Raw genomic sequence first — 142,588 nt, 5'->3', positions numbered from 1 at the left:
AACGCCGCTATCCCGCGGCTTAACGGGGGTCCCTGTCCCCCCAAATTCCCTCCGTAATGCGGGGGAGCGCTTCCGCATTGGGGCAGGGCTAACCGCCGCAGCCCTGCCCCACGCGCGTCTGTCAGCGCGTATCTCCGCCTCTCCCCCGCCCCTCTCAGTCTTCCTTCACTAAGAGGGGCGCGGGAGAGGCGGCGATGCGCGTCTGATAGACGCGCTGTGAGGCAGGGCTGCAGCCGTTAGCCCTGCCTCTAGGAAGGGCTAATCTGCGACCAACTTGCGACCAAGGTATGCAGGGGGTGGGTTGGGGGGTCAGGGACCCTCGTTCAGCTGCGGGATAGCGGCGTTTTAGCAGGGGCACACATGCCCCTGCTAGGTATGAGAGCTGAAGCGAGATTTAGTCTCGCTTCAGTGTCTCTTTAAGGACCAGCGCTGATTTCGCTGATCTGTGCTGGGTGGGCTCTACAGCCCACAGCACAGATCAAATACCAGGCAGAGCGACCAGATCGCCCCCCTTTTTTCCCCACTAGGGGGATGATGTGCTGGGGGGGGGGTCTGATCGCTCCTGCCTGCGTGTGGCTGGCGGGGGGGGGGGGGGGGGGGGCACCTCAAAGTCCCCTCCACCGCAGGATTCCCCCTCTTCCTCTTCCTGCCCCGGAGATCGGAGGCTGCACAGGAACGGATCTGTCCTGTGCAGCCTCCAACAGGCTCCTGCCTGTCATGTGACAGCGATCCCCGGCCGCTGATTGGCCGGGGATCGCTGATCTAGTACAACGCTGCTACTGTTAGCAGCGTTGTACAAATGTAAACAAAGCGGATTATTTCCGCTTGTGTTTACATTTAGCCTGCGAGCTGCGATCGGCAGCCCGCAGGCTATTCACGGAGCCCCCCGCCGTGAATTGACAGGAAGCAGCCGCTCGCGCGAGCGGCTGTTTCCTGATTAATTAGCCTGCAGCCGGCGATGCAGATGTGTGTCTCTGGTCCTGCAGCTGCCACTTTGCCGACGCGCGTTATGAGTGCGCGGTCGGCAAGTGGTTAAGACATTCATCTGCAGATCAGATCCACCAGGATGGATTTTCAGATCTGCAGACTGATTCTCTGATCTGCAGATGAATGTCAGTTAAACAAGGTGTTTATGATGATCTGCAGATCTCATAGACCATGAATGCAATTTGCAGGAACGGATCTTTGGCAGGAACAGATATTTTGCAGATACTGATCTTTTGTGTCTGTACAGCATCTGTGTGTGCAGCATCTTGCAAAGATTTTTTTCTGATGGGGAGTTCAGCTCCATAGAAAAGACTGTGAAGGTATTTTTTTTATTATTATTATTATTTAGTATTTATATAGCGCCGACATATTACGCAGCGCTGTACAGTGTATATATATATATTGTCTTGTCACTAACTGTCCCTCAAAGGAGCTCACAATCTAATCCCTACCATTACCATATGTCTATATTATGTAGTGTAAGTACTGTAGTCTAGGGCCAATTTTTTTAGGGGAAGCCAATTAACTTATCTGTATGTTTTTGGAATGTGGGAGGAAACCGGAGTGCCCGGAGGAAACCCACGCAGATACGGAGAGAACATACAAACTCTTTGCAGATAGTGCCCTGGCTGGGATTCGAACCAGGGACCCAGCGCTGCAAGGCGAGAGCGCTAACCACTACGCCACCGTGCTGCCCCAAGGTATGGCTCTCATACTACATGAAGGGTGGTAAGATTGGTCTGTGATCTTTCATTTTCCAAAGACTATAGTCTGATGTGTGTATGAGCCTTTAGAAAAGGGCTGCTAGTAGGGCTTCAGGTCTCAGGGTCCTTTTAAAGGGCCCATACACCTAACGATTTTCCCGCTGATATACAGCAGATTCGATCACTGTGATCGAATCTGCTGTGAAATCGTTGCGCAAACACTGACAGAACAATCGATTTCCATCCAAAATCAATCGTTCCCATCGATTCCCGTTGATCCGTCCGTGCGGAAGATTTCGCTCGATTGCCGGGGGGGGGGGGGGGGGGGGGAGGCGGGAGTGCGTCGATAGCGGCGCTCGAATGCCCGACGACCGACGCAATACAGCGGCAATACATTACCTGCTCCAGCCGGTGCGAGTCCTCCCGGTCACCGCTGTCCCTTCTCCGTTCTCGGCTCCTCCAGCTTCACTGAACTTCCTGTCCCGGCAGGAAGTTTAAACAGTAGAGTGCCCTCTACTGTTTAAACTTCCCTGGCAGGAAGTTCAGTGAAGCTGGAGGAGCCGAGAATGGAGAAGGGACAGTGGGGACCAGGGGGCACGCGCCGGCCGGAGCAGGTAATGTATGCAGGGGAGGGGGTGGCAGCAGCAGCCGCTTCACAGACTGTGATCGGTTTCATGCTGAAATTGATTCACAATCTGTTTGCAGTAAAGACAGCCATATGATCCCTCTCTGATCAGATTCGATCAGAGAGGGATCTATCTGTTGGTCGGATCTGATGGCAAATCGACCAGTGTATGGCCACCTTAACACTGCGTTGCATTTTTGCATTCACAAAAAGCATGTTGTATGCTTTTTTTGCAGATGCCAAAAGCTTTTTCACAATGCACTACTATGAAAAGTAAAAAATGTATAGAAACACATTGGGTGCAAAAAAGCCCTAAGTCTCCTCTGCCTCTTCTTGGTCTGGTTTCTTTGCACGTCGCGTGACTTCATGTGACATTCAGAAAAGGCCGAAGGGAGGCAGAGAAGTGGCTGCAGCAGGAGCAACTCCACAGCGGAAGTAAGCCCAAGCACTAACGCAGCACTCAGCTGTAGGTCTGTGGATGAGTGATGACGTGGGCCTTGTGGTAATTTAGTAAGGGGGCCCCATAAAAGTTTAGCGGGGGGGGGGGGGTGTAATTTGTAGCTTATGTGGTTTTATGTAGTAATGCAGAAACGGGGCCTCATTAAAGTTTAGTGCGGGGGGGGGGGGGGGGATGGGGGTTGGACACCCTAATCTGCAGTTAGGACCCTGGTTTATGTACATTTTATGCCCAGTTTGTTCCTGCCTGCCCGCACTGGGCATTGCTTTTTTACAGCGTGCTGCACTTCTGCCCTTTCTTTGAAGCCCAGGCATGTGCATGAAGTTCTGGGATCCTCACAACACTCGTTAAACTTTTAGAAGCTAGTACTGGGATGGTTGAAGTACTTCTATTATCCTATAAGGCCCTGTTCAGAGTGGTTAGTTGTGCTGCAGAATCATTCTGCATGTCAACTCACAGCCCATACAATTCTATGGGCCTGTTCACAGTAAGGGCCCATTTACACTTGAGCGTTTTGCCGGCGATTTCGGCAAAACGCTCAAACGCTAGCGCTTTTCAAAGCGCTAGTGTAATAAAAATCTATGGGCCCGTTCTTACTTGGGCGATTTGCGCTAATCGCTGCAAATCACCCAAAATCGCGAAATGCAAACGCGTAGCCTGCACCATTTTCAGGCGATTTCCCGGCGATTGCGTTTCAGTGCTATAGAAGCGCTAAATGCGATCACGGAGAAATCGCTGCACTGTCCAGTGATTTTTCTGCATGAAATCGCAGAAAAATCAATTCCGCAAAAATCGCCTGCGTTTTGCTCTCTGCATGCAGGCCAGTCTCTATTGCAGTTCACAGTCATTATAACACATGCGCTATCAGGGCCTGATATGTACTTTTTACCGCCCATGGCCCACTATCACCAGCCACCCCCAGACCAACAGCATCCTTAACTTCCTATCCAACGCGGCAGGGGTTCAATTTTAGGCTCCTCTGGGGACAGTTAGGCCTCTTTTCCAAGAACTGTTGAGCTGTGTGCTCAGCAAGCAGTTACCAGGCAGCAGTGAACAGTTGTGAGAGTTTGAGAGGCATTTCACTGCCTGTCAGAGCCGGGACAAGGTCCTTCAGCACCCAAGGCTGAGACACCAAAGTGCGCTCCTCCACCCCACCCCCCAGACACTGATTGCTATTAGACTAAGAGGCGCCCCAGGGCCCCCAACCTTAATCTCTAGTTATCTGGCTTGCAGTCACTGCCATGTATCCCCTTTTCTTATTTCTTTCTGCTCCAAACACAATTGGGAATGACAGCTGAATGAATTGTGGGCCCCCTCCTACACTGCGCCCTGAGGCTGGAGCCTCTCTCACCTCTAGGGTTGCCAGGTCGGCTGATGGAGAAAACCGGACAGGGTGTGGAGTTAGGGGCGGAGTCAGAAGCGCACTTTTATGTAGAGTGGGGCTAAGCAATGGGCTTTTTAAAAAATGTTTTTTACAGTATTTATATCGCACTGACATCTTCTGCAGCACATTACAGAGTACATAGCCATGTCACTAACTGTCCTCACCAGTACATGCACATAAGAGACCACTCTTCACCAGTAAATGTACATAATAAGAGACCGCTTTTCACCAGTAAATGCACATAATAAGAGACAGAGCAGAAAACTATTACAAAACTGGAAAACTATGCAAATAATGCAATGCATTTATGGCGTTTTTGCACAGTGAAGTGGTCGATTTCTTGCGGGAAGTTTTAAAATTTATTTTTTTTTTCCCACCAAAATTTTTTATTGAGAACAATAAAGTGGACATACATAGGCATAAAGTTAAAATATAAATCTGCGCATACATGTATGTACACATTTTGAGCAAATATAACAAATATAACAGTATAACAGTATAAATTGCGTTGTACAATAGTATGAATTCAAGTGTAAAGTATAGTAAGCAGCGGGCTCAGGCGAGATTGAATGAGATTGAAAGTCACGCCTGGACTATACGGAGGGGAGATAGAGCGGAGCCAATGCACACAAAGAGCGGAAATACAACCAGAGAATTATGGGTCACTCACTCACCATATCTCCAGACTCCTGACCTTACGTTGCTTCCTTCGCAGATGCAGAATCGCATTGCAAATGACGTGAGTGACGCACGTCATGCGTGCGTTGGCAACGCAGCGTTGCCGTAGCAACGTCGGGAAGCGCGGGCTCGGGGGCGGTACTTAAGCTGGCGTAACTTACGCCGCGTAAGCTGGCTGGCTGTGCCTTTGACTGACAGCCAGGCAGCGAATCAGCGGTCGCGCAGCGCTGGCGGACGGGTGGCGGCAAGTGGCAAAAGGCATAAAACCGGACATCTTAATTGTCCGGTTTAACATGCCTTTTTGGACAGGACACAGCGGCCAAAAACCGGACTGTCCGGTCTAAAACCGGACACCTGGCAACCCTACTCACCTCTGCCTCGGCCCTGCTGCCTGTCAACACTCGACCCTTGCTTTCCTGGTGCCCTAGGCCAAAGGCCATTGCCTGAAATCTGGCCTTGCGTGCTATGCAACTGACCACTGTGAACCTAGCTTAATTCTTTCTATGGAGAGTTTTTTTTTTGTATTAGGAGCATACCGGGAGCTTGTGTTTCCTAGTGGTGGTGTATCTGAATGTCTGTGGGAAGGAAGGGGATAGGATGACACAGGTTGAAGTGTTTGTGGCACCAAGCAGGCCAGAAAAGACTCTAGATAAATGTGCCTCTAAATGAGCCATTTCAGTTGTAACAAAATTGCCTATGCGCCATTGTTAGCATTTAACAGAGCAGCCCGGCAACACCTGGGCCTCACCACACCCTCCCCGGGAGATGCTCCGTTCCCAAGGACACGCCGCCTGGGGTATAACACTGCCAGTCGCAGAACTTGTTTCTATGGAGACAGACGCCTAAATCGTAGTGCAGCCTGGGTTGAAACAAATTGCTGAAGAAAGAGCCAGGAGATGCCGTATAGGCCGGCCAATGGTAGAACGTGTGGGTGAGCTTTCAGCCAATCAGATGCAGCGTGGGAAAGCGCGTTGATAAGTAATCGAGCCGCTGCAAGGCGCCAGCAGCACTGTGTGAGAGCTCGCGGCAACTACACCGAACACAGAGAACACTGTAAGTAGACTGAGCAGAGCTGTGCCTGGCAGGGCATTGTATGGCACGCGGAGTCACCCGCCACTGGCGAGGTAACCGTAAAGTGCGGTGCCTTGCTCTACAGCTTCATACGTGTGCTTGAGAACGAGAATGTGGGGTGGTGGGCGTGTGTCGTTCCGTATGGAAATGTTTATTTTAGAGCTGTATTTGGAGGGAATGAAACTGTTGCGTGGAATGCTATTTAGAGTGAATACTATGAAGGTCAGTGTATTGTGCATGGATATTTATGAGAATGGGCATGACTTAACTTTAGCCTTACCACATGGTCAGAGTGTAATGACTTTCTCTGTAAAGGCCACAATGAGCGAGAGGAAAGCTGTCATCAAAAATGCAGACATGTCTGAGGAGATGCAGCAGGATGCTGTGGAGTGTGCTACACAAGCCCTGGAGAAATACAACATTGAGAAGGACATAGCTGCTCACATCAAGAAGGTAAACTCCCTGACTTCCGACTCTAACCTCATCCTTTACCACTTACATACCTCATCTCTGCCCACATACCTCATCTCTGGCCAAAGGCCCACTGACAAAAACCAAATAACTGAAGATCTGGGAGTCACTTTTTTTCCTCTCTGTAGATCACATTTCCCTTGTAATAATCTGCCCCCACAATTGTCCCTAGATGGGTAACTGAATCCTTTTCAGATACTGTCTTGTAGCTATTAGGCAGTGTGTGTATTCTGGCAAATGCTGGGCTGGTGCATGGTCTCCTACAATTTACTATTCCAAGGGCTTTTTGTCCTGGGAATTTGCTGCATTCTGTTTAATATGGAAGTTTTTCTGATTATAAAGACTTAGGCCTTGTTCACATCATTTAGCGCAGATGGTTGTACGATCGGAACGCAACATGTCCGATTGCACGCCATCTGTGCTACTATGCGCTGCAGATTCCATTCATTACAATTAATGGGATCTGTGCTGCGATTCACAAAAATGCTGCGCAGTGCATATGATGGGAACGGTAGAAGGGCTGTCTATGCCCTTCTATGTTCTTATACGTGCTGCCAAAATGTGCACGGCAGCGCGTATAGTCTGAACGAGCCCTAAACCATTGCTTTCCTTTTCATTCAACAAACAAACCCTGAAGTAGATAAAATAAAGGTACTTGATCCAGAGGCTTTCCATGTCCTCCTGGAGACTTCTGCCCAGGACCCTCTTTAAGATCGTGACCCTGCTCCCTGTTGTACACAAGTGTCGCTATACTGTGCCTGTACAAGTATGGCTGTGCATTCGCAATAGCTCCTGTATGAACCGCTTTACTTGTGCAGGTGCAGTATGGCTGCGCTCATTCATAGCGAGGAATGAGAACATATTAGCGCTGTTGCAACGGTGGAGTCCAGCAGGATGTGGAAAGCCTCTGGAGAGTCTCATCTTGTTTTTTTTTTTTGGGGGGGGGGGGGGGGGTTAATTTAACTTCACCTTGGGTTCACTTATAATGCAAGGCAAGTTATTCTGCGGGGAATGCATAGGTGATTGCTTAGGTGATTGAAATATACGCCCTGTTTTGGTGGTTACCTGGTTGGGCGTAATTTGCGATCACCACCGGAGCGCGCATTTGCAGTTTTTGTCATTCCCATCACAGCTCACTTGCTCTGCCCATCTCTGATGGCAGAGCCCTGTGAGGCGGTCAGGAGCTGATTTCATTGGCTACTGGCCGTGTCTATCAATGTAAGCAACTCCCATAGGCTTACATTGATAGACATAGTCAGGAGCCAATGAAAGCGGCTCCTGACCAGCTCACATGACTGCCGTCATAGAGTGGCTGTCCTGAGAATTGCGGCGCGTATATGCGGCAAGAAAATGTTTTGCAAATGGTGGCGGCCCTTTTCGCACCTTAGCATGTTTGCATATGAGAAGACTCACATTTATCCCTCTGTGGCATGTGCATTCAGTAACCACTAATTTGAACAAGAGTGGTCTGAATGATCGACATAGGTTTCTGTTTTGGTGTATCTTCCTGATGGGTTGCTAAGGAGCAAAAACACACCATAGCAACCATGGATATGTTCCATTGTAGGAACAGCTGTTGGATTTTACTTTTACAGTAGCCATATGAGTAGATGGATATTTTGCTGCCGTGTTGCACACAAGAGTTTAGTCGTGTTGCTTATGGCACAGTGCATTCTAATACTGTGTACTAAATTGTTTTTTTCATTGGCCTAAATTTCTCAATGAATTACTGGATTCAGGAATGAAAGGTGGAAATTACCAACTGAAGTATGACCATGCTTTCAACTAGTTTGTGGAAAAAGTGTGGTAAAGTGATAAGAATGCCATAAGATCTCCGTAAAAATTATCTTAGCCTTATCACCACCATGTTAACGCACTATTTTACTGACTTTACTTGCACTCAAACATTGTTAAAATAAAAGTACCTTGTTCAATTTTCTGCATGTCCTATTGCATGTTTTGACTGGTGGTGTTCTCTTTTTTTCTAGGAGTTTGACAAGAAATACAATCCTACATGGCACTGCATTGTGGGCAGAAACTTCGGTAGTTATGTCACACACGAGACAAAGCATTTCATATATTTTTACCTGGGCCAAGTCGCAATTCTGCTGTTCAAATCTGGTTGATCACTGAAATAAAGTGGGACTATGGAAACGTTTGTAAAGTTGTGATTGAAGGGAAAGCTCCTTTCACAATAACCTGTTACTTTTGTTACTGGGATTTAATGTTTAATTTGTGCCGTCTCTACCGGTTTAAAAAAAAATCCTAAGGAAAAAAATATTTATTTTCTATGGTTTTCTAAACGTTATTAAATGTTTCTTTTTACAAACTTTGTCTTTACCTCTTGTTCTACACCTGTTTTTTTCCGCTAAAATTTAACCTGTCAGAATAAATGCAGTGGCTATCGGCCTAATGGGTACATGGCACTCAGGATGGCAGATGCCTTATGTTCTAGGCAATCTGTCATGCTAACTGACTGCCGGATGGAGGGTGCCAGCTTCTAGCTCCTAGCTGACTGCTTCCAAGGCATTCTCCTCTGCCAGGGATGTTTTTAACAGGTACATTGCTGTTCTCCAGCTATGTGCCTCTTCATGCAATGTGGAATTATTAGCACTATTAGTTATCTTATAAATGTTAGAGCATTTCAGCTAAGTGACAGACTGGTTATTGCATGATGAGATCCCTTATCGATACAGGCTCACAATTGTATATGATTAGTTTAGCATGGTCCTTCTCTGCCTTCTTGGTGACTAAGAGATAAGCGATGAGATGCTAATAATTCAAAGTTTATGTACATTTTATACTGCTTGGAAACTGGCCGAATGCGGCACTAGTTGTTGCATTTTATTGGTCTGTTCCCAAGCAGAATAAAGGTTGCTTGCTTCACAACTTATTACATTCTTTCCCCGAATATAAAACACCGTCTTATTCTTTTTGGAGAGAAAATTTTAGTGCTAGGGCTTACTCTCGGGGGTGGGAGGGGCTAGACGCTGTGTATGGGGAGGCTCTTACTGTACCTCCCTTGTGGCTTCGTCCCCCTCCGTTCCTAGTAATTCCTCCGGTGGCGGCATTGTAATTAATCTGTGAGGGCGCCCTTTGACCCTCACGCAGTACGCTAGGTCGGGCTCTGCGCTGGCACTCTCTCTACCCTGTCGTCATGTGCGTCCGACTGATGCGCCCCAGGCGCACATTGAATCAAGGTGCGCCTGGAGCGCATCAGCCGGGCGCACATGACAGGGTAGAGAGTGCCAGTGCAGAGCCTGACCTAGCGTACTGCGTGAGGGTCAAAGGGCGCCCTCACAGATTAATTACAATGCCGCCACCGGAGGAATTACTAGGAACGGAGGGGGACGCAGCCACAAGGGAGGTGCAGTAAGGGACCACACACCTCCCCATACACAAAGCGTCCCCCCAGCAAGGTCTTAATTTCGGAGTAGGGCTTATATTTCAAGCACGCTTGAAAAATAAGGTAGGCCTTACTTTCGGGGTAGGTCTAACTTTAGGGCAAACACGGTAGCACGTCTGACATCCGTACTAATGGCTTTTATGTGGCAGGTTGATTTGATACTCAATTGATGATGATTCTAGCTCATTTGCAGTTGTCATGCACATTGTATGTAGCCTAATACCAAACCAATCAAATTCACCTCTTGCTGAAACTGGCCCATTTTGCTAGCTGCATACAATTTTTGCATGAAAGCTGGGGCTTCTTCCATAACCCGTTAGGTCCTTTGGTGTCCTCTGGGTCCACTTCGTGGTCCCACTGGTGGCTCAGTTAGCCCGGTTAAGTTGTCCGCATGCATGGCCTGTCCACGTACTTATCACCGTAAGCCTTCTGTGCATGCATGGTTCTCTAAAGACAGAACCACACGGAAGGTTTATGGCAATGGGTGTGTAATCAAGCTGGGTGCATGGACGAGCTGTGCATGCAAAGTTGTGCACGACTTCGGTCAAAGTTGCCAGGCTGACGGAGCCAACAGCGGGACCTTGCGGACTATGGGTGGCTGGAGAACACACCAGGTAAAGGCAAATTATCACTTTTAAACCCTGATCAGGTTCCCCATTTTTTTTTTTTTTTTTTTTTTTATTGGCCTAAAATGTGCATCAATTTGAAATGATTTGGAACTCATTGACCATCCTTTGATCCAGGGCTGTGGAGTTGGTACAAAAATCTGACTTTGGCTCCTCAGGTTAGGATTCCTCCAACTACTCCAATTTGTATATTTCAATCTTGTTTGAAAGTATGTAACATGAAATGCATCTCTTAACTGCCAACGCTTAGGAATGTTAAAATACAACTGAAGTGAGGTATATGGAGGTAAACAATACCAGTTACCTGGCTAGCCAGCTGATCTTCTGCCTCTAATACTTTTAGTCAGAGTAAAGGTCCGTACACACGCCGGACTTTAGGCAACGACGGGTCCGTCGTTGCCTCCCGCTGGGTGGGCGTGCCAGCGACAGTCCGGCGTGTGTACGCTCTGTCGTCAGACTGATACGGCTGTTTCTGAGCGATCCGCCCGGCGGATCGCTCAGAAACAGCCGTATCAGTCTGACGACAGAGCGTACACACGCCGGACTGTCGCTGGCACGCCCACCCAGCGGGAGGCAACGACGGACTCGTCGCCTAAAGTCCGGCGTGTGTATGCTGCTTATAACTAGTCTTTGGTAAGAGTACTTGTAGAAGACTGGAACAAAGAACATCAGGCCCTAGGCAATGTGACTGTGGGTACAGGTAAGAGTGATGTGCAGGTACTCTGCAATAGAGGAAGTGTTGCTTTGGGGAGAAGGTGAAGTCTGCTAGCATCAGTATTTTGTCAACAACCCTATACAATACAGATGTTGTAGCTTAGCGTTCAGTACTTCATCTCTTGTAGCACTTGGCTTTGAATACTAGCCAGGACACAATCAGCATGGATACACTTCAGAGACAAAAACAAAAGACCGAGAGCCCAAATGGTGTGGTATTTCCAGATAATTAAGACACAATTAATCAAGGGAGTACCAATAACTTGTGCAATTTTTTGACCAAATATTGTGGTTTCTATTGGTTTTTGGTCTGTTGAAAGGGTGGTGAGCACGTCTCCCCCCAAGTTTTTAAATCTAGCATTGCTTTTACTCTTTTTGGCGCCTCTGGTCCTTCTCCTAATCACAATCAGCATGGAGTTTGATTGCATGGCTTTATTACCTTTTCTTTAACCTTCCTGTTGGCATTCCCAACCCAAGCTCTGGGTAAAAACAAAACCTAAAGTAGTATCGGTGAACCTGGGTTGCGATGAATGCCAGGCTGGATCAGTGTTGCCAACTCATCCCTTTAATTACTGACATCTAAGTTATACAGGTTTTGGGGCTATTTGAACATAATCAGTGCCTTAACTGCATCTACCTAGCCACAAAACCTGTATAATTCATAGGTGTCAGTAATTAAAGGGATGAGTTGGCAACACTGGGCTGGATATGCAGAGTACAATGTGGTATTCAGAGCTCACTTCCCCTAAATCTGGACAATCGCAGCCAGCCTGCTTTGGGAACTGCGAGGCTCCCCATTTGTTGGGCAAGATCGCCATCTGTCACAAACCTTTTATAAATGAGATTTAGGTGCACATCTTACAGTTCAGCTGGAAATGGTTGCATAAGTTTTGTCAGCTCCTCTCCTAAATATACTTTTGTAAAGGTGCGTACACACATGCGACTATAGTCGTTTGATACGATCATTCCCCGATCATTTCAAACGACGATCGTTTTTAACAAAAAAAAAACAGCCAACGACCATTAAGCCTAACGACGGACGAGCTAGATCGTTGTCATGTGTGTACGTTGCTGAAGAATAGGGTCATGGTTAGTGGAAAATGCATGCGATTGTGCTATGGGAAAAGCATGCAATTCTGCAAAGTGTGACCCTGGCCTAAGGGATAGCTGATTTACCGGGTACCTCTGCAATGTTCTGCAGAAAGAAGCTTAGCTTGATCAATGAATGAAAGGGAGGTATTGGAGTGCCGCCGGGCATGTTAAAAGGCATTGCTGCTTGTATTTAAAGTCTATTGCATTAGCAATGTCTAAAGCACCATCTACACAATACGATTCTTTGTGCGGTTTGAGTATGATTCTATTTACGATCCGATTAAATCCTACATGTCCGGGATTAGATTCAGTTCGATTTGCCATGCTTTAGCAATGACAAATCTAATTGAATTGAATCCCAATCAGACATGTCGGATTTAATCAGATCGTAAATAAAATTACACAAAGAATTGTATAATGTAGATTGGGCTTAATGGAACTGCTCACAAAGCACCAGCGTGAAAATGGCCTTCAACTAACATATACATTTGCTTGTCTGATAGCACAACCGCCTCTGAAGGGAGCCTGTACTGGAGAGAAAATTAAATGCTTACCTCAGTAGAAGGCAATCTCTGGATAAGCCAGACTTCCCTTATTATTCTGGTGCTAACCGGTTTAACGCAGAGTAACTTAGAACATGTCCATATAGAACTTGTCACATATGATCTCATGGCCATGAATCCCATCCATGTGGTAGTGCCACTGAACCGTCCCTCACACCACATAGAAGTGGTAAAATTGAGCAATCAAAATTGTATGTGTAAGGGTTGGTTTACAAAAAATCAACTGCGGTAAATGTTAGACTCTTTATTTTTTGGCAGTGGGTATGTAATGCAAAAAATGATAAACTTGAAATGTTGCGGCAGACTGTGCCTACAGGGTCATATGCATAGCAACCCCCACTCAGTGATGTACTTTCTGCTGGGCAGGAACTATGTCACTGAGATTTCAATCAGTTATCACATGTGCACTGCACTGCTTTGTTTACATTACATGCTTATACCACAGACTCTTGCTACCCCAAGCATCCTGCCGTGCTTGCAGTAATGTGCTGTTGCCTTTGCATCGGCTCAGATACTTCATGTAAACTGATCTGTCAGATAACATCTATGCATTTTCATTTAAATCGGAATTCCAGTGAAAATTTAATAAGTGCTTCATTTTTACAATAATTATGCACAAATGATGTAGTCAGTGTTTGCCTATTGTAAAATCTTTCTTCCCCGATTTACATGATTATATTTATCACATGGTGACATTTTTACTGCTGGCAGGTGATATCAGTGGAAGGAGACGATGCTTGCTTTTTCGGAAATTGTAAATAGCGGTCATTTCCCACAATGCAACAAGGCTCCCATGGTGTGATGTCAGAACTATGGTCTTGGTCACCACAATATCAGCTATATAGAGGCCCCTGATGATCTGTTTGTGAAAAGGAAAAGAATTCTCATGGGAAAGGGGTATTGGCTACTAATTGGGATGAAGTTCAATTCTTGGTTGCGGTTTCTCTTTAAAGCACTGCTGAATACATATGCAGTGTTTTAGTATAGAGTCTACATGCAGACAGTATCCTGGTCAAGATTCAAATTTGGGACTCCTGCTGCAAGATGAGTACTATACAACACACACACTATAGTGGTCGTTACCCATACAGTAGTCCCTGGTGTCTAGTGGTAAATCGCCACAGCATTCTCCCTTGTATCGAGTGGCTGCCTTCCTTCTCCCATAGCATAGAGGGTGTTCTTCCAAAGGAGACAAAACAAACAAAAAAAAGACAAGACAGGGTCACCAAGAGTGTTAGAGACGCTTCCTGCTTTGAAACCACTAGTATTGAGACTTTTTGTTATTTGATCTGAGGAAGCAGACTGTAATCCATGAAACACTTTATTATTCAAGTTTCTATTAAAAATGTTATTAATTTGGGTTAGCCCCTTCTTTTAAAGGGAACCTATTTATTTTTGTTTTACCCAGCTGCCATCCCTTCCACTCATCACATCTTGGGGTGCCTCCTCCCTCCCAGTGTAATCTCCCATAGCATGCTACTTCCCCATGTTCCCTTGCAGAGCAGAGTCCGTGGAAGATCATCTTTCCTGATCTGTGTCTTCCTTTGAGTTAAATTCACCTGCTAGTATTTGTACTATGCGCTCTACTTCCCCCAGGAAGATGACCATGACCTACAAACAATAGGAGGTTGAATCCAAAGCAGCTGGAGACATAGATGCACTACCACCAGAGATGCAGTGAGGAAGCACAGATGGCCACTACACCACCAGCGAATACGCTATGGAAGAGGGAGGCCACTAGACACCCGGTATTTGACCAGAGTATAAACAGATGAGTGGACATGAATTTATACGGACAAGTGTACTGAAGATACCTGTAGGTGTCCAGGTAGGAAAGCTCCTTATTTACTTTGAGATTTAGGGGACATTTCTGTACTGCAATTTTGTTTATGTCACTATGAACTGATTAAAAACTGATGTGACCCACTGCAAATTATCCTACTTGCAATATGCAAATCCTTACACTGGTGTGGACTCTTCCACTATTCTTCACTTGAAAAACTGTGGTGCACTGTGTTGTATACTGCTGAGATGCAAATAATTCCAGCTTGCATGCAAATATAATGGAAACAATCAAAATTGTCAGCAAGTGAAATGGATGGCACATATCATGACTTCATCCAATGTACCTTAAAATGTAAACACATGCTAACATAATTACCATATTCCTGACAATCTTTAAAAAGCCCTAGTTTAAGCTAATATAATGTGAGTGTTGAACCCTCAAAGGGGAACTTCAGCCTAAACAAACATACTGTCATTAAGTTACATTAGTTATGTTAATCAAAATAGGTAGGTAATATAATCTCTTACCCACCCTGTTTTAAACAGGCAATTTCATGGGTGCAGCCATCTTTTTGGTTGAAAGGAGGTGACGGAGCATGAAACACAGTTCCAACTGTCCTGTGTCCTGATCACACCTCCCAGCTGCGCGCGCGCTAGGCTTCAAAACTCAAATTCAAAATTAGGAAAAAATAATTTGTACGTATTACGGTGGTGATCTGGGGTGATCGGTGGAGACCGGAGGCACTTGGGGGACATAATTAGCTAGCGAAATGCTAGCTGAAGACTATTGCACAACTTTTATTTTAAAAAATCCTCCCGGGGCATGCGATTCCATGCGGCGGCTAGCCCGACACTATGTCAGACTTACGGCCAGGGAGGTTAAAGAAACACCAAGCCTTTTCAGTGCTGCTGAGTAGATTTTTAGTTTGGAGGTTCACTTTAAAGGGAACCTAAACTGAATGATATGGATGTTTCCTTTTAAGCAATACCAGTTGCCTGGCAGTCCTGCTGATCTACAGTGGGTTGCAAAAGTATTCGGCCCCCTTGAAGTTTTTCACATTTTGTCACATAACTGCCACAAACATGCATCAATTTTATTAGAATTCCATGTGAAAGACTAATACAAAGTGGTGTACATGTGAGAAGTGGATCAAAAATCATACATCATTTCAAACATTTTTTACAAATAAATAACTGCAAAGTGGGGTGTGCGTAATTATTCGGCCCCCTGAGTCAATACTTTGTAGACCCACCTTTTGCTGCAATTACAGCTGCCAGTCTTTTAGGGTATGTCTCTACCAGCTTTGCATATCTAGAGACTAAAATCCTTGCCCATTCTTCTTTGCAAAACAGCTCCAGCTCAGATTAGATGGACAGCGTTTGTGAACAGCAGTTTTAAGATCTTGCCACAGATTCTCGATTGGATTTAGATCTGGAATTTGACTGGGCCATTCTAACACATAGATATGTTTTGTTTTAAACCATTCCCTTTTTGCCCTGGCTTTAGGTTTAGGGTCATTGTCCTGCTGGAAGGTGAACCTCCGCCCCAGTCTCAAGTCTTTTGCCGTCTCCAAGAAGTTTTCTTCCAAGTTTGCCCTGTATTTGGTTCCATCCATCTTCCCATCAACTCTGACCAGCTTCCCTGTCCCTGCTGTAGAGATGCGCCCCCCGAGCATGATGCTGCCACCACCATATTTGACAGTGGGGATGGTGTGTTCAGAGTAATGTGCAGTGTTAGTTTTCCACCACACAAGTTCCATTTTGGTCTCATCTGACCAGAGCACCTTCTTCCACATAGTTGCTGTGTCCCCCACATGGCTTGTGGCAAACTGCAAACGGGACTTCTTATGCTTTCTGTTAACAATGCCTTTTTTCTTGCCACTCTTCCATAAAGGCCAACTTTGTACAGTGCATGACTAATAGTTGTCCTAAGGACAGAGTTTCCCACCTGAGCTGTAGATCTCTGCAGCTCGTCCAGAGTCACCATGGGCCTCTTGACTGCATTTCTGATCAGCGCTCTCCTTGTTCGGCCTGTGAGTTTAGGTGGATGGCCTTGTCTTGGTAGGTTTACAGTTATGCCATAATCCTTCCATTTCTAAATGATCGCTTGAACAGTGCTCCGTGGGATGTTCCAAGGCTTGGAAATCTTTTTGTAGCCTAAAGGTGCGTACACACATGCGACTATAGTCGTTTGAAACGATCGTTCCCCGATCGTTTCAAACAAAGCAGCCAACGACCATTAAGTCTAACGACGGACGAGCTAGATCGTTAAAAAAATGAACGATCTAGCTTGGCGGATTTTTTTCTAACGACGATCATTTGCAAAAGTAGTACATCGTTGGAAACGGTCGTTCATACTAGGCTTGACATGCGCATTTCACTATTTCTTCATGGAACTTTTCATTTTTATGCGCAGGCGCAATAGTTGCTTTTACGTGATGTAACGTTCGTTCTAACAATCAGATCGTTACACACCTTTTAAAACTAACTTTACTTAGGTCGTTCTTTCATCAATTCAAAGTTTGTTCGTCGTTGACAATGAATGATCGTTGTCGCATGTGTGTACATAGCTTAACCACTTGCCGACCGCACGCTTATACCGTGCGTCGGCAAAGTGGCAGCTGCAGGACCAGCGACGCGTCGCCGGCTGCAGGCTAATTAATCAGGAAGCAGCCGCTCGCGCGAGCGGCTGCTTCCTGTCAATTCACGGCGGGGGGCTCCGTGAATAGCCTGCGGGCCGCCGATCGCGGCTCGCAGGCTAAATGTAAACACAAGCGGAAATAATCCGCTTTGTTTACATTTGTACGGTGCTGCTGCTTTGTAAGGCAGATCGGCGATCCCCGGCCGGGGATCGCCGCCATGTGACAGGGGACAGCATGTCACTGGCTGCACAGGACAGATAGCGTCCTGTGCAGCGCGGATCGCCGGGGATGGACAGGTAGGAGAGGAAGGGGAGGAATCTCGCAGCGGAGGGGGGGCTTTGAGGTGCCCCCCTCGCAACACCCAGCAGGCAGGAGCGATCAGACCCCCCCAGCACATCATCCCCCTAATGGGGAAAAAAGGGGGCGATCTGGTCGCTCTGCCTGCACCCTGATCTGTGCTGGGGGCTGCACAGCCCACCCAGCACAGATCAGCTAAAACAGCGCTGGTCCTTAAGGGGGGGTAAAGGGTGGGTCCTCAAGTGGTTAAGCCTGCTTTAAATTTCTCAATAACTTGATCCCTGACCTGTCTTGTGTGTTCTTTGGACTTCACGGTGTTGTTGCTCCCAATATTCTCTTAGACAACCTCTGTGGCCCTCACAGAGCATCTGTATTTGTACTGACATTAGATTACACACAGGCGCACTCTATTTAGTCATTAGCACTCATCAGGCAATGTCTATAGGCAACTGGCTGCACTCAGATCAAAAGGGGACGAATAATTATGCACACCCCACTTTGCAGTTATTTATTTGTAAAAAAAATGTTTGGAATCGTGTATGATTTTCGTTCCACTTCTCATGTGTACACCACTTTGTGTTGGTCTTTCATGTGGAATTCCAATGAAATTGATTCATGTTTGTGGCAGTAATATGACAAAATGTGGAAAACTTCAAGGGGGCTGAATACTTTTGCAACCCATTGTATTTAGTTCCAGTAGTGGCAGAAATCCCATCATGCTTTGCACAGCATCAGAGGAAAAATGCCCAGGCAGTTTTCTTCTGTGCAGCTAAAAATGAGGCTTGGTTAAGAAAAACAAAGGTTTTGATGCTGTGAAACTGTACCTACCTGGCGGTACGCCGTTTTAGAGGCTGCGTCCGCGGGAGGATTTTTTTAAAATAAAAGTGTCGTTATATGTCTAAGCTAGCACTTCGCTAGCCAATTATGTTCCCCAAGCACCCCCCACCCCCCGTCAACCAACTAAACCCCCCTATTGCCGTCGATAATATTTACCCCTTCGCAATCTCGCGAGAGCCGCAGCTTCACGATCCAGCTTCACTGTCGCTATGGTGGCGATCAGACATGTTGTCATCGACGTCATGCACAGTCCCGATCTTCCCCATAGCGAAGCCTGGAGCTGATTGGGAGGGTGCGCCGTCGCGTGAACCCTGGGGGGTACATATTACGGCGGTGACCTGGGGCGATCGGTGGGGACCGAAGGCACTTGGGGGACATAATTAGCTAGCAAAATGCTAGCTGAAGACTATTGCACAACTTTTATTTTAAAAAATACTCCCAGGGCCATGCGATCCCCTGCGGCGACTAGCCTGACACTGTGTCGGGCTTATGGCCAGGGAGGTTAAAGAAACACCAAGCCTTTTCAGTGCTGCGGAGTAGATTTTTAGTCTGGAGGTTCACTTTAAAGGGAACCTAAACTGAGAGTGATATGGATGTTTCCTTTTAAGCAATACCAGTTGCCTGGCAGTCCTGCTGATCTATTTAGTTCCAGTAGTGGCTGAATCTGAAACAAGCATGTAGCTAATCCAGTCTGACTTCAGTCAGATCACCTGATCTGCATGCTTGTTGAGGGGTTGTGGCTAAAAGTATTAGAGACACAGGAACAGCAGGAGAGTCAGGCAACTGGTATTATTTTAAAAGGAAAAATACATATCCTTCTCAGTTTAGATTCCCTTTAAAAGGGAAGGTCCAAGCAAAATAAAAAAATGAGTTTCACTTACCTGGGGCTTCTACCAGCCCCATGCAGCCATCCTGTGCCCTTGTAGTCACTCACTGCTGCTCCAGTCTCCCGCTGGCAGCTTGCCGACTTCGGAGGTCGGCGGGCCGCATTGCGTACATTTTTACGCATTCCCGATAGTGCAGGAACATTAACGCATACATTTTTACGCAATACTGGTTCAATGCATAAAAATGTACGCATTGAACCAGTAATGCGTAAAAATGTATATGTTAATGTTCCTGCACTAGCGGGAATGCGTAAAAATGTACGCAATGCGGCCCGCCGACCTCCGAGGTCAAGTTTTATCCTGCTTGCTATGGAGCTTTGCTCACATGTTGATCCTGACCCCGTTACCATGGTGTAACCCACTCCCAAAGAACAGCTTTTCTTGAGCAATGTTCAATTGACAAAACAATAATCAATGAGGCCTACTTTTTTGATAATTTTTTTTGTCATGCACAGGAGTAACCATAGAACTCACTGCACCAGTACAGGGTCTGACAACTTCATGCTGATACTTAACTGCAGTCAAAATACCTAGCCTTTAGAAGTCAGTGCATCCCTCCATGGATATGCCTCCCGAGACCTTCACTGACCTACCACCAAACCAGTCATGCTGAAGGATGTTACAGGCAGCATAATGTTCCCCACAGCTTCTACAGAACCTTTGATGTCTGTCACATCCACTCCTCAGTGAAAAGTGACGGATCTGCCAATTCTGGTATTCCTTGGCAAATGCCAATCAGGCCCCACAGAACTGGGCAGTGAGCTTCATGAACATTTGTGATATGCCCTTTTTAAGGCACCCATTATTGTGCAATCCTTAACCACTTGAGGACCCACCCTTTACCCCCCCTTAAGGACCAGCGCTGTTTCAGCTGATCTGTGCTGGGTGGGCTGTGCAGCCCCCAGCACAGATCAGGGTGCAGGCAAAGCGACCAGATCACCCCCCTTTTTTCCCCACTAGGGGGATGATGTGCTGGGGGGGGGTCTGATCGCTCCTGCCTGTCATGTGACAGCGATCCCCGGCCGCTGATTGGCCGGGGATCGCTGATCTGGTACAACGCTGCTACTGTTAGCAGCGGTGTACAAATGTAAACAAAGCGGATTATTTCCGCTTGTGTTTACATTTAGCCTGCGAGCCGCAGTTGGCGGCCCGCAGGCTATTCACGGAGCCCCCCGCCGTGAATTGACAGGAAGCAGCCGCTCGCGCGAGCGGCTGCTTCCTGATTAATTAGCCTGCAGCCGGCGACGCAGAACTGCGTCGCTGGTCCTGCAGCTGACACTTTGCCGACGCGCAGTATGAGTGCGCGGTCGGCAAGTGGTTAAAGTGAACCTTAAAGAGACTCTAACAAAAAAAATAATCCCCTGGGAGGTACTCACCTCGGGAGAGGGAAGCCTTAGGGTCCCAATTAGGCTTCCCCCATCCCTGTAGCTGCAGGCAGTCCAGCGCTGGCTCCCCCAAAGCATCCCAGAATCCTCCCCCAACAAACCTGACCAGCGCTTATAAGTGCTGATTTAATTACCTTCCCTGGCTCCATCGGAGATGCTGTTGCGGCTCTCAGCATGAAGATAGGCGGAAATAGCCGATCTCTGTCAGGTCCGCTCTACTACGCAGGCTTACCCCGAGGTGGGTACCCCCCAGGGGAACTTTTTTTTTTTTTAGTTACAGGTTTTCTTTAACTTAATACAGGTAGTCCCCGGTTAACAAAGGAGATAGGGACTGTAGGTTCGTTCTTAACCTGAATATGTTCTTAAGTCGGAACATTTTGCCATCTCTGTCCCCTGTACCTCCAGTGTCCCCCTCTGTGCCACCTCTGCCCGTTGTGCTTGCTTATACAAGTTTAAAGCCATTTTTTCTTTGAATTTTTTTTTAAAATCGATTTTCTCAAAAACTACAAGTCCAATAAAAAAAAAAAATTTGGCTTGTTCCCATGGAAACACTGAATCCATGCCATTCGTATCAGCAGGTCATTCGTAAGTCGGGCATTCCTAAGTCGGGGACTACCTGTAATAATTTAAAAAAAAGTTTCTTCCCCAGCCCCCTGCTGATGTCCTGTGCCCGAGGTGTCTCAAACCGATCCTCTGGTCCCCAGCATGCAGATAGTTTAAGTTGCCGGGCCAGTGTGCCTGCCGTGCGTGTACAGTATGAGAGATCCTGACTTTTTCTCAATTCAGGTTTTTGTTGTTGGAGTTGTAATACTAACTAGGATCATTCCGCAATAGATCCCACTTGTAGTGTTATATTAACCCTCTGTATGCGTATTTGCCATTCTTCTCAGTGAAACAGATGGTCCACCTCCTGCCTGGCAGCTGTGACAGACCCAGTGAAGCACAATCACTGCTACATTATGAAGCACAGTGAGCAGCTTGTTAATGTATCAAGCAGTTAGGGCCCGTTTCCACTATAGCGAATCCGCATGCGGGCACTGCACGCGGATTCGCATAGGTAATGTAAGTGGATGGGGCTGTTTCCACTTGTGCGGCTGCGGCAGCGTTTTTTGGTGCGGCAGAAATCTGCACGGCAGGGCCGTCAGATTTCGCCTGCAGAAGGAATGTGCGCGAATCGCCGCTAATGTAACTAATAGGGAAATCGCATGCGGGGTGACCATGCGTTTTTTGACGCGAAATCGCATGCGATTTCGCATAGGTATTAATGTTATTTCACTCAGGCAGTGACATGGTTAAAATCGCATACAGCCTTACCTATGCGGAATCGCATGCGAAATCGCGGCAAAAACGCATGCGGAATCGCACCCGCATGCGATTTTGTCCGCGGTGGAATGCAGGCGATTCCGCACCGCACTAGTGGAAACGAGCCCTCAGGGGAGAGTGTGTGCACATGTGTCATACACATGCAAACATGCATGTATGCACATCACATTGAGGAGATCATTTAAAATATGTACTGATCAAATACATATCTAAAAATGTTTTCAGGAGACTACAGATCTCTTTTAAATAGGTGGCAGAGTATATAAAGTAATGTCCTGCCATTCCCGGCATATGAGATTAACATTTAATAATCTGTTTATCGCAAGCAAATTATTTGGGTTATTTGTTGTGCATTTGCCAGTTACCAGTACATGTGGGCCAATTCTGCTAGTCCGGGCTTCATCAGTGTCCAATCTGCCCACGCAGCAGGTGGGCAATGTAACAAGATTTAGGCTAAATAACTGGATCATTCCCAGTATCCCTGCACAGTGTGCACACACTGCACCAGACATGCCTGACAATTACCCCATGACCAAAGTTGCAAAACAGAATTTTAAAGCTATAGTGGCACAGAATATATGGTCACATTCTCTTTTAGTCATAAAAGTCTGTTTAGTAAATAAATAATATGAATCATAATAATAATATTAATGTTTAAATTGTATGTGCCATTTTCTTATAGAGTAACCAATTAAAGAACACTACAGTTGTGCTCAGAAGTTTACATACCCTGGCATAATTTATGATTTCTTAACTATTTTTCATAGAATATGGATGAGAACACAAAAATGTCTTTCACTCATGGTTAATGGTTGGCTAAAGTCATTTACCGTCAAACAACTGTTTTCTCTTTTTAAAATTATAATCACTACAAAAACTACCCAAATTACCCTGATCAGAAGTTTACATACCCTGGTGATTTGTCCTAATAACATGCATACAACCAGGCCTGGATTTACAACACAGGAGCCTATAGGCACAAATGTCCTGGCACTCTAGACTTTACCCCTATAAACCCACAAAGACCCGCCGAACCGCACTGCAAGTGTACTGGCTGCCCCAGCTGTCCCTTCTCCCTTACCCGACATAGGTAGCTACAGGTGCCCCTTAGTATTAGGTAGCCAAAGCTATCCTTAGTATTAAGTAGCTAGAGGTGCCCACAAAGGGAGACCTGTTCAGTGGAATGCCGAGACTTAGGTGAAGTAGCCTCTCGTTTACACTCTGCTCAAGACTCTTCATAGGTAAAACAAGAGGGAGGCACTTGGGGAGGGGAGTGAGCCGCCTTTCCATTATCAAGCGCTGTTGGCACTTGCCTACCGTGCCTTATGGAAAATCGGCCCTGCATAAAACTTGACACAAACAGGTTTTAATGGCTATTAAAAGGTAACCATCTTCACCTGTGATCAGCAGTCCTCACATTCTAATTAAGAAGTGGTAAATTATGGATTTTGTTGAAACCAAACCACATTCAGGTAGACCAACTCAAATTTCAGTCACAACTGCCAGAAAATCTGTTTGGAATGCAAGGAAAAACACTTAATTTCAGGTGAAATTAGGACTCAAAAAGAAACAAAATCTGGTGTGGCAGTTTCAAGATGCACAATAAGGAAGCACTTGAAGAAAGATGGCCTGAATGGTCAAGTTGCCAAAAAACCTCCATTACTATGCTTATACCACAAAGTATCCCGCTTACAATTTGCCAAACCCGCATAGAGACAACAGTTCTGGCACAAAGTCATTTGGAATGAGGAGTCTAAAATTGAACTTTTTGGCCACAACCATAAACGCTACATTTGCAGGGGACTTAACAAGGCATATGATGAAAAGTAAACCATTCCTACTGTGAAACTAGGTGGGGGATTGCTGATGTTTGGGGATGAGCGAGCCACAAGGCTACAGCAAAAAAAAAGTGACGGTTCTGGAGTGGCTATTTCAGTGAGAGGACCTGTCACCGCCGTGGGGAAGTCTAGTAGGGAATAATTTGTGCACATATTATTTATCCTGAAGCTAACGTCCTCCTTTGCTGTACCTGTTTAGAATGCATGTTGGTAATTTTAGTCCACAATTGTGGAGCTCTGCACATCTATTGCAGGTAGTCAATTCAGGTGCAGCCTCTGTTTGGAAGCGCTGCCAATGTCTCCTGCTGTACAAAACTCATGTAAGTATACTTATGGCTAGCTGCATCCATGTGCATCAATTTGCATTAAAATTATAGATTAGGACTAGTACATGATTTGCATTCAAGGCATGTATTTAGCCCTGTGGGGCTCTGCATGCCTCTGTTAGTCTACAATTCAGTTGCAGCCTATGAGCGCTGTCATTTGTTTGTTGTCTATTTCAGTCTCTTGACCTCAATATTATTGAGACATTCTGGGGAGAACTCAAACCTGCAATTCATGAAAGACATCTCAAGAATTTATGGGAGCTGGAGGCTTTTTGCCAGGCAGAATGGGCAGCTTTACCATCTGAGAAGATGAAGAGCCTCATCCACAACTACCACAAGAGTCTTCAAGTTGTAACTGATGTTAAAGGGGGCAATACACGGTTTTAAAAACTGGGGTATACGAACTTTTGATCAGGGTCATTTGGGTAGTTTGTGTATTGATTATGATTTAACACAAACACAGTTGTGTGACAATAAATGGTTTCAGCCAACCACTAACCATGAGTGAACGAAAATTTTTCGGGTAAAAAATCAAATTCTGCCAGGGTATGTAAACATATTTAATTCTGCCAGGGTATGTAAGTTTAAAGCGGATCCGAGATGAAAAACTATAACAAGTAACTTGTCTATATATCTTATCTAAAGTTTAGATAGTTTACACAGCAAATCTAGCTGCAAACAGCTTTAATAGAAAATGATTATTTCTTCCTGTGATACAATGACAGCAGCCATGTTGTTTGTAAACATTACACAGAGGCAGGCTTATCTGTATCTTGAGCACTCAGCCTGTGAAAAAAACCTAATCCCCCCTCTGCCTCTAAAATCAATGGCTAGTAACGCCTCCTCCTCCTCCTGCCCAGACTGAGCTCCCATGAGGGCTCTTTCACACCAGAGCCCTCTTTCGGCGCTTTAAAGCAAAGTCTATACTTTGTGTTAACCAAGGTAAAAGTCCATAGACTTTCATTTTTACCTTTCACACCAGACGCTGCGTTTCGATACGACGCATCCAGGCACATTTTATCGTCGGGAATCGGCGCTTCCCCTTCGGGTAAATTAACTACTACCGCCGCTACTCAGCATCGCACTGCAGATTCCCGACAACACGCCGCAACGCCTGCAGGAGCCGTTCTCCTGCACGTTTTGAGTGTGTAACCGGCCTGAGTCCTTGCTACTGCCAAGGCTCTCTGAAAACCTGTGGGCGTGGTTTATTTAGTTTATAGGGAATTAGAGTAATAAAACAAAAACAAAAGTATTTGGCTTGAGGAATGCCCTATAAACAATTGGAAAGGAACACAATTATGCAATGAGTAAAAGTTCACCTCGGATTCACTTTAAGAGAAATTGAGGGCAAAAGAGGACAGAGGCTAAAATGGATAGACAACATATGTGAAGCTATGAAAATACCTATGCAACAGCTTAAAGAGAATCTGTAACGTCAAAACGTCCCCTGGGGGGTACTCACCTCGGGTGGGGGAAGCCTCAGGATCCTAATGAGGCTTCCCACGCCGTCCTCCATCCCTCAGGGGTCTCGCTGCAGCCCTCCGTACAAGATGACGTCATTAACCTTCCCGGCTCCTGCGCAGGCGCTCTGACGGCTGTCGGCTCCGAAGTAGGCGGAAATACCCGATCGCCCACGGGTCTGCTCTACTGCACAGGCGCAAGTTTCCGGCGCCTACGCAGTAGAGCAGACCCGACTGAGATCGGGTATTTCCGTCTACTTCGGAGCCGAAAGCAGCCACAGCGCCCCCGCTGGAGCCAGCAAAGGTAAATATTGAATTGACAGTCGGGTCTGTCGCCGGCTGTTCGGAGGGCTGCAGCGAGACCCCCGTGGGACAGAGGACGGCGTGGGAAGCCTCATTAGGATCCCGAGGCTTCCCCCACCCAAGGTGAGTACCCCCCAGGGGATGTTTTTGATGTTACAGAGTCTCTTTAAAGAAGCGGTGATTGACAGAGACATCTGGCGTGCAGAATTACATATGGTCACGAAGAGTCGGAAATCGACTAAACGAATGAGGAGATGTAAACTTATGAGCACAACTATATACCCTCAAACAAAACTAAAAGGGCCCATTTATAAATTGGCAACTGAACAGGTGAAGTGCAGAAAAATGCCAATCCAGGGACATTAATCAATATATACCATGACATACAATTCCAGAAACGTTAACAAATACACCTTCATAACACCATGTACTGTACCTTGCCATTCTATACAATGGTTTTTACAGTCAACAGCCACTCCATCATCAGGAACAATACACTACCCACTTCAACACAACAGGCAAGTATTTTCACTACCATCTCTAGCTCCCTTTCCCATTAGCTCACACACACAGTTAACTCTGTGTGCTGTTTATATGTTTCTAACCCATGTACTCTATTGTCTGACCTGTACTTTGCCCAATGGGCTCTAGCTTGTCAGGAGACATGTAGCACATGCTCTATAGAAGGAAGAAACAGGAAAATCAGCTTACAGCAACATCCTGGGTCACCATAAGCTATTTGAGTATTCCATAGTAATGTTCTGAGTGTCACAGGACATGAAGGAAGGAGGAAAGATCTCTTCACTGGGGCTTTACATACCCAAAATTAATTAGGTGTCCTTTGAATTTGCATTGCTCACTTTAGTAACCTAGGCTTTTCATAACCACACATGCGAAATGCACGTTACAGCGTATCCAAGATTGATCCTTGGCACACTGTGCCATACGAATGAATATGTAACAAAAATACGAACATTTCGTTGGAAATTTTTTAATTTAATAACAAAAAAAATAAGTTACATAACAGATTTGTCACATAGGTTTGTATTCTTTACATAACAATAGAAATAGTATGTTGTCTAGATTTTGTACAGTATTTGGGTTCTGCTGGTCGTCATCAGAAATATGTTAACTGCAGCTTGCATCATAACTTAAAACCTGAATGAATTGCAACAACACCTGAAGTTAGATTGTGATAGCTGACCTTTAAAAAGCCAGCATCTTCGATCAGCTCTTTAAATTCCTCCTAGAATAAAAAAAAAATAGAAAACATGTCATGTTTGGCTTATACTTTAGTTGGTTGTATAACATTTACTGGAACTCTGCATTGTCCTATTATAATTCTAATTAAAGCAGACCTGAACCTAGAGGTTCTCTCTGCTATAAAAGATATGCAACAGCATAATAACCTTTAAAGAGACACTGAAGCGAAAAAAAAATGATGATATTATGATTTGTATGTGTAGTACAGCTAAGAAATAAAACATTAAGATCAGATACATCAGTGTAATGGTTTCCAGTACAGGAAGAGTTGAGAAACCCCAGTTGTGATCTCTATGCAAAAAAGCTATTAAGCTCTCCGACTAACTTAGTCGTGGAGAGGGCTGTTATCTGACTTTTATTATCTCAACTGTAATTGAACTGTTTACTTTTCCTCTGCTAGAGGAGAGTTCATTACTTCACAGACTGCTCTGAAAGACTCATTTTGAATGCTGAGTGTTGTGTAATCTGCACATATTATAGAGTGATGCAATGTTAGAAAAAACACTATACCTGAAAATAAAAATATGAGAATATTTTCTTTGCTGCTAATCTTCTAGTAATTATTCATAGTACACAACCAATTCATTATATCATATATTTTTTTTCGCTTCAGTGTCTCTTTAAACATAAAACATTTATTACAGCTGCTACAAATCCTAAAATACATCTGCACCGTTTCTACTTCCTGATTCATGGAAGCAGACATATTGTTAATACCTTGTGCTTTCAAATGAGCTTATCTGCCATCTCTGCCATGGAGAGATCGAATTACACCTCGTGATTAGACATAAATGAGGGGGAATTAAGAAGGCTAAACTCTATAAATACATACAGGGTGCATTTCTCTAGGTTTTCCTTCTGTCCTGTGCAAGAGTTCAGGACCAGTTTAACGCTTTTATCCAACTTACACCTTTCCTGAAAGTTTGAGTTTTTTTTGGCAGTGCCACGTGTATGGTGCTAGTACTAAATACTGGAAAGGACCAGCTCCTGGCCTTACTACAACCTACTAAGTAAGCCTGCCTTTAAAAACAATTTTGTGTATATATTAACACGAATAAGGTTTTGGACATCAGTATTTCCAGCAGCTAGGTCTCTCCCCATGTGCTCTAAAAGATCACTGTAAAGCTGCCTATATATCCAACACACTTGATTGTTCACTACTCTACAATCTCACCATTCCATGTAGTATGGCAGCTTCCCTAAACAGTCTGTGCAAATAATTCTTCACCTGAAGGCTCTGAGGCCTCGTTCACATCATTTAGCGCAGATGGCTGTGCGATTGGAACGCAACGCGTCCGATCGCACGCCATCTGCGCTCCTATGCGCTGCGCTGCAGATCCCATTCATTACAATGAATGGGATCTGCGCTGCGATTCCCAAAAATGCGTGCAGCACGCGATAGCGCAATCGCGCTGCCACGCAGCGCATATGATGGGAACGGTAGAAGGGCTGTCTATGCCCTTCTACCGTTCTTGCGTGTCGCACACTATACGCGCTGCCAAAATGCGGACGGCAGCGCGTATAGTCTGAACGAGGCCTTACTTCAGAGATGTGATGACAGTGTACACAATTGTACAGAGTGGGATGAGATGCCACTGTATGGTAGAGCACAACATCCCACGTTGCAGGAGTACTTACTGCCCATTTTACTAGGTGCCGGATGGAGCTGTTATATTGGTATGTTGGACCCGACAGGCAGTGCGCACAGATTTTCAGTTTATTTCATGCTGCAATCCATTCAAAATCTGTGTACACTGTGTGGAGGGAGATGATCAGATAGATCCCTCACTGATCAGAAAATCATCTGAAGTATCTGTTGGCCACATCAACCAGCGTATCGCCAACCTTAGGGAGAAAATACTTTTTCACATGGGTGTATGCTGAACTTTCTCCCTCAAAAAAAAAAAAAATCACATGTTCACTCAAAATTTGTGTATTATGTTTACTCAGGTTTCTTTTGCAGTGTACAAAATATGTTGGAGATCAGAAACAATCAGGAGTTACGAATAAGCAAACAGGAAATCGGGAATGGGTCAAGGACACTGAAGTACTTGGGAAACCAATAACAAATAGGAAAATATGAATACGGTACAAGTTTAACATGAAGGGGGTTTAAAAAATGCATATGATATAAATGAACGAAAGCATTTTGTGTATGAACCATGAACGTTACCTGAGAAGGAAAGCGCCGGATACTTTCCACCAAATACTGATAAGATTTCCAGTCTCCAGCTATGACTTCTCCCAGCACTGGAATAACCTGGAAACTGTAGAGATCATACAGCCTGACATGGAGAAAAAGTAACAGATAAGAATCATTAGTAGGGCTGGTTATCATACGAGCCTTACACACAAGCTTATATACGTCTTTTTTAATAAAAAACGCAAAAAAGGAACTGTAAGGACACGTTTTGAAATCACACACACACACACACACACACACACACACACACACACACACACACACACACACACACACACACACACACACACACACACACTTTTCTTCTGCCTAGTTGATCCTGTGGTTTTATTGCACTTTGTCATGTGGAGTTACAAATAAAGGCTACCAGCTTTTTCTATCAACCTCTGTCTGACTTGCGGACCCTTCCTTGCTTATGTGGATTGGCCTGGCTCACCTTGTCCTGCACTGACTGGTATGATTTAAAGGGGGTTGAGCGTGTATGAACTTTTTCCTGTTTTTTTGCCTAGGCTGGGAAATCATGCGGCCTTCTCCCCCAAAGCACTCTGAAAAAGAATGTACTCTACTCACATCAGAAATGGGATTCGCCTTGCCAGCAGTAAAGATGTTGGCATCGGTGATAAAACTAACAATGTAAGTTAAAGTAAGGAAAGTGTATACAAGGGGCAAATACTGACTTTTGTAAAAAAAAAAAGCAATTTTATTCGCTAAAGTTATAAAGATAGTTAAGTTCCCCTTTAAAGCCTAACCAACTAAACGCATAAAAAACAAACAAACAACAAAAAAAACAAAACAAGGGTTAGTGCCAAGCAGCCTAGCATTGCCCTGAAGGTCTTATTGGCCCCAGAAGCAATTTTCCATTGTGAAGTAGTGTTTGGTTTGGCCCTCTCCCCTCCTTGAAACCCATCTCCTATATCACAGTTTTGACATTGATACTTCCTCTGCTTCCAGCTGGTCAGCACCCCAAACCACTTATACTAAACATGTGCCTGCCGCCTAGTATTAAACTGTGAGGAAAAGTAGTGCAGCCCATTCAAAACTATGATATGGGAAGTAAACAACTGGGAGTGGAAGCAGTCACACTCTACTGAACTACAAAAAATAGCTTTTCTGGTCAGTACAACATGCAGGGTACAGCTGCATTAGTCGTTACTAGCCCTGATGTCCGCGTTTATAGCCTTCAATAGGAATTTAACACGACTACAGTATTAAACAATTATATCATGTTCCTCCTACAGAACTCTTTCAATAAATTACTACCACTTAGTAATTCTAACTTTAGAACTAGGCAATGTATTGAATAATAAATATGGGTGTGTGCAGACATCACTAGATGCTGTTGGCAAATGGAAATTGAAAGGTGCAAGCTGGATATCAGATACTTATATCATTTTAGTTCCAAAATAAGAACAGGAAAATAGTGTTTTGGATGTGTACATAAGTATGCTTGCTTACTATAGATGTCTAAAACAGGCTATAGCCACGAGACTGCAAACACCAGATTCCTATTCAGCCAGATTAGGAGACAATCCAAAGAATATAGGTGTAGGCTGGAGCTCCATGTATGCTGCTTACAGTCACCTCCGCCTCTTTTGTACAACAGCAAATGCTGAGCTTACAATGTGCGTTTATGAATCAGTCTGTCTGTAATGAAGGAGGTGGGCTCATACCTGCATGATGCAGTGCCTCCTAATAATAATGGGCTGTTTATGGCTGGCCATTCACAGATCGGCAGATTTCTTACAATCTTACCAAATTCATGTAAAAAGTTAACAGTATATACTGTACCCTGTTTAAAAAGTATAATTATGAACATTTTAACAACACAACAGATCTCAATGTGAAAACAAATCATTCTGGATATCTATATTCATATGGACTGGATAACGTGTTAGGGACAAAAGAATGCTACATCATTTGATGTAAACACAATAGCAAGTCAGGCGCAATGATCATGCTATCTCTAAGCTTCCTGTGTGTCCTAGCCTAATGGGAACATATTTTCTGCTCAACCTGCAGACACATAAATTATCGAAATTGTGACTTGACAGTTTTTTTTTCTCTTTTGCTCTACAAAGAGCCTGAACAGGAGGCTAACATGAGACTAGAGAGGCGAGAGTTAAGTTTTTACACACACAAAGTGATCGTGACTCGATCGCTCTGCAGAGTGCCATACAGACTCATTGAGAGGCTATAGCCTTGTGACGGGAACCGTGGCTATGGAGGGGGCATGACGACGTGGCACATGATAAAGTGGCTTCCATGCAGCGGTGGGAGTAAGGAGGGGAACAATGTGCTCGGGAAAGAATCTGGCATTTGGATAGCTGTACACAAGCTGTATTCTCAGCTGAGATAGCCCTGACCAGGCACAAACACACTAGCATATGTATGAGGCTTAAAGAGGCACTGTAATGACACAAAGTAGAATGTAGTAAATTATTCAGGATATCTACTTATGTTAATTATCCTGGTTTCAGCATCACAAACACTACCTATATCTATATATTGGTATAGAACCCCCGCCCTCCCAGTAATGCTTAGCCCAGGCTGTAGATCAGAATCAGAATCATTTATTTTGCCAAGTACAACGGGGGTTGTACCCGGAATTGTTTTTGGCTCATACAGGGTCGGTGATGGTACAAACACATACATGCGATCTTCAACACATACAATCAGCTCAGAGGTGAGTGGAGGAGAGGTTACATCTCTAAAAGAGTAAAGAAGACAGGAGCCCTGTGGCCGTGGCGTCCGAGTCTGGCGCCATCTTGTGTAGATGTGAGTTATTCTCCTCTCGGGAACATTCTGGGAGATGAGGTATTATTTCTACATGCTTCGGAACAGAGTAAACAATTTTAAATAACTGTGACTTGACAGTATATTTAACAGCCCCACCTAGTGTTTCCACCCCACCCTTTAGATTGTACGCCTCTGGCAGGGTCCTCCATTCCCTAGTGTAATCTACAGGATCATGAGCTCCTGTCCTATGACAGCCTGTACTTGTATTACTGGGCCAACCTATCAGCCAATCATCTTACAGATAAACACAACTGGGCCAAATGACTGCCATTTCAAGTCTACAGGCACCTTAAAGGGGAACGCTAGTGAATTATTGTTCTTATAGGGGCTAAATAAAATGAAGCAAGCATGTAGTAAAATTAGCTTGGCAATCTATAACTCTGGGTGTTTCAAGTCTTACCACATACAACCACATTAATCCATGCCATGCACTGATGAGGACCAACCTGTATGCATGTTGGATTATTGTGGATCTGTACAATTAACAAGCTGACATATCTCTGCATTCCAGCAGTTCTGTAGTCGTGTTTAGCTTACAGGGACATCAGAGGGACGATATGCATATTCAGCAGTGATGCATTGTGGGAGACATCATATGCTCACTACAACCTGGATAATTGCAAATACCTTCCGTTTTAGGAGTCATCAGGGAAACTCAGCTCCCACCCCGCTCTACTTACCCGGGGCTTCCTCCAGCCTCTTGCAGCGGACACGTCCCACGCCACAGCTCCGCTCTCAGCCATCGAACCGGTGTCCCCACCAGGGCAGAGGGTGATCTCGAGCGCCTGCGCCGCTGTCACTCAAGCCCACTATGTCCGTGGTGTACCGCGCAAGCGAAGAAGTACTGTGCTTGCGCAGTACACCGTGGACTTGTTTGACAACTGCGCTCGCGCTCTTCACTGGCGGGTACACCGGGCCAGCGGCAGAGAGCTGAGCTGTGGCGTGGGACATGTCAGCTGCAAGGGGCTGGAGGAAGCCCCGGGTAAGTGGACACGAGGGGGGTATTGGGGTTGGTCTGTTTTCCCTGATGACTCCTTTAAGAAGGCAAACTTCTGTTTTGCATAGCATTTTAGTAAGAGGGCTTTTTGGTTCTTTTTAGCCCCTTACACACTCCTAGGAGATCTGGTTCACCATGAGCTTGCTGGGCAATCTGTAACTATGAAAAAGATTGGTTATTAAAAGAACAAAACAAAAAAAAACCCCGTAACTTCACTTACATAATCATTGAGCATCCTGTTTCTTGTGCAGTAGGCGACGTAGATGCTGATCACAGTCCACAATCTCGTGGGGAAAGTCAGAAATGACTGCTCTTTTTTCACCAGTTTGTTCTCTCTTCATGTCTGCTGTACGAATGAGGTTCACTCTTACCTCTTCTATCTCATGCAGCTGTGGAGTATAATAAAACTAGCTAAGCAACAGCGAAGGACAGTTGTGCATAAAGGATACCAGAGCTCAAAAACGTCAGAGAACCGGAATACTACTACCTGTCCTAATGCCAGGTAGTTCTTCTATCTGCCCCCCGTAGCTTACCTAAAAGCCCCCCCAGGATCGTCTTCTGGTCGGGACTTACTGCACAGGTGCTGGCAGGTCGGTGCGCATCCTATAGCGCATGCCCGTAGTCCTGAGCGCCCTGCGCATGACGTCATGCGCATGGTGCAGTGACATCATACACAGTGCGCTCCTAGCCACGGGCGTGCGCTGTAGGAAGCACACAGCCCGGCCAGCGCAGTAAATCCTGACCGGTTGACAATCCTGAGGGCTTTTAGGTGAGCAACAGGAGGATCGGTGGGCATAAGGACAGGTAGTAGTATATGCCTGGTCCCCCCGTTTCTCCAAAGTTTTTGAGCTCTAGTATCCTTTAAGTGGCTTCTGATAAGCGCTGGGGTCCTTACACACTAAGCTGCCTTAACAGCAGTGTAGCTAGTTTTATTACACTCCACAGCTGCACAAGATAGTAGAGGAAGGTAGGAAGGTAGGAGTAAACCACCGCTCCTACAGCAGGGCATGAAGGGAGAACAAATCAGTGGAAAAAAAAATAAATAGTTACTACTGATGTTTCCCAGAGGAAAATATGGGGTGAGATGCGCACACAACAATTGGGGGAAGAACATCCACAAGAAGCCCCTGGACCATTGACGCACCAGGTTTAGTATATTTTTCCCCCTTCTTTTTCCTGTTTTTCATCTTCTAAACCTAGGTGTATCTTATAGTCCCAGGCATCATATATTCCGAAATATTGTATGTATTTTTTTTAACAGTATTGTACCGTGTTAGCCATCAGTAAAAGCAAGAGTTTTAAATGGTATCATCCTGATTTAAAACTTCGTATTTTTTAAAATCTATTCTTTTTCATAGCTAATTTTACCACATGCATGCTTCATTTTATATAGTCCTAGATTTCACTATAGTACCCCCTTAAGAAGGCGATGGAATAAAAAACAAACAAACCCCCAAATGGCATCTTACAGCTTATAAAATATAAACAAAAACACAGCACTATGAATGTATGTTGAACAGTAGTACTGCAGTGTGTGTAGTTACCTTGCTAATAATGGATTGTCAACATGACTAAATTCCAGACATAAGAACCTTCCCCCTGGTTTTAAAACACGATATGCTTCTTCAAGAGCCTTTATGTTGAAAGAAGACACAAACAATGCACTGTGAAAAAAAAAATGTACATTGTATGCTCTAGATTACTAAATAGTTACCCCATATCTCTCTCCTGTACTACTAGAATAAACCTAATGTGAGAAAAATATGTTGGGGGCCATTACCGATTTCACTTTACAAATGCTACTGGCCTGGAAGCTGCACTTATCCTCTGACTCAAATACAAAAATGCGGATCAGGTGTTCTTGTTCTGAATCCACTGGCTGCAAGCTTGTTGCAGGTGTGACACTTCCTGAAACTACAAAAGAATCATGACGGCCAAGTAATTGGTATTTTACAGTAGAATAAATTACAGCCTCCGCATTCCATCCGCTTGTTAAACAAAGCTGAAATTCACCAACTTCCAGCGTGTGATTTATACCCATTTCCATCTCAGATCACGTTTCTATTTTTCTAACTTAACCACTTAAAGAGACACTGAAGCGAAAAAAATATATGATATAATGAATTGGTTGTGTACTATGAATAATTACTAGAAGATTAGCAGCAAAGAAAATATTCTCATACTTTTATTTTCAGGTATATAGTGTTTTTTCTAACATTGCATGATTCTATAATATGTGCAGATTACACAACACTCAGCATTCAAAATGAGTCTTTCAGAGCAGTCTGTGATGTAATGAAGTCTCCTCTGGCAGAGGAAAAGTAAACATTTCAATTACAGTTGAGATAATAAAAGTCAGATAACAGCCCTCTCCAGGACTAACTTGGTCGGAGAGCTTAATAGCTTTTTTGCATAGAGATAACAACTGGAGTTTCTCAACTCTTCCTGTACTGGAAACAATTAGACTGATGTATCTGATCTTAATGTTTAATTTCTTAGCTGTACTACACATACAAATCATAATATCATAATTTTTTTTTCGCTTCAGTGTCTCTTTAAAGAGACTCCGTAACAAAAATTGCATCGTGTTTTTTATCATCCTACAAGTTCCAAAAGCTATTCTAATGTGTTCTGGCTTACTGCAGCACGTTCTACTATCACAGTCTCTGTAATAAATCAATGTATCTTTCCCTTGTCAGACTTGTCAGCCTGTGTCTGGAAGGCTGCCAAGTTCTTCAGTGTTGTGGTTCTGCTATGAACTCCCCCTTCCAGGCCCCTCTATGCACACTGCCTGTGTATTATTTAGATTAGTGCAGCTTCTCTCTTCTCCCTTATCTTTTACAAGCTGGATAAATCGTCCTCTGAGCTGGCTGGGCTTTCACATACTGAAGAATTACAGACAAGGGCAAAGCTGTTTGCAGGAGAAAAACGAGCAGCCTGAAACTTCAGTGCATAAGAACTGCAGGGGGAAAGAAACACACAATGATCTCTTGAGATTCAAAAGGAAGGGTGTATACAGCCTGCTTGTGTATGAATGTATTTTCTATGTGTGGACATACTGCACATCAACCTACTTCCTGTTTTGGTGGCCATTTTGTTTGTTTATAAACAAACTTTTAAAAACTGTTTAACCACTTTTAATGCGGCGGGGAGCGGCGAAATTGTGACAGAGGGTAATAGGAGATGCCCCCTAACGCACTGGTATGTTTACTTTTGTGCGATTTTAACAATACAGATTCTCTTTAAGGAATGCAGTCTTAAAACCCCTTAAAGTGAACCTCCAGACTAAAAAGCTACTCAGCAGAACTGAAAAGGCCTGGTGTTTCTTTAACAGTTTCACAGCATCAGAACTTTGTTTTTCTTACCCAAGCCTCATTTTTAGCTGCACAGAAGAAAACTGCCTGGGCATTTTTCCCTTGATGCTGTGTAAAGCATGAAGGGATTTCTGATGTTGTTTTTCTCATTCTGCTGTTTTGGTGCAATTTTTTTTTTTAATCTTGAATTTGAGATATGAAGCCTAGCGTGTGCAGCTGGGAGGGGTGCTCAGGACACAGGACAGTTGGAACTGTGTCTCATGCTCCCTGTCACCTCATTTCAACCAAAAAGATGGCTGCCCCTAATGAAAAAGATGGCTGCCCCCATGAAAAAACAAACATTTGCCTGTTCTTTTAAAACAGGGTGGGTAAGAGATTATATTATCCACCTATTTTAATTAACATAACTAATGTCATTTAATGACAGTATGTTTGTTTAGGCTGAAGTTCCCCTTTAAGGACCAGACACTTTTTTTCCATTCAGACCACTGCAGCTTTAACGGTTTATTGCTCGGTCATACAACCTACTATCTAAATGAATTTTACCTCCTTTTCTTATCACTAATACAGCTTTCTTTGGGTGCTATTTGATTGCTGCTGCGATGTTTAGTTTTTATTATATTCATCAAAAATGACATGAATTTTGTCAAAAAAATGAATTGTTTTACTTTCTGTGGTGACATTTTTCAAATAAAGTACCATTTCCATATACATTTTTGTCTAAATGTATTGTGCTACATGTCTTTGATCAAAATTGGATTTTTTTTTGTTTGGGTAAAAAGTTATAGCGTTTACAAACTATGGTGAAAAAAGTGAATTTCCCCAGTTTGAAGCATCTCTGACCTCATGAAACATGACTGAGCATCTGTCATGTTTCATGAGGTGCTAGAATTACAGGATAGTATAAATACCTCCCAAATGACCCCATTTTGGAAAGAAGACATTCCAGTTACAATATTTTTTATTCAAACAATTTTTTCAAAAACAGTCAAACATTTACATTTTGACATCATCATATACAAGGCTACACAATAAGCAGGATATATATTTTGAGGTATGGATGATAATCTTTAAGCAACAAAATTCAGAAAAATTATATTAAATTAGTGTTACAGAATTAGTATAGTCATGTAATGGGTCTGATTGGTAGATAGAAAGAAGACATTCCAAAGTATTCACCAAGAGGCATGGTGAGTTCATAGAAGATTTTATTTCTCGTCACAAGGAAAATGACACTTTGTGACAAAAATAAATAAATGTAAAAAAAAAAAAAAAAAAAAAAAGAGTTTCCATTTCTGCTAACTTGTGACAAAAAAAAATGAAATCTGCCACGGACTCACCATACCCCTCTCTGAAATCTTTGGGGTGTCTACTTTCCAAAATGGGGTCATTTGTGGGGTGTGTTTACTGTCCCGGCATTTTGGGGGGTGATAAATGGTAAGCACCCCTGTAAAGCCTAAAGGTGCTCATAGGACTTTGGGCCCCTTAGTGCACCTAGGCTGCAAAAAAGTGTCACACATGTGGTATCACCGTACTCAGGAGAAATAGTATAATGTGTTTTGGGGTGTATTTTTACACATACCCATGCTGGGTGGGAGAAATATCTCTGTAAATGACAATTTTTTGATTTTTTTTTTTTTTTACACACAATTGTCCATTTACAGAGATATTTCTCCCACCCAGCATGGGTATGTGTAAAAATACACCCCAAAACATATTATACTACTTCTCCTGAGTACGGCGATACCACATATGTGACACTTTTTTGCACCCCAACTGTGCTAAGGGGCCCAAAGTCCAATGAGTACCTTTAGGATTTCACAGGTCATTTTGAAGCATTTGATTTCCAGACTACTCCTCACGGTTTAAGGCCCCTAAAATGCCAGGGCAGTATAGGAATCCCACAAGTGACCCCATTTTAGAAAGACTACACCCCAAGGTAGTCCGTTAGGAGTATGGCGAGTTATTAGAAGATTTTATTTAGTGTCATTTTCCACTAACTTGTGACAAAAAATAAAATCTTCTATGAACTCACCATACTCCTAACGGAATACCTTGGGGTGCCTTCTTTCTAAAATGGGGTCACTTGTGGGGTTCCTATACTGCCCTGGCATTTTAGGGGTCCAAAACCGCAAGGAGTAGTCTGGAAACCAAATGCCTCACAAAATGACTGTTCAGGGGTATAAGAATCTGCAAATTTTGATGACAGGTGGTCTACGAGGGGCCGAATTTTGTAGAACCGGTCATAAGCAGGATGGCCTCTTAGATGACAGGTTGTATTGGCACTGAAGTGCAGGAAGCGCAGGATGTTCTCAAATCGTGACCTGGACATGGCAGCAGAGAACATGGGCATGTGATGTATTGGGTGCGTAGACCAATAAGACCGCAATACATTATTTTTGACTAGACCCATGTTCAGGAGAAGGCCCCAAAAAATTTTACATTCAGAAACTTGGAGTGGTTTCCACCGAAAAGGCTGGGCATGGTAGCTCCTTGGATTGGCGGCTGCGTATTGTGTGGCATAATGGTTGTTCTCAGTTACAATTAAGTCGTAGAGACCAGCAGTGATCAGAAAAAAAAATTCTGTCACTGCGGTGGGGCGGGTGAGGGTTTGGCCGGGTGATCAGGAGCCCGCAGGGGACAGATTAAGGCCTAATCTGATGGATAGGAGTGCTAGGGGGTGACAGGAGGTGATTGATGGGTGTCTCAGGGGGTGATTAGAGGGGAGAATAGATGCAATCAATGCACTGGGGAGGTAATCAGAAGGGGGTCTGAGGGAGATCTGAGGGTTTGGCCGAGTGATCAGGAGCCCACACGGGGCAAATTAGGGTCTGATCTGATGGGTAGGTGTGCTAGGGGGTGACAGGAGGTGATTGATGGGTGTCTCAGGGTGTGATTAGAGGAGGGAATAGATGCAATCAATGCACTGGGGAGGTGATTTGGGGGGTGTCTGAGGGCGATCTGAGGGTGTGGGCAGGTGATTGGGTGCCGGCAAGGGGCAGATGAGGGTCTGATCTGATGGGTATGATGGGTAGCAGTGACAGGTGGTGATTGATGGGTGATCAGTGGGTGATTAGAGGGGAGAACAGATGTAAATAATGCACTGGGGAGGTGATCAGGGGAGGTCCGAGGGTGTGGGCGGATGTTTGGGTGCCTGCAAGGGGCAGATTAGGGTCTGATCTGATGGGTAGCAGTGACAGGTGGTGACAGGGAGTGATTGACAGGTGATCAGTGGGAGATTACACTGGAGAATAGATGTATACAGTACACGGGGGGGGGGGGGTCGAGTTGATCAGGAGCCCCCAGGGGGCAGTTTAGGACCTGATCTAAAATATAGCGTTGACAGTTAGTGACAGGGGGTGATTGATGGGTGATTAGGGGGATGATTGGGTGCAAACAGTGGTCTGAGGGGGTGATCAGGGGGGGGGGGTCTGAGGGGTGCTGTGGGCAATCCGGGGGGCAGGATCAGTGTGCTTATGTGACTACAACTATGGCTGCCTCCTCCCCTGATGGTCCCTCGATCACTGGGACCACCACAGGAGGAGGCAGGCTGTATAATACACTTTTTATACATTACAAAGTGTATTATATGCTTACTATGCGGCAGATTGGGGGGTTAACAACCCGCCGGCGCTGCAAATTGGCCAGCGGGTTGACGTTGTGGGTGGGCGGAGCCTAATGCCGGCGGATGCGCGCGCAGGGATCCCCTGCTGCTCTGCCCCCCAGGTGCCGCCGCCGATCGGCGCTATGCAGTCTTAGGGGTGCCACTTTGCCACCGCCTATTGGTAGTGGGTGGTCGGCAAGTGGCTAACCCAGCACTTCTTCCATTAAATGAAATATTTGCCCAAAAGGAACCTAAAGTGAAAGTAATGTGGCCAGTTTAACGTCGAACACGGTGATTCCAGCGCTGGAGACTTGGGTGCAGCCGGCGCCACCATAGGCCGTAATAGGAATTACGGCTATAGCAGCGCACAGGGAGTAATTTCGACGCTGTCAGAAGACGGAGCTGAAGTTATTTTTAAAACACAATAATTCGGCTTCCAGCAATTGCTGGAAGCCAAAATATTTCATTCCCCACCATCCATGGGGCCTGGAGGGGGAATAGTATTTAACACGGCCAGGAACTTGTGCAGCAGCAGGATCAGCCATATACCGGCTGTATCATGTGCCCACATCTTCTGCGCCAATGTCTCTCGTACGCGTTTAACTTACCTAGGGCCTCTCCCAACCCCCTGTAGTCGTTCTGGTCCCTCACCTCCCTCTCATTCCATCTCTATTCAACTGCTGTGGCTCTCCAAAACCTGGCTGTGTCACTGGGCCAGTCACAGGCTACTGCACATGTGCTGCCCCTCCTTGATCTCGCTCTTGTGGCCGGCAGCTTTTAGCGCATGCACAGTAGCAATTTTTACGAACTGCGCAAATGCACAACGCTCCCATCCATGGGAGAACAATCTGCATGTTATGCACGTTATGCAGCTTTCAGGAGGGCACAGCTGCTTAATGGAAGAGTGCAGAAAGATGGGAGGGGACAGAAGGACTACGGGGGCTGGAAGAAGCCCCAGGGATGTAACTGGCCACCTTTATTCCACTTTAGCTTTCCAGTGAGAGCCAAATCACACTAAACACACCGTTTTGTTACATTTTCAGTCTCAAATGCAGAAAATGCAGATTGGCATACAAAAACAAAACAAAACAAAACAAACATAAAAAAGTTAAAATGTCCTGATCATCTAGAGGTCATTATTGTATTACCGTTCTGTCTGTTGTCACTTACCTTCTCTATACGGCTCACATTTCGAATTCCAAAGCCAATAGTATAAACATCAAACTGATCATCAGCAAAGGGCAGCTCCTCAGCATCGCCAGCTACCCATGACAAACCTGGATGAGGAAACATTACTTTTACTGCATATTACTACAACTAGCAAATCTTGTTTTATGTTACGCTTCAGTGCTAAGAAGGTTTTACTGAGACTGTCAATTTCAGAGCAGGAAACACTGGGCTCACCAATGCTTCAGAACATAAAGCAATGCTCAACTGAAATGTGGAATATAAAATCGAGTGCACTCAGCACAACTAGGGACATACTTGGCAGCTAAATATTGTCAAAGCTGTGCACTTCTTGGTCACTTAAAGTGAACCTCCAGACTAAAAATCCACTCAGCAGGACTGAAAAGGCCTGGTGTTTCTTTAATAGTTTCACAGCATCAGAACGTTTTGCTCTTATACAAACCTCATTTTTAGCTGCATTTAAGAAAACTGCCCGGGCAGTTTTGCCCTGCTGCTGTGCAAAGTCTGCTGTTTTGGAGCAATATTTTTTTTATTTTTATTTTGAATTGACATTTGAAGCCTAGCACGTGCAGATGGGAGGGGTGATGAGGACACAGGACAGTTGGAACTGTCTCTCCTGCTCCCTGTCATCTCCTTTCAACCAAAAAGATGGCTGCCCCCATGACAAAGATGGCAGCCCCCATGAATCACAAACATTTGCCTGTTCTTTTAAAACAGGGTGGGTAAGAGATTTTATTACCTATCTATTCTAATTAACATAACTAATGTAACTTAATGACAGTAAGTTTGTTTAGGCTGAAGTTCCCCTTTAAGACTGTACAAATAAACTTCACCAAGTCTCAATGCACATGGTATAAGGGAAACTTCCTCTTTATTACAGTGCATGGACACAAAGACATCCCAATCATACTACAGATGCTATTCCTCTAGTCTTCCTCTTAGCTAAAGCTAGGATCCAGTTTTGTTTTGTTTTTTTAATTTGTTTTTATTAATATTTATTCAGTTAATTTTGCAATGGTTAGAAGGGTCGGATGAATACACGGGTGGGGGTGGTACTGATCAATTTGTTAATGCAAGATATATATTCCAGGATAAAAGAAACTTCTCATCCATGTAAAAGTGTTTCAACGTGACCCACTGCTTTCTTGGATTGGTAATATGCTATTCTGGAATCCTGGCCAGATGGACCTCCATATGATATGTTCTGACATCAGCTGCTTCTAAAGGGTTTTTTTACTTAACATGTACATACAAATACAATATTTAGTTTGTAAGCCTTTGGCAGGGTCTCCCCCCACCCCTTTGTGTGTCCTTCTTGAACTTGCAACCCCACCAATGACACCCTTCCCAAGTACTAACTCGGACTTAATATGCTGGGTCTCTGTACAATCTCATGACCATGCATCTTAGACCCCGTTTGCATGGACAACCTTGTGCTATGTTGTATAACCGTTTGCTACCTCTCTGTCCGTCACCCCATGTTTACGTTGTGTGTATCCCTATTTATCGTCCAGCACTGCGTAATATGTTGGCAGTTTATAAATACAATAAATAATAATAATAATTGATTTATAAAGCGCCAACATATTTTGTGTATTATAATAATAATAATAATAATATTTTCTCTTTATTGTCTTGATGAGTGTAGCTTTACAGTAGTCATGTTCTTTCTGGTGAGGAGCACCACTGGATGCATTCAGAAAAGACAAAGTTGTGTCAAAGCGCGGTTCACAAACCCAGGTAAAAAGGTTTTCCCAAGATTAGACAGTGCATAAAAACATTAAATCTGGGCGTGGCTTGCGGCGTGCATGGATGGTCGCCTAATCCCCAGTCTCCATCCACAGGCAGCATAAAACGGCCCAAAACAGTCTTCAAATGGCCCCTTCTCCGCCCGACCACCAGGAGGAAGAACCCATAGAGTCAGAGAGCTCCCAAAAGCGGAAAAAGAGCTCCGGACGCCCGCAGAAGCTGACAGACTTCTTCCCTGAGTGCCGTCCGCGCTCCACCAACAGGCCCCAAGATGGCGCCGGACTCTCTCCGCATACCAAACAACAGGAGTGTGAGAAGCTAGACCGTGCGGACTCCAGTGCGGTAAGCCCCGATCACAGGCAGGACACAAGCTCAGAGGAGGAGACTGCTTCCCCATCATTGCGCAGCCCGGTTAAATCAAAACAGAGGCTGTCAGATTGTGCTGCCTCACCGCTGCAGGGAGAGCCCATCCCATCCCACGATCTGCCTGCTGCAGCCCCCTACCCGCTAGAAGGATTCCAAGTTAGTGAGCAACTCCTCACTCAAGCCTGCATGAAAGTAATGCTCCAGACACTCAAGCAATCTTTAGCTGCAGAATTCAACATAGTATCTAATTCAATGCAGGCTAACATAACAGACATGGAGGAGAGAATTGCATGTACAGAGGACAGGGTAGCTGCTCTCACAGTTGAGCACAATAAGATGGTGGACACAGTGGACACTAACGCTGATGAAATCTCCCTGATGAAACTAAAGATGATTGATATGGAGGACAGGAACAGGAGACAGAACTTAAAAATCAGAGGGATCCCTGAAATGATCACAGGAGATGAGCTCAAACCCTATTTGATTAAGCTATTCAAAACGCTCATCCCACAAACACCAGATAGAGAACTAATAATCGACAGGGCGCACAGGGTCCCCAAACCCAAGCAGCTTGCAAACAGCATACCAAGAGATGTAATCCTGAGAATGGCGTTCTTCCATGTCAAAGAAGCTGTCCTCTTTGCTATGCGCAATACTAAAGCCCTCCCTGATACCTACAAACAAATACTCATTTTTCCAGACCTTTCACAGGCAACTCTCCAATTCAGAAAAGATCTGAAAATAATAACGGCCACCTTAATCAATCATCAGATCAGATATAAATGGGGGTTCCCACTGAAACTCCTTATCACAAAAGCTGGCAACACACGTTATTAAAAGCGCTCAAGAAGGGCTGCGGCTCTTCAAAGAGTGGAAAATCAAACCTGACACTCCTCCGCATCGTGACAAGAACTCTGACCCGAATCCATTTGATTGGCGCTCAAAAAGGAAAAAGGACAGCAGCCTGGTTGACCAACCTGAGTCTTTTTTCTTTGTTTACCAGCTGCTTACCCTGGTAGATTCACATCCAATTGTGCCCTATAGAAACTTCCTCCCACAAGGGAGTGCGAAATACCCCTGGAACTAAGTCGCCTTTCCTTCATCTTTAGTGCGACTTAAGCATTACTGTTAGTACTGTTTGTTACTGTTATTGCTTTATATTATTATGTTCTTACTGTTACACCTTGATTGTGAACTCGGGTTGCTATATTGCTTAATCTTCATGACACTCCACAATGATTCTTTGTTCTTTCCTAAGCATGGGGAATATTTGAAGGATACTGCACTAGCCAATGTCTCACAGCACCACTGGCTAACCCCATGAAAGTCAGATTAACATCCTGAAACCTTAATGGGCTAAATTCTCCCCAGAAACGCTACGCCCTTAGCAAAGAATTGGACCACCTAAAAACGGATATCCTCCTAGCCCAGGAAACTCACTTATTAGACACATCACAATCATACTGCAAAATTAAAAAATGTCCTACAATTGTATTCGCTAACTTTTGTAAAAAGAAAAAAAGAGGACCACTTGTAGCTTTCAATTCTAAACTAACAGTTTCTATTAACGAGGTTATAAAAGACCCCTCAGGCAGGTTTTTGATAATAATATGTGAAATTAACAATACACTCCTTCCTCTGGATCAACAGGGATATGTGAGGGAGCAGGCTGGAGTTGTACTTTGTACTGGTTGAACTCGATGGACGTATGTCTTTTTTCAACCAAAATAGCTATGTAACTATGTAACTATGCACTTTAGTGAATGCATATGCCCCCAATACTGGTCAACTAAAATTTTTCAGAAATCTCATACACAAAGTCAAACAACATCGAAAAGGAACACTTATAATAGCGGGGGATTTCAATATATGTTTCGATCCAAAACTTGATTCCTCACACCCGCACAGAACGAAAATCCCCTCACTACAAAAGATGCTCTACCTAGAAAAACTCTATGATCCCTGGAGAGTATTACATGCGAATGAAAGAGGCTACACACATCAATCTAGTATACATAAATCCTGGTCTCGGATTGACTTTTTCCTGGTGGATGGATCCTCCCTTCAGCTCGCACAAGAATCCCAAATACACCCCATCACCCTGTCTGATCATGCCCCAATTACCCTAGATCTCCAATTCTCTGACAACCCTCAAACCTTTAGCGCCTGGAAAATGAACAACTCATTACTCTCATCTATAACAGACAAAAATCAGATTTAAATGGCATTAAGAGAATACTTCCAAATAAATAACAATGGTCAAGTAAGCCCCTCGACGCTATGGTCAGCACATAAAGCCTATATCAGAGGCGCCTTAAAGAGAACCCGAGGTAAGTTTGAAGAATATTATCTGCATACAGAGGCTGGATCTGCCTATACAGCCCAGCCTCTGTTGCTATCCCAAACCCCCCTAAGGTCCCCCTGCACTCTGCAATCCCTCATAAATCACAGTCACGCTGCTGACAAACAGCTTGTCAGAGCTGGCTGTGTTTATCTCTATAGTGTCAGTCTGCTGCTCTCCCCGCCTCCTGCAGAACTCCAGTCCCCGCCTGCATCCCTTCCCTCCCTGCTGATTGGAGGGAAGGGACGGAGGCAGGGACCGGAGCTGTGCAGGAGGCGGGGGAGCATCTGAGACTGACACTACAGATGTAAACACAGCCTCACAGCATGGCTGTGATTTATGAGGGATTACAGAGTGCAGGGGGACCTTAGTGGGGTTTGGGATAGCAACAGAGGCTGGGCTGTATAGGCAGATCCAGCCTCTGTATGCAGATAACATTCTTTAAACACACCTCGGGTTCTGTAACGATCAGTGTAACACAGAGAGTATCTGATTACCGGTGATCTGCAGTATCACTGGGAATACAGATATATACCAGATTATTGATTATCTGCAGTATCACCGATAATCAGATATATAAGCTAACCTCTGGACACCTGAGTAGAGTGAGAGTGTTTGGTGCAACAGTAATACTTAAGAGTACTGCACGGAGGAATGTACCTTCCGTGGGCCTGGACTCTCCCAGGGGAGGAGCTAGGCTGAGAGTAGGAAGGACAGAGTGTGAGTGACACCAATGAGAGGGTGTCACTGACAGGTCTGGGAACTGCCTCTAACAGTAAGGCCAGTTCTCGAGGTCGGGCAATCCAGGTCGTTAACACACAGACAGATACAGTACAGATTCAGAAGGCAGATGCGGGATCAAATAACAAGCAGGGTTCGGCAACAGGGTATCAGAAATATCGAGGTACAGAATCAGGAGGCAGATGCGGAGTCTAGGGCGAGCCGGGGTTCGGCAACAGAGTATCAGAATAGCAGGGTACAGGATCAGAGTACAGGAGAATAGTCAGGCAGGCAAAGAGGTCATAACAGATAATCACAATCAAACTAGTACTTTAGACTATCAACAGAATCTAGCTAAGTGTAGGATTACAGCTCCAGCTGGTCCCGGCACACTTTAGGATCTGACTCAGGTCTGAGTGCTACCACGTAGTGATCGCAACGCCAGACAACCAGCAACTGAACAGCCAGCAGTATATATACAAAACCATTCACCAGCCCCTCCCTAAGTGCTGGACCAATGAAACGAAGTAGAATTGTCAGCTGACTGGCTTGGTCAGCTGACCCTTTTCTGACTGCCATATAAGTTCTGCCTCTCTGCGCTCACGTGCGTCATTCTGAACCTTGGTGGACTATCAGTCCCAGCCACACCAGTACTGTCTTGTAATGTGCTTGCTGACCCGGGCGCGGGGTTGGTCGCACCGCCCTCAGCACCGGCCTCCCCGCGCTGGGTCAGATTGTTCGCAACAGGCCCATGCGCGCCAACTGCCGCGTCAGACGCGGCGTTTTTTTCGCGTTCAGCCATGCCATGCGCGGAAAGAGCCGCCTCCCACTGACTTATAGCGGCGGCTCTTCCGCGTTTCTTTACAGTACCCCCCCCCCTTCCCCGCGGAGTGGACTCCGGACAGCTCCTTCCAGGTTTTTCCAGGTGTAAAGTGTGGAACTCCCTCTTCAAACTATCCGCATGCATGCGGCCCTCGGGTACCCACATTCTTTCCTCAATACCATACCCCTTCAGTGCACCAGATATTGTACTGCGTTCTGCACTATATGCGAGTCCAAAATTTTCTCTACTTCATACTCAGGTTGACTATCCACCATCACAGGAGGAGGAGGAGTGGGACCCACATGAACCGCTGGTTTGAGCAGGGACACGTGAAAAGACCTTACCCCACGCATGCTGGCGGGAAGATCAACGGTAAAAGTAACGTTGTTGGTCTTTTTGGCTACCGGGAATGGACCCACAAACCTGGGACCAAGCTTGTCTGAGGGTTGTCTCAGGGTCAAGTGACGTGTGGTCCCCCAAACCAAGTCTCCTGGCTGGAACCTCCACTCTAAAGAACGTCTCTTGTCAGCTTGACCCTTTTGACTCTGAAATGCTTTTTCCAAATTACTTCTCACCGTCCACCAAATGTCTTTAAATGACCTCTGCCAGGCCTCCAGAGTAGGAAACGTAGTGGAGGCTACTGGCAAAGGGGAGAATTTGGGCGATCTCCCTGTCACCACCTGGAATGGCGAAAAACCAGAAGAAGAACTTCTTAAATTATTCTGTGCAAATTCTGCGAAGGGCAGAAATTTTACCCAGTCATTCTGCGCTTCCGCAACGTAACATCTTAAGAACTGCTCCAATGACTGATTGATCCGTTCAGTCTGCCCATTGGTCTGTGGGTGGTAGCCCGACGAGAATGACAGCTTCATGCCTATTTGGTGGCAAAATGCCCTCCAGAATCTAGAGACAAATTGGACTCCCCGATCTGACACTATGTTTTCCGGAATGCCATGCAGCCGGAAAAACGTGGACGATGAACAAGTCGGCCAATTCCTGGGCCGAGGGGAGTCCTTTCAAGGGCACGAAATGGGCCATCTTGCTGAAGCGGTCGACTACCACCCAAATGACCGACATGCCTTCAGACCTGGGAAGCTCACCCACAAAATCCATGGACAAGTGGGTCCACGGTTCACTCGGGGCGGGCAAAGGCTGCAAGGTACCCACAGGTGCCAGCCGGGAGGGTTTACTTTTTGCGCACACCGCACACTCCCTAACAAACTCCTTGCAGTCTGCTGCCAAAGAAGGCCACCAAGCACACCTGGACACAAAATCCTGCGTTCTAGACGCCCCAGGGTGTCCCGCATTCTTGTGTGAATGGAACATCTGCAAAATGCGGAGACGAAATGGCAAAGGCACAAATATAACCCCTTCAGGCTTCCCTTCGGGGACATCCTGCTGAAAGGGACTCAGGGTCTCTGTCCAGTCTTCCCAAGTCTCTGTTACTGCTAACACCAGTCTCTGTGGGATAATGGTCTCAGGGGCAGGGGGCTGGGCCATCTCTGACTCAAAGCATCTGGACAGAGAATCTGCCTTAATGTTCTTGCTGCCTGGGGTGTATGTAATTATAAATCTGAACCTCGAAAAGAATAATGACCATCGAGCCTGACGGGGACTTAATCTCTTAGCCCCCTCGATGTATTCCAAGTTTTTGTGATCAGTGTATACTGTAATCGTATGTTCTGCTCCTTCCAGCCAGTGACGCCATTCCTCAAAGGCAAGAGAGAACCTACGAGAAAAATAGGCACAAGGGTGCAATCGTCCCTGCAACCCTGACCGCTGAGACAGCACAGCCCCTACACCGACCTCCGAGGCGTCTACCTCAACAATGAAAGGATAAGAGGTGTCAACATGTCTCAGGATGGGAGCGGAACAAAACAAATCCTTCAAAGTGGAGAATGCATTTAAAGCTTCAGGAGACCAATGTGTGGTATCTACCCCTTTCTTAGTAAGACTGGTGAGGGGTGCAATGGCCGTGGAATACCCCTTTATGAACCTTCTATAGTAATTTGCAAAGCCTAGAAACCGCTGTAAAGACTTCAACCCCACTGGCTGCGGCCATTCCATAACAGCGGAGACTTTGGCAGGGTCCATAGACAGGCCTGAGGTGGAAATTATGTAACCTAGAAAGGCGACAGATGTTACCTCAAAGATACACTTCTCTAACTTAGCATAAAGCTGGTTCCGCCTTAGTTTGTCCAAAACAAACTTGACATGAGACCGGTGCTCAGAGAGGTTGTTGGAAAAAATAAGTATATCGTCTGGATAAACCAAGACAAATTTTCCTAACACCTCCCTAAAAATCTCATTGATGAGTTCCTGGAAAACGGCCGGGGCATTACACAGCCCGAAGGGCATCGCCAGATATTCGTAATGCCCGTCAGCTGTATTGAAGGCCGTTTTCCATTCATCGCCCTCTTATTCGCACCAGGTTGTATGCCCCCCGCAGATCCAACTTTGAAAAAATCCTAGCATTGGTGACTTGTGTGAATAAATCATCTATCAATGGTAACAGATAGCGATTCTTTATAGTAATTTTATTCAAGGCCCGGTAATCAATACATGGCCGCAGGCCCCCGTCCTTTTTCTTTACAAAAAAGAACCCTGCCCCTGCCGGTGACCGGGACGGCCGAATGAAGCCCTTGGCCAAGTTTTCACGGATGTACTCCTGCATGGCCGTCTTTTCAGGCCCAGATAAGTTATACAGATGACCCCGCGGGGGCATATAACCAGATCGGAGATCAATGGGGCAATCGAAAGGGCGATGTGGGGGTAATTTGTCTGCTGCCTTGGGACAAAATACGTCAGAATATTCCCAATACTATTCAGGAACCCCTTCCACCTGAATCCTGGTTTGGCCCAAAGTCACTTTCCCTAAACATTGCCGTAAACAATGATCTGACCAGGAAACTAGTTGACCGGTGGCCCAATCAATGAGTGGAGAATGAAGATGCAACCATGGCATGCCAAGTATAACAGTGGACGTAGTCATGTGTAACACGAAGAATGATAACCTCTCCCAATGCAAAACCCCCACAGTGATCCCCACCTCCGGTGTCTGGGACAGCGGATGATTCCTCTGCAGCGGGGAATCATCCACTGCCATGACCTGAATGGGTGGTTCCACCGCAGTGAGCGGAATACCCAATCTTTTAGCGAACAAAAAATCCATAAAATTAGCCGCGGAGCCTGAATCAATGAAGGCTTCCGTGGCTTCGGTCTTATCTTCCCATGTAACTGTACAGGGAAAAAGCAACCGTCTTTCTTCTAGGGGTACAGGTCGGGCGCCTAGGGTGTTACCCCCTACAACTCCTAGGCGGTAGCGTTTCCCGGCTTATTGAGGCAGTCTCGTACCCTATGACCCCTTTCAGCACAGTACAGACACAACTGTTCTGTCATCCTCTGTCTTCGCTCCACCTGGGACAGTTTTGACCGATCTATCTGCATAGGCTCAGGTGGAGGCAAGACTGGAGCAGGTGAGACAGAGGGAGGTGACGTTACTTGAGGTGCAGCGTAAGACACCACTCTGACACGATGACTACCCCTGGTCTGTTTTTGGTAGCGCAGCCTGCGGTCAATTCGGATGGCCGCAGAGATGGCCTCATCGACTGTTCTGGGCTCGGGCTGAGATAACATTAGGTCAGAGACTTCATCAGACAACCCTGACAGGAAACAATCCAACAGGGCAAAGGTGTCCCACCTGGCTGTAACTGACCACCTTCTAAATTCAGCCGCATAATCTTCGACCGGACCTTTGCCCTGACGCAAAAGCTTGAGCTTCCGTTCAGAAGTCGAGGCAAGGTCCGGATTAGGCCTGAACGATTTCAGGAAAAAATTGAATTAAGCGATTTCTGTCTGAAATCACGATTTCGATTTGATTCACGATTTCCTTCAAATCAAGCTTTGTTCCCCTGTGTCTCTCTGTCCCCTGCCTCTCTGTGCACCCTCTGTGTCTCTTTGTGCCCCCTTTGTTTCCCCCTCTGTTTTTGTGTCCCTGCTCTGGGTCTCTGTCTGTGGCCCCTCCGTCCCCCAAGCTGCGGCAGTGCTGGATATACCTTCCAGCACAAGTTCAAAGATGCTCGTCTGTCCACTTCTCCTGCAAGATCTAATGCACGGCATACTTCCTGTATGTCTTGTGACATACAGGAACCAGGAAGTATGCCGTGCACATGAGCCGGCAGACAACGATATAGGCCAGACAGTGTTGGGTTTGTGCGGAAGGTATGTCAAACACTACAGATGCTGCGCGTCGCACTCGACAGGACTAGGGGAAGTATGAAACCACTTCTTCAAACTTCCCTTATGCTGAAATGACGTCATCGCGATACTCCCTGCTTTGACGATTTCGAAATTGTGATCTTGGTGATCGCGATTTCGATTTAAATTTGATTTATCTTTCAGGCCTAGTCCGGATCGTCGTAAATTACTGCCATGGCTTTAAAGAATTCCTCCACAGAGGTCAGGGCTAAGTCACCGGCGGGCAAATTGTACGCCCAGGTCTGGGAGTCGCCAGATAGCAGGGTTTTAATAAATGTAACCCGTTGGGTCTCGGTCCCCGAAGATCGGGGTCTCAATTTAAAATAAGATAACACTCTACTCTTAAAATTTCGAAAGTCAGATTTGTGGCCGGAAAATTTCTCAGGTACGGGCATACGTATGTCAACACTAGGAGGGGATCGCACCTCATCTACTGACGTCTGGAGGGTTCGTACAGACCCTGATAGGGCATCAATTAATGCTTTGTGATGGCCCAGTGCTTGATGGAGGTTATCCACCGAAGTGGCAAGTACCCCCAGAGGGTCAGCGCGTGCGTCCATCTGTTTTTTGGTCTGGCGTTCTGTAACGATCGGTGTAACACAGAGAGTATCTGATTACCGGTGATCTGCAGTATCACTGGGAATACAGATATATACCAGATTATTGATGATCTGCAGTATCACCGATAATCAGATATATAAGCTAACCTCTGGACACCTGAGTAGAGTGAGAGTGTTTGGTGCAACAGTAATACTTAAGAGTACTGCACGGAGGAATGTACCTTCCGTGGGCCTAGACTCTCCCGGGGGAGGAGCTAGGCTGAGAGTAGGAAGGACAGAGTGTGAGTTACACCAATGAGAGGGTGTCACTGACAGATCTGGGAACTGCCTCTAACAGTAAGGCCAGTTCTCGAGGTCGGGCAATCCAGGTCGTTAAAACACAGACAGATACAGTACAGATTCAGAAGGCAGATGTGGGATCAAATAACAAGCAGGGTTCGGCAACAGGGTATCAGAAATATCGAGGTACAGAATCAGGAGGCAGATGCGGAGTCTAGGGCGAGCCGGGGTTCGGCAACAGAGTATCAGAATAGCAGGGTACAGGATCAGAGTACAGGAGAATAGTCAGGCAGGCAAAGAGGTCATAACAGATAATCACAATCAAACTAGTACTTTAGACTATCAACAGAATCTAGCTAAGTGTAGGATTACAGCTCCAGCTGGTCCCGGCACACTTTAGGATCTGACTCAGGTCTGAGTGCTACCACGTAGTGATTGCAACGCCAGACAACCAGCAACTGAATAGCCAGCAGTATATACACAAAACCATTCACCAGCCCCTCCCCAAGTGCTGGACCAATGAAACGAAGCAGAATTGTCAGCTGACCGGCTTGGTCAGCTGACCCTTTTCTGACTGCCATATAAGTTCTACCTCTCTGCGCGCACGCGCGTCATTCTGAACCTTGGTGGACTATCAGTCCCAGCCACACCAGTACTGTCTTGTAATGTGCTTGCTGACCCGGGCGCAGGGTTGGTCGCACCGCCTTCAGCACCGGCGGCGGCTTCCCTGCGCTGGGTCAGATCGTTCGCAACAGGCCATTCGCGTTCAGCCATGCCATGCGCGGAAGGAGCCGCCTCCTGCTGACTTATAGCGGCGGCTCCTCCGCGTTTCTTTACAGGTTCTCTTTAATAAAACTAGGTGCTATTAGGAAAAAACAAAAAACAGTTAAAACTCAATCTCTCCTAGTCCAAATAGAGCAACTTGAAAAGCTCTGAAAGAATACCCCCTCTCATCCAAATGACTTAAAATTGTTTAGATTACGCCAGGAACTGAAACTGACATTGCAGGACGAATATCAATTCCTACTGTCTAAAGCCAAACTGACTACGTACTCACAAAGTAATAAAGCAAGCAAAAAAACTGGCCTCTATCATAAAAGCAAGACAAACTAAAACCCAAATAAAGTACATTACCCATCCCTTTTCCAAGAAACTGTTATACAATCCTAAGCTAATTATCGATGCTTTTAGCTACTACTATAGCTCACTGTATAATCTTCAGGACGACATTAACACCCCCCAGCCCACAACATAAACCATTAACAACTTTATGAGACCTCTAAACGTTCCGACTATCAATAAATCCCATTTAGATTCTCTTAAAAACTCTCCCATCACAACAACTGAAATACAACTAGCAATCAAAGGTCTGAAACCACATAAAGCCCCCGGAACCTCTACTACAAATCCTTTGCCAATATTTTAATCCCCATCTAAGTCCCATGTTTAACGAATTAATGATGAAAGGCTCCCCCCACCTAAGGAATTTCTTGAAGCACGAATTTCAATTTTTTCCCAAACAAGGGAAAGATGAGAGTAATCCAGCTAACTACCGCCCGATCTCTCTTCTAAATGGGGATACAAAGCTCTATGCAAAAAAAATAGCCTCTAGACTACTTAGAATTCTTCCCACTTTAATAAAACCTGACCAGGTGGGTTTCACCAAGGGCAGACAGGCTAGCGATGGCACCAGAAGATTCATTGATATACTCCGATATGCTGAGCTACATAGAGTGCCTTCTCTGTATCTATCTTTAGATGTAGAGAAGGCATTTGACAGAGTTCATTGGGGGTTCCTCTCAGCCACTCTATTCAAATTTGGGATCACGGGTCTAATCCACCAGGGAATAATGGCACTTTACTCTTGCCCCACAGCGAAGGTGGCCTCGTCTGGATACCTGTCAAAAGAATTTAAAATCACGAATGGCACCCACCAAGGCTGCCCTCTATCTCCTCTTATCTTCACGATTGTGATGGAATTATTAGCAACTGCAATACGAGCTAATCCAGACATTAAAAGGAGTCTCAATAAATAACCACACACATAAAATAGGTCTCTTCGCGGACGACACAATAATAGCACTCACTAAGCCTTTAACCACTTGAGGACCCACCCTTTACCCCCCCTTAAGGACCAGCGCTGTTTTAGCTGATCTGTGCTGGGTGGGCTCTGCAGCCCCCAGCACAGATCAGGGTGCAGGCAGAGCGACCAGATCGCCCCCCTTTTTTCCCCACTAGGGAGATGATGTGCTGGGGGGGTCTGATCGCTCCTGCCTGCCGGGTGTTGCGGGGGGGGGGGGGAGGGGCACCTCAAAGCCCCCCTCCGCGGCGAAATCCCCCCCCCTCCCTCTCCTACCTGGCCCCCCCTGGTGAACCGGGCTGCATAGGACGCTATCCGTCCTGTGCAGCCAGTGACAGGCTGTCCCCTGTCACATGGCGGCGATCCCCGGCCGCTGATTGGCCGGGGATCGCCGATCTGCCTTACGGCGCTGCTGCGCAGCAGCGCCGTACAATGTAAACAAAGCGGATTATTTCCGCTTGTGTTTACATTTAGCCTGCGAGCCGCCATCGGCGGCCCGCAGGCTATTCACGGAGCCCCCCGCCGTGAATTGACAAGAAGCAGCCGCTCGCGCGAGCGGCTGCTTCCTGATTAATCAGCCTGCAGCTGGCGACGCAATACTGCGTCGCTGGTCCTGCAGCTGCCACTTTGCCGACGCACGGTATAAGCGTGCGGTCGACAAGTGGTTTAATTCCCTCCCCCCACTGATAGAGACCTTGGATGGCTTTTCTGCTGTTTCATACTACACAATCAACCAGACTAAATCCTTTATATTAGATATGCATATTGCTGATTGCACCGCTCAAATTCTGAAAAACAAATACCCCTTTCCCTGGCCAGCACACTCCATCCCATATCTAGGGATTAATCTCACAAAAAACCCACAGACTTATACAAGGCAAACCACCTACCTTTTCTCGATAAAATGAAAAAGGAACTACAGGAGCTAGCAACACATAATCTTTCCTGGGCTGGCAGAATCATAGCATTTAAAATGCAAACCCTGCCTAAACTTACATACATCTTCAGAACGATTAATATCCCAATCCCTGTAATGTTTTTCAAAACTATTTACAAACTAATAGCAAACTACATATAGCAGGGGAAAAGACATAGGACGTCATTTAGAGTTATGACACTTCCTAAGAAACTAGGTGGTCTGGGTATCCCCTATATAGTATCGCTATACCATGCCTGCAACGTTGAAATGTCAAAATCTTGGTGGGTTAAGTTAACAGAGGTCCCACTATGGGCTCAACTGGAAGGTAATTTTATAAAAGGAGATCTAAGCGACTTCCTGATGGCACAACTAATCCAACAGTCAAAGCAGGACGTTATGTATCCCACTTTGCAAGCCACAGTAGCATCGTGGCGCTTTTTACTCAAAGACCAAGCAAAGGGAGACTCCTCCGAAGCTTCCCTTAACACTGATTCCCTTCCTCGTAGACAACCTCAATCTAACTCACTGGACTTGTATTAAAATCCCAGATTTCACAGATTTAACAACTAATGGAAAATTGAAACCATTCCCCCAATTGCAAACAGAGCTCTCTCTGCCTGCATCTGAATTTCTCTCCTACGGCCAACTCAAAAAACTCTGGCAATCTATACAAGGCAAAATACCCTTGATCCCTAAAGCTATATCACAATTTGTTGGAGCCACAACACCTAAAAAGAAAGGCATCTCTCTGTGCTACATGGAAGTTCTTCGATCTTCTGATAAATGTATACTAAAGTATGTGAAATATTGGTCTTATGAGTTAAAAACGGATATTTCGACAGCACAAGTACGATTAGCTTTATTTCATGTAACTAAATACTCAAGGTGCAATACCCACTGGGCAACACTCCAGGAAATACTACTGCACTGGTATTCCACTCCTTCTCGCTTATCCAAATTCAAAGGTGGCCTTTCTTCGGACTGCTGGAGAAACTGCAACTACGTGGGACACTTCCACACATTCTGGTACTGCAAACCAATCCAGTCCCTCTGGAAAGAAGTTAACGCTTTCATTTGTAAATACTATTTGGTCATCTTTTCAGCTAACCCCACAGCTTGCGGTACTACATGTGGGCCTTGATACCATTCCAACTCCACACAGACTGGAAATTACTCAAATGCTTTGTACCACGCGTCATCTGATTGCTTCCAACTGGCGTTCGCCGTTACCCCCCACGCTGTCACAAATAACCTCTCAAACCGCCCGGAACCTGAATATGGAGAAGAAACTACGCCACATGGTGACTAATCAACCTATTGATGCCCCTTGAATATTCTCTCACACCTGTTCTTGCTGGAGTACATGGAACTTTTTTCCCAATATAGCACCAGTTACTGTTCTCAGTTATTGATATGTTCTTAGTTATTGATATGTTCGTATTGAAAAACATTAATTTGCCCCGCAACCAATATTAGCCTGTTATTGTCAAAGCAACTATGACTTTATATTTATATATATATATAAAAACAAAAAAAACAAAAAAATTAAATCTAACTAAAATCATTTAAAGTTAGGACTTTTCTGATCAATATTTGATTGAAATAGTAATTGGCCATCGAACTGGAATGCCTGTATGAGTGACGCAGGGCAAGATAGTAGGGACTTGGTACGAGGTGTTATGTTATACAAGATTTCTGCTGAACTCTTGAACAGCATTTAATGGTGTGACACACACACACACACACACACACACACACACACACACACACACACACACACACGCTATTTTACATAAAATGCACGTTGCACTAATTCATATATACTCAATAAAACTCTCAATTAAAAAAAAACTTCCTGTCTGCTCCTTCACCTCTCTCAACAAGTCTGTTTTAGGCCAGGCTTCCTGCATTAATTTGAAGTTACATAACTGCAGTACATAACTATAATAGTATTACGGTGCAAAGGAATCTTCAAGGGTATCACTTAACATTTGTACATACATATTAACTCTAGTCATTAGTAGTACTGTGGAAGGTTACAGCATTTTGTTATACAAATCTACAATAGACAATTAACAGTCATGATGCAAAGGAGGTATGACATCCATTAATTACATTTTACGATTAGTGCACTGATTGAGGTCAAATGGTAAGTATAGGTGCCCCAGTGACATCTGACCTTTTAACCAATGTAGTCAAGTCCACAGTATTCACTCATCCCAGATTTTATGGTTTTTGCAGGTAAGTTAGAGGTTATCCAATTTTGTGCCGCTACCAGTCTGGCAATGAACAATGTCTCAGATATATATGATTTAGTATGTTTAGGTGGGTCATATCTCTATGATAGTTAACAAATAGAGTTTCGATTTTAGGGTCACAGGGCAACCACCTTATGTAGAAACTCAATCACCTGTTTCCAGTACTCATGTATAGATGGGCAGTCCCAAATCAAATACATAAAAAGGAAGGTTCAATAATATTGCATTTAGAACAATTAGGCAACACATTATGCTGGGCATACACGGCAGTTTGGGCAGCCTTATCAATCGAGCCTGATAACTCGATTATTCCCCGCTCGATCCCGCTAGCGGGGACGAGCGGGAATCGATCTGCGCGCATGCGCGGAGACCGATCCGGCGGCTAATCGGCCGCCGGATCGACCCGTGTATGCCCAGCATTAGGGTTGAATTTAGAAAGTCTCACAGGAATTAGATATGCCCAACGTATAGTTGGCTGAGTCTTTCTCCAATGCCAGTAGATAGCAATTTGACCCTTTCAGTGGCCTTTTCGCAATCATCATCTAGCCAGTATCCAGCTTTGGAACATTCTCTGACTTGTAATGCATACTGATCTATCACTTCTATATACAGTACAGACCAAAAGTTTGGACACACCTTCTCATTCAAAAAGTTTTCTTTATTTTCATGACTATGAACATTGTAAATTCACACTGAAGGCATCCAAACTATGAATTAACACATGTATAGTACATCTATTTTTGAACAGGACAATGACCCCAAACACACCTCCAGGCTTTGTAAGGGCAATTTGACCAGGAAGGAGAGTGATGGGGTGTTGCGCCAGATGACCTGGCCTCCACAGTCACCAGACCTGAACCCAATCGAGAAAGTTTGGGGTGAGCTGGACCGCAAAGTGTGCAAAAGGGCCAACAAGTGCTAAGAATCTCTGGGAACTCCTTCAAGACTGTTGGAAGACCATTTAAGGTGACTACCTCTTGAAGCTCATTAGGAGAATGCCAAGAGTGTGCAAAGCAGTAATCAAAGCAAAAGGTGGCTACTTTGAAGAACCTAGAATATGACATATCTTCAGTTTCACACTTTTTGGTTATGTATTATACTTCCACATGTGTTAATTCATAGTTTGGATGCCTTCAGTGTGAATCTACAATGTTCATAGTCATGGAAATAAAGAGAACTCTTTCAATGAGAAGGTGTATCCAAACTTTTGGTCTGTATTGTAGATGTTCCATATAAGATGCCCATTAGGGCCATCTTTCATCATTGCCAAAGCTTGATAGTTGTGATGTGGGAGGAGGTGACTTGGGAATTAAGTCTTTAAAGCGGAATGAAATGCAACATTTCTTCTTTACTCTAGAATATTCTTTACAGCATATTATATACAACCAGCATTTTTTTTTACTAGAACAGCATTCAAAGGGTTACACACAGGACTTCAAATTTCAGTGCAAGAGAAATCTGGACGCATACAAAAGTGGAGATAATGTTATCTTGTGTTTACTTAATTGTATCAAGTGAGGAATGTGACACATTCTCTGACTGTGCAGAAGCTACTGGACACAGACAGACACTCAAAGCAGTTCTGCCTTCGATACATAATGAATAAAACCAGTTATGAATAAAATGCAAAAGTCAGCTCTCAAAGCAAAAAAACTGTACTTTTGAGAACTTGTAATTTCTAAATGAATAATAATACTTATGCACAAATGCATAAGTATTATGCATAAATGCTGGAGAAAGCCCCAGGTAAGTCCAGATTTCTTTTTTAAGACACTTCTCAGGGTCCCTTTAAGGTAGACTTTCAGAGTAAAAATAAAACTCACACTATCATGACAGGCAGCAGAAGATATAACAGAGTAGCAGAAGAGAAAAATAAAGTCCAAAAACGGACCACTTGTGCCATAAAATCCAGGTTTTGTTGGGTAGCCATGCACCTTTCTGATAAACTGCCATGGCAGATGAGATGGTGTCAGTAGTGGGTGAGAGGTGCCTTATAGTGTGGCCTGAAAGGTTCTCTGCTTATACCTGTGTGTACTGAGGCAGCCTGTCACAAAGAGGAAAAGTGAAGAAAAAAAATATAGTGCAGTGCCAGCCACAGAATGCGACATTCCAGAGGAGAGATAATGTTTCCCTGCTGCTTAAAGGATACCCAAAGTGAGAGTGAGTGCTGCCATATTTATTTTCTTTTAAGCAATACCAGTTCCCTGGCAGTCCTCCGGATCCTGTGCCTCTAATTTGGCAGGGCCCTCTCCCCTTGTGTATCATACTTGACTGTGTGCACTTTACCCAGAATTTGGAACTGGTAATTTTTTACCACTACCATTCCAGTTTATGATCTGGCATTGTACTATTATCTGCATTGTGTTGTGTATCTTATTGCTATTACCTGTATTGTTGTATCTATGGTGAGTTACCTGTATTGTTCTGTCACCCCTGTTATCATTGTCTGTAATCCTATTTATTGTACAGCGCTGCGTAATATGTTGGCGCTATATAAATCTAATAAATAATAATAATAATAATAATAATAATAATAATAATACGTTTTTGCCATTGACCCTGGAACAAGCATACAACAGATCAGGTACTCTTGACTCAGCTGACTCGGATTTTACTGGATTATCCATATGCTTGTTCCAGGGTTTTTACTCAGACACTACTCATGTCAGGCAACTGGCATGGTTTACACAGAAATAAATATGGCAGCCTCCATATCCCTCTCACTTAGGGTTCCCTTTAAGCAGCAGGGAAACATTATCTCACCTCTGGAAGGTTGCATTCAAAGAAGTCAGCCATTGCTGCATGCATTATAAAAATGAAAAATCAGAGAAGGAACAGTCCTAATAAGTATAATTCTGTCTCTTTTTGGAATTTACAGTGGAGGTCTCCTTTAAGAAATTTGTGAGGTGAGTGAGAGTCTGAAAATAAACAAAAATAGAACAAACAAAAACCTATGCCAGTCCAGCTTACAGGAAGGTCTGAGACAACACTTCCATGCATGCATGGAATGATTAATAAAATATGCGTGCGAGGTGTCCTTTAGTGGTAGCTCAGGGTACTGCACACAGAGTAATGCTAGTTCAGAATATGGAAGGCTAACAGGATAAGGAAGGCTAACACTAGTGTTGCATGCAACACCTGCATTGTTGCACAGCATTTCATAGTGTTTCTTCATAGAGACTGTCAGAAAGAAATGGCAGCCTACCACTAAACACTAGATTTTTCTATGTGTTAAAAGCAAGAAAAATGGCTCCTGCACTGTGTAGCTCATTATTTGTCTAAGATGGCAATATCTAGGTAATCCATACAGAGTACAAAAGCCACACTTGAGTTACAAATTGAGCTTACAGTCAGCGTTGGGAAAAATTATAGCTTGCTTCAAGCTGAAATGAAAAGATAGTTCTTGCCATCAAATTAGAAGGGCCCGTTTCCACTAGAGTGAATCTGCATGCGTTTTCTGCATGCAGATTCGCATAACCAATACAAGTGGATGGGGCTGTTTCCACTTGTCAGGAATTCTGTGCGGTCTGCTGTGCAGAAAAACTCTGCACGGCAGAGCCGTCAGAATTCGCATTCTGCACACGATTCGTCGGTAATGTAACTAAATAGGAAAACCGCAAGCATTTTAGTCTTGCGGTTTTCCCGGCGTTTCCGCTTAAAAACCCATGTCTATGCTTGCCGGCATTGACATGGTTAAAATCGCGTCGTGCAAAACCACGAGCGATTCCGCGTGAAAACCTGCATAGAAACGGCAACAAAACTGCAACCGTAAGCGGATTCGTTGCCGCGATTTTCCCGTCAAAATCGCGCCACACTAGTGGAAACGGGCCCGAAGGGTTGTTCAAAAAGTAATAGCCGTTTGCATTTATCTGCCCTGCAAGGTATTCTGTGTAGTTTAATTGGCATCTGTCAGGCTAAAGAGACCCTGAGCAGAGGGATAAATTGAGAATCTGGGTTTACCTGGGGCTTCCTCCAGCCGGTCGCCATAAGCCTCCTCTGTGCAGTTCAGTCTTTAGAGAAATGCACAGGGCGATTATGGCGACCGACAGGATGACACGCTTGCACGACTTCAGATGAAGTCGCCGGATTATCGGAGCCTCTAGCGGGACTACAGAAAGGACCAAGAGAATGCTGGGGGACCTCACGGGCAACTTGCCCAGGCAAGTTCAGACTTTCAATTTACCCCTCTGCTCAGGGTCCCTTTAACATTTTGCACTGCTTGTCACATAACTGCAAAAAAACACTGTTTGTACAGCAGCCAACAACTTAAAGCCCCCACCCTCCTCAATTCCTCCCACCCATAGGTGAGAAGTGCCATACTACTACCAATATAGTACTGAACACCTTGTAAAAAGAAATAATTATTGCTTAAAGTGAACCTCCAGACTAAAAATCTACTCAGCAGAAATGAAAAGGCTTGGTGTTTATTTAACAGTTTCACAGCAGCAGAACTTTGTTTTTCTTATAGAAGTCTCATTTTTAGCTAAGCTCCACCCATCAAAGAAAACTGCCTAGGCTTTTTTACCCTGATGCTGTGCAAAGCATGATGGGATTTCCTATGTTGTTATTCATGTTGCCTAGCAACTGGGAGGGGTGATCAGGACACAGGACAGTTGGAACTGTGTCTCGTGCTCCCTATCACCTTCTTTCAACCAAAAAGATGGCTGCCCTTATGAAATAACAAACCTTTGCCTGTTCTTTTAAAACAGGGTGGGTACGAGATTATATTACCTATCTATTTTAATTAACATAAATAATGTAACTTAATGACAGTATGTTTGTTTAGGCTGAAGTTCCTCTTTAACCACTTCGCATTCAGACCTTTTTTCTCACTTATTGACCAGAGCAGTTTTGATAGTTTAGCTAGGTTTATTTAATCAGAAGTAACTTTATCCCTACTTAGGACACAGAAATGAAATATATATTGTTTTTTTCAAGACAAACTAGGCTTTCACTGTATGCAATTTTTTCCCTAGAACAATTTTGTTTTCTATGAATTTTAATGGGAAAACTAAGAAAAAAATTGAAAAAACAAATTTATCAGTTTTACCAATTCCAGCTTAAAAATAAAAAGTGCTACTGTAGATAAAAAACACAAATTTTGTTTGGCTATTATTACTGCTTATCACAAAACTTACATTATGTTCCTGTCACAATTTAGGGTGAAGATATTTGATTCTGAAATACTGCTACAGAGTGTATTTTTCACTATGAAATTAGAAAATAAAAGTATTTTTAATAGTAAAAAATCAATCTCATTAGCTCAGGAAACATATATTCCCATTCACAAATAAGTGCTGCATCAGATAGTGCCAGAAATGTGCACAGGAGCAAGCCCAATCCTGCACAGCACTGCTTCTGTACAAGTCACAGAGGACGTATATCTACTGACTTGTGGATAAAGTGGTTAAAGGGGGGGGGGGGGGGGGGGATTATGAGCATAAATAATCAGAAGTTACAGTGACACTGATTCACCAAACTGCGGGTAAGATAGCCATGCACAACAATGTTACCAGTACCAACAACGGGTGAGCCCTGCCTGTTAAAGAAAACTTGTAATAAAAAAAGTGCCCCTGTGGGGTACTTAACTCGGGAGGGGGAAGTCTCTGGATCCTATCAAGGCTTCCCCCGTCCTCTTCCGTCCCACTTTGGTCTCGCTGTGCCCCCCAAACAGCAAGCATGTAAATATTTACCTTTACGACTCCAGCGTAGGCGCAGTAGCGGCTCAGGATAAGATGGAAATAGCCGATCCCAGTCAGGTCTGCTGCCTGCGCAGTAGAGCGGACTTGACTGGGATTGGCCATTTCCCCCTTATCCCAAGCCGAGAGCTGCTACTGCTTCTGAGCTGGAGCAGGGGAAGTTAAATACTACAGGCGCTAATGCGCCTGCGCCACAGCCTGACAAATTGTCGGCTGTTGCTTCAGAGGGGCCCAGCAAGACCACCGTGGGACGGAGGAGGACGGGAGAAGCCTCGATAGGATCCAGAGGCTTCCCCCTCCCGAGGTAAGTACTTCCCAGCGGCAGTTTTTTTGTTACAGGGTCCCTTTAACCCATTAGCACCATGCGCAGTACTGCGTTATTCTGGTAACACGTGTGGCATTATTAATTTAATGGCTGGTGCTCTCTCTGCTTTTGTACAAGTAAGATTTCATGAAAAAAATATAAAAGAATTCAGTACTATGTTTAAAAAGCACAACCAAAAATTTCCTTTTCAAACAGTTTGTATACAGAAATGCCCAGTCAAGTTCTCCCAGCCCCTTTTTGCCAAACATTCCACCTCGCTGATTTTCCTGACCACCCAGTTGTAGCCGTCAAATCTGTCACCTCAGTCTCTGGTTAATAAGGGAACCTGAAGTGAGAGGAATATGGTGGCTGCCATATTAATTTCCTTTTAAACAATACCAGTTCTGTTGATCTCTATGGCTGTGCAGTAGTGTGTAAATCACGCACCTAAAAACACCACAAAGCTGAGGGCAAATGGGAACACACCAAAGAGGGCCAAGCAAAGGTGCGAGACATATCAGGGTGCTGGACCTGGGCTACAATACTAGAGCACTGTAAACATGGGGAAATACTTCAGCACTACAAAACTGCAGCCAAGTATGAAATGATTCAACACACATATTGGGGCACAGAAACTATGGCAAACAAAATATGCCATAGCAAACTTTTTGGCCACAAAGCTAGAGCTTAAACTCACTCAGCTATAATAAAATGTCTGAGAAAGGAAAACTAGCTATCTCCACAACTCATAGGTAAGAGTGTGTTTGTTGAAATCATTTCAATAGATTTGATTTAAAGAGACACTGAAGCGAAAAAAAAATATGATATAGTGAATTGGTTGTGTACTATGAATAATTACTAGAAGATTAGCAGCAAAGAAAATATTCTCATACTTTTATTTTCAGGTATATGGTGTTTTTTCTAACATTGCATCACTCTATAATATGTGCAGATTACACAACACTCAGCATTCAAAATGAGTCTTTCAGAGCAGTCTGTGAAGTAATGACCTCTCCTCTAGCAGAGAAAAAGTAAACAGTTCACTTACAGTTGAGATAATAAAAGTCAGATAACAGCCCTCTGCACGACTAAAGGCCCATACACACGTCGGATTTCCGCGGACGGGTCATTTGAACGTCCCGTCGTTCGCCCGCTAAATCGGGCGTGTGTACAGGCTGTCGTTCGCTTGATAAGGGTGAGTTTGAGCGATCTACTACACATACAAATCATAATATCATCATTTTTTTTTTTCGCTTTAGTGTCTCTTTAAAGAAAGTTACTATCTTTCACGTTTATTTTTCTTTTGGCGAAATGTGGAATTTCATTTTAAAAATGACACTTCACTGAAACATAACTTGCCTTCACAATAACCCAGCTGTGACAATTTCTCCTTTCCAACCTTTAACATCTCCTTATTAATATCACAGACCACAGCCTGAGAACCCATCAATGATCCCAGCTTATCCTGGCTGTAAGCACTTGCGATGTCTGACCAAGAGAGGTTCTGCTGAGATGTATGACTACGGAACTGCTTCTCTCTCTTTGCACGTATATAGTCAATAAAACGATAGGCAATATCTCCTGGAAAAGAAAAAATGGCTGTATTTCAGGTAATAATTACATATGTAACAAAATACACTATTCATCTTAGATTTTATTCAAGTTCTCCCATTTGGATACAATTTGCATCAAAGGGGACATGAACTCTTGCAAAGGACAGAAGTAAAACAGAGAAATGCACCCTGAATGTATTTAGACAGTTTAAAGAGAACCCGAGGTGGAATTTAATTATGCTAGTGGGGCACAGAGGCTGGTTGTGCACACTAACACCAGCCTCTGTTGCCCCATGGTGTGCCTCCAAGACCCCCCTGCGCGCCGCTATACCCCCCGCAGTGCTGGCGACACGCAGCGTGTCGCCAGCACAATGTTTACCTCTCGCCTGTCTGTTAGCGCCGCTCCCCCGCCTCTCCCGTATCGGCGCTACCCGCCCGCGTCCCTTCCCTCCCGCTGATTGGAGGGAAGGTATGCGGGCGGGTAGCGCCGATACGGAGGAGGCGGGGGAGCGGCGCTGACAGACACGACATAGGTAAACATTGTGCTGGCGACACGCTGCGTGTCGCCAGCACTGCGGGGGGTATAGCGGCATGCAGGGGGGGTCTTGGAGGCACACCATGGGGCAACAGAGGCTGGTGTTAGTGTGCACAACCAGCCTCTGTGTCCCACTAGCATCTCGGGTTCTCTTTAAAGGGGAACTGAAGAGAGAGGTATATGGAGGCTGTCATGTTTATTTCCTTTTAGACAATACCAGTTGCCTGGCAGCCCTGCTGATCCTCTGCCTCTAATACTATTAGCCATAGCCCCTGAACAAGCATGCAGCAGATCAGGTGTTTCAGTGGTTCAGACTTATAAGTCTGATCTGACAAGACTAGCTGCATGCTTGTTTCTGGTTTTATTCAGATACTACTGCAGAGAAATAGACCAGCAGGGCCGCCAGGTAACTGGTATTGATTAAAAGGAAATAAACATGACAGCCTCCATATACCTCTCTCTTCAGTTCCCCTTTAAGGCTGTCTAATTCCCCCTCATCTGTGACTAATCACAAGTTGTAATTTGATCTCTCCCCTGTGTCACATGACTGCCACCGTAGAGATGGCAGATAAGCTCATTTTATTAAAGCACAGGATATTAACATAATGTTTGCGTCTATGAATCAGGAAGTAGAAACAGTGCACATTTATTTTAGGATTTGCATCAGCTGTAACAAAAACATGTTTATTATTTAAAAGGTTATTATGCTTTTGTGTATCTTTTAGAGCAGACAAGAGGTTCTGAGTTCAGGTCTGCTTTAAACATTAGGATAAAATTCCTATTAGGATTTCATTTCTATTACATTTCTTAAAGAGGAACTGTAACGACAAAACGGCCCCTGGGGGGTACTCACCTTGGGTGGGGGAAGCCTCAGGATCCTAATGAGGCTTCCCACGCCGTCCTGCGTCCCTCGGGGGTCCCTCTGTAGCCCTCCGTACAGCGGTGACGCAATATTTACCTTCCTGGCTCCTGCGCAGGCGCTCTGATGCCTCTCGGCGCCGAAGTAGGCGGAAATACCCGATCGCCGTCGGGTCTGCTCTACTGCGCAGGCGCAAGTTTCCGGCGCCTGCGCAGTAGAGCGGACCCGACGGAGATCGGGTATTTCCGTCTATTTCCGTGCCGAAAGTCGCCACAGCGCCCCCGCTGGAGCCAGCAAAGGTAAATATTGAACTGACAGTCGGCACAGTCGCCGGCTGTTCGGAGGGCTGCGGTGAGACCCCCGTGGGACAGAGGACGGCGTTGGAAGCTTCATTAGGATCCGGAGGCTTCCCCCACCCGAGGTGAGTACCCCCCAGGGGAGGTTTTTGTTGTTACAGAGTCTCTTTAAAGGTCAACTGAAGTGAGAAGAATATGGTGGCTGCCATATTTATTTCCCTTTAAATTATACCAGGTGCCTAGCAGTACTGCTGTTCTATTTGGCTGCAGTAGTGCTTAAAAAATAAAACCAGAAACAAGCATGCAGCTAATCATGTCAGATCTGAAAATGTCAGAAACACATGATCTACTGCATGCTTGTTCAGGGTCATGGCTAAAGGTATTAGAGGCAGAGGATCAGCAGGATAGACATTAAGCAACTGGTGGTATTTAAAAGGAAATAAATATGTCAGACTCCATATCCCACTAGCTTTACTAGTCCTTAAAGAGAACCCGAGGTGGTATTTAATTATGTTAGTGGGGCACAGAGGCTGGTTGTGCACACTAACACCAGCCTCTGTTGCCCCATGGTGTGCCTCCATGTCCCCCCTGCGCGCCGCTATAGCCCCCGCAGTGCTGGCGACACGCAGCACGTCGCCAGCACAATATTTACCTAAGCGCTGTCTGTCAGCGCCGCTCCCCCGTCTCCTCCGCATTGGCGCTACCCGCCCGCGTCACTTCCCTCCTATCAGCGGCGATGCGGAGGAGGCGGGGAGCGGCGCTGACAGACAGCGCTTAGGTAAACATTGTGCTGGCGACACGCTGCGTGTCGCCAGCACTGCGGGGGTATAGCAGGCTCGCAGGGGGGACATGGAGGCACACCATGGGGCAACAGAGGCTGGTGTTAGTGTGCACAACCAGCCTCTGCGCCCCACTAACATAATGAAAGCCCACCTCGGGTTCTCTTTAAGGGCCCTTTTCCACTAGCAATCGCAATTCACAAACGCCAGCGATTGCGATTTTTCATTAATTCTGTTATGCGATTGCGATTTTCCTTTGCACTGCATTATCAATGTAAAAATCGCTCCAGCAAGCAATTGCGATTTGCTATTAGCGATTTCCAAATCGAATCACTGTAATGGAAAATACTTCTCGTGATTTCTATGATAAAGTAACAACCCTAGCGATATAAAAATCGCTCTAGTGGAAAAGGGCCCTTACAGCCAACTTTAGGCCTCTTGCACACTACATGCTATTCCGATTTTTTTATACGATCCAATTTTATATTCAGATAAAAAAAAAAACGTAGCAGCATCCAGTTTTTTTTTTTTTTTTTATGTAAATCAAAAATCGTAATTGAATAAAAAAAATAAAAATAAAAAAAAAAATATAGGAATCGCATGTAGTGTGCAAAAGGCTTAATACCAAGGAAATACATGCTAAGAAAGAGGGAGGGGACACCAGGGCCCATATACAACTCCCTTTTCTCCTGAGTTTATTCCTAGAAGATATTTGTCATAAAACGTTTTTTTTTAAAACCACCAACAAGCAAGAAAAAACTCCAAATAATTTTAATAGTACTTTTTCACAAACTTTTGGGTACTTTTTCAACTGTAAAATGCTGAAAAGTTATTTTAAAGAAAAGATGAATATTATCCCCATGGAAATATTTGCTCTGAGGGGCATTTTAGGAGCAAAAACATTAAATAAATCCTGGTTTATACTCCAGTATATACAGTACCATTGATAGAAATAATGATAAACCCACTCCTCCCACCAGACTGAAAAAACATGTGGTGAACTGGTGGAGGCCTTCTCACAATTGAGACAATTGAGGGTAGTAGATGAGTGTGTACATAAGCGGATCTGGGAGAAAAATGTCAAATTCCTCGGGGAAGCGTTTCTACTACCTTCAGATTAGCCACTATGTGTCCCAATATAGGTTACATTCTTAAGGTGGCCACTAACAGTCAAATTTCTAGTGAAAAATCGTTCGAGCGATCAGAAATTCTGATCAGATTGGTTGAAAATAATCTCAGTTGATGGGCACAATCGATTATGAACGATTATAAAAAAAATCGTCCGACTGGATTTTTGTCAAACCAAAATTTGCATTTTCTTGATTGGTTGTGATAGATAGGAAGCAAAGACTGGTTTGTTGATGGTGTAGTGAATAATTTTTCTTCCGATCAGAATTTCTGATCACTCAAATGATTTTTCGCTAGGAATTGGACCATTAGTGGCCACCTTTACATGGACAGTACAGGCTGTCAATAAGATGCTGATAATATTGAGTTGATGCAAATCATATGTTACTGCTATGAAAATTGATTTTTAAATATAATCCATCCAAAAGGCTGTTTCCAGGGAAGAGGTTTAGAAGAAAATGGATATCATATACAGTTGTTGTGCCCTAGTGGACTTGGTTTTGAAGTACAATTCAGGATCTTTTACAGTCCATCTTTATTTGTAGAGACATCTGGATAGCTCTTCCTGATCGGGAAATTAAAACCTGAAATAAAATCCTATAACACCTTAGCTTCCCACCAGTTCCTGGAAACAAATATGACTATTGCTAAAAGCTGGATAATAAGGGGATGCACAGATGAGCTAGAAGCTAGTTTTTCTAATGGAGGAAAAGCAAAGAGAAAAAACAAACAAACAAAAATAACACTTATCTAAACAGAACTTACAACTCTACACAGGTCAGTGTGGAGAAACTAAGAACTTTTTCCTACGTAACATTCTGCTGTAATTTTGTTTTTCTCTTAGCTTTCCACCCACCAATGGGCGCACACATACTCCCCCCTCCCCCTTTCTTTTCCAGATTGGATGGGGACATGGTTTATTTGATATTGTGTCATATTCCAGATGACAATGGGCTCCATTCACAATAAATGTGCGGTAAATATATATTTTTTAATGAGAAATTACTAACAGCTGTAATTACCTTTCTCTCCCCCCCCCCCCCCATTCACAAATTATTTCCCAAGTGCCTGTAAAAGTCTGGGGAAAAAATGCAGTAAGATAGTGGTAATAGTTTCAAAAAGTCGTTAAACGGTTGTTAGAAGTGTGTAAAATATAGTTTGCTGTGTAAAAATTCTTAAAGTAAACCAGAGCTGAACAAAGAAGAAAAATCGATACTTGCCCGCTGCTTCCTGCAGCAGCATAAACACGCGAGTCCCTCAGCGTCCTCCAGCGGTCTGCCATTCAGCCCCGGTAAATTGTCTCAAGTCGTGTGCAGGAAGCAATAAGTAAATAAATCGATTTTTCTTCTTTATTCAGCTCTCATACACTTTAAGTTCACAAAACACATCTCAGAAGGCACTAGACCACATGCAAAATAAATAAATAAATAAAAAATGGAAAAAAAAATAAATAAATAAAAAAATAAATAAATCGGTAATTGAGGATAAAAGCAATGCGCTTTTCAAGATGTTATTACAGTGCAAGACGTTACCTGTTCCTCCAGCCACGTCCAATAATTTAGTGCCAGGTGTGGGGTTCATATAACTTATCAGCCAGTCTTTCCAGAGTCGATGAATACCCAGCGTCATCGAGTCATTCATTAGGTCATATTTCTGAGCAACACTCTCAAATACATGGTACACTAAAACAAAGACACAAATTAGAAAATTATTCAGTACGTGGCTGCTGCTGGCACAAAAGTGGCTGCGGTTGTAATGCTGCCTCCCCCTCCCTTCACTTACCATGCCCATCTGCAGTTCTACCTTCCTCTCCACTCTTCCTTACCATCCACAATTTGGACTCTTGTACCCATTTTCCATAGTCCCATAGCAGTTGCTATAGTACTACCAGAAAAATGTCCAGTGGACATATATAAATGTTCACTGTACACACTATGAAAAACATGTTCGTGAATGCAGGCTCCAATGGCCACTTTTTGTAGTGTTATAGGAATTACTATTGGACTATAGGCATGCAGAAACCCATACCAAATCTGCTATTTTTACAGCACATGGTTGCGAATCCCTGCACTACGGCGATCATTGAGCTACCTTTTTGCTTGTATCACATTTGGCGTATTTAGAGCCTATTCACAAAATAGTTCTTCCCTGCATTGATACCCTCCTACTCGCTGCAGAAAAACGTCACAAATGCCTTCAGCTAATGATCATTCTTTTCTCATTTTCAAAAAATGATCACTCTGAATATAAAACAGAATTTAAATTTGCCAAAGCTCAAAAGAAAACAAAGTAAAGGCCTGTACACTTCTAGATTAAAGTTGGCTCAGGCAGCTGATAACGACCACCTCTGTCGATGATCCAGCGTGTACAGCAGCCTCTGACCAGCTAGCAGCCCGACAGGCAGGGCTGTGGAGCCAGAGTTGGGGCAATTTTGGGCACCCGGAGTCGGAGTTGGAATCGTGGTTTCGTAAACTGAGGAGTCGGAGTCGGATGATTTTTGTACAAAATCCACAGCCCTGTTAAGTATTAGACTAAGGAGTCGGAGTCGAGGAGTCGGAGCCATTTTGGGTACCTGGAGTCGTGGTTTCATAAACCGAGGAGTCGGAAGATTTTTGTACCGACTCCACAGCCCTGCCGACAGGTGGATCAAATTGGCAGAACAACGACCGATAGCTGTGTACCCCAGCTCACCCCACCCGCAGTGTGACGTTCCATATGTGCCGCTCTGTCAGCACCCCCCCCCCCCCTCCCGCATTACAGACCATGTTCTTAGCCTGTAGGTTGACTACATGTCTGTACTGCATTGGCCCAGCACTGTTCCCCAAGGGATTAAGTCCCCATCCCCGTTGGGCAAAAACACTCTAGCACCTTAAAGAGAACCTGAACTGAAAATTCTAAGTCAAAATAAACATAAAACACGTCATACTTACCTCCTGTGTAGTCTACTCATCAATCTCTTTCTCCTCTCCTGCGTCCCATTTGTCCACTGTGATCAATGGAATTCTCTGTTCTCCATTTTGAAAATGGCCATTACCCCATAACAGCTTCCTGACAGCACACTGTTAAACTGTAATATTTCCCACTTGAGCCATAGGGAAACATGGACATTACCTTGCACATTCAGTTGTAACTGACAGCAGCTGATATATAACTGGCAGAATCAGAATCATTTATTTAGCCAAATACAGCAGAGCCATACTCAGAATTATTTGTGGTACACATGGCATAGTATGGGAAGACAAGACGAACAACACAACACAAACAATTGGAATTACAGTAATGGTATAGGTCTGACCCTCATAAGTAACAGACCCCAGTCATCAGTTAGTGTTCTTCCTGCCGTGCATGAACAGTCCAATAATAATAATAATAATAATAATAATAATAATAATAATAATAATAATAATAATAGATGATGATGGTGATGGTGGCCCCCATACTGCCCTGGGCAGTGAGAACCAGGGCTGAAAGCGGCGAGAACTTCCTGGAAGGCCCTGCTAGGGCCTGCCAGAAGGTGGGCCTGACAGGGGGAGGTTGGAGTTCAGCAGCCGAACCGCTTGGGGAAGAAGGTGTTCTTCCGTCTGGTGGTTTTGCGTGGTATAGTCCTGTAGCGGCGGCCCACAAGGGAGAAGCTTGAAGTAGCGACTGCCTGGGTGGGAGGGGTAACAGTGGCCCTCTTCAACATCCTAATGGAGTGGAGGAGATCAAGGGGTGAAAGAGGAGACCTGATGATTCTCTCTGCGTCAGTTATGACTCTCTGCAGTTTGTGTTTATCACTGGCCGTTGCGCCCATGTACCAGACAATGATTGAGGAGCAGAGGATGGATTCTATAGTGGCAGTATAGAAGCTGGTCAGCAGCTTTCTGGGCATGCCGAATCTCTTCAGTTGGTACAAGAAGAACAACCTCTGCTGAGATTTCTTCTGAATTTTGGTGGTGTTCAGCCCCCACTTCAGGTTGTTGGTGGGAGTCGTGCCGAGGAACCGCACAGATGTCACCCTAGAGACCTCGGTACCCTCAATGAGGACAGGTGGGAGGGGGGGAGGATTCCTCCTGAAGTCTAAAACTAGTTCGACGGTCTTTGCGGCGTTGAGTACTAAGTTATTGTCTCTGCACCAGTTGCAGATTCTCTCTACTTCGCTGCGGTACTCATGCTCTCCGGTGCTGCCAATTAGGCTGATGATGGTGGTGTCGTCTGCAAATTTGATGATTTTCACAGAGTCCGGGGATGATATGCAATTGTTGGTATAGAGGGAGAACAACAGTGGTGACAATACACAGCCTTGTGGAGCCCCTGTATTGGTGGTTCTGACGCTGGAGTAGCAGTTGCCGAGCTTCACCTGTTGCGTTCCGTTTGTCAGGAAGTCTTTGATCCATGCTCGAAGGGTGGGATCTACTCCGAGCCACATCAGATTTGTGAGCAGGATGTCTGGGCAGATCGTATTGAACGCTGAGCTGAAATCTAGGAACAGGATCCTGGCGTAGGAGGCAGGGTTGTCTAGGTGCTCAGTGATGTATGCCAGGCTGGCATTGATGGCGTCCTCCACGGATCTGTTTGCCCTATAAGCAAATTGGAGCTGGTCGAGGTGGGCAAGGACCAGCCGTTCAAGGAGCTTCATAACGTTGGAGGTTAGGGCCACTGGTCGGAAGTTGTTGTGCTCAGTGCTGCCAGGTTTTTTGGGGACTGCTTAAAACACGAGGGGACAGTACCGTCCGATAATGACCACTCGAATAAGGAGGTGAGCACAGGGGCTAACTGATCGGCACAGGTTCTCAGGCAGATCGACGACACTCCATCTGGGCCAGAAGACTTCCTGGGATTCAGCTTATGGAGGTGCCGGAGTACCTCTGATTCATGGACAGCGACAGGAGCCAGGGTGCCGAGTTCACCCGAGGGGGGGGGGGGGGGGGCTTCACCTTATCCGTCACTGTATGGTCCACATGCTGATTTGGTTGCCGCTCGAACCTGCAGTAGAACTCATTCAGCTCCTCCGCCAGCCGAAGGCTCGGGGTCGTAGGTTGAGTTACGGGTTTGACGTTCGTGGCTGCTCTCATGCCCTTCCATACCGTATTGTTTGATTGGAGGTATAGCCCCAGTTTGTCGGAGTAGGCCCTCTTTGCTGATCGCAGTTCTCTTTTCAGGGCATACCTGGCCTCTCTGTATTTCTCAGGTGAGAGCCAGACTTGTGCGCTACCTACTTGCGTTTCCGAAGTCGACGGAGCTGGTCGTTGAACCAAGGCTTATTGTTGGGGAAGACCCTGAAGGTCTTGGATGGAATACACGCTTCTTCGCAGAAGCTGATGTTGGAGGTGACATTCTCAGCCCATTCATCGAGGGAGGGTGCCTCCATGGTTGACCAGTCGGTGGTGTCAAAGCAAGCCTGGAGTTCCAGTTTTGCCTCTGCTGTCCATTTTTTTATGGTTTTGATGGTGGGCTTAGAGGTCTCCAGGAGCCTCCTGTAAGTGGGGATCAGGTGGATCGTGTTATGGTCGGAGTTTCCCAGAGGGGCACCTTGGGTGGCCTTGTATGCGCTCTTATGGACCGTGTAGCAGTGGTCCAGGGTGTTGCCGTTTCTGGTGGGGCAGGTTATGTGCTGCTTGTAGCGGGGCATCTCCTGTCGTAGGTTTGCCTTGTTAAAGTCACCCAGGATGATGAACAGAGCCTCAGGGAGGGATGTTTCCCACCGTGAGATACAGTCACTGAGGGCTTGCAGCGCAGTCTTGGAGCATGCGTCGGGAGGGATGTAGACCCCAACTGGTATATTTCAGTTCTGACAAAATATTGTCAGAACTGGAAGGGATCAATGTAACAAGAAAATGGTGAGCTTCTGAGAGGAACTGATGCTGAGGTAAGCATGTAATATTTATTTGCAGCTACATCATGTGTTTAGTTTAAATAATTTTACTCGCTTCAGGTTCCTTTTAAGGGCCCATTGACACTTAGAAACGCAAAACACCGTCGATTTTTGTCGGCATTTTGTGGGAGTGATATTTCTGCAATTTCACGTGGAAAAAAATCACTGGACAGTGCCGCGATTTCTCCGCGATCGCGTTTCTATAGCACTGAAACGTGATCACTGGGAAATCGCCTGAAAATGGTGCAGGCTACGCGTTTGCCTTTCGCGTTTTTGGGCGATTTGCAGTGATTACCGCAAATTGCCCAAGTAAGAACAGACCCATAGGGTTTTATTACACTAGCGCTTTCAAAAGCTCTAGTGTTTGAGCATTTTGACGAAATCGCCAGCAAAACACTCAATTGTGAAGGGGCCCTTAGGGTTCATACACACATTCAATTTTGCCAACTTTACCACCTTCATGTACTATGAGGGCCAACAGATTTTTGAATACTATGAACAGTAAACACAGAGAAGGTTTGGATCAGCACCCATCAAATAGAGAGAAGCGTGTGCCCAAGCTTATGGCGTTCCACACCACTGGAGCCGTTAATTCAGTAGATCCACATGGAGCAGGCACCAGCAATGAAAGTAATCGTCTCTTTATTGATCACATCAGTTAAAATCAGCAGTGATATAACAACGACAGACCGCTGTTTCGAGCCATCGTGCTCTTTATCAAGTTGTCAAAACTGCAATACAAACATTCACCTTCCACCCCTCCTTATATATAAAAGCAGCACCAATCAGTGGTCAGTGTTTGAATCAACCAATCACAGTGCATAAACAGCATGGAGGACCTGATGGGGAACTGTGTGATACTCCAAAAAGCACACCCCTTTAGGTCAAACCACTCCCACTGTATATGAATATAAGAGATTAAAAGTGCTTAAAAATCTCATCTACTGGAGACAAACTGTTCTCCTGTCTCCCTGATTTCACAACTAAACACGGGGAAGAGCCTCCAGCCAGCCGCGTTGACTAAAGTATCAAAACGCCGTTCTCGCCAGTTTCAGCCAATCCGCTGTGGCAAATGTCGGCCAATGAAAGGCCCCATAGCCCGGGACGGCGACCAATCCGCATCCACATGCGTCTCGGCCAATGGACTACGCGTACGTCACGACGCGTCACAAGCGGCAACCAATGGGCAACACGTACAACACGACGCATGAGAAGCGATGACCAATCCGCATACACATGCGGACCGGCAAATGACTGATGCGTACATCATGGCACATCAGGAAGGCGGCCAATCCACAGCCACTAGCAGAACAAAGTAAACAATGCGTGCAAAATGACGCAACAGAGCGTTGGCCAATGGGCAAATAAGCACAAAAGGCCATTCACGCGTCCTGAAGCCTGCATAATTGGCAAATAGAAGGACCCGCCTCCTCAAGAGAAAACGCTTCACATTTGTTGCCCTAGCAACCATATATGATGACTAAAGGCTCTCCCCATATCCAGCATCCTGTAAGCCAAAAATAGGGAAAAAATGGAATGTCATGTAATAACCACATCTCTCACTGTGTCATTACAAAAAAATCGATTCAAACACCACACACCTCTACCACATAAAAAATAAAATTAATGACTGCAATCAAAAAAGAGACAAACATACCACATGAATACTAACAATTTCAGATGCAAAAAGACAGATCATAATCCAGGTTTAAACCTCCATTACCTAGAACACCCAGTTTTTTAATCCATAACGCTTCACGTCTGGATAACTCTTTATCCCGATCCCGCCCCCCTCCCCACCCAATTGGAACCCCATCAATTATTTGGACTCTCAACTGTGAGACATTATGACCTGCCTCAAAAAAATGCCTAGCTACAGCCTGAGTGTTATCACTATTTCTAATGGCTGACTTATGAGATGAGAGTCTCACCTTAAGAGCCTTTGTGGTTTTGCCCACATAGGCTTGACCACAAGGGCACTTAAAGAGGAACTGTAACGACAAAACGTCCCCTGGGGGGTACTCACCTCGGGTGGGGGAAGCCTCCGGATCCTAATGAGGCTTCCCACGCCGTCCTCCATCCGTCAGGGGTCTCGCTGCAGCCCTCCGTGCAGCGGTGACGTAATATTTACCTTCCTGGCTCCTGCGCAGGCGCTCTGACGGCTGTCGGCTCCGAAGTAGGCGGAAATACCCGATCGGTGTCGGGTCTGCTCTACTGCGCAGGCGCAAGTTTCCGGCGCCTGCGCAGTAGAGCGGACCCGACGGAGATCGGGTATTTCCGGCTATTTCCATGCCGAAAGCAGCCACAGCGCCCCCGCTGGAGCCAGCAAAGGTAAATATTTAAGCTCTATCGCCGGCTGTTCGGAGGGCTGCAGCGAGACCCCCGTGGGACAGAGGACGGCGTGGGAAGCCTCATTAGGATCCGGAGGCTTCCCCCACCGGAGGTGAGTACCCCCCAGGGGAGGTTTTTGTTGTTACAGAGTCTCTTTAAGTAGATAGACCACAAACGTAGAGTTGCAATCATAGTGTTCTCTAATAGTAAATGCTGTACCCTTAGAAGGGTGTCTAAAGACATCTCCCTTAATTATAGAGTTACAAAGATGGCAACTAAGACACGGGTATGTGCCCTTCTTCCCCTCTCTAGGTTTATGTGATCTAGCTTTTGTGTGTACCAATTTGTCCCTAATCGTGGGGGCCCTCTTGAAGGATGTCAAAGGGGGGTAACGGAATTCTGGGACCCTGGGGAAGGCTTCCCTTAGCAAATGCCAGTGTTTCCTGATCACATTAGTGATCTTAGTGCTACAAGTATTGAAAGTGGAGACAAAGGGCATCCGGACTGAGTTGTCTCTGGATTTTCTATTCCTGTGGGAAGTGCTGAATGTATGATCGGGATAACCCCTGTTTCGGAACTTGTTTCTCATTTTGTCTAACTGTACTTCCCTGTTAACCCCCTCTGGTACAATTTTAGCTACTCTCTTCAGTTGACTTCCTGGAATGGAATTTTTTATCTGTGCAGGATGGAAGCTGGAATAATGCAGGATTGAATTCTTGCATCCGTTGGCGCAATATCTCGATAGGGTGCTGCAGCCGATTGTGACTGGTTTGAAGTCATATCTCCGAGATACTTCCTGTTTCCTTGACAAATTGAGGGGAGTTGGAGACATCGATGGGGACACACTTTTGGTCACATTGGATGTCGAGAGCCTCTACACCTCCATCCCACACGATGGGGGTGTAGAGGCTGTTGATTGGTACCTTATGACTCACCTCGATTTTTCAAACAAACAAAGGACCTTTCTCCTTGAGCTACTGAGAATTGTACTGTATTTTAATTAATTACTTTAGATTTGAGGACAATTTTTACATCCAACAGAGGGGAACTGCAATGGGGTCGAACGTGGCCCCGTCCTACGCAAATTTATTTATGGGTTTGTTTGAGGAATTAATTGTTTATACCGATGTACTGTTCCGCCAGCATGCTAAGTGCTGGTGGAGGTACATCGATGACTTTTTTTTTTTGTGTGGGCGGGGCCGCGTTCGACCCTTGATGCTTTTTTGAATTCCCTTTCTGAGCGATGTCCTACAATACGCCTCACAGCACATGTTGATCCGCAGAGTGTTTCTTTTCTAGATACAGTGGTTTACAGAGAGGGACCTAGGTTAAGTACAGACCTGTATGTCAAGATGACTGACAGGAATTCAATCCTGCATTATTCCGGCTTCCATCCTGCACAGATAAAAAATTCCATTCCAGGAAGTCAACTGAAGAGAGTAGCTAAAATTGTACCAGAGGGGGTTTACAGGGAAGTACAGTTAGACAAAATGAGAAACAAGTTCCGAAACAGGGGTTATCCCGATCATACATTCAGCACTTCCCACAGGAATAGAAAATCCAGAGACAACTCAGTCCGGATGCCCTTTGTCTCCACTTTCAATACTTGTAGCACTAAGATCACTAATGTGATCAGGAAACACTGGCATTTGCTAAGGGAGGCCTTCCCCAGGGTCCCAGAATTCCGTTACCCCCTTTGACATCCTTCAAGAGGGCCCCCACGATTAGGGACAAATCGGTACACACAAAAGCTAGATCACATAAACCTAGAGAGGGGAAGAAGGGCACATACCCGTGTCTTAGTTGACATCTTTGTAACTCTATAATTAAGGGAGATGTCTTTAGACACCCTTCTAAGGGTACAGCATTTACTATTAGAGAACACTATGATTGCAACTCTACGTTTGTGGTCTATCTACTTAAGTGCCCTTGTGGGCAAAACCACAAAGGCTCTTAAGGTGAGACTCTCATCTCATAAGTCAGCCATTAGAAATGGTGATAACACTCAGGCTGTAGCTAGGCATTTTTTTGAGGCAGGTCATAATGTCTCACAGTTGAGAGTCCAAATAATTGATGGGGTTCCAATTGGGTGGGGAGGGGGGCGGGATCGGGATAAAGAGTTATCCAGACGTGAAGCGTGTAAGAAACAGTTATATAATGCTGCCAAGTTTATTTACCCTGTTTAAATTGTGTTGAAATGCAAGGTAAATGTGTTTCTGTATTACTTTGATTATGGCCCTTTAAGAGATCAGCTAAAGGTTGAAGGGACACACCCCCGGGAGTGTAGTAGAGCCTGGCTCTAGATGCAGAGGAGGGGGAAAGTTCTAGAGACTTCTGGGCAGAAGCAGGACAGGTTTGTTGTTTTCTCTTGTGCTGCTAGAAGTGTGTAGAGAGAAAGATTGTATGAAAAGACTGCATTCAGAGGAGCTACACTGAAATAGACTGTGTGAAGTTGCTGATCAGAGAGAGGCCTTAGTATAAAGACTGTGCATTCAGAGGAGCTACACTGAAATGGACTGTGTGAAGTTGCTGATCAGAGAGAGGCCTTAGTATAAAGACTGTGCATTCAGAGGAGCTACACTGAAATGGACTGTGTGAAGTTGCTGATTAGAGAGAGGCCTTAGTATAAAGACTGTGCATTCAGAGGAGCTACACTGAAATGGACTGTGTGAAGTTGCTGATCAGAGAGAGGCCTTAGTATAAAGACTGTGCATGCAGAAGAGCTACACTGAAAAGGACTGTGCACTGGCTGATTAGAGAGAGAACTGTGTGGATTGCCACTAATAGGAAGAGACTCACAGTGCTGTCGAGGTACTGGACAGTGACTATAGAATCCCAGATTAGATCATACCTCAGTACACACATTTTGTAGGACGACCAGAATACCAAAGAACATCTGCTATTGAACTTCATCATTATTCAACTGGTTCTCTGCCTGCTGAGTAGGACTTCATGGTTCCAGATCTTGTGTTCACCGGAACAAGAAACTGCACCGGGCCCCACCGCGCGCTTCTACGAACTGTAAGCGGTCCACTTGGACCACTGGGGAACAAAGGGAGGGTGCGCACCCAATTGTGAGGTTAGGGTCAGTCAGGGTCAGTTTGTAGCACTGTTGTTCATCAAGTGTCCGCACTGAGAATACAGACTTAGGAGAAATTGACAATAACTTGTTATAGGATCTTCCTTGAACTATTGTGTTATATTGAAGATTTTGCTTATCTTAATCACTGTTACACCCTATTAATCTGTCCTTCCATAGTAAAGGCAATTTTCTTGAATTTAATCACTGTGTGCGCATTCTTTTCTGGTTTGCGGAGCCCGAGCCACCTGCCTTACCCTCGGTTTACAAATTGGCGTAGTGCGGCAGGATCAATCCACAAACCAGAATGGATGGCAACGCACCCATTAGAAGGGAAGGTGCTGAAGGAAAAATGCCAGCAGGGGCTGTAATGAGTCAGTTAGTTAAATTTGATGGCAATAACATGTCCGTGAGTGTGTGGGCGGAGCAGATACGAATGGTACAGCGCATGTATCAGACTACACCAGAGGTGCTAGTAGAGTTAGCCATATTGATGTTACAAGGGGATGCCAAGACTACAGTGATATTACGGCCATTAGAACAAAGAAAGACATTTGAGCAAGTGGTTGAGATTCTAGAAACCATTTATGGAGAAACTGCATTGCTGGGGTCCCTGCAGTCCCGATTCTTCCAGAGGGTACAAGGAGAGAATGAAAGTCTTCCCCAATATGCAAATGCCCTACAAGGATTGCTCCAAGATATTCAAGGAAAGGAAAAAGGAGGCTCTCCGGCCTTCTGTAGCCCTGACAGGACTCTTCGTGACCAGTTTGTCCTAGGGATCCGTGATGGAAGTTTGTCTGTTGCCATGCAGGACTATATACGACGAGAGACCGATGCTAAATTTCATGATGTACAAGTGGAGGCCATCTCACGTGCCAATAGTATGGTCCTAAAACCTCACACTATCGTAGGAGTCACTCTGTCGCAGGGAGCTAGCCCCAGTACAGAAGCGGTAGAAAAAGGGACGGTTAAAGAGATACTCACAGTAATGCAGAAATTGCAAGAGCAAATGGAACACCTACAAACCAGTTGTAATGAGAATTCTATGAGAATTTCAGACCTCCAGCAAGCTAGAGAAGAAGGGGTAGGTCGTTCCCACCAAGAATGTCAGAACCCTCCACAGCCCCGTTGGAGGGAGGAGGATCGGACTTACCGAAGGGGTCCGAGTAATCCAGTACAACCCTCAGGAGAGACTGACAGGGCTTACCGAAGGGGCCCTAACCAATGGCCTGAGCGGCGGGAGATACGTTGCTGGGAGTGTGGACGTATGGGCCATGTTGCTGCTAGATGTCCAGGGCAGCGACGAGTATATGAGAGACCGCCGTTAAACTGAAGTCCCCTGCTGCTGTAGGGCATGTAGTAGGGGAAACGGAGAAAGAGACTGTGAGAGTAAAATGCCCTGATGAAGACCTAATCGCTGCAAGTCCCATAATACAGATGGAATTGGAAGGTATTCCGGTTACCGGGATGATTGATACGGGCTCCCAAGTAACGACCCTGAGTAAAGACTGTTATGAAAGGTATTTTCAGCGGCATGTGAAATATGATCCTCATACATTTGTTCGAGTGGTTGCAGCTAATCAGCTACCAGTACCCGTGGTGGGAGTGGCCTGGATGAATGTCAGGTTATGTGGCCAAGATTTAGGCAAGAAAGGTATTGTTGTGGTACAGGAATCACATGAAGCAAAGGTCCCAGTCATCTTGGGGATGAATGTGTTAAAAGAATTGGATCAGATTCTCTTTGAAAAGAGAGGTCATGGTTATTGGAAGGAAACCACCAGCCATCGGCCTACTCAGACAGCATTCCAGCGGCTGGTCCGGACATGTGGATTGCAGAAAAGTCCAGATGCACAGCGCCCTCTGGCTCAAATTTCGGTTCCTCGACATACAAAGGTTACATTGCCACCCAGTCGAGAGACTATAATGTCCATGCCTGTAGGCACTTGTCGGAAATTGGAAGGTATAGCTGTGTTGATAGAACCACTGCAGACAGTCGAGGGAGGTGTGGATCCACTAGTAGCCCGTTCATTGGCAGTAGTCCGCCATGGGAGAGTACCACTGCGATGTGTGAACACCCAGAACCAGAGTGTAGATCTAGCCCCAGGCAGGCTGCTGGCCAACCTTTATGTGACTCCGGAACAAGTAAGGGAAGTCACTCAGATGCAGCTGGAGCCAGCCGAAAGAGATGAATGGACGGTAACTGTGTCCATGGGAGGAGATGGGAGCCCCACCCCTGAATGGAATGGCAGTGCAATTCGGGAGCAGATGAAGATGGAGACTTCTTCCTGCTCTCTGGAACAGATTCAAAAAGTGGATGAACTGTTATGGGAAAATCGCGCAGTCTTTGCGCATCATGCTGAAGACTTTGGATGTACAACAGGAATCTATCATGAGATACCCACCAGAGACACCCCTCCGATCAGAGAACGCTACCGACAAATCCCTCCACAGATGTATCAGGAGGTGAAAGAACTGTTAACACAGATGCTGCAGGGTGGGATCATTCAAGAAAGCCAAAGTCCCTGGGCAGCTCCAGTGGTACTGGTAAAGAAAAAGGATGGGTCCATTCGATTTTGCGTGGACTACCGGAAGCTAAATGCCTGCACTGTACGAGATTCCTACCCCTTACCCCGGATTGAGGAGTCCCTTTCTGCGCTAGGAAGAGCACGCTACTTCTCCTCACTGGACCTTGCTAGTGGGTATTGGCAGGTGCCGATGGCTGAGAAAGATAAGGAGAAGACTGCATTCATCTTACCTATGGGGCTATACGAATTTAACCGGATGCCCTTTGGGCTGACAAATGCACCTGGAACGTTTCAACGATTGATGGAGAGATGTCTTGGTGACTTTAACTTTGAGTTCACTCTCATCTATCTCGACGACATTATAGTGTACTCTGCAACTTTTGAAGATCATCTCTATCAGTTGGGACAAGTATTTCAGCGATTGAGGAAACATGGACTTAAACTGAAACCCAGTAAGTGTCGGCTGTTTCAGTCTGAAATTGATTATCTGGGGCATCGTGTATCAGGAGAAGGGGTGAGACCATCGAGGGACAAGATATCGGCTGTTCAAGACTGGCCGACACCAACTACCCTGCGAGAAGTGAGGGCATTCCTTGGAGTAGCTGGTTACTATCGACGGTTTATTAAGGATTTCGCTAGGATAGCAGCACCACTTAATGCTCTCCTGCGAGGCACATCCGGTGGTCCGAAGAACCGGTCTGTGAAATGGGGACATGAGCAAGAACAAGCCTTCCGGGCATTGAAGGATGCTCTAACAACAGCACCAATCTTGGCGTATGCTGACTATCACTTGCCCTTTCAGCTATATACAGATGCAAGCCTATATGGTCTTGGAGCGGTGCTTTCTCAGTTTCAGAATGGCCAGGAGCGTGTTATAGCGTATGCCAGCCGGTCTTTGCGAGACTCCGAAAGAAACCCTGAAAATTACAGTTCATTTAAGTTGGAGCTGCTAGCGCTGGTATGGGCCATGACGGAAAAGTTCTCTGAATATTTAACCGGGGCTGAAGTCCTAGTACTGACTGACAACAACCCACTAGCTCACGTGGAAAATGCTCGGCTCGGGGCTTTGGAGCAGAGGTGGATAGCCCGAATGTCTAAGTTCAATTACCGTATTAAGTACCGGTCCAAGACCGAAAACCAGAACGCTGATGGACTTTCCAGGGTAACTACCCAGCCCCCCACCGGAGATGTGGATCATGAGTTAGAGCATATGGAGATGCCGGATTTCAGCAAATTCTCACAGGCCTTGGTCGCTGCTATTCAGTGTGTGGTGGAGGGGACTGAGTTGGCTCCTTTCTTTGGTCCCTCACGACAGGAATGGGCACAGATACAGCAGGCCCATGAGGGGTTGGCGAAAGTGATCAAGTGTGTTGAAAAAGGCAAGAAGCCCTGTACAGAGGAAAGAGGAAGACTGACATGTGAAATGTTATCAGTCCTGAGCCAATGGGAAAAGTTGGAGATGAAAAATGGACTGCTATGCCGGAAGGTCTATCTACCTTTTGAAATCGACATTCGGCATCAAATTGTGGTGCCTAGTGAATTGGCTCAATCCTTAGCTCTTGAGGCTCATACTAAGAATGGACATTTTAGTCATGAAAAGACCTTCCGCTGGTTGCAGCGACTGATCTATAGCCCTGGTCTCCGTCAAATGGTTGAAGAAGTGTGCCGCAGCTGTCGAACTTGTGAGATCCATAAAGCAATGGAACAGAGAGCTCCCCTGCAAACCATAGTGACCCGGGAACCTTTGGAGATCGTCATGATAGACTACCTAATGGTGGGCCCATCCAACAGCGGACACCAATATTGCCTGGTAATGGTGGACCACTTTACCAAATTTGCAGTTGTAACTGCCACCAAGGACCAGACAGCTGAGACAGCCGCTCGGGCTCTGTGCCAAGATTTCATCCGAGTGTACGGGTGTCCACAACGCATCCACTCCGACCAAGGTGCCTGTTTTGAGGGACATGTAATGAAGGAAGTACAACGTATTTATGGGATAAAGAAGTCACACACGACCCCATACCATCCACAAGGAAATGGAGCCTGTGAACGCTTTAACAGAACTCTGTTACAGATGGTGCGAACTCTGGAGGAGGAAAAGAAATTACAATGGCCTCAGTTCCTGTCCGAGATGGTGTGGGCCTATAACAATCAAGTCCATTCAACAACAGGGTATTCCCCGTACACTCTCCTCTTTGGACGGTCTGGGCGGAGTGTTGGGGAGTTACAATTGAATGACATAGATGGATTCCCTCCAAGAGATCCAACCTCTTGGGTGCGGGCACACCGGCAGAGGCTAGAGACAGTTCATCGATTAGTGCAGCAGCGTCTACAAGAGAATTCCCATCCTGATAGGACCCCGGTGCACAGTGCTCCATTGCAGCCAGGTGACCTGGTGCTGGTGCGTGTCAAGAGGCCTCATGGAAAATTGGAAGGCAAATGGGAGGCTGTGCCATATCGTGTTGTTAACTGCAAGTATGCCGATGGGCCAGTGTATGAAGTCCAGAAAGAAGGGACTGATTTTGTTCGAGTCCTTCATCGAAATATGTTGCGCCCATGTCTTTCTGATGGAATAAATTGTGATAGAACTGCTAATGTCAACGAGCTCCCACAACCGGAGCCCAGTGGTAATGAATGGGCCTATGATGATGAGGATGATTGTTGGCCGCTCCCTACTACTGAGGATGTTCCACCTGTGACTACCGTGCCCCCAGGTGTTGCTCCTGATGCAGAACCTGCTGGTCCTACTCATCCCATGGTTGCAACACCCCAGAGCACACCAGCAGCCCTCAGACGTACCACTAGACCGAATGCTGGTATTCCCCCAGCGCGGTATGCGCAAAATGAGTTTGTTTGGCCCGCTATGCAACGATCTGTTACCACACTGCCTCAGTCATTGACAGGGACTGTCAATATTAAAGTGGGGGGGAATATGTAAGAAACAGTTATATAATGCTGCCAAGTTTATTTACCCTGTTTAAATTGTGTTGAAATGCAAGGTAAATGTGTTTCTGTATTACTTTGATTATGGCCCTTTAAGAGATCAGCTAAAGGTTGAAGGGACACACCCCCGGGAGTGTAGTAGAGCCTGGCTCTAGATGCAGAGGAGGGGGAAAGTTCTAGAGACTTCTGGGCAGAAGCAGGACAGGTTTGTTGTTTTCTCTTGTGCTGCTAGAAGTGTGTAGAGAGAAAGATTGTATGAAAAGACTGCATTCAGAGGAGCTACACTGAAATAGACTGTGTGAAGTTGCTGATCAGAGAGAGGCCTTAGTATAAAGACTGTGCATTCAGAGGAGCTACACTGAAATGGACTGTGTGAAGTTGCTGATCAGAGAGAGGCCTTAGTATAAAGACTGTGCATTCAGAGGAGCTACACTGAAATGGACTGTGTGAAGTTGCTGATTAGAGAGAGGCCTTAGTATAAAGACTGTGCATTCAGAGGAGCTACACTGAAATGGACTGTGTGAAGTTGCTGATCAGAGAGAGGCCTTAGTATAAAGACTGTGCATGCAGAAGAGCTACACTGAAAAGGACTGTGCACTGGCTGATTAGAGAGAGAACTGTGTGGATTGCCACTAATAGGAAGAGACTCACAGTGCTGTCGAGGTACTGGACAGTGACTATAGAATCCCAGATTAGATCATACCTCAGTACACACATTTTGTAGGACGACCAGAATACCAAAGAACATCTGCTATTGAACTTCATCATTATTCAACTGGTTCTCTGCCTGCTGAGTAGGACTTCATGGTTCCAGATCTTGTGTTCACCGGAACAAGAAACTGCACCGGGCCCCACCGCGCGCTTCTACGAACTGTAAGCGGTCCACTTGGACCACTGGGGAACAAAGGGAGGGTGCGCACCCAATTGTGAGGTTAGGGTCAGTCAGGGTCAGTTTGTAGCACTGTTGTTCATCAAGTGTCCGCACTGAGAATACAGACTTAGGAGAAATTGACAATAACTTGTTATAGGATCTTCCTTGAACTATTGTGTTATATTGAAGATTTTGCTTATCTTAATCACTGTTACACCCTATTAATCTGTCCTTCCATAGTAAAGGCAATTTTCTTGAATTTAATCACTGTGTGCGCATTCTTTTCTGGTTTGCGGAGCCCGAGCCACCTGCCTTACCCTCGGTTTACAAAGCGTTCTGGATTAAAAAACTGGGTGTTCTAGGTAATGGAGGTTTAAACCTGGATTATGATCTGTCTTTTTGCATCTGAAATTGTTAGTATTCATGTGGTATGTTTGTCTCTTTTTTAATTGCAGTCATTAATTTTATTTTTCATGTGGTAGAGGTGTGTGGTGTTTGAATCAATTTTTTTGTAATGACACAGTGAGAGATGTGGTTATTACATGACATTCAATTTTTTCCCTATTTTTGGCTTACAGGATGCTGGATATGGGGAGAGCCTTTAGTCATCATATATGGTTGCTAGGGCAACCAATGTGAAGCGTTTTCTCTTGAGGAGGCGGGTCCTTCTATTTGCCAATTATGCAGGCTTCAGGACGCGTGAATGGCCTTTTGTGCTTATTTGCCCATTGGCCAACGCTCTGTTGCGTCATTTTGCACGCATTGTTTACTTTGTTTTGCTAGTGGCTGTGGATTGGCCGCCTTCCTGATGTGCCATGACGTACGCATCAGTCATTGGCCGGTCCGCATGTGTATGCGGATTGGTCGTCGCTTCTCATGCGTCGTGTTGTACGCGTTGCCTATTGGCCAAGCCGCATGTGAATGCGGATTGGTTGCTGCTTGTGACGCGTCGTGACGTACGCGTAGTCCATTGGCCGAGACGCATGTGGATGCGGATTGGTCGCCGTCCTGGGCTATGGGGCCTTTCATTGGCCGACATTTGCCACAGCGGATTGGCTGAAACTGGCGAGAACGACGTTTTGATACTTTAGTCAACGCGGCTGGCTGGAGGCTCTTCCCCGTGTTTAGTTGTGAAATCAGGGAGACAGGAGAACAGTTTGTCTCCAGTAGATGAGATTTTTAAGCACTTTTAATCTCTTATATTCATATACAGTGGGAGTGGTTTGACCTAAAGGGGTGTGCTTTTTGGAGTATCACACAGTTCCCCATCAGGTCCTCCATGCTGTTTATGCACTGTGATTGGTTGATTCAAACACTGACCACTGATTGGTGCTGCTTTTATATATAAGGAGGGGTGGAAGGTGAATGTTTGTATTGCAGTTTTGACAACTTGATAAAGAGCACGATGGCTCGAAACAGCGGTCTGTCGTTGTTATATCACTGCTGATTTTAACTGATGTGATCAATAAAGAGACGATTACTTTCATTGCTGGTGCCTGCTCCATGTGGATCTACTGAATACTATGAACAAACTGTGTAGATAAGCTTTCATAGCCACGCTCCTGTCCATGTAAGAGCAGGGCCACACTGCGTAGGCACACTAACATGCAGCGCCTGTGCAATAGCTTGGAGCTGCTCAAGCTCACCTTTTTTACACTCCATGCACAAGCGGCTTCATGCTACTGCTCAGTCGTTAGGTGCACCTGCACGGTGCAAACATGCACGTACATGGATGGGACCACTGCCACGCAAATTGACAGGCCCTTGTTGAATATGTTCAGAATGTCCCAGTGCTGAAACAGAGGGCTCAAGAGGGATGAGGGAAGCCTCTGGATTATCCCTCTACTTTAGTATGTTACTTTTTGTCTTAATTTCATTTCAGGTACACTTTAACTATATTTACAACCGCCATGTGACTTCCATCATCTCTTGCTATTTCCAGTTGTCATCTCTTCCTACTTCCAGTTCTATACCGTGCACATCCCCAGCCAAACAGAAGGGACTCTTACCTATCCACCATCGTTTACCTGACATGTTGCTATCCATTTTACTGGTCATGCTTCACACAATGGGTTCTATTCTCAAAGAGCCAAAAGTACCGCAAAATTTTACCGCTAAATTCCCGCCAGCGGTAAACTCCGCATTTTTTCAGCATTCATTAACATTTTCCGCATGTTTGCCGCATGCGGGAAAAAAGATGCGGAAACAGCCATTATTCATGCGGGAATCATGCGGTAAAAAGGTCGCATGAAAAAGTGTTTAAAAAAAAAATTAAAAGTCCAGCAAGCACAGCCCTTAAAGAGAACCCGAGGTGTGTTTAACCAGCTGAGCGGTCTGGACGAGCTCAGCTCGTCCAACACCGCCAGCGGCTGCCGCTCAGGCCCTGCTGGGCCGATTTTAATGAAATAAAAAGCAGCACACGCAGCCGGCACTTTGCCAGCCGCGTGTGCTGCCTGATCGCCGCCGCTCTGCGGCGATTCGCCGCGAGCAGCGGCGAAAGAGGGCCCCCCTAGCCGCCTGAGCCCTGCGCAGCCGGAACAAAAAGTTCCGGCCAGCGCTAAGGGCTGGATCGGAGGCGGCTGACGTCAGGACGTCGGCTGACGTCGATGACGTCACTCCGCTCGTCGCTATGGCGACGATATAAGCAAAACAAGGAAGGCCGCTCATTGCGGCCTTCCTTGTTTATTCTGGGCGCCGGAGGCGATCGGAAGATCGCCTCCGGAGCGCCCTCTAGTGGGCTTTCATGCAGCCAACTTTCAGTTGGCTGCATGAAATAGTTTTTTTTTTATTTAAAAAAAAACCTCCCGCAGCCACCCTGGCGATTTAATCAGAACGCCAGGGTGGTTAAAGAATGTTATCTGCATACAGAGGCTGGATCTGCCTATACAGCCCAGCCTCTGTTGCTATCCCAAACCCCACTAAGGTCCCCCTGCACTCTGCAATCCCTCATAAATCACAGCCGTGCTGTGAGGTTGTGTTTACATCTGTAGTGTCAGTCTCAGCTGCTCCCCCGCCTCCTGCATAGCTCCGGTCCCTGCCCCGTCCCTTCCCCCCAATCAGCAGGGAGGGAAGGGATGCAGGCGGGGACTGGAGTTCTGCAGGAGGCGGGGAGAGCAGCAGACTGACACTATAGAGATAAACACAGCCAGCTCTGACAAGCTGTTTGTCAGCAGCGTGGCTGTGATTTATGAGGGATTCCAGAGTGCAGGGGGACCTTAGGGGGGTTTGGGATAGCAACAGAGGCTGGGCTGTATAAGCAGATCCAGCCTCTGTATGCAGATAATATTCTTCAAACCCACCTCGGGTTCTCTTTAAGCCTCCACACTTCATTAAAGTCAATGGGATGCGGAATATATCACCTACTACTTGTAGGTGATAAAAAAAATCGGTAATTAACGACGAAATAATGCGCCTGAACATTTTTGAGAATTGATCCTTTATTGCGGAAAATACCGACTTTTGCGGAAAGTTTTCCGCATGAATCCTGCACTTTTACCACACTTTTTCCGCATGCGGGAAAAACATGCGGAACATTTTGAGAATTCCAACTTGACGGTATTTTGGGTGCAAACTTCCCGCATGCACTTTACCGCATGCGGGAAGTCTTTGAGAATAGAGCACAATTTGTTTTTATTGATTTCCAGTTTTAGACTATGCATAAGACTTTAGGCTGAGCTATGCTGAGGAAAGAGTTAATACGCCTCAGGAAACCTCACCACCAGGGATAATCAGCGATCTCTATGCAAAAAGTTTCATGTAGTTTAACTACCCATAGTCAGCTAAAATGTCAAACTGAACAATCATGACGATGTAGATGAATGGCTTATAGTAAGTGATTATAAAGCGGACGATCATTATCCAATACTAGTATTGCTAGTAGCAAAACATTCCCAGCCACCTCTGCAACTTCCCTGCCACTTGGTCCCCCCAGCTGACCTTTCTCCCGCTTCTCTTCCTCAGACACCGTCTGAAAGCCGAATGTGGTCTCCCTCCCGAAGAGCCGGGTGTGGAGGGAGAGGCGGCAGCTGGGTGTCCTCCATACACTCAGGATTTGACAGCAGCGGCTGACAGCTCTCATGGGCGCCGCCATAGTGCGTTCCAAATCACCTCTGGCACCTCAGGCTTTCACGCAGTACGCCGCTTTCCAATAGCTACACGCTTTCCAGGACTACACCTCCCAGAAGCCTCCTCCAGGCTGGACACTCCCCCTCTATATAACGCCGTCATCCGGGCTCTGGCACCGTCAGGCGGTCAGTCGCCATTACAGACGCGTTCGGGTTTTCTGCTCCTTCCCGGAGGAGCGGCGTGTGATCCTCCCCACTCTCCGAGCGAGTCCCTGGTGGGGCTCCCAGTAGCACCTGGGTCCGATCCCTGCGTGGGCCCCGCTGCTTCCCCGTACTACTTTGTAGTCTGTCTGCCGCTCCCAATCTCTGAGGAAGGCCAGCGGGGCCCGCGACTACCTGACCCACTGTCTAGTTGAGGGGCCCTCTGCTCCCCGATCCCCACCTCTCTGTCATTTACCCTCCAGTCTAGTCTCTATTTTTTTTCTCACCGGGTTGCACATCAAGATGTCGCCATGAATTGTCCTCCGGTCCTCCAGAACGCCATGCTCCTGGCTGCCAGCCGCCTCCTGCACGCCCACCCCGCGGTCTATGCCGCTCAGCTCCAACTCGGACATGGATCCCAACAACACCAGCAAGAGCCAGAACCGCTCCGCCTCTACCGGGCCTGCCGGGGACTCTAAGCCCAAGAGTGGTAAGGAGGAGGCCCGCTGCTGGACGCACTGTTGTTTATATTACTGTGGCCTGGCACTGACAGCTGGAGGCGCCTGAGCAAAGGGCGCCTGTGGCCTCTCGCTGCACTAACTGATCTTTAGCACCAATTACTTGCCCCCGATCTTCCAGGGAAAATATCATAGCGAATAAAGTACATGTTTTCAGAGATACTCCGTTCTAAACAGAGACTGACCCACTCAGTGCCTCATCATGCACCATGAAGCAAAGTTGATCTGTAATGCCTGGTACACACCAGACAGATAGGGCTCTATTCATAAAAGGTTACCGCAAGTTTTCCGCTCAAAACAGCGGATTTTCCCGTCCATTTCGCAAAGTGGGCATTCATAAAAGCTGTTCCCGCATGAAAATCTACAATCCCCCAGCAGAGCGAGAAATTTCCGCCCTCTCCAGTGTTTTTTTTCTAGATTTATCTAGAAAAAGTAACAAAATGGCCATTCATAAAGTTTAGAGGAAGCGGTATGTGGATGGGAAATACCGCTTCCTCTGATTTTGCGGATTACATACAAGTGAATGGGACAGACCTCCTAGAGAGAGCAGTGCACGGAGGGACTCTGCCGGCTGAAGTGTTTCCGCATGCCTTCCGACCGCTTACCGCCAGCCTTCAGCGGGAGATCTCCGCATTTGCATCGCAGCTGGCAAGATTTTTATGAATTACCACCCAGAAGTCTAAAATACCGCTGCGGTATTTTCCCTCCAGGAGTTTTTTCGCGACAACTTTTTTATGAATAGAGCCCATAGTTGGGTCAAATCAATTATTTCTGACAGGTCCGATCTGATTTCCAATTGTTTTTGATAGATTTGCAGACCATTTTTATACAAAAGCGATCAGAAAAACTATCGGAAATCAGATTGGATCTGTTGTAAATAATTTGACCCATCTATCTGATTGGAAATTGCATGGTTTGTACCAGGCTTTTAAACAAGTATTGGGGTTTTTTGTAATTTTATGCCTGGTGCACACCATGCAATTTTCTATCAGATGGATGGGCTGAATTGATAATTTTCCAGCTGTTCCAATCAGGTTTCAGATCGATTTTGTTCAGATCTGACTGGACATGTTGGAAATATATTTGACCCGTTGATCTGATGGGAAAGGCATGGCGTGTTCCAGGCTTAAGGGCCTGAACAGACGCCAGATGAAATTAGGCCAAGATAGCCTCTCTGATATTCCAGTCTGTATGGCAGTCATCGATGCCCCCTAACTGGGCAGTGATTTGTCCGGGCAGATCACTTTGGCTGAATGACGGGAGAGAGCATTGTTCTTCCCACCCCCCACACAATGGGCTCTATTCTCAAAGAGGCCAAATCACCGCAAAATATTACCGCCAGCGGTAATCTCCGCATTTTTTCTGCATTCACTAAAATTTTCCGCATACGGTAAAAAGAGTGCGAAAACAGCAATTAAACGTGCGGTAATCATGCGGTAAAAAGGTTGCATGAAAAATAGTTTAAAAAAAAAATTTCAAAGTCCACCAAGCATAGCACTTAAAGGGAAGGTCCAAGCAAAAAAAAAAATGAGTTTCACTTACCTGGGGCTTCTACCAGCCCCATGTAGCCATCCTGTGCCCTCGTAGTCACTCACTGCTGCTCCAGTCCCCCGCTGGCAGCTTTCTGACCTCGGAGGTCAGGGCCGCATTGCATACATTTTTACGCATTCCAGCTAGTGCAGGAACAAAAATGTATGCGTTGCACCACTAACGCGTAAAAATGTATATGTTAATGTTCCTGCACTAGCGGGAATGCGTAAAAATGTACACAATGCGGCCCTGACCTCCGAGGTCAGAAAGCTGCCAGCGGGGGACTGGAGCAGCAGTGAGTGACTATGAGGGCACAGGATGGCTATATGGGGCTGGTAGAAGCCCCAGGTAAGTTAAACTCATTTTTTTTTTTTGCTTGGACCTTCCCTTTAAGCCTCCAGACATCATTAAAATCAATGGGATGCAAAATATATCACCTACTATTTGTAGGTGATAAAAAATCGGTAATTAACGCTGAAATAATGCGCCTGAAATATTTTGTGATTTTTTTTTTTTTTTTTTTTTGGCGAAAATACCGACTTTTGCGGAACTTTTTCCGCATTACTACCGCACATTTACCGCATGCGGAAATAACATGCGGAAAATTTTGTGAATCTCAACATGGCGATGTTTTGGTCGCAAATTTCCCACACTGACTTTACCGCATGCGGGAAGTCATTGAGAATAGAGCCCAATGTAACACCGGGGCTGCATAGAACAGTCTGCACAGCTACGGCTTTGCAATGCTGCCCAAAGGATCAGATTCCCAGCTGTGTATGGGCCTAGCCTCCAGCTCACTTACCTTCCAAGGGAATTGGAGAGGAAGGTTAGTGCGAGGCAGAGAAGTAGAGCCACTAATGCTTTGCAATGTTTGTGCCCCATTAAAGTGGACCCAAACATTTTTTTAATTCAAAATATTTAGTTGCACCACTCTGACACATACAAAGATAAATAGACACTCCTTCAAGCATATGAGCATTTCAGTGCATGCTTTTCACCCTCCTCTTTGCATAACTAGGGTTATACAGGTGGCAGCCATTAGCAATTCCTCCTTTGTTGGACACCACCTACTCTACCAGTTTGCCGGATTCTGTCCCGGCAATATGAAAGGAAGGGAGGGGTTTCTCCAATAAGTGTAAAATATTTTATATTTGTCATCATGCAGCTGAAAAAGGCAACTATTTATTATAATAACTTAGAAAATAGATTTTATTTCTGAAATCTTGAATTTTTAATTTGGGTCCACTTTAATGGTACAGAACCAGAGTTTGCTAAGGTAATATTGCTGTATAAAAGTTAATTCACTGCCATACCTCCTTTTCAACAAGTCCTACTGTCCAGACAGTTACTGTATATTTAAATATTGTAGCTGGGGTCACACTGGTGACATCAATTTTTTAGCTGCCACTGGCAGCTGATTACAAGACTAGTAATCATGAATTCTGCCTTCAAAGCAGTTTTTTTTCTCTTTGTGCTGTACAGGGGGTGAAATCTGCTTGGACAAGTAGAAATTTGAATGGGGCAAAAGTGAGAACTATACAGCCAATTAAAGGGAACTGAGCACTTTAAGTAAAAATATTTAAAATGAACCTCCCCTATGGGAGGAATGTGAAAGTATGCTTTATGGGGGGGGTTTAGTGTTTTACTTGCCTACCGGGACTGCTCTGTTGTTCCGTGTATACAAGGGCACCTATCTTCCTGCTTGCAATGCAGCAGTCCCAGATGTTTGAAGTGCCTGCGATGCCGAGCGTGTCTGCGACCATATTGCATGCCGGAAGACATCGTGGGCACAAACCTCCGGGTCTGCGGCTTTGACAGCAGGAAAATGGATGCCGTCATACACATGGGGTGGGCTATAGAGCAGCCGCTGTGGGTAAGTAAACCAACACTGCCCCCCCCCACCACAAAGTGCACACTTTTAAGACTTGTCTGGGTCCTGCCCGGAATTGGGTTTGGCACAATACATAGCACTATCCTCTACTTAAAGGGGCACTACGGCGAAAAATAGTTTTTTAAAATATGTGCAAACATAGACCAATCAGAAGTACGTTTTTTTTTTCTTCAGAGTAAAATGAGCCATAAATTACTTTTCTCCTATGTTGCTGTCATTCACAGTAGGCAGTAGAAATCAGACATAAGTGACAAGTTTTGGACTAGTCCATCTCTTCATAGGGGATTCTCAGCAAGGCTTTTATTCGTTATAAAGATATCCCCTAAAAAGGATTTATACAAAGATGCTGGCCGGCTTCCCTGCTCCCTACAAAGTTCTTTGGCAGTTGGACAGAGCAACTGCCATTCACTAAGTGCTTTTGAAAATAAATATATCCCTGAGACTCCCCTAAAAAGAGATGGACTAGTCCAAAACCTGTCACTTCTGTCAGATTTCTACAACCTACTGTAAGTGACAGCAACATAGGAGAAAAGTAATTTATGGCTCATTTTACTCTGGAGAAATGTACTTATTTGTACGTTTGTACATATTTAAAATGTTAGTTTTTCGCTGTAGTGCCCCTTTAAGCTATGTATTCTATTGTGCCAAACCCAATTTCAGGCAGGACCCAGTCATGCTTGGTGAAATAAAACTTTATGATTTTTAGTTTACAAACCTCCCTTAGGGCCCGTTCTCACTTTGGCGATTAGCGGGTGATTCCCGCTTTTTAAAGCGGTAGCGCAATGTTAACCTATGGCAGTGATCTCACTGCCGTGATTGCCACCGAGTGTTTCGCTATTAGCACGGTGGCGTAGTGGTTAGCGCTCTCACCTTGTAGTGCTGGGTCCCCGGTTCGAATCTCAGCCAGGTCAACATCTGCAAGGAGTTTGTATGTTCTCCCTGTGTCCGTGTGGGTTTCCTCTGGGTACTCTGGTTTCCTCCCACATACCAGAAACGTACAGATAAGTTGATTGGCTTTCCCATAAAAATTGGCCCTAGACACACACACAAACACACACACACAAACACACACACACACCTACACACCTACACACCTACACACACACACCTACACACACACACACCTACACACACACACACCTACACACACACACACCTACACACACACACACCTACACACACACACCTACACACACACACCTACACACACACACCTACACACACACACACCTACACACACACACACCTACACACACACACACCTACACACACACCTACACACACACCTACACACACACCTACACACACACACACCTACACACACACACACCTACACACACACACACCTACACATACACACACCTACACACACCTACACACACCTACACACACCTACACACCTACACACCTACACACACACCTACACACACACCTACACACACCTACACACACCTACACACACCTACACACACCTACACACACACACACCTACACACACACACACCTACACACACACACACCTACACACACACACACCTACACACACACACACCTACACACACCTACACACACCTACACACCTACACACACACCTACACACACACCTACACACACACCTACACACACACCTACACACACACACACACCCCTACACACACACACACCCCTACACACACACACACACACACACACACCCCTACACACACACACACACACACCCCTACACACACACACACACACACACACACACACACCCCTTCTGAGGGATAGTAAGTGACAAAACAATGTATACTCTGTACAGTGCTGCGTAATATGTCGGCTGTATATAAATACTTTAAATATTAGCAGCAATCGCAAACATGTTCCCTGCAGCATTTTGCTATGATTCAGGTGCGATCACGATCGCTCTGAATCGGAGTATACAGTGATTTTACACCGCTAATAGTGGTAAAATCACCCGTGCAATACTGTTTTGCGCTTTACGGTTTTGCGCTTTTAAGTGTGAAGGGGAGGTTTGTTTTAAGTATTTTTATACAAGAGGTGCTCAGGTGGATAGTCATTTGCTGGTTGCCTAACATCTGTGCTGTCTCACAGCTGGAAATGCTGTAGGCTGAACTGGAATTTAGCACAGGGATAATCAGATTGACAACGCTTATGATTACTTGGCAGCTTAGTTGGGTAACTATCAGTTGGCTTTCTGAATTTGATCTGGTTTTGGTTCCCTCCACAGTAATTTAACTGATGCTAGTCTACTTGAGGTGACCCAGCAGGAACCCTCATGGGGAAATTCTGCTGACATGATTGGGTGGACAGCACCCTCTTGAACATTTAGGTTTTGGAAAGGTAGTAATGACTAAGCACACACATTATTTGGCCAATTACAGTGCTTCATATTGTAGATGGTGCTTATTGAATGACTGTTCCATATGAGGTTTCCCACATGGTTACCTCAAGTAAACTAGGGCCATTTACCGTAACTTCCTGTAGAGCTAATATTCAGTGGTTGTGCAAGGAAAAAAAATGGAGTCGTTCCAGATGATGTTTAAAGGTCATTGCCCTGAGGCTAGTGTTTTCTTTGGTTACACAACCTGGTATTTGAATGTCCTGAATAAGGATGGAGTGTTTTTAGTTTTTACACTTCCCTGCACGATTTAAGGCATTTACTTAATATACAGTACAGTCAAGGACTTAACTTCGTAATATATAAATTAACATACTGGGTTTCTTCTGGGCACACCAGTTTACCCCACATACCAAAAACATACTGGTAAGTTAATTGGGATTTCGGAAGGCATTTTGAGTGTAACTAAGTTAGCTGCTGGCACATTGGAATACTTTTACTTGCAGGACTAATAGTGAAAATTTTGAAGTTCTGCTGCCTTAATATGGTAGACTGCCTCCTATTTATTCTTACCTGGGGCTTCCTCCAGCCCCATGAGGAGCATGGCCTCCCTCCTTATCCTCCTTGGCCCCTCCATTCTGGCGCTACGACTCCCAATAATGCGGTCAGTCATGCGCAGCCGTGGGCTTCTGCGCCACAGCGCTCATGGGGCTGAAGGAAGCCCCAGTTAGTATAAATAAGGGGCCATGAACCATCCCATCTTTACCCTGTGCCCAAATCTCCAGGCGGCTTAATCATGTATGCTGAGTGGGGCATGTCTGGCTACCATACTGGTGGAGGGGGTTTGGGGTGGGGTTTTGACATTAATGTAAAGGGGAGGCCCAGGTCCAAATAATTGTAATACCGTGATGCATGGTATTTTTTGAGACAGTTATCATACTGTGAATATTCATACCATTGCAACCCTATGGACGTGATAAATGGTAATACATGGAAGAATTCCAGCTGTGGTAAACTGTACACATTTCTTTCATAAACTATGCAATGTACTTTGGACAAAGCGAGTACTGACATTCTGCAGTAATAATCCTGCTACAGGACCATACTCTGCTCAAATATACACATATTTAAATTGTTTTTAGAATTCAATTTAGAGCAGAAAAAACAAACAAACCTGGCTTTATTCCTGCTGCTGTGCATTACCCGATTTAACATTGCGATTATCCAGCAAAGTGTCTGCCGAAGCATGGCTCCACCCAGCTGTGCTAACAGATAATGTCCCCACCCTGTCATGCTGGCTTCTTGTTTTTAATGCAGTGTTTGTTTATGAGATTTGCAGTGGAAGGGATCAGCTTGCAGAGAAGAGCCTTCTCAAAGTATATGGAAATTATAAATGGCTTTATATTACAACCTAACTTGGAACTTCCCGTCGTTTGTGTTTCAGATGGAAAAGGTGGTGGCAGCAGCTCAAAGCAGCGCTACAGCCGTAAACGTGAAAATACTTACCCGAAAAATGAAAGCTTTGCCGGTCAGACCCGCCGCTCCGGTCCACAGAAAAGCAAAACTTTTAACAAGGTTCCGCCTCAGAGAGGGGGCCCAAAACAGTTTACATATGGAAGACGAGAAGAGGTGAAGCTGTTTAAGCCATGTGTTTTGTGTTTACTGAATACCTGCCAGTGACATCAGCATAACCGATCTGTTTTTAACTTTATAGGTAGCAGAGAGTCAGCGGGCAGAGTTCAGCCCAGCCCAGTATTCAGGACCTAAGAAAATAAACTTAAACCACCTACTTAACTTCACATATGAACCCCGTGGCCATCCTGGAGGACATAGAGATGGGCACGGAAACTGGGGCAGGCGCAACAAGTGGGGCCACAAACCTTTCAATAAGGAATTGTTTCTACAAGCAAAGTAAGAGTCACGTCATATGACACATTTCATTTTAGTAAACTAGATTTATATTTAGGTGACATTCTTTTTCTATTTTTTTTTCTTTCTCTATAGTTGCCAGTTTGTGGTGTCCGATGATCATGACTACAGTGTGCACTTCTCTGATCCTGACACACTGGTCAGCTGGGACTTAGTGGAACAAGTGGTCAGTAATCCATATGCTTTATTTGTTCTGTTTTCATTTCAGTGTTGTCATGGCAATTGCATTATGGTAGCACTAAGTGGGAAGGCACCCTAGTTTTTAAAGAGTTTCCAAAGTAATTGCAGTATTAGAAATACTCATTGTTTTGGCAATTTCATGGAGGGGAAAGTTAGGTTAATGCTAAGCTTTAAAGCAGTAGGATTAGCCATACTATGCCATGGAAAAAAATACATGTATAAATACTTGATCTACTTACATAACATGTATTGTACTGTCCTTGTTTTGATTTCAGTGAATTTTATATAGTAAATGAAGAGAATTCTGTTCCTGTTGGGGACCATGTCTTTTGCCCACAATTTAGGCTAAATCCTGATGTCATTTCTGCCCTTTACGTTTTTTTTTTTTTTTTCTCCAATCGGTTAGTCACCTCAGCCTTGCTTGTAAACACAAGTGAGCAGGGGATCGTGTTTCAGATAAGCATCTAGACAAAGAAATAAGGGCTGGTTCAGATGGACGTTTGGAGGCGTTGCGTTCGTTGGCGTTGTGTTTCAGCAGCGTTCGTGTTGCGTTTGGATGCGGTCGCGTTTTTCTTCCCCTAGGGGGACATTAGCCGTTGCGGTTAACTGCCCCTGGAAGCTACATGTAGCTTCCAGGGGCTCCTTGAACACCAGGGAAAATCGGGACCCAAACGCCGCGTTTGTGAGGGCTGGTTCAGACGGACGTTTGGAGGCGTTGCGTTCGTTGGCGTCGCGGCAGCAATGCCTTCGGGCTTTCAGCAGCGTTCGCATTGCGTTCGGATGTGGTCGCGTTTTTTCTTCCCCTAGGGGAACATTACCCGTCGCGGTTAACCGCCCCTGGAAGCAACATGTAGCTTCCAGGGGCTCCTTGAACGCCAGTGAAAATCGGGACCCGAACGCCGTGTTCGTGTAAACACGCGTGAAAGCTTGGTACAAACGCTCCCATTCACTTGAATGGGAGCGTTTAACGCCAAGCCCCGAACGCTGGCTGTAAACGCTCTGCAAGCGTCCTCCTGAACCAGCCCTAAAGGGAAGAGGAATATATTATCGATAAGCTTTTGAAATTAGATTTTTATGGTGACACTCCCGGTTTTAAAGTGTTCCTGAAGTGAAATGTCACCTGAGATAAACCTATGTACATACAGTACCAATTCTACTTAATAAATAACAAAAAAGGAAAGCGCAACCAATATATGCTGCTCAAACTGCAAATTTTTGATAACCTATAAAACCATGAATATTACTAGATAGATGTGCAATTGAGCATCAATTCTTAAAGATATACTTTTAACCTCCCTGGCGGTAAGCCCGTGCTGAGCACGGGCTATGCCGCGCAGGGGGATTTCTCAGGCCCTGCTGGGCCGATTTTGATGATTTTTTTTTTTTTTGCAGCACGCAGCTGGCACTTTGCTAGCTGCGTGTGCCCTCTGATCGCCGCCGCTCCGCACCGATTACGCGGCGCTCCCCGTGCCGTGAGCCCCCCCCCCCCCCCAGACCCCGTGCGCTGCCTGGCCAATCAGTTCCAGGCAGCGCTGAGGGGTAGATCGGGTCTCCCAATGACTTCACGACGTCGGTGACGTCATGTCGCCATGGCGACGGGGGAAGCCCTCCACGAGATCCCGTTCTTTGAACGGGATCGCTGGGGGGATGCCGCTGAGCAGCGGCTATCATGTAGCGAGACTTTGTCTCGCTACATGAAAAAATAAAAAAAAACTTTGCTGCCCCCTGGCGGATTTTTTTATAAACCGCCAGGAGGGTTAATAAACATGTAGCTATATTTGTGGACATCAGGACTTCTCTACAGATAATATGATCAGATTATAAATATCCGCACATGTATACTGCCTCCCAACCGATCAGAGCAATTATTTTATTAGTACACCAAATATAATGAATTAATAGTTGACACCCTTTCCAATAGCCAAAGGAGGTAATCTGAGGTAGTAATCAAACCTTGGTTTGTAAATGATTATAACCACTCACAGAGGATAATTGGAAAAACGACCGATATGATCAAAGTATACATTTTATCTGCAGAAAAAGCAGGGCTGCGGAGTCGGAGCAATTTTGGGTGCCTGGAGTCGGAGTCGGGAAAAAATGCACCGACTCCTAATGAATTTGTAACTGTAATTAAAATAGAAAATATGATAAAATGTTCTATTTCTCAGATAATAGTCATTAAAAATAATGTGTATATATACACAGTATATATACAGTAATAGCTGTGTTCAGTCCACAAAAATGAAATGAACCAATCAAAATTAGTTACTTGTGCTGCTTCAATAAAGCAGTCCCCGTATTTTTAAAGTCAGATATACATATCTGATTGTGACTGTACAGTGTATATATGATGTGTACACAGGAATCTCTTATATATACTAAATAACATCTATGCTGTAAGAATAAAGCCTGATATGTAGCCGTGTCACTAATAGAGATGGTCAATGAGATGGAAATAATTCTGCATTGATGCTGGTTTATGCAAATGTATGCACTCTTTGCTCATGAAATCAAATAATTTGATATGTTGGTAAAATTTGGTTTGGTGACTACAAATTAAAGGGTACCTGAGACAGATGAAAAGTGTTATACATACCTGGGGCTTCTTCCAACTCCCTTCAGGCTAATCAGTCCCTTCGCTGTCCTCCTTCACCACCTGGAACTTCTGCTATGAGTCCCGGTAATACAGCCAGTCAGCGCAGTCCGGCATGCCGCTTCCACGGCCAGGAGAATTCTGCACCTGCGCAATAGTGCTGCGCAGGTGTAGTACGCTCTCGGCGGCGGAGTGTGTGCATGCGCACTGCGCCAGACTGGCTCAAGTACCTGGACTTATAGCAGAAGATCCAGGTGGCAGAGGAGGACAGCAAGGGACTGATTAACCTGAAGGGGGCTGGAGGAAGCCCCAGGTATGTAAAAAAATTAATTTTATCTGTCTCAGGTTTATTTTGTTACACAGTAGTACTATACTCTACATATGCACTCCCCACAGAGCTGCAGGGAATCCACTGAGAATGTTGTGCACATTGAACAGAGAGGTGTTGTCTGTCACCCATAAACCTTGTTCAGATTGTGTATTAGTGGAAGAATCTCCTCATTCCCCTGCAGAGTACCTGCACATCATTCTTACATGTACCCACAGTTACATTGCCTAGGGCCTGATGTTCTTTGTTCCGGTTTGTACCTTTTACAAGTACTCTTACCAAGGACTAGTTTTAGTCTAAAGGGAATAAATATAGCAGTCTACATATCCTCACTTCAGTTGTCTTGTAAAATTCCTAAGCGTTGGCAGTTAAGAGATGAATTTCACGTTACATACTGTTAATCAACAAAATTGTAATATGCAAATTAGAGGAATCAGTCGTCGAATCCTAAACTGAGGAGTTGGAGTCAGTGGATTTTTGGACCGACTCCACAGCCCTGAGAAAATGATAAAACCTGCCATGCTGCAATTCGTAAAGCCTACTTAACACTGCACTGAATTGTTAGTAGTTTATAGAGCCTGCATAAACACTGCATTAAATTATGACAGAGCCTTGGGTATAGAAGCTTCCAATAATTCTGTAATAGATGCTGGATATATGATTATTTGCAAAGTTCCAAAGCATCCAAATGTCCCCTAATTGAAAGATATATGGTTGCCTCCAAACTTTAGTAGGAGTTCGTAGGGATAAGGTCAATTGTAAGACAACATTCAATTATTTAAACTTGATCACACAGCCAGCGGTATAGTTCCAAGTAATTGTGGCCTGTAATGTTCATAAGGTCAGACAGAGCACACACTACGACAATATAAGCCTCCGCGTTGCTGCCGTTAAACAGTGAAGCCGTGGTAAGGATAAAGCATCCCATTGTTTTTAAATGGTTTCACACAGGGCTGTGGAGTCGGAGTCAGGGCAAGTTTGGGCACCCGGAGTTGGAGTCGTGGTTTCAGAAACTGAGGAGTCGGAGTCGCATGATTTTTGTACAAAATCCACAGCCCTGTTAAGTATCCGACTAAGGAGTCGGAGTTGGAGTCTGAGCAATTTTGGGTACTTGGAGTCGGAGTCGTGGTTTCAGAAACTGAGGAGGAGGAGTCTGAGTTGGAGTCGGAAGATTTTTGTACCGACTCCACAGCCCTGGTCATGAAGACATGGCGATCTTATCAGGGATTTAGAGCCTCAGAGGACAGGAAGAACGGCTGCCAGCGTCTGGATCCCGGAGTTATCTCGAGGGAAGTTGAGACCAAAACACTTGTGATAAAAGCTGAGTGAGCCAGTGCAGAAGAATCCAGAGTTCTATGCAAGTTTCAATCCTCTGTTGCAGTCAGAACAATGTAATTTTCACTGACAAGTTACCTGCCATAAAAATGTCCATCTTGTATGTATGGGAGCTGAATAACTATTCTCACCACATGTCCCTGCAGCAGTCAACACTTTAAATCTAGGTTTTTAACTTTTTTAGTAAAGTATGACTAGGAACACTCCACACAATTTTGTGTTAGACGGTTCGATAGATAATTTCCATCATGTCCGATATTTTATTTTTCCGGGCTATTTCTCAGAATTGAAAGGAAATTGATAAGAGAAACGAGTGGAAAATCGACCGAAAAAACGCATCGTGTTCTAGCATGACAGTATGGGATTCCAGGAAAATATTTGAAAGATTAGGGTTGGGCATATGGCAAGCAAAGGATTGAGTGCAAAGCTAGGCTTATGGCTGGGGGTGGGGGATGTAATTAGTAGAGTGAGGGCCTATTCACACTAGAAGCGCTTCTCTGAGCGTATGGCGATTGATTAGCGTGTTTTAAAATTGCTCCCATTCACTTTCATAAAAATAACGGAAAATTTGCCACGATTTTCGTTTACGCGATCGTGAAATTGCGGCAATTTTTCTGCATTTTTTACAACAATTTTAATAAAAGTGAATGGGAGCGTTTTTAAAAACCGCTAATCAACCGCAAAACGCTCAGAAAAGCGAATTCTAGCGCGAATGGGCCCTTAAAGCGCAAGTCCAGCAAACGTACAAATCTTACTTGCATAACATAACTCTAGTCAATTTGGAGGTGGGTTCTTGTAAACTGCAAATGACTGTCTCAAAACTTTTAGGAAGCTAATGAAGCGTCCAGTTTAGCAGTGCTGTGGAGCCTGTACAAAAATCATCCGACTCCTCAGTTTATAAAACCACCGACTCCAACTCCAGGTACCTAAAATGGCTCAGACGCCTCGACTCCTTAGTATATTACCAGGGCTATGGATTTTGTACAAAAATCATCCGACTCCTTAGCAGGGATGGGCTCATGAGTAGTTCACTACTTAAATTCATGATTTAAAATGAGGCTTAATTGCCTCAGCTGTGCGGCTGGGAGAGAGGTGGTTACTTACCCATAAGTCCGCTGTCTTCTGTGCGTTCCAAACGTCTTGCACGCGTCCTATTGAATGCCTTGCAAGACTCACTATCGCGCACTTCCTCCTGGCTTGAAGGAGGAAGTGCCCGGTAGTGAGTCTTGCAACGAGTCCAATATGACGCTTGCAAGACGTTTGGAATGCGTAGACAGTGGACTTATGAGTAAGTAACCCCCTCTCTCTCCCAGCCGCACAGCTGAGGCAATTAAGTTTCATTTAATCACAAATTCGAGTAGTGAACTACCCATGAACCCATCCTTGATCCTTAGTTCATAAAACCTCCAACTCCAGGTACCCAAAATTGCTCAAACTCCTCGACTCCAACTCGGACTCCACAGCCCTGCAGTTTAGTCCCATAAATTATGGTCTTCATTGCTATTGACTTTCGATTGATCAAGTAAGCACAAAGGTTGAGCATAACAAGATCAGTGCCTAATTAGCTAACTTTAGGAGGCAGCATTAATTTTTTCTTAATCAGATTTCTGCTATTTGATCTTGTAAAAAAATGCTATACAGTAGGGGAGGCTTACCTGAAATACCATTAATGGCAGGCTTCAAGTCGCTGGAGGAAGATGCTTCCAACAGTTTGGGGGATAAAGGGTGGGATGTGATATTTTTACTCCTGGACTTTGGATGCTAATTATGGTGGGAGGGATTTGAGATGATCTTGCTATTAAAGAGGAGCTGTTAGGTATAGGGTCTCAGAGACAAAAAACACCTATATCAGTAGCTAAATATTGGCTGTACTTACATTACATATGCATTTCACTGTCCACTTTTGGATTTCACAGAATTTTTATATAGTATTTCCAGAGAATGATGCTCCTGACAGCTCATGGCAGGTTCCATGTTTGTCTGTCTCGTGTGAAGCCAATTGTGATGTCATATCCTCCCTGCTTCCTGATGATTTGACTCACAAAAAAGATCCTAATTGACAACACTACTGTGCAGTGAATATTAATTAGCCATGTGGCTAGGAACAATAGCGGACTCATGCAGTATACTCGTATACACGGAACATGTGCCCTGTGATTTTTCAGTGCTGTGAGTTTAGGCTGCTGTTAAAAGCTGCTGTAACATGAGCCTGTAACTTCTCACTGTGGAAGCAGCCTTAGGGTGTGATGGGGAAATGAAGGGGATGACCCAAGGTAGTGCAGTGGGGAGAAGAGGCAGCCCCAGAATGCTTTCTATCTGTTATGCGTCCTGCCGGCCTCCTTACCAGCTTGGGAATAACAGCCTTGCTGTTCAGCACACGTCACAGTAAGAGAGATTTTTAACTTCAGTATTGCCTTTGGCTTCCTTCTAAACTGTTTAACACAGGAGAATAGAGGTTTAAATTGGCTTTTGCAGCCTGACAGTTACTCTTTAATCCTATTTGAAGTCTGTAAAGACATTCTGTTTTTTGTGTACTAAATACATGTGACATGAAGTCAGATTTTCTGCTGTCTGCACTGTACTCTGGCCTATAGTGGGGCGGTGCATGCTGCTTGGCTTAGCTGAATGTGTATGAACTGTCACTGCCTGGCTGTAGACTGTTATGTCTGGCATGGGCGCTGTATATGCCTTTATACCAGTCCACAACATCTTGGTGTTTGAAAGTTATGTAGCTCTGACACAGAATTCAATCTGAAATAAAGTGGACTATGGAAAGTGGTGGTAAAACTGAATGTAAAAGGTTTTCCTTCAGACTTGAAGTCTCCGTAAAGCATGAAGGATACTCACCATAATGCCTTTGTTTCTACAGCGCATTTGCAGCCATGAAGTGCCGTCGTGTCCAATCTGTCTGTACCCTCCAGTTGCAGCAAAGATTACTCGCTGTGGACACATATATTGCTGGGCTTGCATCTTGCACTACTTGTCACTGAGTGAAAAGGACTGGAGTAGGTGTCCGATCTGTTATAGCTCCGTTATGAAAAAAGATCTGAAAAGGTAATCCCTCTATAACCAGCCTTGGTCTATGTTCACACTGGGGTGGGGCATTTTGTTAGACAACTTATATTGCTAAGGAAATGCAATTATATTTTGGAGTACTGTAGGGGGGTGGGGGGAAAAAAAGTTTAACTTACCTGGGGCTTCTATTAGTCCCCTGCAGATGTCCTGTGTCCGCGCAGCCACTCACTGATGTACCGGTCCCCGCCTCCGGTTCACTTCTGGAATTCCCGACTTTAAAGTCTGAAAACCACTGCGTCTGTGTGGCTGTGCTGTCGCTCCCGCTGACGTCACCAGGAGTGTATTGCGCAGGCCCAGTACGGTCTACGTCTGCGCATTACGCTCCTGGTGATGTCAGCGGGCGCAAGGACAGAGGAGCAGTGGTTTTCCGACTTTAAAGTCAGAAATGCTAGACGTTAACTTAGGAGGCGGGGACCGGTGCATCGGTGAGTGGCTGCGTGGGCACAGAATGTCTGCAGGGGACTATTAGAAGTCCCAGGTAAGTTCAACTAAAACTTTTCTTTTTCCCCACACAAGCTAATTCAGATATTACCAAATACAGTTAGTATACAAGCAATGTGCAGATATTGCTAATGACCTGCAGAAAGTCCCTGAAATTAGATCATATGGAGGCACTGTAAATGGGGCACTATGTGAGGTGTAGAATCTACTTTCAAGACAGCATAACCACCTCCTTCATTCACATACCATCACCACACACTGCACATGCCAAACCCTCCCCTACCCCCAAGCAAGGTTTGCTTGATTTTGGAAGCCAACCCATACCCAGTCAGTCCACATTACTGGTGGGGGTGTGGCTCAAAGGCTTCCAGATTACAGCCAGACCAGCTTACTTGTTTTGCAGGTAGGTTTTCTTTTTCTGAATGGTAAGAGGTTTACAATATAACAGCAAATGATAATTGGGGGGGGGGGGCACTTTTGACTTTCTCTCCCCCTTTTGTTTTTACATTTTCTTTTCTTTACTACTTCAGGTATGTTTTAAGGCATACCTGAAAGTACACATGACATAGGATAAACATATAGTACCAATCCAAATAAGAATTGGCTTAGGTCCTGAAAAAGGGCTGAAAAGTTCAAGACTGTTTTGCAGCTGAATGAATCAGATTTGACATCACATGGTTATGGCTGCTATCTAGAATGCAGTCTTGTCAATTCTAAAAATATTAACTTTTCCTGCACTCTCCCCAGGATGTTTAGAACAGCCACATGTACAGCCTTATCACCTTTTTTAACTTTTTTTTTGTTTGTTTAACATTTTATTCTGACACTGATTAGGATGTCAGAGGGCTTTATATACTGGCCAGGGACATGAGACTGGTGAGCTGCCTTCTTAGCCACTGAAGTGTTGATTGAGCATTGAGGTACACTTATAAAGAGACACTGAAGCAGAAAACATTTTTATGATTTCAGGGGCAACCCCAGGATTTTCAAAGGGGGGGGGGGGGGGGGGAGGATTCCAGAAAGGTCTACCTCAGCCATGCACAATACAGTATAATATGGTAGGACATCATGCTGGGTACACAATGCAATTTCCTGTCCAACCGACTGTTAAAGGGAACCAGGGAGACGAATGGCCAGCTAAAATAGAAAATGATTTTATACATACCTGGGGCTTCTTCCAGTCCCATAAGCCTGAATCGCTCCCACACCGCCATCCTCCACTTCCTGGATCCGCCGGTACCGGGCCTGTCACTTCCGGCGGACGCGGCCAATTGTCCATGGTCACTGGGGCTCCCTCCATACCCGTACGCATGCGGCTGCGCAGTAGGCAGCCACATGCGTAACTGTATGGAGAGAGCACGCTGTGATGCGGAGAATTGCCCGCGTCCGCCGGCCGACTGGCGGTAATGACTGGACCCGGTATCGGCGGATCCAGGCAGCAGAGGACGGCGGCGTGGGAGCAATCCGTGCGTATGGGGCTGGAGAAAGCCCCAGGTATGTATACTTCATCCTCTCTGGTTCCCTTCAACAAGATCGATCAGGAGCAGTTTGGATGCAGATAATGAGGACAGCCGACATTGGTAATGAAGGGGAAAGTGAAGCATTCACACAGCAGGGCACAGGGCTGTGTTCATACCTGACTCGAACTTCCCCAGAGCTGCTCCATGCTCTGTACATGCACTGCTGCTCCATGATCTGTACACGCACTGCTGCTACCCCCCCCCCCCCCCCATATGTTTGCCTATGATTTGTAGGAGTAGTACAGCTAAGAACTAATACATTTGAAGCAGGGACATAAGTCTAATATTTTTAGAAAATAGTTAAACTCCAGTTATTTGTATAGTGTATGGGCACTTTGATTCTGAGCACATTAGTTCAGATTTCTGTGTTGACTGGCTTAAAGGGAAGGTTCAGGGTGAGGGAAAAAAAAATAAAAATCCAATTACCTGGGGCTTCCTCCAGCCCGTGGCTGGCAGGATGTGCCCTCGGCGCCGCTCCGCAGGCTCCCGGTGGCCGACCCGGCGGCCAGGTCAGGCTTCTGCGCTCCAATCAGCGTTTCACGCGGGCGCGATGACGTCATCGGACGTCCTCCGGGCTGTACTGCGCAGGCTCAGTAGTTCTGAGCCTGCGCAGTACAACCCGGAGGACGTCCGATGACGTCATCGCGCCCGCGTGAACCGCTGATTGGAGCGCAGAAGCCTGACCTGGCCGCCGGGTTGGCCACCGGGGAGCCTGCGGAGCGGCGCCGAGGGCACATCCTGCCTGCAACGGGCTGGAGGAAGCCCCAGGTAAGTGGATATTTATTTAATAATGGTGTTCTCAATTTGATGAGTATTCTTTCTTCTCCCTGTAGTGTGGCTGCCACAGAAACGCGTGTTTATGCTGTGGGTGATACCATCACTATGCAGCTAATGAGACGAGAGAAAGGTGTCCTTGTAGCCATGCCTAAATCTAAGTGGATGACATTAGATGAGCCTATACATCTGGGAGGTAAGCATTTTGGAAAGTGAGTTCTACATATAGCAATAGTGTTCATCAGTTCATCGGGCTTGCATTACATATAACCTTATGCACCATGGGAGCCAACAATCTATTTTTCCCAAGCTCAACTGAGGTCTTAGACGATGAGATGAACAAAATGACTGTTTTTTTTTTTTTTTTTTTACTTACCCGGGGCTTCTTCCAGCCCCATAAGAATGGATGCGTCGCTCGCTATACTCCCGCAGGCTGCCCGGAATCCTCCGTTCAGATGCACTCAACCCCAGGTACGCGGCTCAGTCTAGGTGACGAGGCCCCCTGATGACGTCACTGAGCCACATACGGAGAAGATTGCGGCTTAACGGAGGACAGCAGGATGACTGTGAGGGACGCATCCATGCTTATGGGGCTGGGGAAGCCCCGGGTAATTAAAAAATTAAATAAATCCCCTTTCTTCATCTCTGGGCCTTTTTTTTTTTAAAGGCTATCTGAAGCAAAACGTATATGCAGCCTGACCTATATGTATTTCCTTTTAAACAATACCAGTAGCCTGGTAGTTCTGCTGATCTGTGGCTGCAGTGGTGTTGGAAGTGCATCAGAAACAAGCATGCAGCTAATCTTGTCAGTTTTGTCAAATGCCTGATGGCTAAAAGTAGTAAAGGCAGAGGATGGCCAGGCAAACAGTGTTTAATATTAGATGTCAGCCTCCGTATCCCTGTCACTTCAGGTTCCATTTAAATGAGAATTAGACTTGCCTTTTAGTTTCAACGTTTATTGGCAAAAAGTTAATGAACAGTTCAGCAAAACGCCCCAGCAGGGAATAATCACATTATACCAAATGTCTTAATGAGACTCTGAAGTTATGTATTTTTTTTTTTATGATGATTCTTTTTCTCTTCCTTTTTAAGCATGAATGCCCCCTTGAATCGCTGCATTCCCGCGGCAGATGGGCGATTTATTAGTGTAATTGACCTGCAAAGTTCTACGACTTTGCAGGTCGCAGATCATGCTGCCCTGGCTCGCAGGGCTTCTCTTCCTGGAGAGGCTGAGCTTCAAGCTGTAGCTTTGCCTCTCCGCAATCCATCTCTGCGGATCTCCGCCTCCCCTCCACCCCTTTCTTGGAAAGGAAGACTGTGGGAGGTGGGGAGAGGTGGCGATCCGCAGAGATTGACTGCGGAGGAGGCAAAGTTACAGCCTGAAGCTCTGCCTCATTGAGGAAGTGAAGCCCTGCGAGCTCTGCAGCGCTATTAAACTGTAATAAAACACCCATCTGCCATGGGGATGCGGCAATTAAAAGGGGGGGGCATTCACGAACACGGTAAATCCAGAGCTGGACACTTGGGCGCAGCAGCGCAGGAGACTTGGGCGCAGCCGGCGCCACCATAGGCCGTAATAGGAACTACGGCTATCGCAGGCACAGGGAGTAACTTCAGCGCCGTCAGAAGATGGACCTGAAGTTGCTTTTAAAACAATAATTCGGTTTCCAGCAATTGCTGAAAGCCGAATTATTTCATTCCCCCACTATCCAGGTCGGCCTGGAGGGGGAATAGTAATTAACACGGCCCGGACTTGTGCGGCAGCAGGATCAGCCATATACTGGCTGTGTCCTGCGCCCAAATCTCCGGCGCCATTCTCTCTCGTACGCGGCATTCATGCTTAACAGGAATTTGACAAAAACATGTAAAAAGACTGAGTCTCTTTAAGACTATGATCACAGAAATACAACTAATGGTGCTTGGGGAGTCATGGGGTGAGCAAAGTCTCACATTATTGTAGTAAGAGCATAAACTACTAGAAGTCTTACTCACTAGGGCCCATATGCAATTAACTTTTTCTCCTGAGTTTTCTCCTAGGTGAAATTTTCAAACTTGTCAAACTGCATTTTTAACCACCAACAAGAAAACAAATACTCAAAATAATCTTTATAGTACCTTTTCACCTACTTTTCTGGTACTTTTTCCATTGCAAAATCCTAAAAAGTTGTTATAAACTGAAGATGAAAAATTCTCCTAGGAGAAAACTCAGGTGAAAGTGAATTGCATATGGCCCTATATGAGATAACCAGTGATCTCAGGCACCAGCTTGTGTATTCTAGCTCTATCTCATTGCACATGCACCAGCTATGTGGTGCAGCATAAGTGCTGAAGGGGACCAAGGGCTCTGACTATGTCAAACACTTTTATCCACCTAGCTGGATGCCTGTGCCAGACTAGATCCAGTAACGCAGCCCCTAGTGGTGAGCCCAAATGCACCCACATAATTGTGTGGTGTGCTAGAACATGGGCCTGACACTTTTTATCTAAAGGGGCTGATGTTATTTATTATTTATTTGTTGTATTTATAAAGCGCCAACATATTACGCAGCGCTGGACATTAATTTAGGTTACAGACAATATTTAGGGGTGACAAACAGCAATATGATAATACAGGAATACAAGAAAACCAGATCACACAGCACAGTATGAGTACAAGGTAATGCTTAGTCAGTCACTGGATGGGAGCATGGAGTTAGGCAAGTTAGGTTCACTCAAATGCATAGCATGGGTGCACAGTAATAGAGGTGCATGATCAGGTAGGACACAAAAGGAGTGAGGACCCTGCCCAAAGGCTTACAATCTAGAGGGAGAGGTATGGACACGAGAGGTAGGGGACCAGAGTTCGGCTGTGGGTTTAGAGCAATTGTGAGGGGTGGTAGGCAAGAGTGAAAAGGTGAGTTTTGAAGGCCTTCTTGAAGGTGTTGAAGGAGGGGGCTGCCCTAATGGGTGGAGGTAGGGAGTTCCATAGTGTCGGAGCGGCTCTTGAGAAGTCTTGGAGGCGTGCATGGGACTGGGTGATGCGGGGGACGGTCAGGCGAAGTTCATTGGAGGAGCGGAGTGAGCGGCTTGGTGTGTATCTCTGAGTAAGATCAGAAATGTAGGTTGGACAGGTTTTGTGGATGGATTTGTAGGTCAGACACAATATCTTGAATCTGATTCTGGACTGGATAGGAAGCCAGTGGAGGGATTCACGGAGGGGAGCCGCCCTGGTGGAGCGATGGGAGGAGTGGATAATTCTGGCAGCCGCATTCATGATGGACTGCAGTGGGGCTATTCGGGTCTTAGGGAGTCCAGACAGAAGGGCATTGCAGTAGTCGAGGCGGGAAATTATGAGGGCATGGATGAGGAGTTTGGTGGTGGCAGGGGTCAGGAAAGGGCGAATCTTATGTTGTGCTGGACTAAACCTGGCAGCCATGTTTTCCTGTCTGGCATTTTCCAGTTCAGTACCAATGTATGTCAGACATATCATGGGATTGGAACAGTCTAATTCTTATGGCTTTAATACCAAAAACCTTTATCTAGACCTCTTATAAATGCTGCTACAGTACTTATTGAGAGACTATGTAAATCACAGAACAATCTAGTGTGTGTACTCTGCTTAAAGCGGGATTGTCACCATAAAAATCAAATTCCAACAGCAACTGGTCTGAGTGTATTAAGTGATAAAGATGCTTATCCTGCATTCAAAACTTTAAAACTTTTTCTGCGTTATGATTTGGAGTTATCACATACTTAAGGACCACTGGCCTGACGTATGACACGGCTGTCCCCCTGAGGCACTCGGGAGCGATCCGCTCTCTTAGGCAGAAGCCTATAACAGCCGATCGCCAGGATTGGCCGGCTGGGGGGAGGGAGGGGATCGAATAATACATTAAAAAGTCACAAATATTTTTTAAAAAAGACAAATATTTATAAAAAAATAAACACGGGGGCGATCAGACCGCACCAACAGAGGTGTGTGTGTGTGTGTGTGTGTGTGTGTGTGTGTGTGTGTGTGTGTGTGTGTGTGTGTGTGTGTGTGTGTGTGTGTGTGTGTGTGTGTGTGTGTGTGTGTGTGTGTGTGTGTGTGTGTGTGTGTGTGTGTGTGTTTGATAATCACTAGTGTGCTGTGTTGTGCGGCCCTGCAGTTTGGCCTTAAAGCTGCAGTGGCCAATTATGAAAATAGCCGGTCTTTAGGGGGGGGTTTATCACTGTGGTCCTCAGGTGGTTAATGTGTAAATATGGTAACCATTTTAAAAGCAAACCCAAAACTCAACTAACTCCCTCTCCATCCACACAGTTTATCAGAGCTTTCAGTTTCAAGTATTACAAAGATGTGTGTTCATTAGGATGATTAAGTTCACAGTGAGAGCTGTGTTCCTTTCCCTGAAGAAACATGGACACAACAAAGGGGAAAAGTCACAATTACCCGCTATATGAACATTTTATTGCATACAGGCAATGAAAAGTATGCTTCACTGTTAACATTTGCATTTATGCTGAAACACACTGCATCCTCCACACTGGGATACCAGAATCTGTTGGATTGCAGGCATCGGATGTACTCTGAACGCCACAGACTCTCAATTGCAGTGCGATACTGTGCGTTACAATACCTCCATTAGATCGCACTGTGAACATGGCCTAATGCTTGATCATTGTGAATGCTAGTCACAGCAGCCACATGAAAGTTCCTATACTGGCTCAGATGTGGTAGGATTGGCATAAAATAAAAATGGCAGCAAGCATCATTTCCAGATGCAGTTGCAGTTTAAATGGAACATGAAGTGAGAGATAACTTGATGCCATATTTATTTCCTTTTTAACCACTTCGCCGCCCGGGTACAGTATATCTACGCTCCTTTGGACTTCAGTTCCCCGCCCGGAGCGTAGATATACGCACCCCCCGCCGCTGTCCGCGCTCCCGCTCGCACTCCCGCGATCGTGCACGCCGCTGCCCGCTCGCCCAGAGATCAATGAACGGGAAAATACATTCCCGTTCGTTGATCTCTGCCCCCGCAATGATCAGCATGCTTCTATGAGAAGCAGCCGATCATTGTGAAAAAACTCAGTTTCCCAGCCTCCCTTCCTGCAAGCGTCCTTCCGACGCTTGTAGGACGCCTGTAAAAAAAAATGTGGCCATCTTGTGGCCAAAAAGTAATACTACACCCAAACACATTTTTCACATACAAATACAAAATTATCACTATTAAATTTAACTCATTAACTCCCACACTCCCCAATTGTTACCAATAATTTTTTTTGTAATATTAAAATAAATTAAGAATTACAATAAAAAAAACAACTTAGTTACCTTAGGGACTGAAATCTTTAAATATTTATATCAAGAGGGTATAACACTGTTACTTTATAAACTATGGGCTTGTAATTAGGGATAGACGCAAAACTGAAAAAAATGCACCTTTTATTTGCAAATAAAATATTGGCGCCAAACATTGATAGGGACATAATTTAAACGGTGTAATAACTGGGACAAATGGGCATATAAGTTACATGGATTTTTTGTTTCAAAGTTTTTATTGAAATTTTTCAAACATGAACAGTGGGTGACATAAGGAAAGAAACATAGATCAACAGTGCTCGTGGAATACATTGCATCGGACTCAAATTGGTTATAAGCTGCAGAATAGTCACATAACTTAAATAGTATTGTTAATATAAAGAACGTGGGAGAGCGAGGCATACCGTCAAGCCGGCGTGCTATACTTAGCCCTGGTTGGGCAAGCACAGAAGCCCGGGTTAACTAGGTAAGTTGTCCGATGTACCTCAGGGAGGGGCGGGGGGAAGACCTACCACACAAAGGGTAACTGGGAAGGGGACAGCCTGGGCCATTAGGCCCAATGGGAGGGGGGGAACAGTATCTGTGAAAGAAATAAATGTACCTCAGAGGATTAAACCAGCTATCTGGGGTATTCTGTGGTGAAAGGTGGGTAGAGGAGCCGGCCTAAAGGGGGGGGGGGGGGTGGGTGAAAGGGGAAGGCCGGTGGGGGGTGAAGCTTAGGAGGTTGGCTCAAGCTGCGAGCGGAACCTCTGCAATTCAAGACTTAGGGGGGGCCAGGGGGAGAAGTAAAGCTGAAGAAAGAGAGAGAAAAAGAAAAAGAGAGGGGGCCCATCTCATAGCCTTGAGATTAGAGTATCCTCCATGCCCGGGTGCTCAAGCTGGATCCAGGGTTCCCATATTTTCTCAAAGGACTTGTGGGTATCTCGAAGTATGCTTGTGAGTTTTTCATTGACCATAAAAGAGTTCATTCTGGCCTTGACTTCCTCGAAATTAACTGATGGCTTCTTCCAATTTTTGGCTATAGTCATAGTGGCCGCTGAAAACACTAGAGATGCTAATTTGTTTTGTTTAGCTGTAAGGGGGTCGATTTTTGCATGCAATAAAGCTTGCCACGGGTTTCTAGGGATTGTTTTATGGAATAGGGCGGACAACAATTTGAAAACCCGACTCCAGAATCTGATGAGGCGAGGGCAGGACCACCAGGTATGTAGCATGTCCCCCGTCACTCTACGTCCCCTAAAGCAGAAGGGGCTAGCTGAGGGGAAGACCTTGGCTATTCTGGCTGGAAGTTACATGGATTTTAATTATAGTAGCATGCATTATTTAAAAACTATAATGGCGGAAAACTGAAAAATGTTTTTTTTTTTCCAAATGTTTTCCTATTTTCTCTAACCATCTCAGTGTACGGCAGGAAAAAGGAGAGACTCCAGGCTCCTCCTCCAAGGGAAACACAATTGACAAGAAGTTTAAAAGGCCCCCACCCCCTGCTACCCTCAGTATCTTGTGTTTCCGGCCTGCCGAGGACACAGTTGACAGCTGTAGTTTATTTATCTATTTGGCGACTTTGTGTAGCTATGCAGAGCAGTTTGTTTGGGATAAGATCCCATCCTGGCCTGTGATCAGGCGTTGGGAAGTTTATCCTGCCTGCAATAGTTAGACATAGTGCTTCTGTTCCCAGGTGGTCATCATGTCTGTGTGTGTTATGACACTGGGAATCTCCCCCCTTCGGTAGCCTGAAGGGTCGCAGATGATCTCACTTAGCTCGGCCAGGTGGGCAGTTTGAGCGGTGAGTGCACGCGGGTGCACAGTGGCATCTGACAAGGGGGAGATGGCTAGGATGAGACGGCGCCAAGATTTTTGTATATGGACAACGCCGTCCTCCAGCAGCCGTAGGAAGTGATCACAGCAGAAGCTTAAGGATGTGGTACTTCCGGATCACTCCAGTATAATGGAGGAGACAGAGACGCCGGCTGAGCGGTTGCTGTTGCAAGTCATGGCGGATCCTCTGTCGGCAGACAACACGGTGATGTAGCGTTTACCATGTATTTGCTTGGGGGGAGAATCTGAGGGGACAGTACAAAGATTAGAATCCCCAAGTGTCTCTTTTCTCCAGATGGGGCTCAGCGATTGCTAAAAGCCCTTACCCCTGATCCTATTCCTTTGAGTTTACAGAAGTAATTTTTAGGTCTAGTATTTGCATAGGATTGTTGCATGCTAGCTGTGGGGACTGATAATTATTTGCTGGGGAAATGCATTCACATGGCTGAGATTAGAGTGGTTTTCCTTGTATGTTTTGTGCTATTTCTTCTCCTGTGTCCAAACAAGCAATAGATGCAGGACTGGATGAAGGTGGAATGTTGCCATTTGCAACAATAGGTTTCCCCGGGATTATAACAAATTAGCTGGTCAAGCCTGCACAGGAATAAAGTTGATTGGCAGAATTGGGGGTATAGAAACTTTCACCCAACAAATCTCTGAATAATTTCAGGTGGTCCCCTGATTTGCATTTGTGTGCAGATTATAATTTGCTTAGGCTGCTTAGCCCTGCATTTATTTGCTGAGACTTATTAACCTTGATTTTATTTGCATATGCTTGTTAGCCTTGTTTTCATTTTGCATAGGCTTGCAAGACTTTATTTCTTTTGCAGAGGCTTGTTAAGCCTTACATTTATTTGCATATACTTGTCAGCTTTGCTTTTATTTACATATGCATGATAGCTTTGCTTCAATTTACAGAAGATTGTCAGCCGTGCATTCATTTGCATTCATTAGCATTTATATGCATAGGCTTGATAGCTTTGCTTTCATTTTGCAGACGCTTGATAGCTTTGCTTTCATTTTGCAGACGCTTGATAGCTTTGCTTTCATTTTGCAGACGCTTGATAGCTTTGCTTTCATTTTGCAGACGCTTGATAGCTTTGCTTTCATTTTGCAGACGCTTGATAGCTTTGCTTTCATTTTGCAGACGCTTGATAGCTTTGCTTTCATTTTGCAGACGCTTGATAGCTTTGCTTTCATTTTGCAGACGCTTGATAGCTTTGCTTTCATTTTGCAGACGCTTGATAGCTTTGCTTTCATTTTGCAGACGCTTGATAGCTTTGCTTTTATTTTGCAGACGCTTGATAGCTTTGCTTTCATTTTGCAGACGCTTGATAGCTTTGCTTTCATTTTGCAGACGCTTGATAGCTTTGCTTTCATTTTGCAGACGCTTGATAGCTTTGCTTTCATTTTGCAGACGCTTGATAGCTTTGCTTTCATTTTGCAGACGCTTGATAGCTTTGCTTTCATTTTGCAGACGCTTGATAGCTTTGCTTTCATTTTGCAGACGCTTGATAGCTTTGCTTTCATTTTGCAGACGCTTGATAGCTTTGCTTTCATTTTGCAGACGCTTGATAGCTTTGCTTTCATTTTGCAGACGCTTGATAGCTTTGCTTTCATTTTGCAGACGCTTGATAGCTTTGCTTTCATTTTGCAGACGCTTGATAGCTTTGCTTTCATTTTGCAGACGCTTGATAGCTTTGCTTTCATTCGCATAGGCCTGGTAGCCTTGCGTTCCTTCGCATAGGCTTGTTGGCCTTGCGTTCCTTCGCATAGGCTTGTTGGCCTTGCGTTCCTTCGCATAGGCTTGTTGGCCTTGCGTTCCTTCGCATAGGCTTGTTAGCCTTGCGTTCCTTCGCATAGGCTTGTTGGCCTTGCGTTCATTCGCATAGGCTTGTTAGCCTTGCGTTCATTCGCATAGGCTTGTTGGCCTAGCGTTCATTCGCATAGGCTTGTTGGCCTAGCGTTCATTCGCATAGGCTTGTTGGCCTAGCGTTCATTCGCATAGGCTTGTTGGCCTAGCGTTCATTCGCATAGGCTTGTTGGCCTAGCGTTCATTCGCATAGGCTTGTTGGCCTAGCGTTCAATCCGCATAGGCTTGTTGGCCTAGCGTTCAATCCGCATAGGCTTGTTAGCCTAGCGTTCAATCCGCATAGGCTTGTTAGCCTTGCGTTCATTCGCATAGGTTTGTTAGCCTTGCGTTCATTCGCATAGGTTTGTTAGCCTTGCGTTCATTCGCATAGGCTTGTTAGCTTTGCGTTCATTCGCATAGGCTTGTTAGCCTTGCGTTCATTCGCATAGGCTTGTTAGCCTTGCGTTCATTCGCATAGGCTTGTTAGCCTTGCGTTCATTCGCATAGGCTTGTTAGCCTTGCGTTCATTCGCATAGGCTTGTTAGCCTTGCGTTCATTCGCATAGGCTTGTTAGCCTTGCGTTCATTCGCAAAGGCTTGTTAGCCTTGCGTTCATTCGCACAGGCTTGTTAGCCTTGCGTTCATTCGCACAGGCTTGTTAGCCTTGCGTTCATTCGCACAGGCTTGTTAGCCTTGCGTTCATTCGCACAGGCTTGTTAGCCTTGCGTTCATTCGCACAGGCTTGTTAGCCTTGCGTTCATTCGCACAGGCTTGTTAGCCTTGCGTTCATTCGCACAGGCTTGTTAGCCTTGCGTTCATTCGCACAGGCTTGTTAGCCTTGCGTTCATTCGCACAGGCTTGTTAGCCTTGCGTTCATTCGCACAGGCTTGTTAGCCTTGCGTTCATTCGCACAGGCTTGTTAGCCTTGCGTTCATTCGCACAGGCTTGTTAGCCTTGCGTTCATTCGCACAGGCTTGTTAGCCTTGCGTTCATTCGCACAGGCTTGTTAGCCTTGCGTTCATTCGCACAGGCTTGTTAGCCTTGCGTTCATTCGCACAGGCTTGTTGGCCTTGCGTTCATTCGCACAGGCTTGTTAGCCTTGCGTTCATTCGCACAGGCTTGTTAGCCTTGCGTTCATTCGCACAGGCTTGTTAGCCTTGCGTTCATTCGCACAGGCTTGTTAAGCCTTGCGTTCATTCGCACAGGCTTGTTAAGCCTTGCGTTCATTCGCACAGGCTTGTTAAGCCTTGCGTTCATTCGCACAGGCTTGTTAAGCCTTGCGCTCATTCGCACAGGCTTGTTAAGCCTTGCGCTTGTCAGCCTTGCATTATTTTCAATCTACAGAGAATTGAAGCGATTAAGCTTTTTGGGAGAACCAAAGACTGATTGGTCCAGATATGCATTTTAGATGGGAATCTTCTTCAGTCAGTGCCAACATTTTGGTTGAAAGGTGCTTCAGGCAGCAGTCCCTCCCTCATGTGAGTAGGGGGTTACTCGCCTATCTCTCCTTTTTCCTGCCGTACACTGAGATGGTTAGAGAAAGGTCAGTTTAGACTTACCTGGTAAAGATGTTTCTAAACATCTCAGTGTACGGCATACTACATCCCTCCCTCTATGCTGCCTTCTATCCTTTCTTCCTGACTTTTTTTGCACTGTTTTGGTGTGGATTGAGCTGTAGACAGGAGTCTGGGTCACGTTTGGGTGTCTCATTGGCCGGATTTCTTGTCTAGATACTGAGGGTAGCAGGGGGTGGGGGCCTTTTAAACTTCTTGTCAATTGTGTTTCCCTTGGAGGAGGAGCCTGGAGTCTCTCCTTTTTCCTGCCGTACACTGAGATGTTTAGAAACATCTTTACCAGGTAAGTCTAAACTGACCTTTCCCATTAAAACACATTTAGAATAAAATAATTATTGGCATAGTGTCCCACCTAAAGAAAGCCTAATTGGTGGTGAAAAAAACAAGATATAGTTAATTTTATTGTGATAAGTAATTATAGTTATAGGCGAATGAATGTAAGGAGCGCTGAAAGGAGAAAATTGCTCGGATACTGAAGGGGTAAAACCCCTCAGTTGTGAAGTGGTTAAGTAATACCAGTTGCCTGGTTATCCTGCTGATCCTCTGTATCTAAACCTTTCAGCCACAGATCCTGAACAAGCATGCAGCAGATCAGATGTTTCTGACACTGCCAGCTCTGACTAGGTTATCTGCATGCTTGTTTCTGGTGTGATTCAGACACTACTGCAGCCAAATTAGACCAGCAAGACACCAGGCTACTGGTATTGTTTGAAAGGAAATATGGCAGCCTCCATTTCCCTCTCACTTCAGGTTCCCTTTAAGATACTTTTGAGTATTAAAGGGGTGATTTCTTGCTCTTCATTCTGGACACTGAATCAGGTCTGTTATGTATTCCTTTTCAGATGAGGAACATAGTTTGTTTTCCAAGCTGCTTCTGGCTTCCAAAGAGCAGATCCTAAAGCAAATTATAGCTGAGGAGCAGGCGGCTCTGCTGAAGCAATACAGTGTTGAGAAGGACACCCCAGAAGCCTGTTTCATAGAAGCAGCTATTCAGGATTTAAAGGTTGGTTTGTGAACATCTGTCAGCTGGAGAAAGGCTCTTGATAATGGATGTAGTGATTGTGGTAAAGGGTAATAAATAACTGAAGTTTCATAACTTACATGTTATGATTCATATTAACAATGATCATTGTGATCCTACACTTTTTTTTTTACTTCAAATTATCATCTTTGTCTCCAAAATGTAACCCTCGGTCTCCTAGCTGCTGAAACCTAGTGCCCCCCCTTCATTTGCCCTGTGCAATATAATCAGTCAGGACTTTCTTTGACATCAGCTATGCTGTCAAGGTTGCCTTGAGGTAAAGAGGGGACCCTGGTCCATTGAAATGGAAAGGCCATCTGCTCTCTACTCAGCAATGCTATCTACTGATTGGAGGACCAGTGGTTTTGAATGTTACTTTCAAGTCCCACCTTTTCAGCTTATAGTCCAAGGGTCCCTGTGGGTGCAGATGGGATGAAAAATCGGGAGGGGAGGGGGGGGGGGGGGAGCTTACAGAGAAAGTAGTGCATTTATGACTACACTTTCTGAGTGTAGTGAACATTAGGGTTTTTGTTTTTTGTAATCTTCACCTACTTCACAGGATCGCCAGGAGCGTCTCCATGCACCCCATGAACAGGAATCTGAAGTTGCTGCAGTGCCCACAGAAGTTTTAAATGTGGAGACAGAGGCTGAAGAGGAACCACTAAGTGTTAACAGTAAAGTTAGTATTTGAACAGTATCTCTATTTTAAATATTTTGTGAGAGAACAAACGTGAATAAATATTGTACAAATTATACATATACTGTATATTTGGGTAAATGGCTTGATCTACTCAAACCATGTTGTAGTAAAGTATTCAAAGTTCTCAAAACATGGTACGGTTACCCCGAGGTGAGGTAAAGGGGTAAAGCTCAGGAAGTACTTGAAGTTTTTGCAGTCTGATTGTTATAGTAAGTTCAAAGATGCAAATTATAAATCTTTTTAAATTAAAAGCATAAAGGAATGTTTGGAAAGCCATGATTAGTGGTTATATTAATGTTCATAATAGAGATGTCGGGGTACTCAAGATTTCATCCACAACCGCCGGGGATGCTTTGTAAACCTTTTATAAAGTGACAGTATGTAATGTCATGAAGCACTGGCTATGATGGGAGGATACTAAACTAGGATTATGGTAAGGGTTCTATTAACTGCTCTGAGGAACCGTATCATGTAAATGTCAGTGCAATGTACATTTAGTAAATAAACGCTAATTGGCCATGTAGAATATGGCAGTTAAGATCGGTGTGCTTAGAAAGTTTAGTTCAGGTTTCCTTTAAGGCAAAATATTCTGCACACTTGAAGTGAGGGATATGGAGGTTGACATATTAAAACAAAGCAGGAATCTTGTAAACAGACAATATTGTGCAGAAAGGCAAATATGATAACTGTATGAGTAATAAAAAGTAAGAAAACAAATTATTATTAAATGTTATGTCGGAGGTTCAGACCTTTTTAACATCACATTTGCGTCAACCCCCAAATTAGTTGCGTGACCATCAGTAATTCACAGCAAAGATCAACTGCAGGGTGGGAGGTGATCTCATAAGATTTTTTTTTTTTTTTAATAACTCTGTCTTCATGTCATTTGGCCTTCGTATATAATCTCTGTATCCAGGTTGTGCAGTATATATCGGCGTTTGATGAGGAAGTTGTTGATCCGTTATGTGAAGCCTTGTGTCAGTCTATGGAGTGTGCAGCCTTGGAGTCGGTCTCTGCTGAGAGCGATGATGTGACACATGATGATGATGATGATGATGAAGTTGATTTTGCCCCAGAGACTCAAGAAGAAACTACTCCTTCCGGCCCGCCAGCAAACCCTCACTTTTATTACTTTTATCAAGGTGCGTGTCTAACAGATTTATTTTAATGGAGACCATATATACTTTCCAGCAAAATGAAATAAACTCTTCTCCCTCCAGCTGTAGACAGTCAGCACATTTATCTCCATCCAGTGAATGTGCGGTGCCTTGTCCATGAATATGGAAGTCTTGAGCGATGTCCTGAAATCATCACGGCTACAGTGGTAGAAATCGACGGCTTTACCGTGACTGAGGTGAGTTGGTGTTGGCTGTACAGGAAGTGGGAGAAGTCATTTCATAATCTCCTCGTTGGAAAATTGAAGCGCCGTACACACAAGGGAAAACTCTATCCTTATTAGAGATGGTGGATTTTGTGAAACTTCGTTTTCATTAAACCTGCAGACTACAGTGCAGCTTCAGTTCTCTGATCTTTTGGGTTCTGGGAAGGCCCTAGGCTTTTCATTGACTCTTTCCTTCTCTAGAAATGGCCAGTGAGATGCTTCAGCATGCACACTGTACACAGCTTGGAATTTGGCCATTTGGTACTGGGCCCATCAAAAACCTACACAAACTGCATACATTTTGCATTAAATTGTACCTGAGATGGTTAATAGTGGTGTATTTATACTTACCTGGGGTTTCCTCCAGCCCCATGTGATCTTGCTGGCTCCCTCTCTGGCCACACTGTTGTCCTGTCATCCCCGCTGGTAATCCCGGCTGCAGGAGCTTAACAAGGGCAGCGGCACCCTCATGCGCGACTGGTCAAATTTGCGGGTGGGAGAACGGAGCAGTCTGAGAGGAGACAAGGGAGCCTATGCACCTCATGGGGCTGGAGGAAGCCCCAGGTAAGTATAAATACACAACTATTACCATTTCATGTTTCCTTTAAGTTTGCATGCTGGAATTGGTAGCATCTCACTGACCAGCTCCAGTTTTGTCGGTTAAAGGGACTGAGAGCACCTCTCATGGGTTTGCCTTTAAAGGCTCATACACACATCGGACTATAGTCTTTGGAAAATGAAAGATCACAGACAAATCTTACCACCCTTCATGTAGTATGAGAGCCATACTCTACACAGTCTATTCTATGGAGCTGAACTCCCCATCAGACAGAAATCTTTGCAAGATGCTGCACACACAGATGCTGTACAGACACAAAAGATCAGTATCTGCAAAAGATCCGTTCCTGCAAATTGCATTCATAGTCTATATCTGCAGATCCTCATACACACCTTGTTTAACTGACATTCATCTGCAGATCAGACAATCATCTGCAGATCTGAAAATCTATCCTGGTATATCTGATCTGCAGATGAATGTCTGTTAAACAAGGTATATATGATGATCTGCAGATATCATAGACTATGCCTTTTGCAGGAACCGATCTTTTGCGGATACTGATCTTTTGAATGTCTACAGCCACTTTGTGTGCAGCATCTTGCAAAGATTTCTGTCTGATGGGGAGTTCAGCTCCATAGAATAGACTGTGTAGGTATGGCTCTCATACTACATGGAAGGGGGTAAAATTGGTCTGTGATCTTTCATTTTCCAAAGACTATGGCCTGATGTGTGTATGAGCCTTTAGACTCCGGCCAGTACTGCAAAGTACATAAAGAGAACCCGAGGTGGGTTCTAAGAATCCAATTAGCATACAGAGGCTGGTTCTGCATACAATGACCAGCCTCTGTTGCTATACTGTTTCCCCTCCAGCCCCCCTCTGCGCTCTGCTGTCCCCATAAACCAATTGCCATGCTGGCGACATGCAGCGTGTTGCCAGCCGGCTGTTTACATGTGAAGTGTCAGTCTGACGCTCCCCTGCCTCCTCCATAGCGCCGGTCCCCGCTTGCGTCCCTTCCCTCCAATCAGCGGGTAGGGAAGGGATGCGGGCGGGGACCGGCGCTATGGAGGAGGCGGGGGAGCGGCAGACTGACACTTCACATGTAAACAGCCGTCGCCAGCTCGGCGATTGATTTATGGGGCATAGCAGAGCGCAGGGGGGAGACTGTATAGCAACAGAGGCTGGGTATTATATGGAGACCCAGCCTCTGTATGCTAATTGGATTCTTAGAACCCACCTCGGGTTCTCTTTAAAGATGCAAATCTTTCTGTAGCATGTGCTCTCCTCTTTCATTTGATGCCTGAATCGCCATTCTACACCAAATAGTTTTCGTTTGATTTCAATTTAAAAATCGCCACTGCCATCTTGGCTATGTTATAACTTCCAGGTCACCCGTCTTCTCTGTTAGAGAAGTGCATCACTGAATGAAGCAGGAAGAGGAAGTGACACGCATGGCCATTGCAAGAGGCTCCTCCAGAGGGGTTATAGCAGGACTTTGTTGGAAGTCATCTGGCTTAAAGGCATGCCCATGAGAGGTGCTCTGAGTCCCTTTACTATGGATTCTGAGGTTAAACTATAACGCAGACCTCCAGAAGTTGCAGGTGAAGGTCTCCTGCTCTAGACTTAGGGGAGGAAGTGTTGCCATGCCTTTCACGCTTCTGTACAGACCTATGGGTGTCGTTTGTACCTGTCTTTTCAGGAGATGCAGATGGGAGGCTGGCAGCAAACTAGAAGAGTATGGCCGGTATCCATGACTGTCAGGTGAAGATCAACCACTTCACACCTGCCCATTGACTTTTTTTTTTTTTTTAAAGTGTGCACTCTCCCCCCTTGGCATGTGTGCATGTGGGTCCTGGAGCACTGCGGCAAAATAGAACGTTTCGTAAACGCCCATTTGCACTAAGTGGTTAAAATGAAGGCTTTTAGACTTAATCTAACCTATTGGGAAATTAGAATTGTAGGACTTAAAGGGACTCAGAGCTGGGGAAAAAATAGTTCTATTCATACCTGGGGCTTCCTTCAGCCCCATCTACTCAGATCGCTCCCACGCCGCCCTCCTCCGCTGTCTGAAGCTTCAGGACCCGGGTCCCATCACTTTCGTCAGTAGGATGTACGAGAAGTGCACTGTTTGCGTGCACTGCTGGAGAGATACGTAGAGGGCGCACTTCTCTGGCGTAGACTGGCCCAGACTTGCTGAAGTGACTGGACACAGCTGGGGAAGCAGAGGATGGCGGCGTTGGGGCTGGAGGAAGCCCCAGGTATGTATAAAACTTTTTTTTTTTTTCGGCTTTGGTACACTTTAAGTAAAATGTCTTATCTGAAGTTGGTAAATGAAAATGTGAGTACAGTTTGAGGCAGATTTGTTAGCAGCCTGGCTGAGTATTCTTTTGCTAGTTAAACTTACTGTTCTCATATAGCTCTGTATAAATATACATGAACAAATGTTGTATGTAATGGTCTGTTTTGCAGGAGGTGCGCAGGCGTTATCGGTATCTGTGTCATCTGCCTCTCACCTGTGAATTCAGTGTTTGTGAAATGGCACTTGGACCTCCTGCTGTATCACAGGAAACCCTGGCATACTTTGCAGGTACTTTTTTCTCCTTCTCCCTGAATTGATTGACTGCCAAATGGAATTTTTGGATTGCGTAAATGGCTCTTTTATATGGGCTACTGAAGGCGGTGAATTCGCTGCCTGTCAGCTACTCTGTTGCATCGGCCGGGCGCTTGTTAGCACTTGGTTCTGGCGGTAGACAGGCAGACGCCCTCCACTCAATGTAATCACATCTGAGGGGCCACTGCCATGCTCAGACGCATCATGTCGTGGTACTCTGCTGCTGTGTAATGCCACCGTGTCAATTGCTGATGCACACGGTATTCCAAAAGCTATAATTCGGCCACATTTTTATATGCACCTAAATGGTGCTCATAGGCGGCAGACAGGACACTGCCCCACAAACCCGCACAGTTCAGCCTCCTGTGTGAAAGGGGCCTAACATGCCAGCTTTTCAAGCATGTTTGCATGCTCAATGTGCTAATGTGTGGGGATTTCTCAACCAAAGCCTAATCTAGGGAGTACATTGGTGATTGGAGAGCACCTCCTCCCTGTTCATTATAGCTGGACCAAAAGTATACTGAGTAATGTTGTGGGTATTACTTATAAATGTAGCATCAAGCTAATTTGAAATTTGCCTCTGCCTTTTTGCTGTGCCCCTCCAGACATGACACATGATTCACCTGCCGACATGACAGTGCACTAAACGCCACACAGTGTGTTTTTATCTGCAGATGTATTCAGTTAGCTCTTGCTTCTAAGATGCTCATTCAGCTTACCACAAAGTAAATTTTAATCTCATTTTAATAGTCCAGTGTTTCTATATAGGCAGCCATATGATTATTTCTTTGAGTGGGTATTGTTGCAACAAAACAAGTTCTTTAGTAAAAGAGAAAAATTATTTTCTACGGTCATCCAACCAGTGTGGTCACATGTTGCAGTTACAGTAGCTTTTATGGGAGTAGGGGGGTGAAAATGACAGAAGATTGGAATTCTTTGGAGCCTTGATGTGAGCAGCCGTGCAGCAGCTTTGCCACATCTGATCACAAGAGGGCACTTCCACTGCTCCATTAAAATGAGTGGACTATTACCATCACTATTAATACCACAGTACTATACGGTCATACTTGCTCCAGGTCATTTGTAACAAGTGACAAGGTCTATGCTAAATCATTCTTGCCCTCTCCACACTAGCTGCAGTGCTCTATTATCTTACACCTTTATTTTACATTTTGGGAAACTGATGTAGGGACAGTAATATAAGCTTTTAATAAATCCTTTTTAACAGTAGGTAATCCAAAGTCTTTCTAGAAAGCCTATGTTTTCATTTTTTGCACATAACGTTGCAAATGTTTTGATTGTCCTTTTCTTATAGATGAGGTGGAGAAGAGAAAAAAACTACGCCAGAGAAAAGCTCGCGATGAACGTCGCAGAGAGAAAAGAATTGAGATTGAAGAAAACAAGAAGCAGGGAAAATGTAAGCAATCCCCTTGCAGATTTTGATTAGAATAACTGTACTGATATGATCTCCACACTCATTCACAAGTATTTTGCTGCTACATCCCTAAGGTCTAGCTTCCACCATAGAGCTGCGTGCAATGCAGGTGACCTAATTGGAGAGAGAGAAGTCTTTGAAACCTTTGGAAAACAATCATAATTTTATATAGCGCCAGCATCTTCCGCAGCGCTGTAGAATAGAATATAGGGTTTAACAATACAAAGCTTACAGTACAAACAGTTGATACAAGACAAGAGGCTATAACCGCTAAAACAGTGAACAAATTAATATATTTTACACAGAGGTGGAGGGTATGTACACCCATTACACAGGATTGTGAGACGAAAGGGAAGAGAGGCCTGGCCAAAAGGCCTTACAGTCTAAACGTTTAAGGTATAGGACAGTGGGTAAAGGGAAGCTGTGTATGGGGTGGTGTTAGTGGGCGGAGTCCGAGGTAGGACAGTATGCTTGCCTGAAGAGGTGAGTTTTCAGATTGCGCCTAAAAATAGTAAGGGTGAGTGGCTGATGTGTTGAGGGAGAGTGTTCCAGAGGGGAGAGGATCGAGAGAAGTCTTGTAAGCGGGAGTGGGAAGACGTGACCAGGGAAGAAGACAGAAGGCTATCATTAGCAGAGCGGAGAGTGCGTGTAGGATGTTATCTGGAAATAAGTTACAATAAGTTGATTAAGATAGGAAGGAGCTATGTTGTGGAGAGCTTTGTAGACAAGAGTAAGGATTTTAAATTGTATCCTTTGTGTAATTGGCAGCCAGTAAAGGGACTGACAGAGGGGGCATTGGGCTGGAGAAGCGTGAGGAGAGGTGGATGAGTCGTGCAGCAGAGTTCTTAAGAGTGTAGCGGGGCTAAACGGTTGTCAGGGAGACCGCAGGGTAGAGGGTTGCAATAGTCTAGTCTGGAAATGATCAGGGCATGCACCAGAACTTTGGTAGTGTCCTGTGTTAGAAAAGGGCGGATGCGGGAGATGTTTTTCAGGTGGAGGCGACAAGAGGAGAGTTTGTCAATGTGTGGTTTGGATGAGAGACTTGAGTCCAAAATTAAGCCTAGACAGCGAGCCTGGGGGACAGGCGTTACGGAACCGAAATAGAGATGTCTGGCAGGAACATTGATTTGTGAGGTGGGAAGAACACTATTTCAGTCATGTCCATATTGAGTTTTCGAAAACAGGAGGACATGAAGGAGGCGATGGCATGGAGACAGTCTGGGAGACGAGCTGTTAGGGTGTCCAAGTAAGGTGTTGAAATGTAGATCTGGGTATCATCAGCGTATAGGTGATATTGGAAACCATAGGAGCTGATGAGCTGACCGAGACCATATGTGTAGATGGAAAAAAGGAGAGGTCTGAGGACTGAGCCTTGGGGAACTCCAACAGTGAGGGGATGTGGAGAGGAGGTAGTGCCGGAGTAGGCAACTCTGAAGGTCCTATCTGAGAGGTAGGAGGAAGCCAGGAGAGAGCAGGACCCTGAATGCCCATGGATGAGAGGATTTGGAGAAGTAGGGGGTGGTCCACAGTGTCAAAAGCTGAAGAGAGGTCGAGGAGGAGGATAAGAATAGTGTAGAGGCCTTTAGATTTAGCAGTCGCCAGGTTATTGGTTACTTTAAGTAGGGCAGTTTCGGTTGAGTGGCTGGGGCGGAATCCAGATTGGAGGTTGTCAAACAGAGAATTAGCAGTGAGGTGATGGACTAAGTCAGTGTAGACGTGGCGCTCAAGTAGTTTAGTTTAGAAGAGAAGGGGAGGAGAGAAATGGGTCTGTAGTTGGGCAGGGAAGAGGGGTCAAGAGAAGGTTTTCAGTATGGGTGTTATAAGGGCTTGTTTGAAGGAGGATGGAACTATGCCTCTGGTGAGAGAAAGGTTGAAGAGGGAGGTTAAGGCAGGTGAGATGGTAGAGGATACGTGAGTAATGAGGTGAGAGGGCATGGGGTCAAGGGGGCATGTATTGGGACGTGATTTAGAGATGAGGAGACAGTAAGTTGTTAGTGGTGAGAAGGTTGTTGGGGAGGATGTAAGGTGTGGTGTATGTAGGGGAAGAGGAGGCTGCTGGTTAGTTTTTTCGGATGTTGGTGATTTTATGACTAAAGGGAGACAAAGTCCTCGGCTGAGATGCAGGGAGTGGGAGGTGGGGGCCGGAGGAGAGAGTTGAATGTAGCAGAGTGTAGTTTAGGATTGTGGGAGTGTAAGGAGATTACTGAGAAGTATGAATGTTTGGCTGCTGTGAGGGCCTGTCTGTGTGCAAAGCCTCTTTTGTAACTTTGAAAACGCTCAGGCAAGTTATTTTTACGCCAGCACCGTTCAGCTATCCGGGAGAGGCTTTTCAGTAGTTTGATCTCCTCGGTAAGCCAGGGTTGTCTAAGGGCCCGGCGTTGGTAGACTGTAGAGGGAGCCACAGAGTCAATGGCTGAGGTTAAGGTGCTGTTATAATGAACAGCTGCTAGTTGAGGGTCCATAAAAGAGGATAAGTATGTAGAGGATGCAGAGAGGTTTATAGTGTTTGGGGGTTGAGATTGCGAATGTTGCAGAACTTGTGTACAGAAGTGTGTCGTGGGGATGTGTAGGGACTGGATGGAAGGATGTTGAATTTGAGTAAGTTATGATCAGACAGTGGGAGGGAAGAGTGATTAAAAACGATAATAAAAAGTGGTTTGCTTCAATGCAGGTGGCCATCGCAATGCATGGCACAGTGTTACTATGCAATCCCCCCCCCCCCCCCCGGATTCCACAGTAAATCGCAATGCATGGATGGAGATTAGGCAGTGCAGTCTATGCACTCTCTGCAACTCTTATCAGTTTGTTGCTGACAACACGCTTGAAATTGCGCAGATGGAAGTGCTGCATAACACATTGCTGTTGAGTGTGGATGCTTAATGTTTTTGTTTTTTCTCTCTGCTTCTACAGATCCAGAAGTGCATATTGCATTGGAAAATCTGCAACAATTTCCTGCAGTCAGTTCCACTGCTGGATCAATGTCACCTGGTCCATTTTCTGTGTTGTCCACAGCAGATTCACATTGTTCACTTTCACCACTGAGCTGCAGCCCAGTTTCTCAGTCCAGTAAGTATTCTTGTATAGTAAGCTGATGGCCATGTTCACAGTGGTAAAATGGCTGTTTTGTAAAGTGGCATACCGCACAGCAATGCACCACCAGTGAGTGATGATTACAGTGCAGTGGGTGTGTTGCGGTATAGCTGGTTGCAGTATGGTTACTGCTAAATGTGCACTTTTACAGTGAAGGTAAAGCATCCTTTTCATTGATTGTATGCTTCACTATATCCAATGCAACGTGTGGCTAATGTGCAGTGCCACTGTCCCGATCTGCTGTGTTCCTGCTGTCACATGTCACAAAACTGCCACTGTGAACCTGGTCAAAGTCTGTTTTGTGACTGTGGTCTAATGCCATCATTCATAATTCTTTAGGTTCTGTATTTGGCCAAGGTGCTGAAAGCCCCACAGATTCTTTTGTAAGCCCAGAAGATGATGCTCGTTGTCCTTCCTTTGCTCAGGTGAGCTCATAACTCTTCATGCTTTTAACCACATGCTTGTTAACAGAAATACATGGGTATGGGAAGGCTTTCTAGCAATTTTGTTCAGTATGTCTGATTTTAAAAGTAAAAAAAAATATGCAGTTAGCATTTTTTGTCAAAATTGACAAAATTGTGAACTGGTCTATAATAATTTTGTTGATTGCCCAGTCAAAGTGCAGGACAGTGGACATGGTATGACTTGGGCATAAGTGGCCTACCAAGAGGAGTGAAGACCACTGTGTTAGACATAGCTGCTACAGTGATTGTCAGAGCAGAACAGGGGACAGAAGTTGGGAGACCCCAAGAATGTGGAATTTTTAATGGCAATCGTGGATGCAGCAACAGGTCATTTTTAAACAATGGTTTAATGGTTCCTCAGCCAAGCAGGGATTTTTAATGCTGTGCTATCTGAAGGTACAGAGGCCATGGCCAAGCAAATATTGGCTTTGGTATTGAGAAATGTTGAATTGTTGTACTATTTTTTTTTTTTCTCAGTCTTATTATCACGGATGAACTCCTCCCCATCCGCTGCATAGGGATGGTCACTGAGCTGCAAATAATTCCAAGTTATTGTAAATGTTATACTGTGTGCAAATGCATTCAGCTTAAAAAGAAGCAAACCAAATAAAGATGCTGTGGAGTCTTGGAACATTTTCAAGATTCCTAAACGTGCATAAAATTAATGAAATTTGCATCCACTTAACATTACTTCCAATAAAGCAGATATTCAGCCTATAATACAAAGTTACAGGATCCCTTTCTGTAAAATTAGGATAACTTACCCAGTCTTCTACAAAATTTGCAGTTTGCAATTTGCAGAGGGGGGGGGGGAAGGGTGTGTTATGCATCAGAAGTTACCGGACACAGACCCTGGGACTGATTTGCAAGAAGTCAGGGCAGGTAATTATGACTTTACAGAAGCAGATGATCCTGTAAATCTGTATTATAAGCTGTATGCCTGCTTTACCGAATCTTTTTTTTTTTTTTTAACTAGAAGATGCACTTTTGCTTCCCAAGAGATGGGACAAAAAAGTCCCTGCGTCTTATAGCCTAAATGCAGGGAATCCCTGACTAATGATCACCTGCCGACCCTCCGCATGTCAGGGACTCCCTGCACTCCAGGTGTACTGTGTGTCTGCCTCTGTCCCGCTTAGTGTCCTGTCTACCTCTGTTCTGCTTAATGCCCTCCCCACCGTGGGCACATTTGGGTTAGGTGAATGATACAAGCGGCTATCGCCGCTACTTGCAGCACAGCAAGGAGCCACAGGGGCAGGACACGGAGACAGGATGAGGAGATTAAGTGGGAACAGTTGAACTTAAAGGGAGGACACTGAACAGGACAGAGGCAGACTTAAAGGACACTGGGGGGACAGGGGGAAGAGGACACGATGACTGGAGGACACAAGGGAGGGGGGGGACACAGGACATTGGAGGACATAATAAATCGGGGGGGGAGGGGGCATCTACAAGATGCTCCTGTACTCTGGACATTTAGAAATTATTTTTTTATTTTTTATTTTTTTGCCCTCTAGATGCGTCTTATAGTTAGAAAAATATGGTAAATTGAATTCTCTCTTGGCCAGTTTGTCATTTTTAAGCACAGGTTATTCCATCCCTGAAGTTTATTAAAGCAGAGAAAAACAGAACATGGATATTTGGTTTGCAGCTGGAACAAATCTGTAATTGCTGCTGAGTTATCTGGTGCAGTTGATTTTTGTGTTTTATAAGGTTTATTTACAAATGTATCCCTGACGGTTAACAATCTGATCCTTTCCATGGTCTGTCTAATGCTGGAAATAGAGCGATAGTTCCTTATCAATTGAGCCGCTGATGGCTCGATTGATATCGGACAGGTCCGATGACCGCGCGAATTGATTCCCTGCTCGATACTTGCGGGCGGGGAATTGAGCGGAAGATAAGGAAGCGCCCGCGGGGACGAGCGGGAATCGATCTGGGAAGCCGCAGGGTCGCGGCGGGGGTCGATCCGGCGGCTAATCGAGCCGCCGGATCGCTCCGTGTATTCCCAGCATTATGTCCCTATCATAGTCTGGCACATCTGGTGAACATTGACATACCTGCATATTTTCAGCATGTGAGACACCTAGTGGTAACACATGAATATGTGGAGACAGTACAAAGTCCATACTGTTAATTGTCCCAGCTAAATGTCAAACCTTTGTTTGCACTACAAGAGTGCCAGGCACTGTACCACCCACCATGCAGTCTGAAGCACTTTTTCTGCTATTATTATTATTTATTGTATTTATAAAGCGCCAACATATTACGCAGCGCTGGACAATAAATAGGGATACATACATTGCAACAAGGGGTGACAGACAGAGAGGTAGCAAACGGTTATACAACATAGCACAAGGTTATACATACAATCAGGGTATAAAATGCGGTTTACAGAGACCCGGCAAAACAAGTACGAGTTAGTCCATGAGAAGGGTGTAATTGCCGGGGTAGTAAAATTAAGGACACACTAAAGGCTCATACACACGGGGTACGGCCGTCGCCGCAACCACGTGGCACGCGCGTGTTGCGGCGAACCGTCGCCCGTCGGAGCTGTCGCCAGGCGATTGACATGTTCATTCGCCAGCTACAGCTGTCGCCGCAACTTCGCCGGAGCTGTCGCTAGTCCCGCGTGTGTATGCGAGCTAGCGACAGGAGACCTACGCGAATGAATGGAGCATCCGGCCGGGGGACGCTCTATTCACAAACCGCTTCCGCCGCATCTCTGCCTTTCTGGCGGCACATGTGGACAGCTGTCGCCGGCAGGGAGCTATCGCTCCCTGGTCGCGTGCATGCAACGGGGGACAATTGTTCCCCGTGTGTATGTAGCTTAAGGGAAGGGGAGGCCCTGTTAAAGCTTACAATCTAAAGGGTGGGGGGACACATAAGGTAGGACTGTGGAAAGGGTGATTGACAGAGAGTTAGTGTGGTAGATGTGGGGTAGGCTATTTGCTGTTAGTAGTTAAAAGCATTGCAGTGTTCTTTGATCCATCCCATGGTAAATATTAAAGCAAACCAACTATTATGGCCCAAATTTTAACCAATCATGTTATGCTTTACCTATTTGATTATCCTTTACATGTATGTGGGTCAATCGCTGCCTGGAAGTGTCTTCAAAAATCTATCTGTGATCAGCTTAGTGTGAATCTGGTTTTTTTTACGCTGTCCCTTTTTTGTTTTGTAGATGCTGAGAGTTGGGAAAGCAAAGGCAGAATCCTGGCCTAAAGCTGCAATAAAGAAAGGTCAGTATTGCTCTGTATGCTTTTCATAGTATGCCATGGACACTTTATTGAGTTCTTATTTCTGTGCAGAACAACCAGTGGTGAGCACCGTACCTGCAGACAGTGATGGGGAGAGTGACTGCTCTGAGAGAGTCCCAGTACCAAGCTTCCAGAATTCATTTAGCGAAGCCATGGACGCAGCCTTCCTGAAGCTGGACTCCACACTTCCTACCCCTCTCCCATCACGTAAGAGGCCGCTTATTCAAGTGTGATTATTTTATTGGTTGTAGTTCAAGCCTCTAATTATTTTTTCCTTTTACAGTTGAAAAAGGAGGCAAGAGAAAAAAGAAACAAAAGCTACTGTTTAGTACCTCTATGGTTCACACAAAATAAGCAGAGCTCATCTCATCCGCTCTAATCTTCAGCTTACCATACTCCGCACTTGTCGCTTGGTATCACTATCTGCAGTATTTTTTTTTCTTGGTTTTTGCCAGTGGTTGGGCAGGCGTAGGCCTTGTCTGCTTACACTAAACTTGTTTCCAGCTTGGGGGTTCTAGGGAAGGATATGGTGCTGAATATGTATAGCTCTAGGGTAGTGTGTTTGCTGTGGAGCGATGAAGAAAAATAAGCAGTCATATGGAACTGATGGGCTTCTCTTCATTGGGGAAGGGTACATGGCATGGGGTGACTGTAGACCTGGAGGAGAGGAGGCCCACGTTCTGTAGTAAGCTTTCTTTGAAGCCAGGCATCAAGGCACTGGTTGTGGCTTTCATGTGAGAGAAGTCTATTTTTTTTCTCAAATTGTAGTTTAAACAATAAACTTCTTATTATAATTTAAAATGCTTGTTTTCGCTTTGTTTTTCTTTTCATGGAGTAACTTGTTCATGTAAGTTATGCATTAATGGACTTTATGAAGAATAGCATTTATTTTAATGTGAAAAGCAAAAACTTAATTAGTAGTTGGTATGGTCAATGAGATGAGCTCCTGCAGGGTTTTGCAATCAAATCATGCTAAGTGGCACTCAATTAGTCCATTTTCAAGTTGCATAATTTTGCATCAACTCTGGTGTTTCCTAAACTTTGCCCAGTAGTATCACTAACGTGACTGTTAAAGTAAAGCTGAGATGGTGGAGGGGGAGAGTGGTCTTTCACTTAGGGGTCCTGTCCGTGTGCATTTTTGATTTTGCACATGTGCAGTTGCAAGTCTGTGTACAAACTGCGCATGTGTATAATGCTCTCGACAATGGGAGCATGGTCTGGTAGGCATGTGGACAGGACAGCACATGCACCATAGTGTGTGACAGTCGTAGACTCTTAATGGGGCTGACAGCAACACAACAGAGAGGATCTGGAAGACACAGATGAAGCTGTAAGTCTATGGCCGCTTTAAGAATATCGAGCTAAGTAAAACACCTGTCTTCCCCTCATTTCAAGTACACTTTAAAGAACTCCAAGGCGGAAAATATTTTTTACTCAGCCCCTTGCCACAGCCCCGGTCCTCCTGGTGTCCCCACTGGCCGCCCACAATGGTGACCTGCCGGCAGGGTCAGCTCTTTGGCACCTGCGTGGGCACTTGTGCCTGCGCGTCCTAGTCATGTCGTGTGGGAACGGCTCAGAAGAGCCGATCACGCGGCCAGCAGGGACACTGAGGACCAGAGCTGTGGCAAAGGACAGACTGCTGCGAGGGGCTGGAAGAAGCCCCAGGTGAGTAAAACATATTTTTTTTGCATCAGTCCTTTAAAGCAGTAGGATTAGCCATACTATGCCAGGGAAAAAACACATATATGTAGATAAATACTTTATCTACTTACATAACATATGTATTGTACTGTCCACGTTTTGATTTCAGTGAATGTTATATAGTAAATGAAGAGAATTATGTTCCTGGTGGGAACCATGTCTTTTGCCCACAGTTGGAGGCTAAATATTGTCATTTCTTCCCTTTACTTTTTTCTTTTCTCCTCCAATCACTGAGTCACCTCAGCCTTGCTTGTAAACACAAGTGAGCAGAAGATCATGTCTCAGCTAGGCAGGGAAATAAAGGGAAGAGGAGGAATATATTATAGCTAAAAAGTACCCCCCAGCATGCAACTGAATGGCAATGGCTATTAAAGGGCCAGTGCTCCTAAGGTATGTGATGACTCCAAACCATAACAGCAGAAAAAAGGTTTTGAATGCAGGATTAGCATCTTTATCAATTAATACACTCAGACCAGTTGCTGTTGAAATTTGATTTTTATGGTGACAATCCTGTTTTAAGCTACATATGCATGCTAGATGTTTGCCAACTGAAATTGTATCATTTGTTCATGGTACTTTCTGATGACAATCTGGCATTTTTACTGGTGCCCTTGATGTCATGGACATTTCTTTAGCAATCTACCAAGTTTAATAATGGGGACAAGCAAGCACAGTTTTACAAGAACTATTCACTTGTGTTGGAGGGAACTGTGGCAAAGGGTTAATTTACCTGTTCTGACTACCTCTTACCACCGTGCTCCATTCCCTCAATACTTGGTGCACTGGAGCATTGCCACATGAAGTCGTTATGGCAAACTCTATACCTGCATTTAAAGGGGGCTTAGATGCTTTCCTTGCGTTGAAAGACATCCATGGCTACAATTACTAGGTAATGCCCAATGATGTTGATCCAGGGATTTTATCTGATTGCCATCTGGAGTCGGGAAGGAATTTTTCCCTTTAGGGGCTAATTGGACCATGCCTTGTAAGGGTTTTTTCGCCTTCCTCTGGATCAACAGGGATATGTGGGGGAGCGGGCTGGTGTTGTACTTTATACTGGTTGAACTCGATGGACGTATGTCTTTTTTCAGCCAAAATAACTAACTATGTAACTATGAAGCAGTCCTACAGGCAAGTTAACACTCTCTGGCATGACTCCCCCCCCCCCCCCCCCCCAAACGCAAGTGGGTACAGTTTTGCTTCTCTTGAAACTGCTCACTCATCCCTTTTGCAAAGATCCTGGCTGATCACTACTGGATTTATTGCTGCTAAGCAGTGTTATCCCAGCCCTATCCTCAAGGCCCACCAACCGTACATGTTTTGTAGAAATCCATAGAAGTAGTTAATTAGCTCTGGCGAGACACCAATTACCTCACCTGTGCATGTTTGTGGTTTTCTGCAAAACATATACTGTTGATGGGCCTTGAGGACAAGGTTGACAGGGTCTATAGCAACTCTGCTATAGGACATCTCCTGTATGTTCTTACTACTTCCATCTCCATAGAATGGGTTGCTTGGCAGGTAAGTAGCACATCTGTACACTGAGTAAACTGTCACCTGTGATTGTAAATAGTCAGAATGGAAGAATCCCACATCCGGGGTACACATACCAAGGTTATAAAGTAGGCCTCTTAATCCATCACCAAAAGACTGCAATAGTGATTTTTTTTTATTTAGTACTTCATAAAGGAACATAGATGCAGTACCATATAAAAAGTAATAGCAATGTATTTCGCATTTGCAGCTCTTTGGATGCCAAAGTTCCAAAAGTGCTAGGCTAATGTTAATACAGGTGGTTCCACTGCCACGATTGGGATTTCTTGCAATCACAGCTCCTGCATCATTTTTGTTATTTCCTAGATGCAAATGGCAAATCCTAATCATTCTAAAAGGTGCAGAATTGCCAGAACAAAAACCAAAACAAAACTAGTCAAAACCGTATCACCCTAGATGTCATTGTATACATAAAAAAGAGGCAAACTAATTTGAAGACTGGCCCTATAATGTAGCATTAAATCAAACACATGTTAAACCAGAGTTCCCCCAACCCTATCCTCAAGGCCCACCAACAGTACATGTTTTGCAGAAAACCACAAACATGCACAGGTGAGGTGATTAGTGTTGCAGCAGAGCTGATTACCTGTGCGGATTTATACAAAACAGGCAGTGTTGGGCCTTGAGGACAGGGTTGGGGAACACTGGTAAAACGCAAATGATCAATATGGGTTCTAGAAAATTGGCTTTTTTTTTTTTTTTTAGGTTGATCAAATCCACTCCTTTTTAAAGTGTGAGGTGCAGACACAAGAGTACCAGGTAGTGCATCATTGTTAAGGTAAACTCGAGGTGGATATGGAGGTTGCCATTTGTTTCCTTCTAAACAATACCAGTTGCCTGGCAGGCCTCCTGATCTTTTTGGCTGCAGTAGTATATGAAGTACATCAGAAACAAGCATGCAGCTAATCTTGTCCTTTCTGACAATATTGTCAAACACTTGATCTGCATATCTTTGTTTAGGGTCTATGGATGAAAGTTTTAGAAGCAGAGGATCAGCAGGACAGTCGGGCAACTGGTATTTCTTAAAAGGAAAGCCTCCATACAGCTTTCACCTCTGGTTCACTTTAAGGGTCCTTTCACACATCAGTTGTCGCAATGGCTAATATGATCGCAATGCAATGATTCCTATGGGGCTAAATATTTGAATTCAGTGAGTTCTAAATTAGAGGTAGCACATGCATTTACAGTGGCACTGAGGCATAACTGTGCAATGTTACTGCACAATGCAGCTTTTTGCTTTGTTGTTCCTGCGCAGTCTTGGTTGTAGCCATTCCACCCTATAGCTCTTCAGAACTCCTCGGGCAATCAATGGACATGCGCAGTATGGATTCCCACAATCTCTGCATGATTCGAAGACAGGTTGTTCCAAAGATTGCCTGAGCAGTAGAAGAACTACTCAAATACAGTATCTACACTTGGGAAAGGCACTGGAACGATGGGCCGGATGGAGCAATGTGAAGAGGCTCTGGAGCCTTCCCTGTTAGGTAAGTATCAAACTAGAAGCAAGTCTCCTCCTTTTAGGCCTTCCTGTCCTCAGGAGTCCCCCAAAATTAATGAATTTGCTCTCATGGCAGTAAAAGCTTTAGCTAGCACTAGGCGAGATAATAAAGGTGTCCGGCACCCTCCGATTGCCTGGGATCCCCCTGTTTATACATTACCCAGCCTGGATCCAGCGATTGCACAGCTCCGGTCTCTCTATGGGGAGGATCGGGTTTGCTCATGTCATGTGCGATCCTCCCCATGGTGAAGACTGGAGCTTGTGTGGTGAGGCTGCACCGATTGCTGGATCCAGGCTGGGTAATGTACAGTATAAACTAGCTGGATTAGGGGATCGGGGGTGCCGGACACCTTTATCAGCTAGCCTAGTGCTACCTAAAGCTTTTACTGCCATGAGAGCAAATTAATTAGTCTTGGGGGCAAAAACTTACAAAACCTCCTGAGCAGCGTAATGCTCAGGTTGAGTACTTTTAAGCTATACATGCTATTTTACCCCCACAGTGCTACATATTGTAAGGTACATGCTGGCTGCACATAATACATGGTTAATTTCACATGGAGCAGGTTTTTACAGCCTCGGCAATTACTGAGCACGCAGCAAGTGTTCTGTTCTATGCTTCTTTCAGGCGGGACATTTCTTGTAAGGAACAATTGGGCTGCTACTCAAGAAACAATCCTAAGGGCTTGTTCACACTACAAGAGCTTTTCTAAGTGCTTTCTGATTTTAAAAGCTCTTGCTAATGTTATCCCATGTGAGTGTTCTCACTTGAGCAATGTGATTTTGTAAAAATCCCCCATAGCATTGCCATTAGCAAGCGTTTTTAAAATCTATAGCTTTTGTAGTGTGAATCAGCCTTTAGGCCTGGAACTCACTAGGAGTGCTTTTCTGAATGCTTTATTTAAAAAGCTCTTGCTAATGTAATGCTATGGGTGTCATCCCACTTGAGTGATGTGATTTTATAAAAAAAAAATCCCCCATAGCATTGCATTAGCAAGAGCTTTTTCAAATCACTAACACTTACAAAAAAGGCTACTGGTGAGTTTGAGCCCTTATGGTGTGTACACACTTGGAAGATAAATGAAAGATCACGGACCAATTTTACCCACTTCCATGTAGTATGAGAGCATACACACACTATTCTATTGAGCTGAACTCCCCATCAGATACAAATCTTTGCAAGATGCTGCACACATTCAAAAGAGAATTATCTACAAAAAAAATCAGTTTCTGCAAAAAGGGCTTGATTCACAAGAGTGCTAACTGTTAGCACGGCCGTTTTCGTGCGAATTTTTGCATTGCGCGCGATCATGAATTTTTTCGAGCGAAACAATGTTTTTGCGCGCAAATGCAAATTTTTGTGCAAAAATGATATAGATTACGTGCAAAAACGTTATCGTTTCGCGTGAAAATTTGCAATTGCGCGCAATGCGAAAATTTGCGCAAAAACGGCCGTGCTAACAGCTAGCACTCTTTTGTGAATCAAGCCCATAGTCTATATCTGCAGATCTCATACACACCTTCTTTAACAGACATTCATCTGCAGATCAGATCCACCAGGATGGATCTGCAGATGATTGTCAGATATGCAGATGAATGTCTGTTAAGGTGTGTATGAGATCTGCAGATATCAGACTATAAATGCATTTTGCAGGCACAGATCTTTTGAATGTGGGCACATCATCTTGCAAAGATTATCTGATGGAGGGAGTTCAACTTAATAGAATAGACTGTGTAGAGCAGGGGTTCCCAATAGGTCAATTGCGACCGCCTGATGAGTAGATCCTGGCCGCGGCTGTCAGATTTTGCTGCCGCTTGCATCAGGGAGAAGAGGGGAGAGGCGTGGCTAAAGGGGAAGTGCAGCTAGAGGGTAGAGGAGCCAATGAGAAGACAGGTCTCCTCCCCTCCAGGCTGCTTGTCTCTTCCCCTCCAGACTGCCTGCGTGCGCAGTGTCTTCTCCCCCTGGCTGCATGACATGTGAGGTAGTGTAATGTGGGCAAATAGCTTCAGGAGGATTCTGAAGCTATTTTCTATGCTTGTATGAAGGGGGAGAAGGATTGTGGACTGCCTAACTGCCGGGATAGGAAAGGGGATTTGTTATACTGTGTAGGCTTTTGTAACGTATTCACTAGGCTTGAGGGGGGGGGGGAGGAAGTTCGCTGCGGCCCATGTGGCCATGATTGACCCTGCGGTCAGCCTGAATACCGACCGGCGAGAGTGGGACAGCGGCAGGGAGTGGAGTGTGGGACAGTTGGCTGCAAGGGGCTGGAGAAAGCCCCAGGTGAGTAAAGCTTTTTTTTATTTTCCCTGATAACTCCTTTAAGGGGGGTTAGGCAGTCGGTCCTGAAAGGGTTAATAGAAGCGCAAATGCTGTAGGAGTAGCCCATTTATCCTAGCCTCACAGGGTTGTTTTTATAACCTTTTTGGACTAGTCAGACTACATTTCTGTATTTGACTTTAGTCAGACCACACCACCTGAGTATAAATCCATATTGTTTACCTGTTTTGAATATTTTTTTGCAAAAAGGCATATTTGTATTGAGTAGAAAGGTGTATCCTGGATCTGTCCCACAAGAGCACGTTCATGCCTCGAGAGGACATTAGGATATGTGTTTCTGGTCTTGTGATAGGTTGATGCAATGAAATAATATGAAAACTGCCATATTTATTTCCTTTTTAACAGTACCAGTTGCCTACCATTTATGCTGATCTTTCTGGTCAGTAGGGTCTAAATCGCACGTCTGAAACAAGCATGTAGCTAATCTTGTCAGATTTGTAAGTCATCTGATCTGCATGCTTGGTCAGGGTCTATGGCTTAAACTATTAGAGGATAAGCAAGAAAGCCAGGCAATGTGCGTTATTTAAAAGAAAATAAATGTCAGCTGCACTTGGCTGGAGAAAGAGCGAGTTCAGTTTAGATGAGGTCATGAAATGGTTATATTGAGAGAAATAACTTACATATCTGACTTAAAGGATACCACAACTGAAATGTGACATAATGAGATAGACATGTGTATGTACAGTGCCTAGCACACAGATAACTATGCTGTGTTCTTTTTTTCTTTCTCTGCCTGAAAGCGTTAAATATCAGGTATGTAAGTGGCTGACTCAGTCCTGACTCAGACAGGAAGTGACTACAGTGTGACCCTCACTGATAAGAAATTCCAACTATAAAACACTTTCCTAGCAGAAAATAGCTTCTGAGAGCAAGAAAGAGGTCAAAAAGGGGAATTTCTCATCAGTGAGGGTCACACTGTAGTCACTTCCTGTCTGAGTCAGGACTGAGTCAGCCACTTACATACCTGATATTTAACTCTTTCAGGCAGAGAAAAAAAAAGAACACAGCATAGTTATCTGTGTGCTAGGCACTGTACATACACATGTCTATCTCATTATGTCACATTTCAGTTGGGGTATCCTTTAAAGTTAACCTCCAGCCTAAAAACTCAGCAGCACTGAAAAGGCCTGGTGTTTCTTTAACAGTTTCACAGCATCAGAACTTTGTTTTTCTTATACAAGCCTCATTTTTAGCTGCACAGAAGAAAACTGCCCGGGCAGTTTTCCCCTTATGCTGTGATGTTCTCGGTCTGCTGTTTTGGTGCAAAATTTTAATTTTTTTTTTACTTTTTTTGAATTTAACATTTGAAGCCTAGTGTGTGCAGCTGGGAAGGGTTATCATGACACAGGACAGTTTGAACTGTCACCTCCTTTCAACCAAAAAGATGGCTGCCCCATGAATCACAA

The 142,588-nt window shown here is 45.2% G+C and overlaps 3 protein-coding genes across 5 annotated transcripts; 2 read left to right on the top strand and 1 right to left on the bottom strand.

Moving 5' to 3' along the window:
- Window positions 1–5,781: 5,781 nt before the first annotated feature.
- On the top strand, window positions 5,782–8,706 carry DYNLL1 (dynein light chain LC8-type 1). 3 transcript variants are annotated; one of them, XM_068238690.1, is made up of 3 exons: window positions 5,782–5,888; window positions 6,222–6,359; window positions 8,366–8,706. In XM_068238690.1, the coding sequence occupies exons 2-3, from the start codon at window positions 6,228–6,230 to the stop codon at window positions 8,501–8,503; spliced, it is 270 nt and encodes an 89-aa protein (XP_068094791.1). In that variant the 5' UTR covers window positions 5,782–5,888; window positions 6,222–6,227; the 3' UTR covers window positions 8,504–8,706. The 3 variants fall into 3 exon arrangements, with proteins under 3 accessions (XP_068094791.1, XP_068094792.1, XP_068094790.1); XM_068238691.1 differs by lacking the exon at window positions 5,782–5,888 and adding an exon at window positions 5,941–5,959; XM_068238689.1 differs by lacking the exon at window positions 5,782–5,888 and adding an exon at window positions 6,011–6,128.
- An 18,130-nt stretch (window positions 8,707–26,836) lies between these two features.
- On the bottom strand, window positions 26,837–90,499 carry COQ5 (coenzyme Q5, methyltransferase). The gene is made up of 7 exons (XM_068238693.1): window positions 90,271–90,499; window positions 70,264–70,413; window positions 64,941–65,162; window positions 41,209–41,315; window positions 34,665–34,753; window positions 29,298–29,409; window positions 26,837–27,107 (listed from the first exon to the last, which is right to left on the bottom strand). The coding sequence occupies exons 1-7, from the start codon at window positions 90,422–90,424 to the stop codon at window positions 27,006–27,008; spliced, it is 936 nt and encodes a 311-aa protein (XP_068094794.1). The 5' UTR covers window positions 90,425–90,499; the 3' UTR covers window positions 26,837–27,005.
- A 53-nt stretch (window positions 90,500–90,552) lies between these two features.
- Window positions 90,553–134,895, top strand: RNF10 (ring finger protein 10). Its single transcript, XM_068238692.1, has 17 exons — window positions 90,553–91,089; window positions 98,324–98,508; window positions 98,594–98,790; window positions 98,884–98,974; window positions 106,114–106,298; window positions 109,114–109,250; window positions 120,421–120,581; window positions 121,159–121,278; window positions 122,216–122,441; window positions 122,520–122,653; window positions 125,707–125,824; window positions 127,164–127,265; window positions 130,194–130,349; window positions 130,713–130,798; window positions 134,019–134,076; window positions 134,146–134,301; window positions 134,378–134,895. The coding sequence occupies exons 1-17, from the start codon at window positions 90,987–90,989 to the stop codon at window positions 134,446–134,448; spliced, it is 2,286 nt and encodes a 761-aa protein (XP_068094793.1). The 5' UTR covers window positions 90,553–90,986; the 3' UTR covers window positions 134,449–134,895.
- Window positions 134,896–142,588: the final 7,693 nt, after the last annotated feature.

Source organism: Hyperolius riggenbachi, chromosome 1, assembly GCF_040937935.1.
Source record: "Hyperolius riggenbachi isolate aHypRig1 chromosome 1, aHypRig1.pri, whole genome shotgun sequence".
In the NCBI taxonomy this organism is placed as follows: Eukaryota; Metazoa; Chordata; class Amphibia; order Anura; family Hyperoliidae; genus Hyperolius; species Hyperolius riggenbachi.
The sequence above is the reverse complement of the archived record's forward strand: the minus strand, read 5'-3'. Positions and strand labels throughout refer to the sequence as shown.

Excerpts from the sequence above, each read along its gene's own strand:
- DYNLL1 (XM_068238689.1), top strand. The coding sequence starts at position 6,018 with ATGTGGGGTGGTGGGCGTGTGTCGTTCCGTATGGAAATGTTTATTTTA. Across the intron at positions 6,129-6,221 it reads TTAGAGTGAATACTATGAAG|GCCACAATGAGCGAGAGGAA; the intron begins GTCAGTGTATTG and ends TTCTCTGTAAAG. Across the intron at positions 6,360-8,365 it reads TAGCTGCTCACATCAAGAAG|GAGTTTGACAAGAAATACAA; the intron begins GTAAACTCCCTG and ends CTTTTTTTCTAG.
- COQ5 (XM_068238693.1), bottom strand. The coding sequence starts at position 90,424 with ATGGCGGCGCCCATGAGAGCTGTCAGCCGCTGCTGTCAAATCCTGAGT. Across the intron at positions 70,414-90,270 it reads GGAAGAGAAGCGGGAGAAAG|TGTACCATGTATTTGAGAGT; the intron begins GTCAGCTGGGGG and ends TCTTTGTTTTAG. Across the intron at positions 34,754-41,208 it reads ATGTGAGCCGTATAGAGAAG|GCTCTTGAAGAAGCATATCG; the intron begins GTAAGTGACAAC and ends TTCAACATAAAG.
- RNF10 (XM_068238692.1), top strand. The coding sequence starts at position 90,987 with ATGCCGCTCAGCTCCAACTCGGACATGGATCCCAACAACACCAGCAAG. Across the intron at positions 122,654-125,706 it reads ACGGCTTTACCGTGACTGAG|GAGGTGCGCAGGCGTTATCG; the intron begins GTGAGTTGGTGT and ends TCTGTTTTGCAG. Across the intron at positions 134,077-134,145 it reads TAAAGCTGCAATAAAGAAAG|AACAACCAGTGGTGAGCACC; the intron begins GTCAGTATTGCT and ends ATTTCTGTGCAG.